At 45.1% G+C, this 144,179-nt stretch overlaps 1 long non-coding RNA gene and 1 pseudogene across 1 annotated transcript; one reads left to right on the top strand and one right to left on the bottom strand.

The window, feature by feature from the left end:
- The first annotated feature begins 9,761 nt into the window (after positions 1-9,761).
- Positions 9,762-108,286, top strand: LOC137301892 (uncharacterized). Its single transcript, XR_010958387.1, has 3 exons — positions 9,762-9,944; positions 75,794-75,968; positions 108,210-108,286. It is a non-coding gene; the product is annotated as an uncharacterized lncRNA (long non-coding RNA).
- On the bottom strand, positions 11,120-11,511 carry LOC137301636 (small ribosomal subunit protein eS24 pseudogene; annotated as a pseudogene).
- Positions 108,287-144,179: the final 35,893 nt, after the last annotated feature.

The raw sequence follows: 144,179 nt of genomic DNA on the forward strand, positions 1-144,179 counted from the left end.
AAATGCTGGCCTTGCCAACGCCACCCACATCCCATGAATGAATAAAAAAAATGAAGAGGATCACCGTTAGAAAGAAAGAAGGAACGTGGATTTATAAATCGCCTTTTATGACCTCAGGACATCCCGAATTGCTTCACAGCCAATGAATTACTTTTTGAAGTGACTGTTGTAATGTTGGGAAAGATAGTAGCCAATCTGCACATTGCAAGGTTGCACAAACAGCAATGAGATAATCTGTTTTAGTAATGTTGATTGAGGAATAAACTTTGGCCATTGAACCAGAAGATGATTGGATCAGCCATTTCAACACAATAGAACAGCAGTGACCGCTGCTCTGGATCGAATGGCTCAACTCCTGTCCCCTCAAAGCCTCTCCACCTTCTACAATGCTCAAGTCAGGATTGTGCCAGAATATCCACCACTTACCTTAATGGTTACAGCCAGAAATTAAGAAGCTCAACACCATCCAAAATAGAGCAGCTGGCTTGTTCTAGCCAGCTGCTGTATATTGGACTCAATATCCACCCCTTCATCACGAGCACATTATGGCTGCAACATGCATTATCTATAGGATGCACTATAGCATCCCGCCTAGGTTACTTCAATAGTAGCTCCCTCCTCCACGGTCTCTAGCACCAAAATGGACAAGAACAGCAGTGTAACGGCATCATCTCCAAGTTCTCCTCCAGGTCACGTATTATCCTGTTATGTCTCCATTCCTTCTTTGCTGGGTTAATCCCCTACACAACACTATTGCGGGATTACCATCACCACAAAGACTGCAGCAATTCAAGAAAACCCACAGCCACCTGCTCAGGGCAACTAGTGATGGGCAATAAGGCAATAAGTGCAGCCTTGCTAGCGCACCACAAACCCGAGAACAAATTTTGTATAAATTAAAAAGTCTTCTGTGCTCAGAGAGGCTTCCTAACTACAAGCACAACTATATTTTGCTCTTTTCTTTTCCAGCCTTTAACGCTAACATAATCATAATAATAGGGAATTATAGTATATTAACCCAGCAAAGAAGGAGTGAAGGCATGTGTCCAAATCAGGATGAAACGTGACATGGAGAGGAAGCTGAAGGATGCACTGCTGTTCTTGTCCTATTTGGTGCAAGAGATCGTGGAGGAGGGAGCTCTATTGAAATAACAACAAATAACAACCAGTGGTGTTTAGCAAACTGATGTATGGATTAGATTATATCTACAATGCCATACATGGTTTGCATGGGCATTAGTCAAAACATTGCATCAGGACACATGCAAATAGCAATGGCTCAGGCTCTCTTCCAAGTTCTAAGATGTGGTGCAGTACACACCCTGGAAAAAAGAGTTTTTTAAAATGGATAAAATCATTCCCAAAATACCATTAAAGAAATTTCTCATCCTACTTCTTCAATTCCAATTTGCACAGCTCAACAGTCCAGTTAAGTTTCAATGGCAATGAACATCTTTGGACAATTTGTTCTTTTTTTTTCTCTTGACATTGTAGTTGTGTTAAGCTAACTTAAGGGTTAAGTCATGGCAGGAGATCCCAGACCCGTGTCATGTTCCTCTTGTGGGATGTGGGAATTCAGGGATCCTTCCTGTGTCCCTGGTTCCTTCACCTGCAGGAAGTGTGTCCAGCTGCAGCTACTGTTTGACCGCTTGACGGCTCTGGAGCTGCGGATGGACTCACTTTGGAGCATCCGCGATGCTGAGGAAGTCGTGGATAGCACGTTCAGTGAGTTGGTCACACCACAGATAAAAATTACTGAGGGAGATAGTGAATGGGTGACCAACAGACAGAGGAAGAGTAGGAAGGCAGTGCAGGGGTCCCCTGCGGTCATCTCCCTCCAAAACAGGTATACCGTTTTGGATACTGTTGTGGGAGATGGCTCACCAGGGGAAGGTGGCAGCGGCCAGGTTCATGGCACCGTGGCTGGCTCTGCTGCACAGGAGGGCAGGAAAAAGAGTGGCAGAGCTATAGTGATAGGGGACTCGATTGTAAGGGGAATAGTCAGGCGTTTCTGCAGACGCAATAGACTCCAGGATGGTATGTTGCCTCCCTGGTGCAAGGGTCAGGGATGTCTCGGAGCAGCTGCAGGACATTCTGGAGGGGGAGGGTGAACAGCCAGTTGTCGTGGTACATATAGGTACCAACGATATAGGTAAAAAACGGGATGAGGTCCTACAAGCTGAATTTAGGGAGTTAGGAGTTAAACTAAAAAGTAGGACCTCAAAGGTAGTAATCTCAGGATTGCTACCAGTTCCACGGGCTAGTCAGAGTAGGAATGACAGGACAGCTAGGATGAATATGTGGCTTGAGAGATGGTGCAAGAGGGAGGGATTCAAATTCCTGGGCCATTGGAACCGGTTCTGGGGGAGGTGGGACCAGTACAAATTGGACGGTCTGCATCTGGGCAGGACTGGAACCAATGTCCTAGGGGGAGTGTTTGCCAGTGCTGTTGGGGAGGGTTTAAACTAATGTGGCAGGGGGATGGGAACCGATGCAGGAAGTCAGTGGGAAGTAAAGTGGTGACAGAAACAAAAGGCAGTAAGGGAGAGTGTACAAAACATGACCAGACAGATGGTCTGAGAAAGCAGGGTAAAGACCAAGGGAAGTCTAGATTAAACTGCATTTATTTCAATGCAAGAAGTCTGATGGGCAAGGCAGATGAACTCAGGGCATGGATGGGTACATGGGACTGGGATGTTATAGCTATTACTGAAACATGGCTAAGGGAGGGGCAGGACTGGCAGCTCAATGTTCCAGGGTACAGATGCTATAGGAAAGATAGAGCAGGAGGTAAGAGAGGAGGGGGAGTTGCGTTCTTGATTAGGGAGAACATCACGGCAGTACTGAGAGGGGATATATCCGAGGGTTTGCCCACTGAGTCTATATGGGTAGAACTGAAAAATAAGAAGGGAGAGATCACTTTGATAGGATTGTATTACAGACCCCCAAATAGTCAACAGGAAATTGAGGAGCAAATATGTAAGGAGATTACAGACAGCTGCAAGAAAAATAGGGTGGTAATAGTAGGGGACTTTAACTTTCCCAACATTGACTGGGACAGCCATAGCAGATGGAGAGAAATTTGTTGAGTGTATTCAGGAGGAATTTCTCATTCAGTATGTGGATGGCCCGACGAGAGAGGGGGCAAAACTTGACCTCCTCTTGGGAAATAAGGAAGGGCAGGTGACAGAAGTGTTAGTGAGGGATCACTTTGGGACCAGTGATCATAATTCCATTAGTTTTAAGATAGCTATGGAGAATGATAGGTCTGGCCCAAAAGTTAAAATTCTAAATTGGGGAAAGGCCAATTTTGATGGTATTAGACAGGAACTTTCAGAAGTTGATTGGGAGAGTCTGTTGGCAGGCAAAGGCACGTCTGGTAAGTGGGAGGCTTTCAAAAGTGTGTTAACCAGGGTTCAGGGTAAGCACATTCCTTATAAAGTGAAGGGCAAGGCTGGTAGAAGTAGGGAACCTTGGATGACTCGGGAGATTGAGGCCCTAGTCAAAAAGAAGAAGGAGGCATATGACATGCATAGGCAACTGGGATCAAGTGGATCCCTTGAAGAGTATAGAGATTGCCGGAGTAGAGTTAAGAGAGAAATCAGGAGGGCAAAAAGGGGAAATGAGATTGCTTTGGCAGATAAGGCAAAGGAGAATCCAAAGAGCTTCTACAAATACATAAAGGGCAAAAGACTAACTAGGGAGAGAGTAGGGCCTCTTAAGGATCAACAAGGTCATCTATATGCGGAACCACTGGAGATGGGTGAGATCCTAAATGAATATTTCGCATCGGTATTTACGGTTGAGAAAGGCATGGATGTTAGGGAACTTGGGGAAATAAATAGTGATGTCTTGAGGAGTGTACATATTACAGAGAGGGAGGTGCTGGAAGTCTTAACGCGCATCAAGGTAGATAAATCTCCTGGGCCTGATGAAATGTATCCCAGGACGTTATGGGAGGTTAGGGAGGAAATTGCGGGTCCCCTAGCAGAGATATTTGAATCATCGACAGCTACAGGTGAGGTGCCTGAAGATTGGAGGGTAGCAAATGTTGTGCCTTTGTTTAAGAAGGGCGGCAGGGAAAAGCCTGGGAACTACAGACCGGTGAGCCTGACATCTGTAGTGGGTAAGTTGTTAGAGGGTATTCTGAGAGACAGGATCTACAGGCATTTGGAGAGGCAGGGACTGATTAGGAACAGTCAGCATGGTTTTGTGAGAGGAAAATCATGTCTCACGAATTTGATTGAGTTTTTTGAAGGGGTAACCAAGAAGGTAGATGAGGGCTGTGCAGTAGACGTGGTCTACATGGACTTTAGCAAAGCCTTTGACAAGGTACCGCATGGTAGGTTGTTACATAAGGTTAAATCTCACGGGATCCAAGGTGAGGTAGCCAATTGGATACAAAATTGGATTGACGACAGAAGACAGAGGGTGGTTGTAGAGGGTTGTTTTTCAAACTGGAGGCCTGTGACCAGCGGTGTGCCTCAGGGATCGGTGCTGGGTCCGCTGTTATTTGTTATTTATATTAATGATTTGGATGAGAATTTAGGAGGCATGGTTAGTAAGTTTGCAGATGACACCAAGATTGGTGGCATTGTGGACAGTGAAGGTGGTTATCTAGGATTGCAACGGGATCTTGATAAATTGGGCCAGTGGGCCGATGAATGGCAGATGGAGTTTAATGTAGATAAATGTGAGGTGATGCATTTTGGTAGATCGAATCGGGCCAGGACCTACTCCGTTAATGGTTGGGCGTTGGGGAGAGTTATAGAACAAAGAGATCTAGGAGTACAGGTTCATAGCTCCTTGAAAGTGGAGTCACAGGTGGATAGGGTGGTGAAGAAGGCATTCGGCATGCTTGGTTTCATTGGTCAGAACATTGAATGCAGGAGTTGGGATGTCTTGTTGAAGTTGTACAAGACATTAGTAAGGCCACACTTGGAATACTGTGTACAGTTCTGGTCACCCTATTATAGAAAGGATATTATTAAACTAGAAAGAGTGCAGAAAAGATTTACTAGGATGCTATCGGGACTTGATGGTTTGACTTATAGGGAGAGGTTGGATAGACTGAGACTTTTTTCCCTGGAGAGTAGGAGGTTTAGGGGTGATCTTATAGAAGTCTATAAAATAATGAGGGGCATAGATAGTCAAAATCTTTTCCCAAAGGTAGGGGAGTCTATAACGAGGGGGCATAGATTTAAGGTGAGAGGGGAGAGATACAAATGGGTCCAGAGGGGCAATTTTTTCACTCAAAGGGTGGTGAGTGTCTGGAACGAGCTGCCAGAGGCAGTAGTAGAGGCGGGTACAATTTTGTCTTTTAAAAAGCATTTGGACAGTTACATGGGTAAGATGGGTATAGAGGGATATGGGCCAAGTGCAGGCAATTGGGACTAGCTTAGTGGTATAAACTGGGCGACATGGACATGTTGGGCCGAAGGGCCTGTTTCCATGTTGTAAACTTCTATGATTCTATGATTCTAACTTGCAAGTGCAAGTTTGCAAGCTTCTGAGCTTACAACTTCTACTTTTCATCGTTGCACTCATTATTGTTTGGAGGGGTGGTCTGTAGTCAAAAGATACAACATGAAGACATGCTCCAGATGGATTAGTTGCCTCCAGAATGTAAACACTTTATGACGGACAACACGTTAGAATTAGAACATCGCCATTTTTTCATGTGGGAAATCCAACCACTGTGAAGGGGAAATCTGATATACAAACAATGACTACAAGCTGTACGGTTTGGTAGCTTTTCGTAACGTCATGAGTGTTGGTGGGTGTACAATAGAGGCAGCTGTTCCATCATGTAAAGATATGCACAGTACAGCAGGTTTTAGAGCCAAATGGTAGCCACAGGCATGCTCAGAGCAGGAAATGTGTTTTTGCTCTCACAGGCAAAACAAATCACTTCCTATACTTAGATTTCACTTCATGTGATCAGCACCATTTTAATTAAAAAGAACTGCATTTGACAGTAGATATGTCAAGGAGAAGATCTTGTCTAACTCATTAGAAGCACAGTAATCAATAGTACTGTGCACTATATATTCAATTCTGGACAATGTCTAAACTATTTAGGAGACAGTGCACTTTCAACTTGAGTCAGCAGTGAGATGAAGTTTGTGTAAAAGCAGGTTTGTGAATTTACAACACTATATGTATTTTATGGGAAGGAACTCTGCTGTAAACTTGGATGATTAACTTTCATGATCAGTAAAACAAGTTCAAATTTCACTAATTACTACACTCAGTCTTTAAAATTAAAATATATAATTAACCACACTGAGCAAGTGCATGTTTAAGGTAACCTAATATCCAGTTCAAACTTTCTTTTAAATCATTTGTACTCACTTCATGCTGTAACTTGCAGAATACAGCATTTATCAAACAATTTCTAAAACTCTGCATTTTCTCTTGATTTTGCAGTACGGGGTGACTGTGAAATTCCAAGGAGTGAACAAACCTACTAAAGGTGACCCAGGGACAATCCGACTGAGGGCTTGTAATCTTTTTGCAAAAGCCATCTGTGTTATAATTGTGCTTTGCAAATGCAAGCTAAGCATTTATAAAAATGGTTTCCAAAAGACAGGAAGAGACAATTGTTACACATCATGTATTAAAAACAGTTTAGAGAGGTTAACATGAACAATCCTACCAGCATATCAATATCATAAGAGCCTTCATCATAGCAGAATATGATTACATTCATATTCTGGGCATTGCATTAACATACACCTGGAACAGCAATTTATAACTCAAGGTAGGAAATGATTATAAAATAAACTGGGGTAATGATAAGAGTGACAAAGGGGATGGAGATATATGGCACCACAGGACTGGTACAATAAGCAGAGAAAAAAGGCCATTTCACTCATTAAGCCCATTCCTCCCAATAGGCCAGGTGCAATTTGCCCGAGCATGGGCTCTACACGACTTAAGATGGCAGGTTATCCTTTTATTGCTCGAGTGGAAGGGGTTGTGTGGGCGCAGAGTGATCGTGGAAGAGTGGGGAGGATCGCACGCACGCAGTGGAATCCATTACGAGCATGTGATTCTGCCCGCCTTGTTTTCCTCGACAAGCTGCGCCCGTATGTCTGAGTGCAATAGAGGAAAATCTGCCCTATTCCACAGGCAGAGTTTTCGGAACAGCAAAGATCTAAACATCTCCCCAAGTTGCCATGCCCAACTACCGTTCCTGAGGAAACCAAGTGAAACCCTGGAATATCAATGCAAATGTTACTGTTACGATTCAGGCTTTTCCCCACACTCTTCTTTGATGCTCAAACTGACAAAGCAGCTCTCCACGACAGGCCCTTGTGATCCAAAGCCCACAGGCCTCATTTGTGGAGTGAATGGGTTAGTGTGCTGTTGTACTAACAGTAGCTTGTTCCTTGAATTACACACTGGAAGGATGTACAGGATTCCCATGCCTGATCACTCAGATAGGTGGAAAAATACAATGCTGATGGCCTGAAATTTAAGCCGCAGCTAGAAATTGAATTTACTAGACCACCCATGGCATTGCTCATCCCGAGTCAGAGGAACTGCTGTTTCATCCCATGTAACATACAATATATTATTAGGGCCAGTGGGTTAAATGATTGAATTAAATTGGATTTTTATTACGGTATTGAGCGACTGTTACTAATATTTCTGGGCTCAAATTCCATGACTATGTACATATTTGCATGGAAACTGCAAATCAGTGGTCTGGATTAAATTAAGTGTCTGTTTAACTATGCAGTTAATTTTATCTCTTTTTTAAAAAAAAGCCTGGGATACAGGGAAAGATGGTAGGGAAGATATTCTGGATTGCACATATGTAGGAGATGGGTTGCTGGGATTACATGTAGCAGTATAAGAAAGTGGGAAGGGGCATTTCGGTTGGTAGTGCTTGCAGAGTAGTCCTGGGATCTGAGTACTTTCGAAATGGTGAAAAGCTCAAAACAGTGGAGGTCCAAAGAGACTTTGGGGTCCATGTACATAGGTCATTAAAATGTCATGGATGGGTCAGAAAATAATCAAAAAGGCTAATGGAATTCTGACCTTTTTATCTTGAGGATTAGAATACAAGAGGGTAGAAGTTATGCTACAGCTGTACAAAGCCCTGGTTAGACCACACCTGGAGTACTGTGTTCAGTTCTGGGCACCGCACCGTAGGAAGGATATATTGGTATTGGAGGGAGTGCAGTGTAGATTTGCTAGAATGATACCTGGACTCCAAGGGTTAAATACAAGGAGCGATTACACAAATCTGGAATTTAGAAGATTAAGGGGTGATTTGATCAAAGTTTTCAAGATATTAAGGGGAACTGATAGGGTAGAGAGAGAGAAACTATTTCTGTTGGTTGGGGAGTCTAGGACTAGGGGACATAGCCTAAAAATTAGAGCCTGGACTTTCAGGAGTGAAGTTAGGAAACACTTCTACACACAAAGGGTGGCAGAAGTTTGGAACTCTCTTCCGCAAACGGCAGTTGATGCTGGCTCAATTGTTAATTTTTAAATCTGAGATTGATTGATTTTTGTTAACCAAAGGTATTAAGGGATATGGGGCTAAGGCGGGTATATGGAGTTAGGTCACAGATCAGCGATGATCTTGTTGAATGGTGGAACAGGCTCGAGGGGCTAAATGGCCTACTCCTGTTTCTATGTTCCAATGAGTGCATTAGGAACAGGGTGATGGGATATGAGTGAACTGGCAAGAGGGGGTGGTAGCTCATGGATATCCATTGTAGGATGGTGGGTACAGCAAGAGGTAAGATATGGGTGCTCAGAGCAAGAACATGGCAATGTGTCAGAGGATATGCTACAGTATGGTAGCACTGGGGTTGGGGTCCCAGATTATTATAGCATTGGGAGATTATCAGACTACATGCAATGTTTAAATTGCTTTTCGTGCATAAAAACTGGCTTCAGGCAGGAATCCAGGCTGATAACGCAGGATTGTGTGGGATGGAGATGTCTAATGCCATGGATCAGGCAAGAAATGGATCACGGAGTTCTGGGTTGGGGAGGGGAATGTGTGACAGACAGCTAAAGTGGGAGGAGTCCACTACACACATCTGCAACAGGCTGCAGGAAGATTGGCACAATCTGCCGAACGCCCTGGAGACAGTAACAGCCCAAGAAATTGCAGTGGCACCAAGATGTCAGGAAGAGCTTCCAAGGACATTGGTGGCCACCAGAGTGGCAGTAACCACTGCTTCTATAGATGGTTTCAGCAGGACAGTGATACAGGGCTTGTAAGAGCTCATTGAGACTATTCTGTCTGGTGACACTGACCAGCAGTGCCTCTGAGCCAGTGTACTGTAATTGTGGGTGGCAAAGAGTGGGCACAGGTGTCATCACTGTCCCTCCCAAGAGTGGCGTTGAGCCTGTTTACTTAAGGTCCCCTCCAAGGCCTTCACATGAGGGAGGTTCAGACTTGGGCCTAGCACTCCTTGCTGCTGCTAAAGAAAGGCTGCTTGAAGCAGGCCGCTCTGGGACAGGCCTGACACAAGAGCCATTTCAGTTTCTAAGGCTCCAGGGGAACCATCCCAGCCGCCCACCGCTCAACCTCATTTCACTCGGAGCATCTCGTAGGTGTAATAGATTAGGAACTAGAACAGGTAAGCTACCTGGCACAAAGGGGAGCTGACGGGGTTAAGCAGTTGTAGATAGGAGGAATTAAATATTGTATTACTTCCCGGTGAATGTTGTTGTTTAGGGATGGGCAATAAATGCCGTCCTTGCCAGCGGGCCCACATCCCGAGAATGAAAAAGCAAACACAGGCTCGATCAAAGAGTTTTGAGCTCATTTCTGTGAAAGCCTTCAACAATTTGGAGTTTCATGATGGCAGGGGAATTACAGACTTTTACCTTATGAAGAAATTTGGCAGGAGTCTCAGACAGTGACAGACTTTGTGAGGGTGTGAAAGCAGGTGTGAAGTGACTTTATTTTGGTGAGTCAACCTTTATTTTTTCAAAGCACTGAGCTATCATTCGTGCTCTCCTTGCTCAGGCAACTGCCTCTTCTGTTCCACTTGCTCTCCTTCCTAAACACTCTCCTCGTGCTTTGGGGCTGCAGGTGTTTCCTTCTCATCATCATCATCATCGCCTTCAGGTTCAGGAAGTACGCAACACGTAACAATGATCTTAGAGACTCTGGCTGGACTTTACTGCAATGCCCCCTCAGACTTATTCAGGCACCTCAAACAAAACTTCAGAATATTTCTAGTCTATTCCATATCACTTCTTGTGGGCTCCATTGTATCTGCTCTCCCTGTCTGTCTATGGAAACCTCACTGGAGTCATCAGCCAGGAGGGAAGGGGGATAGTTCTGGTCACTCATTAATCACCGCGATACATGACAATGAGCCATGTGGGCTGGAATGATAGATTGTCGCATGATGAAAAAGTCATAGCAACTCCCCAGGTATCTGGCATTGACATGTAATATCAGATCATTAGCGTTATCCCTTTCTGTTTATAAAGTCCCTAAGGAAAACCCTAATTTCTGAGTGACATGAGTTCCATGAATTATTCCCTACACCTTTGGGAAGCCAGCCAGCCTATAGAACTGCATAGCTCTCTCTCTTTTCTTCTCCCGTTCCATTGGGAAAGAAATGAATTGTGCAACCCTGCTGAAGGGACCATCATCGGTCTTCTTGCTGCAATGGTGAACTGCTGCCTGGTTAATGCGGCACGGGTCAGCTAATGTGTCCGGAAGATGCAGACAAGTTGAAGGAAATGTTGACTTAGACTGTTACAGATAACGCTGTTCTCCTAGTGGAAATCAGCTGCTGGCTGACATATTTCACCAGTAGCCTCTGTGGAGAAGCACAGCCACCTGAGGCCCAGATGTTTAGAGACATTCAAGACCTTGTTGGTCTGTAGACCCTGGTGACTGAGGATCTACATGTAGGGAAGAGGCATCTTCTATGATGCCTGACTGCAAAAACCTCTAATCTGGATCCTTACATGTCCTCATCCACCTCTTCATAATACAAAAATCATGACAGAAATAGCATGACAAAAAATGTCTATCGAAAGTAAATGTATAGAATTTGGGCACGTGGACAAGCGATGATCTAATGATAACTTGGTATTTCAAGGAACCTTCAAGTCTTTTCCCATGTTACTTCTCGCCAGCAGCACCAATATTAGCTTTAGCTGTACCTGAACTTTCTTCATTCTGGTTTTGCGTTCCTGGCTCTGTTTCCCAGAAGCCTTCTTCCTCTCCAACAGACTGTGCCTTGCCAACCTGCATTTAGCTTCATTCTTAGCACAATCCAAGGAATCGTAGACTATGCCAAATCCTGTTGATTTGCCACCACCAGATTGTGTCCAGAAATCAAAAACAAACACTATGTCTGGCATTGTTTTGTACATTTTTGCCAACTTTTCCCTAATTTCTGTTTTGGAGACCGTGGCTTTACCTGGGCAAAGAGCATCAACAGCCATTTGCATGTGTTGGAGCAAACAATTTGTCATGAACTTTCTCGTCCTGATGGTCACAGTGTTGTTCATCTTTACTGCTGCCTTGGACCTGGGTTTAAATTCTACACAAAACAGGACGTCTATTTATATTGCAAATAATGTTTCGGGTCTAACCCAATAAATTCCTGACACTATATCGATGGCAAAGCAAAGTCTCAATGGCAAGTTATTTCAAGAATGTAGTCATGTGCTTTAGGTCACTGTACCATCTAAACCTGCCGAGATAAACTGATGGTTTCCACTCCAGCTAAACTACATATTGCCAATGGATTCAGCCACATACATCAGTTGTTTGATTCCCTTTATGAATAAGTTTTAGTTTGTAAGAATGGCCTAAATCAAACTGTATCTGGAAAATATTAACATTCCTTTATTTCTCTCCCCCTCCTCCATTCCCTGATATTTTTGGGTAGTTTAATGTTATCGAGATGCCCCATTAACATTAGGTTGAAACATTAACCTATGACTTCAAAGTTAGTGAGGCAAACTGCTTACACTATATACAAAGGAGGTCAGGAGAGAGACAAGATAAAGAGCTGAGGGAAAGTTTCCTTACTTGAAACAGGACTAGAGGTCTTTAAAATTATGAAAGGGTTTGATAGGGTAGACGTCAAGATGTTTCCACTTGTGGTGGACTCCAAAACTAGGGGCCATAAATAATTCCGATAGGGAATTCAGGAGAAGCTTCTTTATCCAAAGAGTGGTTAGAATGTGGAACTCGCTACTACATGGAGTAGTTGAGGTGAATAGCATAGATTTATTTAAGGGGAAGCTAAATAAGCACATGAGGGAGAAAGGAATAGAAGGATATGCTGATAGGGTTAAAGAGGGGTGTGAGGAGGCTTGTGTGGAGCATAAACACAGGCACAGACTAGTTGGGCCAAATGGCCTGTTTCTGTGCTGTAGATTCTATGTAATCCTATGTAGATAAGGGTTGGCTTGTGGTACAAAGCTTTGGTATCTGGGGTGGATGATGCTGCTTTGATGATCACAACATTCCTATATTTTTATTTAATTATTTCGGAGGAGCACCAGTGATCTACAGTGATGGACAACCATCGCGAGGCTAGAATCGTGCAGTCTCTGTGACATAGGTGGGCATTAGTGCCAGATCAGGGAAAGATTCAGAAGGATGGCAAGGATAGCACAGAAGGGTAGCATCTAGGTTAGAAAAAAGCAAAGGTGTGTAGGAAATTAGATAGCAAGACATATGTGAAGTAGGTAGTAAAACAAACATAGCAAAAAAGAGGGAGAAACAGACTTAAAGGCAGAGAAAGTAAACAGGAAACAGCAAGAACGGGTAGAAATAAAAATCAATTGTTTATAGGTTTTTTATTGTATTTTCCTATTAATTAGGTGAAGTTAATTCTAGAATGATAAAATTTTAAGACCAAAAAGGCTATTTAACTCATTGTGCCCTGCCTACACTCTCAAAGAGCTATCTATTTGGTCCCTGTCCCCAGCCCTTTCCCCATATCTTCAATTCTTCTTTTTCACATATTTACGGACTTCCTTTTCAAAAAGCATTATGGATTCTGCTGCATCATTGTTTATGGTAGAGTATTCCATGCCCCAACATCCCTCTGCATGAAAAAAGAAACATTCTTCTCGCCTCTCTTGGCATATTTCAAGATTTTGGGGTGGATTTTAACTCGGAGCGGGTTTCCGGCGGGAATCTGCTCTGGTGAGTTAATTTCCTGCCTGCCAGAGGCAGCAGGAGGCCTTTGCCGATTTTAACCACCAGGCCTCGTTTAAATGCCATCGGTCCACTTCCCGGCACAGAGCGGCTGCCAAAGGTTGGGCGGCCCGTGGCTACCCATTGGCTTGCATGCAAGTGGTGGAGAAGGGATTTTGGGAGGGTTTTGCTGGGGTGGGGGGGGGGGGGGGGTGGGAGAACAGGAAAAGAGTTCGGAGCAGGGAGAACACGACTTTCTTTGTGAGGCCCCCTTCCCGGCCCCATGTAGAAAAGTTTCTGACTTAACTTTTCACCCTCTTCCATCATCTTCATCCTTCCCCGACAGCTGCCAATCTGCTTTCACCTGGCAGGAAAGCCGAAGCTCGCTGACAAAATGTTAATGTTAATGAGGCCCGAACCCGAAAGTGATTCAGACCCCCTGACTGCCACGTTGGGTGGGGGCCAGGAGGGTGGGGGGTGCATCACCAATATCATGCCTGTTCGGCATCCAAACCGGAAGTATCCTCCACTTTCCCTTTGTTCATCTGGTGATCATTTTATGCCCTCCACTTATCAACTCACCAATCAGTGGAAATACCTTTTTCCTGACTTACCTTACCAAAAAAAACCATCAAAATTTTGAACACCTCTGGTGGACCTCAGGTCTACGTTTGTTCCATTATAGCCTTTGGAACAATGCAGCCATTATATTTTTGGGTGTCCTTTACATTTTTTTCACTCTAGATATTTTTGATTTCCATCTTTCAGACTGCTCATTGGCGAGCCCCAGCTCTCTCCATCCTCCAGGCTGTTTTCACTTGCCCTGATATCCAGGTAAAATGTCAGAGGATGCCTGGGATAATGAACAGAAAGCCCCTTTTTTAAAAAAAAGGTTACTTCAGCTCCTGGTTCTATCTTATGCCTCCATGAGATTCTGGTCTTTGGAAAGTGGCAGAACAACTCTACATTACACCTGGTATTAGGCTGGAACTACCAAACAAACTTATTAAACGGTAGGAACATAGGAACAGGAGTAGGCCATTCAGCCCCTCGTGCCTGCTCCGCCATTTGATAAGATCATGGCTGATCTGTGATCTAACTCCATATCCCCGCCTTTGGCCCATATCCCTTAATACCTTTGATTGCCAAAAAGCTATCTATCTCACATTTAAATTTAGCAATTGAGCTAGTATCAATTGCCGTTTGCGGAAGAGTTCCAAACTTCTACCACCCTTTGTGTGTAGAAATGTTTTCTAATCTCGCTCCTGAAAAGTCTGGCTCTAATTTTTAGACTGTGCCCCCTACTCCTAAAATCCCCAACCAGCGGAAAAAGTTTCTCTCTATCCACCCTATCTGTTCCCCTTAATATCTTATAAACTTCGATCAGATCACCCCTTAACCTTCGAAACTCCAGAGAATACAACCCCAATTTGTGTAATCTCTCCTCGTAACTTAACCCTTGAAGTCTGGGTATCATTCTAGTTAACCTACGCTGCACTCCCTCCAAGGCCAATATGTCCTTCCGAAGGTGCGGTGCCCAGAACTGCTCACAGTACTCCAGGTGCGGTCTAACCAGGGTTTTGTAACACAACATAATTTTACAGCAGTTATTAAACTTTGTTAACTCCTCATATAGTAGAAAACAAATAGTTCACAACTCTTGTGCTAAACTATACTGCAATTGATTTTCAATGTAACTGTTCTATTTACCTTCTCACTATCTATGCAAGTTATCTGGGTTAATTATCTCTCTTCAGAGGTTCTGGACCGACACTCTTCAAAGACTCCAGATAGACTATCCGATTTGAAAGAAGGCAGGCTGCTTGGATCAGTTGCTGGGATTTAATGAGTTTAAATAACTGTCTGTTCAATTCAAAAAGAAGATGCCAATTAAACACACATCTGAACAAATCACACCACATGTTTGTAATTACATTGACTAGCTTGGCCCTCTCCCCAGGACAGAATAATCAGTGTAACAAAGTGTACTGTAACAGAGCAAATACCTAGCTAAATGTCAGACAAAACAGCTCAAGTTCTGTCACAGTCGCATGTGGGAACATAGGCGTCCTTGTGCTGCGTCTGTAGTACGAAAATAGTTCCCTTAAAATGGTACAAAATGGTTGAGTCGTTGTGCCGTACATCTCAAATAAAATAGCACCAGTAATAGTTAAATATTTCAGCAATATTGTAAAAGTGTACTGGACAGTTGTGGACTACAGAAAACTTCCCTATAATGTAGACTGTGTCCTAACAATTCATTTACCACACCAGAGCCATATTAATAACATTTTAAATTAACACCTATCAGTATAAATCAAACAACCATGGATTGCCAAGACTGGATATCACTATAGATTAGACAGATCCAACTAGATTAACTGAAAGATTACCAGTCCTTCTGGCTTGATCTTCCAGACAGTATTAGTTACTATACATATAACAAGCATTTTTTCTAAAAGAGACAGTTTGTAAAAAATGATCTAGAATTTACGCAGAAGGCAGTTCGAGTATCTGTTTCTGTACAATGTTCCTCTAACGATATTGTAGATTCCAACTTCACTGCAGCAAGATGTACCATACCACGCATTCCTTTTAGTGCACAAGGGCCATGCTCATTTGTTTCAACGGCAGTGTTTTGACAGATTTTGAAAATGACTAAATTTCCAATTTTCACATACTCAGTATTCTATTTGTGAAACTCACTTGTACAAGAGGGAAAGTAACGTACCTTTAAAAAAAAACCAGATGTGTGGCTTTTAAATGGCGTACACAGATTTTGTTAACTTGCAAATTGTACCCTAATTATACAAGGAATATCAACACCTATAACCTAAGTCCTTCACTCTAGTTCTTTCAGAATATATGTGGCGATCAGTTTTTACGATTGAAAAGACAATGTATTTATTTCCTCTGTGAGCTGACTCCGTGAGACAGTCCTGTGGTTAGACTTGTGTTACAAAGGTCAGACATGTATCCGAGTGGGAACATTGAAGGAAACCAGCAGAGTACTGAAGTCAGTGGATTCTTCTTGAGAATGACCGTCCAGTGAGGAAAACAAATTGCATCTGTTGCAATGCAGAACACTGCTCACACCAAAAATGAGACACATCATCATCATGGTCATGGCAGACTAGACTTATTTAGAAATAACACAAGAAAAATTGATGGACTCTATTGCACTTGCAAGCAGTGTCACATTTCACAGTAATTCAATAAAATCTCTGCTTGCACAGAGAAAATGCTGAGGCAGTTGTAATGTCCTGGCACTTCGAAGAGCTGCTTCCTTCAGCGCATTTCTAAATGTTACTTTAATTCTTAGCGTTTTAAAAAGGTCAGGAAGTTGATCGCTGTGATGTGCAATGACATGGCTGCAAGGATTTCGTATGTACAAAGGATTGCACTAGTTTTGACAACTTTAAAAATTGGCAGTGTATCTGCATTATGGTTCACAGCTGCATTCAAGATCGAAACATCTTACTTAATGTGGAGTGCCCAATTAGTAGGTGGCAAATAGAAGTTAATTATATGCAAAAAATATTTAAATGTGACCAAAATATTTCAATGAAACTGATAGGTATATTGAAAATACTTTAATATTTTACATGTACTTGGCATCTCCAACTAGCCCAAATATTACAACCAATCTTTTCAAGAAACTTTTAAAATAGTCAATACCCGTATGGATTTAGTAAGAGGAAAATGTTTAATTTTAATTTTAGATGTTGTCCAAATAATAAAAAAAAACACACAATGACTTGACATCTTCCCTGAAGAGCTGCTTTCTGGCACAGTACTTGTGTATTTCTGGAACTAATCCTCAAGCTAATGTCATGAATGATCACATCATTAGGCACTGAATAATAAGCTACAGATCTTGGGTATTTTGTGTATTAGCCACAGTTGCTATTTTGCCAGCACAAAATATGAAGTAATGATAAATCAAGAGTGCGACAGCTACCTTGTACAGGCTGGTACGGTGCTTGGAGCTGTCACGGACAACACCCACAGCTTCTGCCAGATGTCTTCCTTGAATCCCATGTTGTTAACTCTATGCTGCTCAATTTAAAAAAAATAGTAACAGAGGCATGATCACTTTTATGAAGCAAACTATGTGGCCAGCTAAAAGTACAAGCGGTGAGACTGTTTAGAAATGTAATATCCAGCACAGACTGTTACAATCTGTCTATAAAGTAAACTATTTTCTTTGGGTAGATCATACTTGATTCTTAAAGGGTGACCGAAATCCTAAGAATAAACCGTGCGTTTTAGTGCAAACTCCTGAGCCCCGATGGACTGCCCCTCACTTCATGTGTCGCATATTATATATTCTCAAAGAAATGGCATTCGGTTACAGTCTTGGCATAACACTTGAGTTTAAACAAAAACAGGTCAAAGTCAGAATGTGTCAGTGTTGTAGATAGGCTGGCTTTCTTCAAAGAATCAACAGTCCTTCAAAGAGATACTCTCATATGGCACTCAGTGCTCATCTTTAAGTGATCAAACCACCAAGACATACACAGACTCATTTGCTTTTATTCTTGAAGTCGTGGGGAGGGGGGGAGGGGGGGTGGAGTATATTGCATTTGGGAAGGAAAAAGGGACTAATCCAATCATGAATAACCTGTTTACCATAAATCTACATGCACTGAACATTGATCAGATTCTCAGTATCCGTGGCAACATTTCTTGTATATTCTGGGCTCTTTCAAAAAATTGGTCTCTTAACTAACAATGCAAAAAGTGATGGAAAGTTAACAACTAAGTTTACACTGAGCTTTGTAAACCTTCTGATACGCTCACTTTCAGACATAAGGCTTCGCAGCACGGAGAAAAATGATTTGTTTTTCAATTTCAGCTGGGTTAGGATTTCTGAATCATAATCAATATCAGAAACGAAATTTAGATAAACACAGAACCTTGGGGCTCTGCATCATCGCAGCTCCCCCATTCATCCACTGCTGCAGTGTTTAAACTGCAGTCTTTTCCCAGGTTGGTTACTTGAATGGCTCGACTGGATACCTGCAGCGTTATTAATTCATACGGATGGATAGGTTCACACTTACCTCCCCATCCATGTCATTACTTCCACCCTATCCTTAATCCTTCATAGTAAGCACCAGCCAATTATCATGTCATCCCTAACTTGTGGCATTCAGTATTGATTGTCTGAGATGAGTACACCAGACACCCAAACAGGCAAGCTAGGTGATGAGCGATGTTTAATTCTGGTTTCCCACATTATATGTGTTTACAATGGATTATTAAGTCAAACTTGTTTGATTATCTGTTTCCACCCTTGTTTGTTTTTGTTGTTTGTCTCATCTTTTCACTACCGTTCAGCTAAAAAAATTAAATAAAGCAAATTTTTTAAAAATGGATAAGGCTTAAGGCACGAGTCACTTTCTGATTTGACAGCAAATGTTAAGGGTAAATATTTAGAACATGATCCCTGGATCCTATAACAGGGATGCACTCGTTAACAATGAAAAACCCCAGGTGAAGGGTCAAGCTCGACAAGGCTGAAACGAGTGGGATAGAAGACAAGGTTAGTCAAAAATGGAGGTTAGGCAAAACCATGGACATGTTCTGAAAGCCTGCAGATTGTGGGAGGAAGGGAATATATTGCAGACGAAGAACATACAGCAGGATTGTAGCTTACAAGTAAGAGAAAATGAATGATGAGAGCATTAACCAGAGTGGCATTAGAATGATAAAGAAGAGCGGGAGCGGCGTTGGGGGGGGGGGGGGGGGGGGGAGAGAGGGAGCGGCGTTGGGGGGGGGGGGGGGGAAGAGAGGGAGCGGCGTTGGGGGGGGGGGGGGGGAAGAGAGGGAGCGGCGTTGGGAGGGGGGGAAGAGAGGGAGCGGCGTTGGGAGGGGGGGGGGGGGGGGGAGAGAGGGAGAGGTGTTGGGGGGGGCGAGAGAGGGAGCGGCGTTGGTGGGGGGGGGGGGGGGGAGAGGGAGCGGCGTTGGGGGGGGGGGAAGAGAGAGGGAGCGGCGTTGGGGGGGGGGGGGGGGAGAGGGAGCGGCGTTGGAGGTGGTGGGGGGGGGGGAGAGAGGGAGAGGTGTTGGGGGGGGCGGAAGAGAGGGAGCGGCGTTGGTGGGGGGGGGGGAGAGGGAGCGGCGTTGGGGGGGGGGGGAAGAGAGAGGGAGCGGCGTTGGGGGGGGGGGGGGGGAGAGGGAGCGGCGTTGGGGGGGGGGGGAAGAGAGAGGGAGCGGCGTTGGGGGGGGGGGGGGAGAAGAGAGAGGGAGCGGCGTTGGGGGGGGGGGGGGAGAAGAGAGAGGGAGCGGCGTTGGGGGGGGGGGGGAAGAGAGAGGGAGCGGCGTTGGAGGGGGGGGGGAAGAGAGGGAGCGGCGTTGGAGGTGGGGGGGGGGGGGGGAGAGGGAGCGGCGTGGGGGGGGGGGGGGAGAGGGAGCGGCGTGGGGGGGGGGGGGGAGAGGGAGCGGCGTGGGGGGGGGGGGGGGGGGGGGAGAGGGAGCGGCGTGGGGGGGGGGGGGGGGAGAGGGAGCGGCGTGGGGGGGGGGGGGGGAGAGGGAGCGGCGTGGGGGGGGGGGGGGGGAGAGGGAGCGGCGTGGGGGGGGGGGGGGGGGGGAGAGGGAGCGGCGTGGGGGGGGGGGGGGGGAGAGGGAGCGGCGTGGGGGGGGGGGGGGGGGGGGAGAGGGAGCGGCGTGGGGGGGGGGGGGGGAGAGGGAGCGGCGTGGGGGGGGGGGGGGGGGGGGAGAGGGAGCGGCGTGGGGGGGGGGGGGGGGAGAGGGAGCGGCGTGGGGGGGGGGGGGGAGAGGGAGCGGCGTGGGGGGGGGGGGGGGGGGAGAGGGAGCGGCGTGGGGGGGGGGGGGAGAGGGAGCGGCGTGGGGGGGGGGGGGGGGGGGAGAGGGAGCGGCGTGGGGGGGGGGGGGGGAGAGGGAGCGGTGTGGGGGGGGGGGGGAGAGGGAGCGGCGTGGGGGGGGGGGGGGGGGGAGAGGGAGCGGCATTGGGGGAGGGGGTGGAGAGGGAGCGGCATTGGGGGGGGGGGGGGGGGGGGAAGAGGGAGCGGCATTGGGGGGGGGGGAAGAGGGAGCGGCATTGGGGGGGGGGGGAAGAGGGAGCGGCATTGGGGGGGGGGGGGGGGGAGAGGGAGCGGCATTGGTGGGGGGGGGGGGGAGAGGGAGCGGCATTGGTGGGGGGGGGGGGGGGGGGGGGGGAGAGGGAGCGGCATTGGTGGGGGGGGGGGGAGGGAGCGGCATGGGGGGGGGGGGGAGGAGGGAGCGGCGTGGGGGGGGGGGGGGAGAGGGAGCGGCATGGGGGGGGGGGGGGGGGAGGAGAGGGACTGGCATCGGGGGGGGGGAGGAGAGGGACTGCATCGGGGGGGGGGGGGGGGGGGGGGGGGAGAGGGACGGCATTGGGGGGGGGGGGGGGGGGGAGAGAGGGAGCGGCATTGGTGGGGGGGCGGGTGGGGGGAGAGGGCGCGGCATTGGGGAGGGGGGGGAAGAGGGAGCGGCATTGGGGGTGGGGGGGAAAAGGGAGAGGGAGCCGCATTGTGGAGGGGGTGGGGGGGGGGGGGGGGGGGAGAGGGAGCGGCATTGGGGGGCGGGGGGGGGGAAAGAGAGGGAGCGGCATTGGGGGGGGGGGGGGGGGGGGAGAGGGAGCGGCATTGGGGGGGGGGGGGGGGGAGAGGGAGCGGCATTGGGGGGGGGTGAGAGGGAGCGGCATTGGGGGGGGGGGTGAGAGGGAGAGGGAGCGGCATTGGGGGGGGGGGGGGGGGAGAGGGAGCGGCATTGGGGGGGGGGGAAGAGGGAGCGGCATGGGGGGGGGGGGAAGAGGGAACGGCATTGGGGGGGGGGGGGAAGAGGGAGCGGCATTGGGGGGGGGGGGGAAGAGGGAGCGGCATTGGGGGGGGGGGGGGGAAGAGGGAGCGGCATTGGGGGGGGGGGGGAGAGGGAGCGGCATTGGTGGGGGGGGGGGGGGGGGAGAGGGAGCGGCATTGGTGGGGGGGGGGGGGAGGGAGCGGCATGGGGGGGGGGGGGGAAGAGGGAGCGGCGTGGGGGGGGGGGGGAGAGGGAGCGGCATGGGGGGGGGGGGGAGAGGGAGCGGCATGGGGGGGGGGGGGGGAGAGGGAGCGGCATGGGGGGGGGGGGGGGAGAGGGAGCGGCATGGGGGGGGGGGGGGGGAGGAGAGGGACTGGCATCGGGGGGGGGAGGAGAGGGACTGGCATCGGGGGGGGGGGGGGGGGAGAGGGACCGGCATTGGGGGGGGGGGGGGGGGGGGGGGAGAGGGAGCGGCATTGGTGGGGGGGCGGGTGGGGGGGAGAGGGCGCGGCATTGGGGAGGGGGGGAAGAGGGAGCGGCATTGGGGGTGGGGGGGAAAAGGGAGAGGGAGCCGCATTGTGGAGGGGGTGGGGGGGGGGGGGGGGAGAGGGAGCGGCATTGGGGGGCGGGGGGGGAAAGAGAGGGAGCGGCAGGGGGAGGGGGGGAGAGGGAGCGGCGGCGGGTGGGGGGAGGAGAGAGGAATTTCAAGTGAGGCTATCAAGAATAAAGGGACAATCTTAAAATTCGAGCTGGACCATTCAGGAGTGAAATCAGGAAGCACTTTCTCACACAAAGAGTAGTAGAAATCAGGAATTCTCTCCCTCAAAAGGCTGTGGATGCTGGAGGACATTTGGAGTTTGCAAGACTGAGATCAATAGATTTTTGTTAGGTTAGGGTGTCAAGGGATATGGAGCAAAGGCAGGTAAATGGAGTTGAGGTACTGATCAGCGATGATCTAACTGAATGGCAAAGCAGGTTCAAAGGGCTGAATGGCCTACTCCTGTTCGTGTGTTCCTAACAGCATTTTTGAATTGCGTCTTTTTGGTGTTATGAAATGATTTTAGTTCCAGGGGCAGAAGGAAATGTTTATGAAGCAAACTGATGTGGACCTTTGTGATTACAGCCTTAGGTCAGTCAACCAGCTCGGCATGGGCCAAACGGATGGCCAGCTGTTCAGGTGCTAGTCATTCGAGACTGCACGTTGCTACACAAAAATAGTTTGAGTAGGAACTCCAAATCCACCAATGGAAGTAAGGGGGAAAAGCTCTTTCATATTCATCTAAATAAGATAGATACGAAGGTAGATTTCAGGGAGTGAGGAGGGAAGAATAAACAAACAACTAAATAAAGTACTTGCATCTTAAACAAATTCTACAAATCCATTGTGTGAAGTAAAGCAAAAAAATCTTGCAAATAACCGGGATTAAGAGTTTTTGGGGATGGAGAAGAAAGTTAATTGCATTTCAAGCAAGTTTGTAAAGTGGTAAATAAATAATATTACAAATATTAGTTCTGTGAGACCTGCATCTTTCAGAATCAGTAATGTGTGTAACATTTTAACCTCAAGTCGGTCAATCAAGTGATTTTTTTCTTCAGTAAATTTGCTGCATTGTCATATTTTGGCGGCAGTCGAACCACAGTAACCAGAAACTACAATCCAGGTTCCAGATTACTACTGAGCAATGCCACAGAAGATCTACTAATACCTTTTTAAAATTCCTAATGGAATCATTTTATACTAAAAGTTTATTTACCACAACAAATGTCACTGTATCAGGAGTAACTTATACATTGTTAATAAATTTAACTACACTCTCCTTTACAGATCAGCCATGATCTAATTGAATGGCCATGATGTGGAGATGCCGGTGATGGACTGGGGTGGACAAATGTAAGGAATCTTACGACACCAGGTTATAGTCCAACAGTTTTATTTGAAAATCACAAGCTTTCGGAGGCTTTCTCCTTCGTCAGGTGAAGTAAGGAGAAAGGAGAAAGCCTCCGAAAGCTTGTGATTTTCAAATAAAACTGTTGGACTATAACCTGGTGTTGTAAGATTCCTTATAATTGAATGGCAGAACAGGCTAGAGAGGCTGAATGGCCTACTCCTGTTCCTATGTTCCTAACTGCTGAGCCAGACCTGAAACTAAGTACATACCATCTGAATACAAAAAGCAAGGTAGCTTGGATGCTTCCTGTAGCTGAACTGGAATGAACAGTTTAAGATAAAAATACAATTCTAAGGTCGGGTCAGTGCAGAGGTCGAGCAGCTTTATGACTTAAAGCATTGATATCTATCGATTTGAGGTGAAACAATGAAAGATCAGCACACTATAAAATAGTAACAATAACAGTAGTGTTGCTCAAATCAGTTACATGAAACATAAGGGGCCAAATTTTGCTGTAAAAATAACGGTGAGGCTAACAGCAACTTCTGGCGAGCACATAAGCGCAGTTAAACGCAGAAATCGGGAAGTTGCTGTTTGAGGCTCCCTGCTCCTCTAAAAGTCATAGAGTCATAGAGTCATAGAGTTATACAGCACGGATAGAGGCCCTTCGGCCCATCGTGTCCGCGCTGGCCATCAGCCCTGTCTACTCTAATCCCATATTCCAGCATTTGGTCCGTAGCCTTGTATGCTATGGCATTTCAAGTGCTCATCCAAATGCTTCTTGAATGTTGTGAGGGTTCCTGCCTCCACAACCCGTGAAAATGGCATCTCGCCGGCTGACTCCCCATTCAAATGTATTGAAGAGCGTGAAGTTCCTGTACTGACCTCGTAGATACGGACTAAACTCGCCAAAAAAAGTTAGGGCTTGTCCATTCCCGTGCAAGTACCTTTTTAACGGCGTGGTAAGTCTTAATTGCTGCCAAACAACCTCTCTGGCACTGAAAATGAACCTTTACGAGTATAGAGTCTCATTCCTTCAGTCTTTAATTATTGTTGGACATTTAAAAAAACATTTACATAAGAAAAAGTTCTTATTTTTTCTTTCTGTCTCTTTTATCTCTGCCTCTTATGCCAATCTTCCTTTTCCTCTCTTTATTTCACTTTCTGTACCTGATTTGACAATGAATTCACTATTCTAACTTACACTTCCCAGTCATTATCGATTCTTCAATCTAATTGTCCTGTTCACACAGGTCCCAGATGCCCTGTAGAGGGCGCCGTGCTGAATGGAGCTCCAATTTACAGTAACTTGCCGAGCAAAAGCTCACAGAATATCTCTGGGCAAGGGCAATGGCTAGCACTGTTCATTCACCGCTCACAGCAAAATCTGGCCAATGAAATTCTGCTTCTAATGCAAGGTCTAATCAGAGGTCACTTTAAGTGAGTTCTAAATGAAGTGCAATTAATTATTACCCAACCAACTAACGAAAAGCATTTCTTTCTGTTGTGTGGGACAACAATCAATATTACCAGTTGTTAAAATTATCTATAACTCTTTCAAGGCTGCATTAATGCATTTGTACCTTGAAGAATGTCTCAAATCAGGGCCAACCTTAGGACTTCAGGGATAATTAGAAAGAAAAACTAAGTACTACAGAGCATGAAACATTAGAACTGCATTGTAAGGATTTATTAGGCCATGATTTGTAAATCAGAAAGGGTCAAAACATTTACAAATGGTCACATTTCCCGGTATAGCAAACAAATGATTTTAGCACTTAAGAGTCACAATCTAAACAGGTAACAACAGCTGTAGAAGACAATCACTACAGTAAGTGATTCGAGATTGCAATTATCACTAGAAACATCACCAAAAAAACATGTTTTTACCCTGGCCAATATTTATCCCTCAAACAATCACTAACACAGATGATCTGGTCATTATGTCGTTGCTGTTGTGGGATCTTGCCGTGGGCAAATTGGCTGTTGCGTTTTCTACATTACAACAGTGACTACACACTTGAAAAAGTACTTCATTGGCTGTAAAGCGCTTTGGGACGTCTTGAGGTCGTGAAAGGCAGTGTGTAAATACAAGTTCTTTCTTTCTTTCAAAGTCTTTGCGCAGACCTCAAATTCAGTTTGTACTTTCACACCATCAATCTCCAATTCTTTGCCCAGATTCAGGTTTGAATCATAGAATCATCGGAAGGTTACAGCACGTGCCGGCTCTATGCGAGAGCAATCCAGCTAGTCCCACTCTCCCGCCCTTTCGCCGTAGCCCTGCAAATTTTTTCCTTTCAAGTACTTATCCAGTTCCCTTTTGAAGGCCATGATTAAATCTGCCTCCACCACCCCCTCGGGCAGTGCATTCCAGATCCTAACCACTCGCTGTGTAAAAAAGTTTTTCCTCATGTCGCCTTTGGTTCTTTTGCCAATCACCTTAAATCTATGTCCTCTGGTTCTTGACCCTTCCACCAATGAGAACAGTTTCTCTCTATCTATTCTGTCTAGACCCTTCGTGATTTTAAATACCTCTATCAAATCTCCTCTCAACCTTTGCCATGATCTTATTGAATGGTGGAGCAGGCTCGAGGGACCGATTGGCCTATTCCTGCTCCTATTTCTTATGTTCTTATGTTCTTCTCTGTTCCAAGAAGAACAACCCCAGCTTCTCCAGTCTACCCACGTAACTAAAGTCCCTCACCCCTGGAATCATTCCAGTAAATCTTTTCTGCATCCTCACTAAGGCCTCCTAAAGTGCGACGTCCAGAACTGCACACAATACTCCAGTTGTGGTCGAACCAGTGTTTTATAAAGGTTCATCATAACCTCCTTGCTTTTGTACTCTATGCCTCTATTTATAAAGCCCAATATCCTGTATGCTTTTTTAATAGGTTTCTCAACCTGCCCTGCCACTTTCAATGATTTGTTCACATATACCCCCAGATCTCTCTGTTCCTGTACCCCTTTCAGAATTGTGCCCTCTAGTTTATATTGTCTCTCCTCGTTCTTCCTACCGAAATGTATCACTTCACATTTTTCTGCGTTAAATTTCATCTGCCACCTGTCCACCCATTCCACCAGCCTGTTTATATCCTCTTGAAGTCTATCACTATCCTCCTCACTGTTCACTACACTTCCAAGTTTTGTGCCATCTTCAAATATGGAAATCGTGCCCTGTACACCCAAGTCCAAGTCATTAATATATATCAAGAAAAGCAGTGGTCCCAGTATCGACTCCTGGGGAACACCACTGTACACCTCCCTCCAATCTGTAAAACAACCATTTACCACTACTCTCTGCTTCCTGTTACTTAGCCAATTTCATATCCATGCTGCTACTGCCCCCTTTATTCCATGGGCTTCAATCTTGATGACAAGCCTATTATGCAGCACTTTATTCAGAGCATAGGTCAGATTATACAGACCATGAGATATTGGGATGTAATGTTAACATTTGGTGACAGTGTAAAACCGGTGATCTTGGACCTGCCACCTGTTATACACCCCTCCTGCATTTGCTTTCCATCGATCTGATATTACCACCTGGTTTTTGCCTATCGCAGAAAGTTAAAATTACCCCTATTGAGAAAAAGCTTTCGAAAAAAAATCACCTTAATTATCTACGGCGCTAGAAAGATAGAGCTTAACGGATTGACTTTTAGCAATTGCTAAAATATAAAAAAAACATTCTGCAACATCTCTGGGCACTGCAACTTTAAATAGATTTTGCTAACAATAGTTACCTTGTGAAAAATAAAAAAAATTTTTCAAACTACAGTAAAAGAGGAAGCACTTATAAAAAATTTGATCTGCATAGGAAAGGATCATTAAGTGCTTTCAAGGTTATGTTGACGAGTTCAAAGGATGCCATCAACCCCAAGACATATCACAGCCCTGAAACACATTCTTCAGTATTCCATAGTGTTTATTCTTAATAATTCAAAAGTTGTTTTGTACACTAAACAAAAATGGATTTATCAATAATTTGAATTAAGCAATGTAATCCAATAATTTGAATTAAGCAATGTAAATAACTTAGCAAATGAGGAATTTAGTGCTAAAAGCATTGATTATCAGATAATTTGAATCAAGCAACCTTGAATGCAGAGTAGACTATATTCTATAGAATACATATTGGGCTCAGTGTGTTTTAAATATCGCTATAGTGAGGTTCGCTACCTAGCAGCATTATGGTGAGCATGAACTAATGTGAGGAAACAGTAATTGGCTGTAACTTACGTGCTGTTGTGTTACTGCGAGAAAAAACTGAATTGCAATATCATAATTAAAGTGGTATCACAGGACTCGGGTATTTCAGGTACTTGATTGATATCAAGGGTCTTTATGGAAATCAACACTGGCCTTTTGTTAAGATATAGATTTTTGTTTAGAATAAGTGATTTTTATGGAGGCAGATTTTACTGCTGCGGTGTCACAAAATGATCTGGTCGCATTTCTATGGCATGAATATGATTGCACAGTGTGCAAATAATGCAAATTTTCTCTCCCAAATGTTTTCGTCATTCTGATATGGGTTGGTGGGCCGGGCTGAAACAGCTAAGGTAGCACCATTACAATCCTGCGGATCACGAAGGCAGCACACCGCCATCTTCTCGGGGCAATTGGAGATGGGCAATAAATGCGGCCTTGCCAGCGATGCCTACATCCTGAGAACAGATTTAAAAAATAACATTTATGGAGTCCACTGGCTTTAGCGTCTGTGCCTCACATTCTATGAGCCATGAATTATCACCATCTCCGCAAACAAAAACATACACCATTGGTCAGCAATGCCCAATTGCTTCTGTGCCGTTTTCTGCTGCCGTATTAACAATGGCCATAGCAACACTGGAAAGGACACGGCCTCCATAATCCTAATGTTACGAGAGACTTATTTAAATTGCATTTTGCATGTTAATTAATAGCATAAAGCACAAATTTGTAATGGAAATAAAGCAATTTTCTAGCCACAAAACTATACAGTAATCCAGTACTGGTAGAACACAAACTTTTTTTTAAAAAAGTACTCACAATAGATATCATCTTTATTTTTGAAGAATATCTCCCTTTCGCCCTTCTCCAATACACTCAACTCAAACTATGTGTGCAAAACACCAAGGAGAAAAACTGCACAAAGCTAGCGCCTTCTTTTGAAAATTAAGTTGAATTTGGACATGTATTTCTATAATCCACTTGTATTAATAGCATCACAACTATTGTAATTATAACACTGTGCAATTGACTGAACAAAATATATCGGCCCATAATTTGCTGCGGTGGGACACCATGAGTTCGATTTTGCCCTGTAACTTGCTGGAAGTGCGAGCTGATGACAGCATGGTGAGGGCAACGGGACATCTGGGACCTTGGGGAACAACGGGATCAAAGCAGTCTATCTCCTTAACCAACGAGATTTAAGGATTGAGAATGAAACAGGGCGAACGACGGAGCAGGAAATAGGGTGAATGAGAGTCAAATTAGATACAGAAATAGAAATAAAAAAAGAGAGGGAAAGAAAGATTATATTAAGAGAGAGAGAAAAAGTGGCAGAAGGGAAAAGTAAGAAAGAAATTTAAAATTTAAAGAAACCTCGAGGAACAATTTAAGACGTTTAAGACGGAAATAAGGAGGAATTTCTTCTCCCAGAGGGTCGGGAATCTTTGGAATTCTTTATCCCAAAAAGCTGCAGAAGCTGAGTCATTGAACACATTCAAAGCGGAGTTAGACAAATTTTTGATCAGCAAGGGAGTCAAAGGATATGGGGAAAGGGCAGGAAAGTGGAGTTGAGGTAAAAATCAGATCAGCCATGATCTCATTAAATGGTGGAGCAGGCTCAAGGGGCCGAATGGCCGACTCCTGCTCCTATCTCTTATGGTCTTATGATTTGCTATTTGTAGCAGGGAGACTTCCACAGTTTCAATTGTTCCTTTTCTGGGCCGGAGAGGTTGAGTGGCATTGCAGGAACATAAATCTCGTCATTAACCGGGTCCTTACGCCATGAAATAGTAGCCCTAACGTTCTCCAGCGGGTTTAATTCGCATTTACGGCGCAAATCCAGCAATTTCTTGACGCTCACGGGGCTTTGGTTTTTGAATGGCTAACGGTGGGACAGTGCAGATCAAACAGCAATTTGTGGCGACTTACAACTCATGCCGTATCTCTTCTGCTCCACAATTTGCTGGGTTTTTTTTTTACACACACTCATACCGACGAGTGCCATGAACTCACCATTACGTTCCCAGCAAATTCTGGGCCATCATTTGCACGAGGCCCGAGGATTGTGGGAGTTCATAGCCAACATTTACTGCTTGATCTGATAATGGATTTAAAACTCAGAAAATCCTGCTAAACAGCAGCAGGAGAAAGAGTGAATGGAAGAGAAATAGCACGGGGACGGGCAGAGGGAGAAAGAGAAGGAAAACAGCAGAGAAAAAGGGAGAGAGAAAAAAAAACAGCAGGAAGAGAGCGAATGCGTGCAAACATGCGAGACAGCAACAGTGCGCACGAGAAAGAGCGTGAGCGTGCAAGAGAACTGCCCGTGTTGTGCCTTTCTCAGCCTCTCCAACACTAAAGTGACTTTCCTGCTGGTTACTGGAGCAGCTGCCTTTGCAGTTGGCAGCAACATGTAAAATTCAAGTTTGGGTTAATTTGCTGCCAAGCAGAGTACATGCTCACTATACAAGGTGGCTGCTAGACACCATAATCATCTAAGATACTTCCTGTACTCTTAGGCAGGCTGAGAGAAATCTTTCTTGCCTGAGCTTAGGTGATATGGAACATGTATAATTTTAAACATAACATAAAAAAGGAAAATAACCAAGAAAGTGGATTCCCCTTCAGGCCAAACCAGTCGGGAACAGAAGATGTCCGGAAAGATAAGTGTCTACATTATTTTTAAAGTTTCTTTGTGGGCCAAATGGAGCAGGAGTGATCCTGGTCAGATCCCTCGCCTGAAGACTTACCTTAGTGCCTGGGACCGTTCCTTCTGGTCCCCGGCAGCAGCCGGCTGCCGCCCGATTTTATTGGCTGGGCAACCACCTCCTGCCGACTTCCAGTCCGCTTTGGTCGGGTAGTTTTTTAAAAATTCATTCATGGGATGTGGGCGTCGCTGGCAAGGCCAGCATTCATTGCCCATCCCTAATTGCCCTTGAGAAGATGGTGGTGAGCTGCATTCGTGAACTGCTGCAGTGCGTGTGGTGAAGGTTCTCCCAAGGTGCTGTTACTAGAGAGTTCCAGCATTTTGACCCAGCAACAATGAAGGAATGACGATATATTTCTAAATCGGGATGGTGTGTGACTTGCAGGGGAACGTGCAATGGTGTTGGTCCCATGTGCCTGCTGCCCTTGTCCTTCTTTGGGTTTGGAAGGTGCTGTTGAAGAAGCCTTGGGGAGTTGCTGCAGTGCATCCTGTAGATGGTACACACTGCAGCCATGGTGCACCGGTGGTGAAGGGAGTGAATGTTTAGGGTGGTGGATGGGGTGCCAATCAAGCAGGCTGCTTTGTCCTGGATGGTGTTGAGCTGCTTGAGTGTTGTTGGAGCTGCAGTCATCCAGGCAAGTGGAGAATATTCCATCACACTCCTGACTTGTGCCTTGTAGATGGTGGAAAGGCTTTGGGGAGTCAGGAGGTGAGTCACCACAGAATACCCAGCCTCTGACCTGCTCTTGTAGCTGCAGTATTTATGTGGTTGTTCCAGTTAAGTTTCTGGTCAATGGTGACCCCCAGGATGTTGATGGTGGGGGATTTGGCGATTGTAATGCTGTTGAATGTCAAGGGAAGGTGGTTAGACTCTCTCTTGTTGGAGATGGTCATTGCCTGGCACCTGTTTGGCACGAATGTTGCTTGCCAGTTATCAGCCCAAGCCTGGATGTTGTCCACGTCTTTGCTGCATGCGGGCACGGACTGCTTCAACAATTGAGGGGTTGCGAATGGAACTGAACACCTTGCAATCATCAGCGAACGTCCCCACTTCTGACCTTATGATGGAGGGAAGGTCATTAATGAAGCAGCTGAAGATGGTTGGGCCTAGGACACTGCCCTGAGGAACTCCTGCAATGTCCTGGGACTGAGATGATTGGCCTCCAACAACCACTACCATCTTCCTTTGTGCTAGGTATGACTCCAGCCACTGGAGAATTTTCCCACTGATTCCCATTGACTTCAATTTTACTAGGGCTCCTTGATGCCACACTCGGTCAAATGCTGCCTTGATGTCAAGGGCAGTCACTCTCATCTCACCTCTGGAATTCAGCTCTTTTGTCCATGTTTGGACCAAGACTGTAATGAGGTCTGGAGCTCAGTGGTCCTGGCGGAACCCAAACTGAGCATCGGTGAGCAGGTTATTGGTGAGTAAGTGCCGCTTGATAGCACTGTCGACAACACCTTCCATCACTTTGCTGATGATTGAGATTAGACTGATGGGGCGGTAATTGGCCGGATTGGAATTGTCTTGCGTTTTGTGGTCAGGACATACCTGGGCAATTTTCCACATTGTCGGGTAGATGCCAGTGTTATCGCTGTACTGGAACAGCTTGGCTTGAGGCGTAGCTAGTTCTGGAGCACAAGTCTTCAGCACTACAGCCGGGATGTTGTCGGGGCCCATAGCCTTTGCTGTAGCCAGTGCACTCAGCCGTTTCTTGATATCACGTGGAGTGAATCGAATTGGCTGAAGACTGGCTTCTATGATGGTGGGGATCTCGGGAGGAGGCCGAGATGCATTATCCACTCGGCACTTCTGGCTGAAGATGGTTGCAAATGCTTCAGCCTTGTCTTTTGCACTCACGTGCTGGACTCTGCCATCGTTGAGGATGGGGATGTTCACGGAGCCTCCTGCTCCCGTTAGTTGTTTAATTGTCCACCACCATTCACGACTGCATGTGGCAGAACTGCAGAGTTTGGTCTGATCCATTGGTTGTGGGATCGCTTAGCCCAATCTATAGCATGTTGCTTCCGCCGTTTAGCGTGCATGTAGTCCTGTGTTGTAGCTTCACCAGGCTGCAGTTGGCCCGCCGCATGCTAATGAGGCCTGGCCATTACAATCAGCTGCCACTCCCAGTCAGGCCGTCCGCTCGCTAGGCCGCATTCCAGCCCGGGACTTAAAAAGCGACCCCTAAATCGCTAAAATGAGTTGTAAGGCAAAGTTGTCCACCATCACCCATCCTATCTGATGTCTTCAACAACGCGTTGGAGGGCATCAAAGGGGAGAGTCACAGAGTGTCTGTTCTGGCCATTTCAGAGCTGATATTGTGCTGTTGATGGATTCATCTCAGAATCTTAAGTGCTTTACTCAACATTTTGAACAATGAACTAACTCGTGGGATATGGTAGTGGCCCCCCCAAGTGCCATATTATGGTTTTGCATTGCCCAACAGAAGATATTGAAGGTGTTTATTGGAAAATTCAAGTGTCTGCTTCAACTGTTGATTCAGTATCAATATCTGGGAGTCCTGGTGAACACAATCTTTTGGACTACACTGATTAGGGACAGAGGGTAATGCTCTTTTACTCTTCTTAAGTAAAATCAACATCCTAATGCAGATTATGCTTGTGACAAGCAAGGCTGAGTCTAAACAGAATTGATCTGGGTAATTACTCGCCAGTTAGTTTAACATCTGTGGTAGGGAAAATTTTGGAATCTTTAATTAAATATGAAATTACTAAATATTGAATGAAGACAAAGTAATTAGAGGCAGCCAACATGGATTTCAGAAAGGAAGATCGTGCTTGACAAACCTGATGGAGTTCTTTGAGGAGGTGACACATATGTTGGATGGGAGAAATGCAGTGGATGTGGTTTATATGGACTTGCAGCAAGCCTTTGACAAGGTGTCACACAGGAGACCACTGGAGATTAGGGGTTATGGAATTAGGGGAATTGAATTTAAAACTGGTTAGAAAGGAGAAAAGAGAGAGCAGGAGTTTCAGGGTGGTTTCTCAGAGTGGTTCGAAGTGGGTAGCGGTGTCCCACAGAGTTCTGTTCCGGGGCCGCTTCTGCTCACTCTGTGCATCAATGATTTGGATATAGGGCCAGAGGGAGTGGTGTCCAAATTTGCAGACGATACTATATTAGGAGGCACTGTAAATAATTCTGAGGACCAAAAGGGAGCTGCAAGGGGGTACTGATAAGATGGCGGAATGGGTAAGAAAGTGGAAGATGGAATTCAATGTCAATAAATGTGATGTGGTACATTTTGCTTCAAGAAAAAGTAATAGTTATACTCTGAATGAGGGAAGGTGGATGATGTGGACGAGCAGAGGGATTTGGGGGTTCAGGTTCACAAGATATTAAAAGCAGCACCTCGAGTTCAATACGGCCAGAAGAAAGCTAATAGGATGCTGGGTTTTATTGGCAAGAGGTAAACAATATTAAGGTTGAAATGTAATGGTGAATCTATATAAAACCTTAGTAAGACCACAGTTGGAATAATGTGTAGTTTTGGGCTCTACATTATAGGAAGGATGTTAAGGCAATAGAGAGGGTACAAGACACATTCACTATTATGCTGATTGGCATGAGAAAGACTTGAAAAATTGGGGCTGCTTTCATTAAAACAGAGGAGATTGTAGGGTGATTTGATTGAGGTTTTTAAATGATGAACGGATGGGACAGAGTTGATGTAAGCAGACTGTCTCCAGTGGTTAAGGGGTCTAGATTAAGGGATTAGAATCATGGAATCACAGAAATGTTACAGCACGGAAGGAGGCCATTCGGCCCAACAAGTCCGTGCCGACCCTCTGCAAGAGCAATCCAGCTAGTCCCACCCCACCCCCACCCCGCCCTTTCCCTGTAGCCTTACAAATTTTTTCCTTTCAAGTACTTATCCAGTTCCCTTTTCAAGCAACTAAAGTCCCTCATCCATGGAATCATTCGAGTAAATCTCTTCTGCACTCTCTCTAAGGCCTTCACATCTTTCCTAAAGTGCGGTGCCCAGAACTGGACACAATACTCCACTTGTGGCTGCACCAATGTTTTATAAAGGTTCATCATGACTTCCATACTTTTGTACTCTAAAGCCAAGGAAACCGTATGCTTTTTTAACCGCTTTCTCAACCTGCCGTGCCACCTTCAACAGTTTGTGCACATATACCCCCAGATCTCTCTGTTCCTGTACCCCTTTTAGAGTTGTGCCCTCAAGTTTATATTGCCTCTCCTTGTTCTTCCTACCAAAATGTATCACTTTGCGTTTTTCTGCGTTAAATTTCATCTGCCACGTGTCCGCCCATGCCACCAGCCTGTGTATATCCTCTTGAAGTCTATCACTATCTTCCTCACTGTTTACTACCCTTCCAAGTTTTGTCTCATCTGCAAATTTTGAAATTGTGCCTTTTACAACCAAGTCCAAGTCATTAATATATATCAAGAAAAGCAACGGTCCCAGCACCGACCCCTGGGGAACATTACTGTACACCTCCCTCCAGTCCGAAAAACAACCGTTCACCACTACTCTCTGTTTCCTGTCCCTTAGCCAATTCTGTATCCATGTTGCTACTGCCCCCTTTATTCCATGGGCTGCGACCTTGATGGTAAGCCTACCATGCGGCACTTTATCAAACGCCTTTTGAAAGTCCATATACACATCAACTGCATTGCCCTCATCTACCCTCTCTGTTTCCTGATCGAAAAACTCTTGCCTTTAACAAATCCTTGCTGGCTTTCCCTAATCAATCCACCCTTGTCCAAGTGACTGTTAATTCTGTCCCGGATTATCGTTTCTAAAAGTTTCCCCACCATTGAGGTTAAACTGACTGGCCTATAGTTGCTGGGTTTATCCTTACACCATTTTTTGAACAAGGGTGTAACATTTGCAATTCTCCAGTCCTCTGGCACCACCCCCGTATCTATGAATGTTTGGAAGATTATGGCCAGTATCTCCGCAATTTCCCCCCTTATTTCCCTCAGCCACCTAGGATGCATCCCACCCGGATCGGGTGACTTACCTACTTAAAGTACAGGGAGCCTTTCAAGTACCTCTTCTTTATCAATTTTTAGCTCATCAAGTATCTCAACTATATCTTCCTTTACTGAGGCTCTGGCAGCATCTTCTTCCTTGGTAAAGACAGATGCAAAGTACTCTTCTAGTACCTCAGCCATCCCCTCTGCCTCCATGAGTAGATCTCCCTAATCAGCCCCACCCCTCCTCTTATTACCTATTTGCTGTCTACATGCCCGTAGAGACTTTTGGATTCACTTTTATGTTGGTCGCCAGTCTATTCTCATACTCTCTCTTTGCCCCTCTTATTTCCTTTTTCTCTTCCCCTCTGAACTTTCTATATTCTGCCGGGTTCTCACTTGTGTTATCAACCTGACATCTGTCATACGCCCCTTTTTCCATTTCATCTTACTATCTCTTTTGTCATCCAGGGTCCTCTGGCTTTAGTTGCCCTACCTTTCTGCCTCGTGGGAATGTGCCTAGACTGTACCCGAACCATCTCCTCTTTAAAGGCCGCCCACTGTTCAATTACAGTTTTGCCTGCCAATCTTTGATTCCCATTTACCCGGGCCAGATCTGTTCTCATCCCACTGCAATTGGCCCTCCTCCAATTGAGCATTTTTTTTACTTTAGAGTGGTCCGTGTCCTTTTCCATAGCTATTCTAAACCTTATGTTACTATGATCGCTGCTCCCTAAATGCCCCCCCACTGACACTTGCTCCACTTGGTTCTAGGGTATGAGGTGGGCCAAGTCCAGCAATGCCTCTTTCCTCATTGGGCCAGAAACGTTCTGGTTAAGAAAGTTATCCTGAACACATTTCAATGATTCTCCCCCTCTGTGCCCTTATATTATTATTGTTATCCCAGTCGATATTAGGATAGTTGAAGTCCCCAGTTATCACTACTCTATAGCTTTTGCACCTCTCTGTAATTTCCCTGCACATTTGCTCCTCTATATCCTTCCCACTAGATGGTGGCCTATAGATTACACTAAATATATATTACAGATACAAGATTAAATATAAGAGATTTAGAACTGACAGCACAAGAAACTACTTTTTTTTTTACACAAGGGGTCGTGAGGTGGTGGAATGCATTATCAGAGTTAGTGATTGAAGCAGAGACCATGTCAATTTTTAAGAATAGGTTAAATAGGTGGTTGAAGAAAAGTGTGGATAAAGGGAAATGGGAACAAGGTAACACATGGGGTTAGAACTATTATTTGCTAGGAGGATCACCAATACAGACCGGTTGGGGGGGGAATGGTCTTTTTCCGTGTTGTAATTTTATGTAATTCTCCGTCATGCTTCAGAAATCCTAGGTATGCAATGGAAGGATCTTCCATCAGCCCATGTACAAAATCCAGGACCAAATATTTATGGCAAAAAAAAGGAAAAGGCTGCAGGGTGGAAAGATTGTGACCTACATCAAACTTTTACACTGAATTATAAAGGATATACAGCACAGAAACAGGCCATTCGGCCCAACAGGTCCATGCCAGTGTTTATGCTCCACACGAGCCTCCTCCCTCCCTACATCGTCTAACCCTATTATTCCTTCTATTCCTTTCTCCCTCGTGTTTATCTAGCTTCCCTTTAAATACATCTATGCTAGTCGCCTCAACTACTTATTGATTTTTTCTTTTTAAATTCGTTCACGGGATGTGGGCGTCGCTGGCGAGGCCAGCATTTATTGCCCATCCCTAATTGCCCTTGAGAAGGTGGTGGTGAGCCGCCTTCTTGAACCGCTGCAGTCCGTGTGGTGAAGGTTCTCCCACAGTGCTGTTAGGAAGGGAGTTCCAGGATTTTGACCCAGCGACGATGAAGGAACGGCGATATATTTCCAAGTCGGGATGGTGTGTGACTTGGAGGGGAACGTGCAGGTGGTGTTGTTCCCATGTGCCTGCTGCTCTTGTCCTTCTAGGTGGTAGAGGTCGCGGGTTTGGGAGGTGCTGTCGAAGAAGCCTTGGCGAGTTGCTGCAGTGCATCCTGTGGATGGTACACACTGCAGCCACAGTGCGCCGGTGGTGAAGGGAGTGAATGTTTAGGGTGATGGATGGGGTGCCAATCAAGCGGGCTGCTTTATCTTGGATGGTGTCGAGCTTCTTGAGTGTTGTTGGAGCTGCACTCATCCAGGCAAGTGGAGAGTATTCCATCACACTCCTGACTTGTGCCTTGTAGATGGTGGAAAGGCTTTGGGGAGTCAGGAGGTGAGTCACTCGCCGCAGAACACCCAGCCTCTGACCAGCTCTCGTAGCCACAGTATTTATATGGCTGGTCCAGTTCAGTTTCTGGTCAATGGTGACCCCCAGGATGTTGATGGTGGGGGATTCGGCGATGGTAATGCCGTTGAATGTCAAGGGGAGGTGGTTAGACTTTCTCTTGTTGGAGATGGTCATTGCCTGGCACTTATCTGGCGCGAATGTTACTTGCCACTTATGAGCCCAAGCCTGGATGTTGTCCAGGTCTTGCTGCATGCGGGCTCGGACTGCTTCATTATGAGGGGTTGCGAATGGAACTGAACACTGTGCAGTCATCAGCGAACATCCCCATTTCTGACCTTATGATGGAGGGAAGGTCATTGATGAAGCAGCTGAAGATGGTTGGGCCTAGGACACTGCCCTGAGGAACTCCTGCAGCAATGCCCTGGGGCTGAGATGATTGGCCTCCAACAACCACTACCATCTTCCTTTGTGCTAGGTATGACTCCAGCCACTGCAGAGTTTTCCCCCTGATTCCCATGGACTTCAATTTTACTAGGGCTCCTTGGTGCCACACTCAGTCAAATGCTGCCTTGATGTCAAGGGCAGTCACTCTCACCTCACCTCTGGAATTCAGCTCTTTTGTCCATGTTTGGACCAAGGCTGTAATGAGGTCTGGAGCCGAGTGGTCCTGGCGGAACCCAAACTGAGCATCGGTGAGCAGGTTATTGGTGAGTAAGTGCCGCTTGATAGCACTGTCGACGACACCTTCCATCACTTTGCTGATGATTGAGATTAGACTGATGGGGCGGTAATTGGCCGGATTGGATTTGTCCTGCTTTTTGTGGACAGGACATACCTGGGCAATTTTCCACATTGTCGGGTAGATGCCAGTGTTGTAGCTGTACTGGAACAGCTTGGCTAGAGGCGCAGCTAGTTCTGGAGCACAAGACTTCAGCACTACAGCTGGGATGTTGTCGGGGCCCATAGCCTTTGCTGTATCAAGTTGTAGCAAGTTCCACATTCTAACCACTCAATGAGTAATGAAGTTTCTCCTAAATTTCTTATTGGATTTATTAGTGACTATCTTATATTTATGGTCCCCACTTCTGGTCTCCCTCACCAGTGGAAACATCTTCTCTACGTCTAACCTATCAAACCCTTTCATAATCATAAAGACCTCTATCAGGTCACATCTCAGTCTTCTCTTTTTTAGAGAAAAGAACCCCAGCCTGTTCAATCTTTCATGATAGGTATAACCTCTCAATTTTTGCTCAAGCACAGAAAATGATGGTCAGACCAAGTCTAACATGCTTCTGAAGCAAACCTACATAACTCACTGAGTTATGAAGACAGCCTCACTTGTATGATTAACATGGTATCAGTTTATCCCGATCAAGTATATTCTAAGTCTATCCCCATCTAGTATAGTCTTGTATTGTCAGTGTCATTGCAAAGTCAATGGGGCTTTAATTTTAGGTCCTCAGCTCCATTGTTTCCTTACTGCTCCACAATCAGTCGGCACAAAATCACATGTCTCAGTTACCTGCCAATATAGTTCAAACAACTTTCAAATAATGTTATTTTCCTCTTCCTTTCTGGAGTATAGAAGAAGAACTAAAAACACCAAGAGAGACAACACTCCACACACAAAGTGCTGTTTGGAGATTAACATTTTGGTCTCATACAAATATGGTGGGGGAGTGTTTAAACTAGATGCGGGGGTGGTTGCGGTGGGTGTAAGAGAGCACCCTGAAAGTTTGCTCCAGTGAAAACACAGCTAAAGGTTTAATAAGTCTGATTCCAAATGGTGGGAGTTAAACAAGGTCAAAATGTTAATAAAGTAAATGGGAAAGTATTGGAGCAATGCCTGTGCCATATCGGGAGAAGAGGAGGTAGTGTGGCAGTATATATAAACTCCAGTATTGAGGCACCAGTGAGAGAGGATGTAAAAAAGGAAAGCGCAGACACAGAATCACTTTGGGTAGAATTACTAGATGGTAACAGAAGTAAATTATTACTAGGAGTAGGCTATAGACTCCCAGGCCAGGGTGAAAGCCTTGATCTGGAACTGTGGGATAAGATAAGGAAGGTGACTGGTAAGGCACCAACTATAGTAGCTGAAGATTTCAATTTACCAGAAATTGGCTGGGACAATAATACCTCGACTGGGAAGACAGGGAAGGAATTTCAAGAGTTAATGGTACACTGTTTTACAACTCAATCTGTAAAAGAACTAACAAGGAGAGAAAACATCCTTAATTTGATTATGAGTAATTGGCACATGAAGCTTTAAGTACCAGTAATCATAATGTAATCACATTTAACATTACAAGAATTGGAGAGGTTACTAAAACCCAAACAAAATTTCCAAATTTTAAGAGGAACAATTTTATCCCCTTGAGAAGTCTTGTCAGAATAGGTTGGAACATGGCCGAGGTATGGAGGAACTATGGAGATCCTTCCAGGAGCCAATTCCTATACAATGGACCAATCTATCGTTGCAACATATGACTACCAGGATGGTCGAAGGCAAACTAGATGGACATTGGTCTTTTCTCATCTGGCAGATCCTATGTTTCTCTACAATAGTTGAGATTATAGCTGCTAACCAAACAAGGAAAGTGCGTTTCACTGCCCTTACTCTGCTTGTAATTGAGGATGAAGTGCTGGCTAACCAGCAGCAAATATTTAGGTCAATGGGTTAGGTAGCAACTGAAGGCCAACACCTTTGTGCATGGGAGGAGGTGACACGGCACTGTTAATACTGTGTCTGAACTGAAAAAAAATTCAATGACATCGAGAAAAGTGGTTACAATGGAAACTGTCCTCTACCCTATGTGCATCATTTTGTTCAGCCAATGGGATTTGAAGAACTTTGTTGCTAAATCCACAGGTAAAATATGTTTTTTTTAATAAGAGTAAAGCAGCCACATAAGGAGATGGGGGGCAATTTTAACCTAACCCGCCCGTCGGGGAAACTGACAGGATCGGGTGCAAGGCTGGTTTTACACCCCGCCTGATTTTACTCTCCATTGAAGTCAATACGGAGCAATATTGGGCAGGGTGTAAAACTGGCATCGCACCCGATCTCGTGGGATTCCCGCCTGGCAAGTTAGCATAAAATTACCCCCCACGGTGTCAATATTTATGAATGAGTGAGGCTATCAGCTAGGGAAAGGTGCAGCGTAAAATAGCTGAACACTTGGTGCATATGTAAAGAGACAACACAATAATAAAACTGGTGTAGGCCAGCTAATATTTTCATTCCTGTGTTCTATTTGCATAATTGTAGGTGACAATGAGCAAATGAACCGTGTAAGTAGTTACAGGATGGTTAAATCACCCAGCAGACATGCAACTGAATAAAGTTGTGTCATAATACATATTTGGCCCGGAATCTGCGCTGAGCAGCAAACGAATGGTGTCTGCCGCTAGTCAGATTTTAAACTTACCCACAAACTATCCACAGGTTTCTGGGTGCCTACTTCCTGCAATGGGGAGCTAAGAAAAAGTGCAGCGTCTTCTCATGGGCACCTGTGAGTGGGGAAAGGAACAGTCTGTCCCCTCAATCAATCAGATTGAAGCATCCTTGACCAGCCGCGCAGAGTCAGAACCAGGAAGTGCAAACTACAACAGCAAATTCAATATAAAATCAGTTAGAGAAAGCAAAATAAAGAGTGTAAGAAATATTGAATTAAAAGACAGAGATACAAGGGATGGAAAGAAAAAGTAAAAAAATTAAAATTTAAAAATGTTTTTTTTTCAAATGTCCAACAACAATTAAAATCGGAAGGAATGAGTCTCTACATTTTTAAAATTAATTTTAAGTGCCAGAGAGGCTGTTTAGCAGTCATTAAAACTTACCACGCCATTAAAAGTTAGCTTGGACCTAAAAAACTGAGCATAACTTTTTGTGTGTGGATTAGTTTGTTTCTAGCTGGGCAGGAGAGCAACTTTGCGCTGGTCCATTCATTTCACCGGCGAGCTGTCCTTCTCGCGCAGCTTTGGGAGGAACAGGGCATCTGGTAGAACAATTTCTGGATTTCCACATTTGACTGCGCATGTGTGTTCGCTGGAATTTGCTGCACCAGATGCACAGAAATAACGGTGAGCCCTGTTAGCATCGCTGTTATTTTATGAGCAAATTCCGGATCATAATTGTGATCTTACTGGTCATTCTGTTTGATGCATGCTGAGACTGGGAGCTTGGTGGCCATTATCACATGAAGCCCCTCAAATCCTGAAAAATAACGTTCTTGACTTTATTGGGTCTGCAACGCTCACTGGAGCTGGCCCCCAGAGGTAGGTGGCCCGCAACCACAGAGGGATCCTATTTAAACCTGAGCTGAGCTTCTGACCTCGTATCCCCTCTCTCACTAAGGCTGTCTACTTCCACCACCGTAATATTGGCGTCTCCAACCTCGTCTGCTGCTGAAACCCTCATCCATGCTTTTGTTACTTCCAGATGTGTCTATTGCAGTGCTGTCCTGGCTGGCCTCCCATCTTCCACCCTTCATAAACTTCAGCTCATCCAAAACTTAGTTGCGTGTATCCTAACTCGCACCAAGTCACGTTCACCCATTACGCCTGTGCTCACTGACATACATTGGCTCCCGGTTGACCGACACCTCAAATTTAAAATTCTCATCCTCGTATTCAAATCCCTCCCTATCTCTGCAACCTCCTCCAGCCCTACGACCTTCCAAGAGCTCTGCATTCCTCCAATTTGGTCTCTTATGCATCCCTGACTACCTTCACCCCACTAATGGCGGCCGTGCCTTCAGCTGTCTGGACCCTAAGCTCTGGAATTCCCTCCCTAAACTTCTCAGCCTCTCTCTCCTCCTTTAAGGCGCTCCTTAAAATCTACTTCTCTGACCAAGCTTTTGGTCACTTGTGATAATGTCGCCTTCTTTGGATCGGTGTCAATTTTTTTGTCTGATTGCACTCCTGTGAAGCGCCTTGGGACATTTTACCACGTTAAAGGTGCAATATAAATGCAAGTTGTTGTGTGTGTGTTTGTGCAGCAATGGTGGCTGATAAGAGGACTGTCAGTCTACCCAACCTCCAGAAGTATGCAGGTCCCCCTTACATTAATGGTATTGCTATGACCACAAGTACATTGTGCCATAAATGCCAATTTATTTTTCTCCTTGTGCTCTCCCGACAGATGAAGGAAGTGCCCCAGGCGGGCACATCTGCACAAACATGCAGTCACTTTCGGAGTACCTCCCATAGTCCCAGGAGCACCATTGCCTCAGCCAGAGGACACTTCACCTGCTGATGGTAGTACAGCACAAGGTGATGGGATGTACCCAGGACAAAGAGAAGCAGGGCTTTTGTTCAGGTCTGTGCCACCTGCTGCCACTTCTATGCTGCATAACGAGGGAGACCTCTGTTCAGAGCCCTTGGAACCAGCTGTGGTGCTGAGAAGTTGTTTGGCTTCCCTGGCGCACAGTTTGGCTGCAAGTACGTGTGCTATGCAGGAGAGCATGAGCCAGATGTCCACCATAATAGGCTAATGGGTAGAACCATGATGCAGGGGTTCTCTGAGATGCATGCTGATATGGTGCATATTGCATCCACAGTTTCAGGGGGAATCACTCCACTCTCATATGCACTGAATGTCAGAATACAAGAAGCTGTCAAGGATTGACTCTTTTGGGGGAAAAGAATGGACAGTCTCGGAGGGAATGCAGGTGGTTTTGCAGTCACAAAGGCTCCTGCTAAAGGAGATAGAAGCACTGTCCAAGGCATTGTTCTCTCGTTTGTAGAGCAGTGCCTGCATATGAGGTCATGATTTGCATTCCTACAGTTGAGTCAACTGTGCAGCCACAAAGTTCTGAACGACTGCCTGGTTTGTACAGACCTGAATCCTTGCAAGAAAGGGCAAGCCACTCCTGCAATTGGTACATGGCTTTGTGGGTTATTTGCACACAGGTGTTGCAGGCCATATTCATTCCGTAGCTCTGTGGCTACAGCAAATATGACAGTGTCTGTAGATTTACCCTTAAGCCAGGGAGCACTTATAGGCCAAGGCAGAGCTAGATGAACATCTGCCAGGAGCTACACTCAGCCTTAAGCCACATGGTGTCCACTCCACTTAATACACTGGCGCCTACACTTTCTCTATAGCACCAGTGGTCAACAGGGGACAAGGTGAACCACATGTGGCTCTTTGACCCTTCAACATAATTAACTATAGTACAAATCTTCAGCAGTCATGGGCACTGCAATCAGGGAGTAGAAAGTCCATTTAGTGTGGGAGCAGGACCAGAGGTTAGTGGTGTAGAGGACTGGTATTTACAAATGGAAATGGTATTTTCGGCAGAGCAGCAACCAACGTGGTGAATTGGCACCAAAAGAGCCATGTAGCATGAGGAGCAGCAAGCAAAACCTAGTGACTTTACTATGGATGAAGGGCACGGTAATTTTAATGTTAGAAGTATGATTTGTTACGGAGAATAGTTGAAGCCTGCAGCTTTCAGGCATCAAGTGCTGTTTAACAGGATTCTCTTAAGGGAGTGAAATTTAATAAAATACATTTTAAAGTCTCCCGTTCCAACCAGTGTGATGTCAAAGTAAGTTCTCCTTGAACAGAGGTCCAGGAAGTAGATGGTAATAAGCTTTGCCATGTATGTGCTTTGATTTTTGGTACTGAACTGAAGTCTCTGCTTTCCTACATCACAACAGTGACTATACTTCAAAAGTACTTCATTGGCTGTAAAGTGTTTGCGGACGTCCTGAGGTCGTGAAAGACGCTATATAAATGCAAGTCCTTTCTTTCTTTCTTTCTTTCTTGTGGAGTCGAAGGCCCAGGGAATGGCACAAACAATGTTGGTGTTGAGTTGAACTGAGGAGGCCTGTGCCATGTGAGAAGTATTCAGACATCAAGAGCAATGGCTTTTGTCTGATTTCTGTGTTCAGTTCTATCAAATTGTGGGAATCTGTTTTTCTTCTACCCTGACCTGTTCTGGCTGACTCTCATACTTCAGAGTTGATTCATAACGGAGAAGAAACCAGTTTTTAAAAAAAAAAATGCCAAGAAACGAAAAAATGTAAAAGTTCCAATGATTCACAGACTTTACTGCACCAAGCTTACTTTTGTTGTAGTTACAAGAAGAATATGACTGAGCATACTAACTTTACAGTTATTTAAATTCATTGAATCCCAGTAACCTTTTTTCAGCCTGCCTTTTCAATTCAGTGAGTCTGTCTATAATCTTTGAAGAGAAATAGGCCAGATTCCATAGGTGGCAACAAAATGCAATGAGCCACTAAGCAAAAAAATACTTAGATCGTAGTTAGCACAGTAGTTATGAACCATTTATTTTCCACTACACAAGGAGCTAGCAAAGATTAATAACTGCTGTAAAAATATATGTTGCGTTACTGCTATTATCGGCATGTCCTTTTACTGTTCAATAGATTTGTTTGGCAGTTAATGCCTATGTCAACATCTAGTATGGTGCTATTCTGTTGCCTTCTGAAGACATGAGGGTACACAATAAAACTAGTAACTGCAATCACCGAAAGGCTTCTTTGTTTGTTCCCTAGGCACACTACAGATTTTACCTAAATACCTGGGCGAGGGGTGCTAAGGCTCACCTACAAGAGCAAAAATATCAACAACAACTTGAATTTAACGTAGTAAAACGTCCCGAGGCGCTTCACAGGAGTGTTACCAAACATAATTTGACACCGAGCCACATAAAGAGATATTAGGACAGGTGACCAAAAGCTTGGTCAAAGAGGTAGGTTTTAAGGAGCGTATTAAAAGGAGGGGAGAGAGGGAGAGAGGTGGAGAAGTTTAGGGAGGGAATTCCAGAGCTTAGAGCCTAGGAAGCTGACGGCATGGCCGCCAATGGCAGAGCGATTAAAATAGGGGATGCGCAAAAGGCCAGAGTCGGAGGAGCGTGGAGATCTCGGAGGGTTGTAGGGCTGGAGGAGTTTACAGAGATAGGGAGGGGTAAGGCAAGAGTAAAAAGAGTACAGAAACCCCAAAAATATAACATTAATATTACTACTAGCAGTTGTGTTATTTCATTATTTATCAGAAATTATTGATTCTTCTCACTATTGATTTTCATTAGTTGCTGGGATAATTGAGTTTTTAAAACTAATAATTAAAAATTGATGACTGGATTTTTATCACAATTCTATTCAACAAAAAAGTGCCATAAATTATCTGGAAAATATCTACAGTAGTCATCCTGGTAGTATATTTTAATTTAAGGCACTTGACCATAGTGGAATCCCTCATTTTTTAAATATTCATTCTTGGAACATGGGAGTCACTGGCAATGCCAGCATTTATTGCCCATCTCTTGTTGCCCTTGAGAAAGTGGTGGCGGGCAGTCCGTGTGGTGAAGGTACTCCCAAAGTGCTATTTGAGAGGGAGTTCTAGGATTATGACCCAGCGACAATGAAAGAATGGCAACATATCTCCAAATCAGGATGACTTGGAAGGGAACTTGGTGGTGATGCTGTTCCCATGCACTTGCTGCCCTTGTCCTTCATGGTAGTGGAGGTCGCATGTTTGGGAGGTGCTGTCAAAGAAGCCTTTGTGACTTGCTTCAGTGCAACCTGTGGATAGTACACACTGCAGCCACGGTGCACCGGTGGTGGAGGGAGTGGATGTTTAAGGTGGTGGATGGGCTGCCAATCAATTGGATTGTTATGTTCTGGATGGTGTCGAACTTTTTGAGTGTTGTTACATCTACACCCATCCTTACTCACATATTTGCAGAAGTTCCAGAGACAAGAGGTTGTCCACTTTTTTTTAGTACATCAGGAATAAAGCTCCTGTCCTTCATCTCAGGGACTGAAAGAAGTTCAGTGCCAGATTTCCACTGCCTATGCCGAAGATAGTCTTTGATATCTTGGAATCTGTCCTGTGGGAAGGTTTCTTAATTGCATCCAGTACCTTGCTCCAGTATTTTGAGGGCACCCAATATGATTTGTCCTTCCTTGGAAAAGAGTGTCATCAATATATGAGTCACCCTTCTTGAGGTTAACTCCTGCATATGGCCTTGGATGAGCTAATTATTAACAAGTGTTATCCTTGGATTCTTCAATGTGTTCCCATCATTAACAGTGATTCTGTAACTATATTAGTCACAAGAATGAAATTAAAGCTTATAGTGGCAATATTCACTAGTCACTTGTAAGTGAGCATAATTTCGAAGCACTCCCTCATAACAACTGTGAAATCAGCACACCGCTTGCAGGAAAGTTGGAAGGATTACCTCCTCAAACATTTCCCTCTTCAGGATTTTTGTTCCAGATGTTAAGATTAGCATTGATTTCTCTAGTCCTCTTGATTACCATAAAATAAAGAGACTACAACTTCCATCTCTCTGGGTTTCATTGCATCTCCTTCACAGCAAAGGGTGACAAACTTCCCACTGCTCTGAATAAGTCTTGCAACAGAACCAAGGGCATGAGTTTCAGATACACCCATTCAAAATAAAGGCAGTGATCCATGGCTGTGCTTTCCTTTACTTAAACTCCCTCCAGAAAGACTTGCTTGAATTTTCTCCCTGCTAGAGCATCAGGGCCTCAAGACAGTGCATTGACAATCTTGATTTTTATACTCAGTAGAATGAAACTCTTCTGTACCTGTGCAGGAATGTTGCAGAGCTTTTATGAGGTCTTTGAAAGCTTTGGTCAGAGCAGAATGTTGAATGCCCACTGCAAAATAACTCTATTGCAAGAGGTGTGGTTCTTGTAAAGGTTGGTTCTCAGGCTTTTGAGCTTGGTCTCCAAAATCATATAGGGAACATTTTCCATGACAAAAATAGTTGTTTGGTCCTGTTGGACCTGTATGTATGTCACTTATAACTTGTGGTAACTCAATTCAAAGATTAACTACTTTACTGAAAACTGAAATGACTGCTCAGACAATTTGTCTGTATCAAAAAGACACAGAAATTTTTGATCAAGAATTTGTCAAGATAAAAGTTTTATTTGATGAGGCAATGTAATTAAAATGTTAATGTATGCACCATTTGGCAGACTAATATGTAATGTGTGATTGCTGTTATGTGTTAAAATAGTGCAATGGAGATGCAAGAAAGTCCCAGGGATTGAATACAGCAGTTACAGGCCATTATCTATTTATTTACTAAGGCGCAGCTGTTAACATTTTCTTTGGTTGACTTCTTCAAAGAAATTGTAACTTCAAGGGCAAAAGTATCCTTAAAACCCGAGGATCAACAGTTCCCTTCATTGTGCTATTATATATTCAGGGGTGTACACAGCATGTATACATGCACGACATAGTTTTTACCACCAGACACTTTCCAAGCAGTTGCCAGAAGGAGCTGGGTGAACAAAGGAGTCTGTTAAACAGGCACTGCAGTGTGTGTACTGTAAATGACTCAATGTGCCAAATAATATTTTTCCCGTTTCTGTTTTCTGAGAATCATTTTAATTATAAATAAAGCCAAAGCCAATCAATAGTTCAGCCTGTACAAAGTGATCTCAATTGTAAACAATTTTACAACACCAAGTTATAGTCCAGCAATTTTATTTTGAATTCACAAGCTTTTGGAGGCTTCCTCCTTCCTCAGGTGAACGATGTGAAAATGAAATCCTCGAAATGAAATCGCATTTATAATTCACAGAACAATGCTTGGTGAGTACAGACAGTTTTTTCAACTGCCCGTTGCCAAGGCAATCAGTGTGCAGACAGACAGGTGTTACCTGCCAGGTCTCACAGAATATACAAATCACCAAAAAAAAACAACAAACAAAAAAAAAACAGAGATAGAGAGGTAGAAACATAGAAAAGATAGCAACTGACCCGTTATATTAAAAACAGATAACATTTGTTCGCTGGTGGGGTAACGTGTAGCGTGACATGAACCCAAGATCCCGGTTGAGGCCGTCCTCATGGGTGCGGAACTTGGCTATCAATTTCTGCTCGACGATTTTGCGTTGTCGTGTGTCTCGAAGGCCGCCTTGGAGTACGCTTACCCGAAGGTCGGTGGATGAATGTCCATGACTGCTGAAGTGTTCCCCGACTGGGAGGGAACCCTCCTGTTTGGCGATTGTTGCGCGGTGTCCGTTCATCCGTTGTCGCAGCGTCTGCATGGTCTCGCCAATGTACCATACTCTGGGACATCCTTTCCTGCAACGTATGAGGTAGACAACGTTGGCCGAGTCACAGGAGTATGAACCATGCACCTGGTGGGTGGTGTCCTCTCGTGTGATGGTGGTATCTGTGTCGATGATCTGGCATGTCTTGCAGAGGTTACCGTGGCAGGGTTGTGTGGTGTCGTGGACGCTGTTCTCTTGAAAGCTAGGTAATTTGCTGCGAACGATGGTCTGTTTGAGGTTGGGTGGCTGTTTAAAGGTGAGTAGTGGAGGTGTGGGGATGGCCATAGCGAGGTGTTCGTCATCATTGATGACATGTTGAAGGCTGCGGAGAACATGGCGTAGTTTCTCCGCTCCGGGGAAGTACTGGATGACAAAGGGTACTCTGTTGGTTGCGTCCCGTGTTAGTCTCCTGAGGAGGTCTATGCGATTTTTTGCTGTGGCCCGTCGGAACTGTCGATCGATGAGTCGAGCGTCATATCCCGTTCTTACTAGGGCGTCTTTCAGCGTCTGTTGGTGTCCATTGCGTTCCTCCTCGTCTGAGCAGACACTGTGTATTCGCAGGGCCTGTCCATAGGGGATGGCCTCTTTGACGTGGTTAGGGTGGAAGCTGGAAAAGTGGAGCATCGTGAGGTTGTCCATGGGCTTGCGGTAGAGTGAGGTGCTGAGGTGCCCGTCTTTGATGGAGATTCGTGTGTCCAAGAAAGAAACTGATTCTGAGGAGTAGTCCATGGTGAGCTTGATGGTGGGATGGAACTTGTTGATGTTATCGTGTAGTCTCTTTAGTGATTCCTTGCCGTGGGTCCATAGAAAGAAAATGTCGTCGATGTATCTGGTGTATAGTGTTGGTTGGAGGTCTTGTGCAGTGAAGAAGTCCCGCTCGAACTTGTGCATGAAAATGTTGGCGTATTGGGGTGCGAATTTGGTCCCCATGGCTGTTCCGTGTGTTTGGGTAAAGAACTGGTTATCGAAGGTGAAGACATTGTGATCCAGGATGAAGCGGATGAGTTGTAGGATGGCGTCCGGAGATTGGCTGTTGTTGGTGTTGAGTATTGATGCTGTCGCAGCGATGCCGTCATCGTGGGGGATACTGGTGTATAGTGCCGAGACATCCATCGTGGTGAGAAGTGTTCCTGGTTCAACTGGTCCGTGGGTACTGAGTTTTTGTAGGAAGTCTGTAGTGTCTGTAGTGTCGCGACAGAAGCTGGGGGTTCCCTGTACGATGGGTTTCAGGATGCACAAGTTCGAGCGGGACTTCTTCACTGCACAAGACCTCCAACCAACACTATACACCAGATACATCGACGACATTTTCTTTCTATGGACCCACGGCAAGGAATCACTAAAGAGACTACACGATAACATCAACAAGTTCCATCCCACCATCAAGCTCACCATGGACTACTCCTCAGAATCAGTTTCTTTCTTGGACACACGAATCTCCATCAAAGACGGGCACCTCAGCACCTCACTCTACCGCAAGCCCATGGACAACCTCACGATGCTCCACTTTTCCAGCTTCCACCCTAACCACGTCAAAGAGGCCATCCCCTATGGACAGGCCCTGCGAATACACAGTGTCTGCTCAGACGAGGAGGAACGCGATGGACACCTACAGACGCTGAAAGACGCCCTAGTAAGAACGGGATATGACGCTCGACTCATCGATCGACAGTTCCGACGGGCCACAGCAAAAAATCGCATAGACCTCCTCAGGAGACTAACACGGGACGCAACCAACAGAGTACCCTTTGTCATCCAGTACTTCCCCGGAGCGGAGAAACTACGCCATGTTCTCCGCAGCCTTCAACATGTCATCAATGATGACGAACACCTCGCTATGGCCATCCCCACACCTCCACTACTCACCTTTAAATAGCCACCCAACCTCAAACAGACCATCGTTCGCAGCAAATTACCTAGCTTTCAAGAGAACAGCGTCCACGACACCACACAACCCTGCCACGGTAACCTCTGCAAGACATGCCAGATCATCGACACAGATACCACCATCACACGAGAGGACACCACCCACCAGGTGCATGGTTCATACTCCTGTGACTCGGCCAACGTTGTCTACCTCATACGTTGCAGGAAAGGATGTCCCAGAGCATGGTACATTGGCGAGACCATGCAGACGCTGCGACAACGGATGAACGGACACCGCGCAACAATCGCCAAACAGGAGGGTTCCCTCCCAGTCGGGGAACACTTCAGCAGTCATGGACATTCATCCACCGACCTTCGGGTAAGCGTACTCCAAGGCGGCCTTCGAGACACACGACAACACAAAATCGTCGAGCAGAAATTGATAGCCAAGTTCCGCACCCATGAGGACGGCCTCAACCGGGATCTTGGGTTCATGTCACGCTACACGTTACCCCACCAGCGAACAAATATTATCTGTTTTTAATATAACGGGTCAGTTGCTATCTTTTCTATGTTTCTACCTCTCTATCTCTGTTTTTTTTTTTGTTTGTTGTTTTTTTTTGGTGATTTGTATATTCTGTGAGACCTGGCAGGTAACACCTGTCTGTCTGCACACTGATTGCCTTGGCAACGGGCAGTTGAAAAAACTGTCTGTACTCACCAAGCATTGTTCTGTGAATTATAAATGCGATTTCATTTCGAGGATTTCATTTTCACATCGTTCACCTGAGGAAGGAGGAAGCCTCCGAAAGCTTGTGAATTTAAAATAAAATTGCTGGACTATAACTTGGTGTTCTAAAATTGTTTACAATTGTCAACCCCAGTCCATCACCGGCATCTCCACAAAGTGATCTCACATTGTGAAAGTTTTCCACCTTCCACTTTGACAGATGTAGTCGGCATCCAATTCATTATGATTAATTGGGAACTCCCTATCGAACAGCATTGAGAGAGTACCTTCACCACATGGACTGCAGCCGTCCAAGAAGGCGGCTCACCACCATCTTCTCAAAAGGCAACTAGGAATGGGCATAAAAACGCTGGCCTCGTCAGCCCACATCCCAAGAATGAATATTTTTTTAAAATGTTACATCTGGGCTGTGCTAAAACAGTGCAGGAGACCACAAAAGATGCAGGATCTGTTGTTAAACCACTGGCAAAAAAATTGAGAAAATCACAAACTTTCACTTGTTGTCCATTATCGACAAAACCTAACATCTTCTGAAATCTGCCTCCAAGCAGATTCCCCCCTTTCCCCAAAATGAACACGGTTACTTATTAAAATGATTTTCTCATCTGTTCCCTGCTTTTTTTTGAAGAGGCAACTAACGTGGTAGATAAGGAAGTGAATATGGATGTTATTTATATAGACATCCAGAAAGTATTCACTAAGGCTCCACATAAATGACTGTTAACAAAAATGAGAGTGCATGGAATTGGAGGCAACCTATTAGCTTAGACAGGAAATTGGTTAGGAAGTTGGAGACAGAGAGTAGGGATAATGGGTGTGTACTCAAACTGGCAGGATGTGACCAGTGGCGTTCCCCAAGGTTCTGTACTGGGACCTCAGCTTTTCACTATTTATAAACAACTTGGATGAAGGAAGAGAACGCCATATATCTAAGTTTTCTGATGACATTAAGTTTGATGGCACAATAAATAGTGTAGATGGGGGTAGAAAGTTGCAAACAGACATTGATAGATTAGGTGAATGGGCAAAACTGTGGCAGATGGAGTTTAATGTGGGAAAGTGTGAGGTCATCCACTTTGGACCTAAAAAAGATAGATCAGAATATTTTCCAAATGGCAAAGAGCTGGGAACTGTGGATAAGTACAGAGATTTAGGGGTCCGAGTACAGAAATCACTAAAAGCTTGTGGACAGATACAAAAAATATTTTAAAAGGCTAATTGAATGTTAGCCTTTATCTCAGCAGGGCTGGAAGTTATGTTACAGCTGTACAGAGCTCTGGTTAGACCCCATCTGGAGTACTGCATTCAGTTCCTCCGCACCGCACCTCAGGAAGGATATGGTTTTAGAGTGGGTGCAGCTCAGATTCACCAGAATTATACCGGGGCTAAAAGGGTTAAATTATGAGAACAGGTTGCAGACTAGACTTATATTCCCTCGAGTATAGAAGATTAAGGGGTGATCTAATTCAGGTGTTTAAGATGATTAAAGGATTTGATAGGTAGACAGAGAGAAACCATTTCCTCTGGTACTAAGGGTTAGGGAACCAAAGGGGTAGATGGAATTAAGATACAGATCAGCCATGATCCAATTGAATGCCAGAACAGGCTAGAGGGGCTGAATGGCCAATCCTGTTCCTATGTTTCTCCAAACCACATGCCATCAATGGCTGGGAGAGACAATTGGCAGATAACCTGCTCCCACCTACCTGATAATACTGTTCTAAAGTTTCCCACTGGGAAGTATGAAAGAGTACAGCAGTGACGGTTCCCTCTCAAATATTCTCCCATCGTGTTCGGTTGAGAGTAGGAGCTCAGTAGTTTGAGGAGGGAAGCAAACAGCTGTGTCTCATCACATGGTAAATCTTCCACAGTGTAATTTAGCAAACCATCCACATGTAGCAAACTGTTAAGTGCAGAAAAACTTCAGAAAAATAGTCTGAACCGTCCATCGCCTGGCAGTAGCTGTGACTGCTGCGTCAAAAACACTTTCCAAATATGGTCAGGTTCCCTCGCGCTGGAAGGGACTTTTTATGTCTGCAAGGGACTTTTTAATTACCCTATTTGCTGTTAAACTTTCTTTTTGGCAATACAAGCTTGCACAATTCCCATATGGTATATCTTATTCCAACGCCTGTGAAGAGAACTCATGCTACTGCTGCTGTGAGTGACTCATTCCTCGTTAGTCAAAGCATATAGTCTGTACACAGACCCAGGGCTTTTGTGCTTCATGTACACACATGGAAACATAGAAAATAAATGTCAAATCACACAGTAGAAGTGATGTTACCCTTGAATACTTCAATAGCTGAGTATCTGGTGACAGCTCTAGTTTTCAAAAAAATACACACTACATAAACAAGCTCTAAAATTAAGATGCAAATATTCTGCTTTCTTCAATTTCAAAGGGAATGAAAAGCAATAAGACCGGTATCATTTTTAACATGTGTACATTAAACTTCATTTACCTTCATGTCAGAAAGGCACAAACGTAAACTGGATAGCTGAAAGCATCTTACTTTGACCCAATACCAACTTTGGTGTCTTCATATATTCTGATGTAGAGTGATGGAATCGCCTATGCAGTGAGTAGCAGGTCAGCTACTACGTTTAAAGCTGAATTTACATACAAGGATTGAATGCACCTGTTTGGACTTTTAAGTTCTGTTCACAAAGTTTGTATTTGGTCAAATCTCCTGTTACAGATTTGATTTGTGATGCATTTTATTTTGCATGCAGTTCATCGCTCTGTTTCCACCAAAATGTAGCTAGTGTAAATCAGAGGCAAATTATACAAACGTTCCACTTGCATCCTACTAAAGAGGCATCAGCAAAGATTAGGATTTGAGCTGCTAAGTGGATATGCATTGAGACTTTAAAAACTCAAAAATCCTGAAAATAAAAACATATAAAAGTTAACTAGGCACCACATCTGGAGAATTTGCAAACTATTTAGAACAAATAGAAATTGGCCCTTTCCCATCCAGAATAAAATTGTTCTATCATTTACCGACCAAACACACACTTCAAATTACAGCTGGGAACACTTGAATTTAACACAGATACCATTTTCTGAATATGTGTCCACTGTATTACAAATACTGCATCAGTGGTGCAATCTAGAAAAGTATTTTTCAGTAGGAAACTGAACTCGCGGAATAACTCCTCTCTCTCCCTTAATACAAATTAGAACCAAAAAAAACCTCATCCACTAGCTCCACCCCCACCACAGTACATACAAAGAAAGGCACGCATTTATATAGTGGCCTTATCACATCTCTGAGAAATAGCGCAAAGTACAAATTACTTTTGAAATACGGTCACTGTCGTTATGTAGGCAAATCCAGCAGCCAATTTGCACACTGTAGAATCCCACGAACTGCAATGATGTGAATAATCAGTTCAGTAGTTCTTTGTGTGTGGTGCTGGTTGAGGGAGGGGTCTTGGCCAGGACACTAGGAGGACTCCCTGCCCTTCAAATAGTGCCATGGGATTTTTAACACCTACCTGAATAGGCAGTTTAACATCTCATCTGAACGATGGACTATACTATCATTTTAGATCCTTTCGCTGCAGTGTAGTGGACGTGAGGGATAAAACCACTATTATTTGAAAGTAGGAACTGTGTTTTGCTGCAACATAAAAATCAATTTTTTGTAGTTATATATCGCAGAAAAATATAAACCCAGTCAATAGTGCTCTTTCTAGGCCATTGAAAAGGAAGGGAGGGACACATTGTAGATAATACTACTTCCCATTACTGCTTCTCCATGATGCATTCTGACCAAAATCGTTCTTGCTGAACTGAAGCTATATTGCAGGTGTGACAACTTCAGGGGCTGAGTCGTACTGATGGTTAAACAGGTGCAGCAATCACTGAACACAGATGGCAACTACTGGCATAGCAATACGTTAACCTGAACCAACTGGAATGCCATTCCTGAAAACTGGTTTCACTCAGTGCCATTTGTACTCAGGGCAATCACAAATTGCAGGTGCCTGACTAATGCAAATAGTAAGGAAACAAGTGACAAGGGAGCATCAAACAATGCAACTCTCATTTGATTCACATTTAGGATTAGACTAATGTTGCACTCATGGGCAGTACTACTGTTCATGCACACAGGTAGTGGGGGATTCTAAAATTATTACAGATTAATAGGAAAACACTCACATACATCTTAAGTCAGTTTCACATAGAACAGTCCACACGCAGTAAATTGCCTGTCTGGTGCTTTATTCAGCCCAGTTAACTGTAGCTTCCCCAAGTTTTCCGTAGACATTTGTCCCTTCCTGACTTAAAGGTGTGAGAGTCACCCCAGGAGAAAGAGGGAGAGGAGAAGACGGCAGAATAACAAACTTCCGTGGCTCGGACTGTACGCTCGCCACAAGAAGTTCAAGTTTTAAAAAAAAAATTAAGTGTTTCCAACAAAAGATGAAACTCAGCGTAACTTACCGCCGCCATCTTCAGGACAGTCGCCACTCACAACACGGACACGAAAAGGGGGACAGAGGACGAGAGGCTGCGGCCGCCGGCCCGGCCCGGCACTGGGCTGTGGGTGCGGTGCGGTGCGGTGAGGGGTTGGACCTTGTCCTTGTTGACAACCTGTCACCTGCGCTCTGCCCAATTCTCCCTCTCTCAGTCATGGACATGTTTTTTTGTTGCTTCATGATTTTTTTTAAAACCAGAACGTTTTGACATTTCATTTTCCCATTCGGGCAGTGGCCAAAAAAAATATACTATCCAGTTTAACCTCTTGAGACCCATAAATGTTGCAGAGGAAATGTGAGCGTCTGATGTAATGTGGCAATTAGTCTGGTGACCCTCCTTATTGTCACTTTTAATTCCCCAGTCCCGCTGTCCAAGAGTTTTGTATCCATTCGTACTTGTATGTGATACACTGTGTTGCAATAAAAAGGAAATGTCTTTACAGTTTTTGATTAACTGTTACAGTATCAAAACAATGAAACCCTGTAGAGCTTCACTTTACTAAAATATAGTATGCCCAGCAGTAATATTTCAAAACGTTTTTAATGGGAATAGTACCTCCATGGCTCAATGGTAGCATTCTTGTCTCCTAAGTCAGAAGGTTGTGGGTTCAAGTCCCGCTCCAGAGACTTGAACACAAATTCTAGGCTGACATTCTCATCGCAGTACTGAGAGTGCTGCACTGTCCAAGGTGCCACCTTTCAGATGAGACGTTAAACTGAGGCCCTGCCTGCTCTCTCAGGTGGACGTAAAAGATCCCAAGGCACTATTTTAAAGAAGAGCAGGGGAGTTCTGCCTGGTGTCCTGGCCAATAATTATCCCTCAACCAATATCAATATAACAGATTATCTGGTCATTGCTGTTTGTGGGACCTTGCTGTGTGCAATTTGGCTGCCACATTACAACAGTAACTACACTTCAAAAGTACTTCACTGGTTGTAAAATCCTTTGAGACGTCCTGAGGTCATGAAAGACGCTCAACATTTAGAAGTTATTAAGAAAGGGATTTTGAGGAAGGTGAATGCTTAGTTTTCTCAATGGATGATGGCAATAGGTGTAACTTCATGATATCCACAAAACGCCCGTTCCAAATATATAGAAGTTACAACATGGAAACAGACCATTCGGCCCAACCAGTCCGTGTCAGCGCTTACCCTCCATGTGAACAAATCGTTCCAATCACATTTACACACCCTGTTCCCCTATCCCTTCAACACCTTTCTTTAACCAATCCAATCTAATCTTGGATGTTGACATAGTTTCTGCCTGGACCACTAATCCTGGAAGTGAATTCCACATCCTCACAACTCCAAAGCTGCTTCCAAAAGCAGAAAACAAAGCATCAACAAGTGACTGTGTTGAATATCTATACATGTATTTCCCTTTATTCTGTTGAAATATTTCTCACTTAAAAGTGTATTTCCATTTTTTTCTGTTGTCCCAGTTTTAGGCTGTATCAGAGTGAAATTCCACTCCATCTTCCAAAGCACAGAACACAACCATTGACAAGTCTTTAGATCCTATAGGATTCCAAATTACATCAAACTTTAATTTCATTTGGAATGTACTTTTTCCAGTTAATGGGCATTCTTTGTCGTAATTTACAAAAAGCCAATAGTAGCTACACAAAACAGTACATGAGAGCAAAGAAATATTTGTCCATAGCCTCCTTATAAAAGGAGCTTATTCAAAATAAAGAATTGTTGGGGGTGGGGGGGGGGGAAATTTGGATAAGGCCTATTATTGGGCACGGGTAGTGCAATCCGCTATTAATCCACACCGGGTGGCCTCTCTGTAGGCAGGATGAGGCATTCGTCTGGCCTCAGTACTCACCTTCAAGCATCGTTGAATTGTAGGCCTTACATGACGATTCAAGTAAATGTGCACTTTCCACCAGCAGGGGGACCCCCAATTTCTTAAAGGGAGGCTGTCTCTTAAAATTTCTTAAGGGCAGCCGGTACCTGCTATTTGCTAAAAATGACAGTCTGCCATCTTCACAGAGCCTGAATGGAGATCAGACATCGCAAATGCAAAACACAGATGCAAGTCCTGTCCCTATATTTACAAACTGATGAGTTATGTTAAAACATTGAATAAAGGCTGTGCACTACTAAATCCCACATCCTCCAATCTGCATGCCCGACCTCAACAATCTGCTGATCTGAATTTGAACCAGGCCTGCGAGAGAGCATGCACCAAGGTTCTCTGATGATGCAGTAGAGGCCTTGGTGCAAGAGGTGGACAGAAAGAGGGACATCTTATATCTGCGGAGTGGAGGGAGGGGGGGGGGGCAAGAGGCCATCCAGACATATGCCCAAAAAGCAGCCAAGGACGAAGTCAATGCCAGGCGCACAGCACCACGAACATGGATGCAATGCAGGAAGAAGTTCAATGCTTTGACATGAGTGGTCAAGGTGAGTGAGGTCGACTGTCAAGTGGCGTCTCCTACCAACTGCATCACTAGCCACATCCACTGCACCATGCACTACACCCCCTATCACCCACATGCCAAGAAACTCTTTCCATCAGTACTCAACTCTTCCAATCAAACGCTTCCTCCCACCTTTACACATTACCACTGTTGCAAGCCGCCCACCCACAACTCACAGCCACACACACTGGCAGCTATCTAACCATGATACAGGCACATTTTCTTTTTTATTCGTTCATGGGATGTGGGCGAAGCTGGCAAGGCCAGCATTTATTGCCCATCCCTAATTGCCCTTGAGAAGGTGGTGATGAGCAGCCTTCTTGAACCACTGCAGTCCGTGTGGTGAAGGTTCTCCCACAATGCTGTAAGGTAGGGCGTTCCAGGATCTTGACCCAGCGATGATGAAGGAACAGATATATTTCCAAGTCGGGATGGTGTGTGACTTGGAGGGGAACGTGCCGGTGGTGTTGTTCTCATGTGCCTGTTGTCCTTGTCCTTCTAGGTGGTAGAGGTCGCGGGTTTGGGAGGTGCTGTCGAAGAAGCCTTGGTGAGCTGCTGCAGTGTGTCCTGCAGATGATACACACTGCAGCCACAATGTGCCGGTGGTGAAGGGAGTGAATGTTTAGGGTGGTAGATGGGGTGCCAATCAAGTGGGCTGCTTTGTCCTGCATGGTGTCGAGCTTCTTGAGTGTTGTTGGAGCTACACTCATCCAGGCAAGTGGAGAGTATTCCATCACACTCCTGACCTGTGCCTTGTAGATGGTGGAAAGGCTTTGGGGAGTCAGGAGGTAAGTCACTCGCAGCAGAATACCCAGCCTCTGACCTGCTCTTGTAGCCACAGTATTTATGTGGCTGGTCCAGTTAAGTTTCTGCTCAATGGTGACCCATAGGATGTTGATGGTGGGGGATTCAGCGATGGTAATGCCGTTTAATGTCAAGGGGAGGTGGTTAGACTCTGTCTTGTTGGAGATGGTCATTGCCTGGCACATGTCTGGCACGACGTGTCCTGCTTTCTTGCAGGAGAAGGTAGCGCATAACAGGAGGCAGCAAGTGGCAGTGGCATTTAGCCCCTTGAGCCTGTCCACCATTCAATGAGATCATGGTTGATCTGTGACCTCACTCCAAATACCCGCCTTAGCCCAATTTCCCATAATACCCTTGGTTCACAGAAATCTATCAATCTCAGATTTAAAATTAACAATTGAGCTAGCATCAACTGCCATTTGCAGAAGAGTGTCCCAAATTTCTCCCATCCTTTGCGTTTCCTAACTTCATTCCTACACGTCCTGGCTCTAAATGTTAGGCTATGTCCCCGCGTCCTAGTATTCAAGTATAGGAGACCTCCAAAAACAGTTGCAAATACACCAGCAGCCAGCAGCAATAAAGCAGCCACTAACCTGTAAATCCTGCATGGTCCCTTTAAACAGCGCTGGTGGGGTGGGGGGGGGGGGGGGGTCTTCCAGCCACTTAAAGACATTTTCAGATGGTCGGGGTTAAGACTGTCCGTTGAATTGAGCGTTAAGTCCCAAAATGGTGTCTATCACTTTAAATCAGCATTGCACACTGTATCCATTTTCTCCTTACTTTACATGCTGCTGGCGTTCGGTATTTGCGCATGCGCTAATAACTATACCAAGATGGTGACCGGCGCACGTCAAGCTGGAAACGTGCGTGTGTAGCCAAGGCGCCGTCGTGGCACTTCGTGAGGCCGCGTAGCGCCAAAACAACGGGCGCTACACGGCCTAATTTCTAGCACTGAGTTCCTTATTTAAAGCTTATTTGTAAGGTCGCTTCACTGGTTATCTTTGAAGCCGCCTTACTAGATTCATGTCAGCAAATTTCTTCCTGGCATTCAACCAGTTGCAACTGTAACACTCAAGGAGTGACTTCATGATATTAAATCCTTTCCTTCAACTTCAGATAGTCTTCCAGTTACAATATGCCACTGTAGTAAAAACAGAAGCACAGTCCCTTCTGTATTTTCAGGACGTATAACAAATTGCAGCATTGAGTTTTGCAGAATATTTCAGTCTACTCTGGCCTTCAAACCATTCAGAGGAGAACTCTGCCATGTCCTGAGAACATGGTTTCCACTTATTCTGAATTGGAATGGGCCTGAGCTAGATTATCATGAGATGAAAAGTACCATTTTTAATATATCAACAGATCTCTCAAGGGAATACTTGTGGTGAGTCAGAGGATACAGCACTGGGGAGAGAGAAGATCTCGGGATTTGCTATTGTGTAATAGCATAGTTGCATAATTATCTTTTATATAAACACTTTGTTTTGGAATTCAAAGTATAAAGAAATGGGTGCAGTAGATCATTTGCTTTGCCGGCCTGTCTCTCAGCTAGACTCATGAAAATAATAAATGGTGTAAAAATATTTTGATTTGAAACTTTTGCTCTAAAAAAAGCTTAGAATCTTTCAGCTTGTTTTCAAATCATTTATAATTACAAGCTCAAATGCTGTTATAGCCTAAGGTTTATATGACATATATACTGAGAAAAATAAATGCATAGAATCATACAATAATATCTTGCAATTACATAGCGCCTTTAATGTAGTGAAACGTCCCAAGGTGCTTCACAGGAGCGATTATCAAACAAAATTTGACACCGAGCCAAATAAGGAGCTATTAGGACAGGGTCAAAGAAGTAGGTTTTAAGGAGCATCTTGAAGGAGGAGAGAGGGGTAGAGAGGTTTAGGGAGGGGATTCCAGCGTTTAGGGCCTAGGCAGCTGAAGACACGGCTGTCAATGCTGGAGCGATGGAAACCGGGGATGCGCAAGAGGCCAGAGTTGGAGGAGCGCAGAGATCTCGGAGGGTTGTAAAGCTGGAGAAGGTTACAAAGAGAGGGAGAGGGCGCGGCCATGGAGGGATTCGAACACAAGGATGAGAACTTTAAAATCGAGATGTTGCTCGACCGGGAGCCAAAGCACCCAGACAAGAACAACGCTGATTAGAAAATCTCATTACAAAGTCTATATGTAGTTTTACGAGTAATTTATCCTTAAATTAGTGTCTCTGGGTTGCAGGGAAAATGTACCGTTTGTCTTTTCACAGCGGAGCGGGGGAGGGGGGAGCGGAGGTGACGGTGGCCTGTGTCCGTTTCTGCAGGTCAGGTCGTTCTCAGAGTCGCTGCCTTCTGAGCATAGAAGGAGGTGATTCGGCCCATCAAGCCTATGCCATCTCTCAGAAAGGACTACCAATTACTCCCCTGCTCTTTCCACATTGACCTGCAAATTTTTCCCTTTTAAGTATATATCCAATTCCCTTTTGAAAGTTACTGTCAGATCTGCTTCCACCAGCCTTTCAGGCAGTGCATTCCAGCCCATAATAACTCTCTGAGTAACAAAAAATTCTCCTCATCTCCCCCCTGGCTTTTTTGCCAATTATTTTAAATCTGTGTCCTTTGGTTACTGACCCTTCTGCCAGTGGAAATAATTTCTCCCAATCTACTTTATCAAAACCCTTCATAATTTTGAACACCTCTATTAAATCTCCCCTTAACCTCTCTGCCCCAAGGAAAACAATCCCAGCTTCTCTAGTCTCTCCCAGAAGTTTAAGTCCCTCATCCCTGGTACCTTTCTAGTAAATCTCCTCTGCACCCTCTCCAAGGCCTTGACATCTTTTCTAAGGTATGGTGCCTAGAATTGGACACAATACTCAAGCTGAGGTCTAACCAGTGATTTATAAAGGTTTAGCATAACTTCCTTGCTTTGGTACTCGATGCCTCTATTTATAATTTGTATTTATACCTATTATATTTATACATCGTTTATGATTTCTCAGTACTAGCTAAACAAAGCATTGGTACTGTAGCCACCAGGGGCAGATTAATGATGGGCCTATGGGACCCGTGCCTAGGGGCCGCAAACAAATATGAGGTTCTCGCCAAGGGCTCTGTGCAAATATGTCTGATTCAAGCATGGTTCATTGTGATTTGATTTAAGTTTCATTTAAGTGTAGGATATTGGCCCAGATTTTGCTGAAATAATTACGGCGTGCGTTATCAATATGCAAATCGTCCAGCAACTTGTGGAGAGGAAGAGATACCCCGTGAATTACGAATCGCCACAAGCCGCTGGACGATTTGCGCCGCTCCGCAGTTAGCTTTGTGAAAATGACATCTTGCCCTTAACCTCCCCGGGATTTTCATGAAGTTACTGCGCTTGCACATTAATTGCCCATTAAACGTGCCACAGAAAGTTAAGGCTTGTAATTAATGACATGATGACTGTTAATGACTGCCAATCAACCGCTCTTGCCCAGGAAGAACAATTAAAAGTGTGGAGTCTCATTCCTTCAGATTGTGAATTATTGTTGGAGATTTTACATTTTTAATTTTTTTCTTAATTTTCCTTTCTGTCTCTTTCTTCCTCTCTCTCTTCATTCAATCTTCCTTTCCCTCTCTTTGTTGCTCTTTCTGTACCTGATTTGACTCTAATTCACCCCCTTTAATTCACCCTCCTTCTCAGTCCTACCTCCTATTTATTGCTCAATCCTTTGATCTCATTGATTAAGGAGATACCCTGTTTGTTCCATTGTTTATCAAGGTCCCAGATGCCCTGTTTCCCTCGCTGCACCATTATCAGCTCGCACTTCCAGCAACGTTGTGGGCAAAACATTTAAAAACTTAAACCTGCACGAACAAGTCTGACTAACAGGGCACATCATAAGATGCCCCACTCCAGCAAAATCTGAGCCATTGTCCTATGATTTGCTTTATTATTAATGCAGTGTGTAAACATTCTACAGGTCAATTTCTTCGTGTTGTAATGGATCGAGGGGGGGTGGTGGAGGGGAGGGGAGTGGGTGTGTGGGGGGGTGCCCAGGGCCCCAGGAATTTTTAATCTGGCTCTGCTAGTCACTCCCTTGCTCTCTCTCTCTAATGTAATGTCCTGGATGAGTGCAGCTCCAACAACACTCAAGAAGCTCGACACCATCCAGGACAAAGCAGCCTGCTTGATTGGCACCCCATCCACCGCCCTAAACATTCACTCCCTTCACCACCGGCGCACAGTGGCGCAGTGTGTACCATCCACAGGATGCACTGCAGAAACTCGCCAAGGCTTCTTCGACAGCACCTCCCAAACCCGCGACCTCTACCACCTAAAAGGACAAGAGCAGCAGGTACATTCGAACAACACCACCTGCACGTTCCCCTCCAAGTCACACACCATCCCGACTTGGAAATATATCGCCATTCCTACATCGTCGCTGGGTCAAAATCCTGGAACTCCCTTCCTAACAGCACTGTGGGAGAACCTTCACCACACGGACTGCAGCGGTTTAAGAAGGTGGCTCACCACCACCTTCTCAAGGGCAATTAAGGATGGGCAATAAATGCCGGCCTCGCCAGCGATGCCCACATCCCATGATCGAATATAAAAAAAAGCAGTTGATACTAGTTTGAATCTGAAACTTTGCTGAAAAAGCTTTTAAAATTGATTTTGAAACTGTGATGCTAGAGCCTAGTATTATAGTGTGACACAGAAAGTGTGACACCAGCCTGGTGCCATGGTGTGACACAGAAAATGTGATGCCTGAAGTGGCAGTCAAGATGAACGTACAGATATACCGACTTTATAATATAGGTAGATAAATATAAATATATTGACTGAAAAAAATGGAAGGATGATCTCAAAAATTATATATATGAACAGTAGAAAAAACACTTGATGCTTTAATGTGGCAGAATAATGGATCAATTTTGCCATTCATTCAATGAATCTAATGAAATAATCCATTGGGACAGCTCTAATTGAGTGAATTTAACGGGTTAAAATGAATAAATTATTATTGGAAAGAATTGAGATTTTCAAAAGAAAATTGACAAGATTCAAGAAGTCATAATAAAAGAAATCACAACTGACAATAATTGGGCTCTGTGACACTCCACCTACAGCAATAAATAGAGGGCGATAATGCGACACTCAGCGATTGTCATACAGATTAGGCACCAACTTCCTGCATTATGGACATTGAAAACTGACGCCCATTGGGTGCCCTCTTCACCTGCATGCAAAAGTACATTCCTGAAGTGCCTATGACGCCCAGAGCCAGCACATCCCCCGTGCATGAGCAGTGCTTCAGACACACAGTTCTTCAAGACACTTCTACACCAAATAGTGCAGTTTCCCCCTCTCCTTCCAAAATAATCAATGTTTGCTGCCTCGGAATCAATTAAATGGGGCCTTGGGGTTGTATTTGTTTGAACAATTATGGGGTGTTTTGTTAGAAGCATTTAAAATCATGAAGGAATGAGAAAGGATAGATAGAAACACACTGTTTCCAGTGATTGTGGGGTCTAGAACAAGGGAGCATAGATATAAGATTAAATGCGAGAGATTTTGGACAGAGAGCAGGAGAAACATGTTTACACAGAGGGTTATGAGGCTGTAGAATGTACTACCAGAATTAGTAATTGAAGCAGAGACGGTATCTACATTTAAGAATAGGTTAAATAGGTGGTTGAAGGAAAGGGGGATAAAGGGGTATGGAGGATATGCACCAACACAGACTGGTTGGGCTGAATGGCCTGTTTCCCTGTTCTAATTTTGGTGTAATCCATGGCCCAGTCCACTTACCAGAGGAAAAATGTTGGCATTACACGGACCACGAACAGCCCTTCCATAAAGGCTGGCACATGACTGTCTGGCCCTGACCCCCCCATGGTGCTCCCAGTATGTCCTGTGCTAATCTTCAGCAGTTGCAATAGAATGTGTAAATCAGCTGTACTCACATTATTGTGCAAATTCAGTTCTGGCACAGGTGCATGCAGCGCTTGACGATAATAGAAAGTGGACCTTTCCTACAAATTGCAGTCATTATTTGTTCGAGAGTAACCATGGTTAAAACTGTGAGTTTATATCATTTGTAATGGAAATCTTAAGGCCGCATTTATTACCTATCCTTTCTATTTAGCCCTCTAAGCTGATGTGTATATGCAGAAAGCCACCCAACACATATCAGATTCCGGGTGCAAGGGAGTAGGAGTAAGGTGGCATCACCATGAAAAACAAAAATAAAAATTGATCCACAATGTTGGCCAAGGAGGCTTGAGGTGAAGAATCAACAAAATGTAAACCTGACAACATTTTTGATGATATATAGCTTATAAATATGATTAGCAAATAGAAAGTAAGTATCCTCAACATTGATTGTTTTTACTGCACATTCTATTAGAACCCATTATCTACTAACCTGACTCAGTGTATATTACTGTCAGAAAAGTTTAAAAAACCTTGTGTATTGAGGCAATAAATTGGCTTGAACTAAAAGCTCTGCAGGTTATATATACATAAATATTTTGGTATTAATTTCAGGATATGAAATAATAAAACTAAAAGGAATAGGAGCACCAGCTATTATTGTCACTTCCATATTGGTGAGCTAGATAAAGGGCAATAGATGAAGGCAATATTGGCAGATGATGGGGAATGATATAACCAGGAAACCATGAGAATAAAGCCGGGAGTGCCAGATAGAAAACGGCAGGCCTGGGAGACCATAGGAAATACGAAACAGAAAGGACAATAGATTTAAATAATAATGGTGAAAGAAACAATAAAGTATAAATAGGGCAACATGAATAGATGATAAAGAGCCATGTAAAAGGGCTGGGAAAGGAAGACAAACAGGCCCCAATTTCAACTGGGGCAAGTTTTTCAATGGGTGAGATTTGGTGTCAGTTCAAAAACTCACCCTCTGCAGTATTTTAACTCCCAGCCCACATTAAAATGCCTCCGGCCAACTTCCCACCCGTTCCAGGCAGGAAGTCGTCGGGAAATGGTGGAAATACGTATGGCCCAGAGATTGCCCGCCGGGACCAGCTAAGTGTCGGGAACGGCCGCGCTCCTGTTCCTCCTGGCCCCAAAAAGGAAATTACATTTTTTTTTAAGCTTCTCTTTCCTGCCCTCTTCCGGCCCCGATCCCCCCTTCGTTGCTGGGTTGGCCTGACGGGAAACTCACTGCCGCTTCGTGCTCAGGCCTCCTAGTAAAAATTGCTGTTGAGTCCTGATGATGCCATTGGGACCTGACATGCGTATATTAAAAAGGACCCCGCCGGCTTAGAGCAAGTGTCATTGCCACTTGCTCAGTGGAGCAGGTTAAAATAGCGGCAGGTCAGCTCTTGGCAGCTCCAGGGCGGGTGTGTGCTCTGGGCAATTTTAAATAACCATCTGCCCATTTTCCGCCAGGAGGCTAGGGTTAATATTGCCCCCGTAGTAAGAAAAAAAGCAGAAAAGAGGCATTGGGTGGAGAAGTCAGATGGACTACTGCCATTTCACCTCTGTGACCTAAGTTTGAGTACAGCTTACAGTGATGGGATGAAGGTCCCTTCTGTCACCAGCTGTAAGGGTTCAACTAAACTCCTTGTGTGTACTACCCCTTATTTAGCACTGAATTGCCAATCTCACTTAGAAAGGTCATAAGGATGGTTGGTAAATTTCATACTGCTATAGTAAAGAAAGAAAGATCTTGCATTTATATAGCATCTTTTATGACCTCAGGACATCCCAAAGCACTTTACAGCCGATGAAGTATTTTTGAAGTGTAATTGCTGTTGTAATGTTGGCATCCAACATGCACACAGCAAAGTCCCACAAACAGCAATGTGAAAATGACCAAATAATCTATTTTAGTGATGTTGGTTGAGGAATAGTGGCCAGGACACCAGGGAGAACTCCTCCTGCTCTTCTTCAAAATAGCCCATAGGATCTTTTATGTTCACATGAGAGGCCAGACGGGGCCTCGATTTAACATCTCATCCAGAAGACTGCACTTCCAACAGTGCAGCATTCCACTGGAGTGTCAGCTTAGATTTTGTGTTTAAGTCTCTGGAGTGGGACTTGAACCCATAACCTTTGGATGTAGAGGCAAGAGTGCTACCAACTGAGCCGCAGCTGACACATCGATGTTCTTATGAGGCTAGGGCTAAGATACATTGTTCGAGGAAAGCAGAGAAGCAGCAGCTTTATTCTCCAGCTGGCTATGTTATGTAACCTGAGAGTACTTAATGTTGAACCTGAATCCCTGAGACATTCCATTCCTCAGTGTTAACATATCTTTCTTTGATGAACACAAACATCCAGAACTAAACAAAAAATAGAAAGCAAAAATAGATACAGACAAACAGATGAACATAGAGGAAAACGAGGAAACAGTCAAAAACAGTCAACAGGAATGAGAGAGCAGTTGAAGAGAAAGGAGAGACATAGAGTAAGGAATTAAGACAAGCTATTGTTTTTCATACCAAAGTAAGTAAATGGGGGAGGAGAAAATAAGTCATACGGTGGGGGTGATTTACATGCAGCAAAATCATAGATACATTCTTTGTGAATACATTTACAATGTCTGAATATATTTAAGAAGGAGCTAGATAGATTTCCAGACACAAAAGGCATCAAGGGGTATGGGGAGTGAGCGGAAATATGGTATTGAGATAGAGGATCAGCCATGATCATATTGAATGGCAGAGCAGGCTCGAAGGGCTGAATGGCCTACTCCTGCTCCTATTTTCTATGTTTCTATGTTTCTATGTCACTAAAACATGGCAAGAGCAGCATCCCCCGTGATGCAAGGCAGCACTGTGATGTGAAAGGTGATGGTTAGTTTTGCACATTTTATTTGGTAAATAGAGTACAGAGCCTAGGTCAGACCCCATCTGGAGTATTGCGTTCAGTTTTGGGCACCACACCTCAGGAAAGATAAGAACATAAGAACTTAACATAAGAAATAGGAGCAGGAGTGGGCCATACAGTCCCTCGAGCCTGCTCCGCCATTCACTAAGATCATGGCTGATCTTCCACCTCAAATCCACTTTCCCACCTGATCCCCATATCCCTTGATTCCCTTAGATTCCAAAAAATTTATCGATCTCAGCCTTGAATGTACTCAACGGCTGAGCATCCTCAGCCCTCTGGGGTAGAGAATTCCAAAGATTCACCACCCTCTGAATGAAGAAATTCCTCCTCATCTCAGTCCTAAATGGCCAACCTCTTATCCTGAGACCATGCCCGCTAGTTCTAGACTCTCTAGCCAGGGGAAACAGCCTCACAGCATCTACCCTGTCAAGCCTTCTCAGAATCTTATATGTTTCAATGAGATTACCTCTCATTCTTCTAAACTCCAGAGAGTATAGACCCATTCTACTCAATCTCTCCTCATAGGACAATTGGAGCTTTCAAGACTGAGATCAATAGATTTTTGTTAGGTAAGCGTATCAAGGGATATCGAGCAAAGGCAGTTAAATGGAGTTGATGTAAAGATCAGCCATGAGCTAATTGAATAGCGTAGTAGGCTCAAGGGTCTGAATGGCTGACTCCTGTTCCTATGTTCCTACATAATTACCGTAGCAAAAGCAGAACATTTAAATTAATGCGTAGCAGTGAATACAGACAGTACTCTCATTGAGGGTTTCAGATACCTCATAATCAATAAGAACAAAGGTCAAACAGTTTACAGTTATCATGTAAATCCGAAATGATAATCACAGCAATGTATTCTTTAAAAAATATACATCCAGTATCAACTTAGAGCTGGTGGGGCAGTTTTATTTTGTTTTCGCTATAGGTTAGATATTGCAATCCATCACATCAGTTGCAGAGTGTTTGGGCAACTGAGTAGGCCTTAGACGTCTATCTTGCCCACTTCATCCGTCATATAATTTTTGGCTTTGAAAATTATATGGACACAGGGTGTTCTCACTCAAAGCGTGCGAGACCCTTATTAATGCCCCAAAATTCAATAAATGTATGAAAATCACTGTCAGCTGCAATTCTCAGCACTTTGCCAGGAATAAACTGACAGCTTTGCAATCCTATATAAAATGGGCACTCTTGGGAAGGTACATTTCCCTGTGTACTGTTCCTGCAGTAGATGAAGTTTGTTTATTCGTGCTTTTGCTGCATTTTTACTGTACTGCTACATTGCTTTCTGCTTTTGCTAACCTCTTGCAATTTTTTGGACCTTTTTCCCCCCGGTTTTTCCATGACAGTGATGCTGACTGCAGCAATTTAAGTTGCAGCAATCAAATGTCTGATGGTGGCAGCTCCTCTGGATATTCTTCTTCAACTGAGAGATTTGGAGGTGGAAGAAGATTATCTGAGAAGCATCAAAGGCAGGTACAAGCACATCAGAGGTGTTCTGCCCGTAGCTCATCCCCCCTCCCCCTCCACCCACCCACCTTAACCCAGGAACTGGATTTATAGAAGAACAAAGATAGGTCTGCATTTATATCACACCTTTCTCATCCTCAGGACATCCCAAATCACTTCACAACCAGTGCATTACTTTTTGCTGTATGGTCCCTGTTGTTTTTATCGGCAATATGTGCAACCATGTAGACCAAAGCAGTGCTACCTGGGCATGTCAGAATAGATCTGCATTCACCACCTGCCTTCCTCAAGGGAGGCAGTTGCTGAATCATGCATCTCCGTCAGCAAAGAGATAACATCTATCACAAGGGATGGATCTTCCGGTGGCTGTGAAGGGTACAACAGCTTTGAATTTCTATGCCGCTGGATCATTCCAAGCCACCACAGATGATATCTCCCAGATAAGCCAAGCTGTTAAGTCAAGATACATCAAGGAGATGGCAGCAGCACGAAAGGGCACTTTTACCAGATAGCGGATCTTCCTAAACTGCAGAGTATTTATGTGGCCATCTGGCCCCTACCACTAACCTCATGGCATGCATGAACTGAAAGGGCTTTCATTCAATTATTGTGCATGCCGTCAGTGACCAGCTAATGCAAACTAAAGCTTTGGTAGCAGTCCTAACACATTTTACGCTAAGCCCCATTATTTGAGGGAGGAGATTATTGGATGGATAGCACCTTGAGGACCAAGGATACTCACTGAAGCCTTGGAGACAGCCATGAGCAAGAGCAGAATGATAACATAATAAGGCACATGGCTCCACCAGGATCCTTACAGAGATAGAGAGGGGCGAGGCCATAACCAGATTGAAACATGAGGATGAGAATCTTAAATTGGAGATGTTGGGGGACCAGGAGCTAATGTAGGTCAGTGAGGACAGGAGTGATGGAAAAGCAGGACTTGGTGTGGAATAGGATACGAGCAGCTAAGGTTTGTGGCGGATGGAGGATGGGAAGCTGGCCAGGAGAACATTGGAATAGTTGAATCTGGAGGTGACAAAGGCCTGGATGAGCGTTTCAGCAGCAGATAGGCTGAAGTAAGAGCAAAAGTGAGTGATGTTACAGAGGTCAGAGTAGGCAGTCATTGTGATGGAGAGGATATGGGGTCAGAAGGTGCACTCAGGTATGAATAGGATGACGAGATTGCAAACAGTCTGGTTCAGCCTTCACTGGCTGGGGAGGGGAGACTCCAGAGGTAACAATGTGAGGCAGGAAGAGAAACCATTGCTGGAGATGCTCTGCTAATGATCAGATAGTAAAAGTGGAACCAAGCGAGGGCAGTCCCACAGAGCTAGACAATGAAGGAGAGGCGTTGGAGGAGGATGGTGTGGTTGAGTGTGTTGAAAGCTGCAGAGAGGTTGGGAAGGGACAGGGCACCACAGTCACAGTCACAGAGGATTCCATTTATGACTTTGCTTAGGGCCATTTTGGTGCTGTGGCAGGAATGGAGTTGCAGGAAAGTTGGGTGCAAACTTAGGTGGCGACAAAAGATTCAAGGAGTTTGGAGAGGAAAGGGACATTGTAAAGGGGTGGTAGTTTGCAAAGACAGAAGGGTTGAGGGTGGTTTTTTGAGGAGGGGTGATGACAGTGGTTTTGAAAGGGAGGGCACATTGCTTGAGGAGAGGGAACTATTTACAATTGACAGATTAGAATGAGGTTGAAGAAGTAGATAATGAAGCTGGTCTCAGCCAGCAAGACTAATGTACCAGCCACTTATTGACAACACATTTACTTCAGTGCCGAAGCTACTCTGCATAACCACAGCTCTCCACTTGTGCACAAAGCAATGGCTCAATAAGCACTGTGCCCACCATTATCATCTAACCTTTTTTTTTATTCGTTCATGGGATGTGGGCGTCACTGGCAAGGCCAGCATTTATTGCCCATCCCTAATTGCCCTTGAGAAGGTGGTGGTGAGCCACTATCTACCTACCGCAAATACTATGCTTGCCGATGTTTCCATCTGTGCTACCTTATTCTGCCCTGTCAGAAATGAACTCTATGAACTAAGTTGAAATAAAGTGCAACCATTTTATTTGCCAGAGGTGAGCAGTGTATGTGCTGCTAATGTTTCTTATACGGCTACTTCCCCTTGGTGACAGTGTATAATGCGTGTCTTCTACGACCTAACCCAGTGCTCTTTCTAGGAGAGAGGGGTAGCTGTGGTGGCTGGTTGCTGGCTGTCAGCAGGTGTCTCTCGGGATGAAGATGGCCCTCTGCTGAGTTATTAGATATCCCTGCAGTTGCTGGCGCCATAGTTACTGCTGCAGTGGCTGCTGGTCTTGCCAGCTATCTGGCACGTTTTCTGTCAGTTGAGGGGGCTAGCTGGATGGGATAGAAATGCTGTTACCTTGAGAGACAGCAGCCTTACCTGCACCTATGCATGCTATGCTTCCAGTTGGTCATCACTCCCTCAGCATGTCCAAGCATCTGTGTGAGAAAAGACCAGCACTGAGGTTTATGAATCCTTGTACCAAGACTCTCTTAAACCAATCCACCTACATTGTGAATGCAGACCCGAGGGCTTCCTATACTCAACAAGCCCCAGTCAGAGCATCCAGGAGATGCGGTTGGACTTAGGGTCTCTAGCCCCTATTTTAACTCGGAGCCCGTTCAGGACGGGTGGGGTGCGGGGAGGAGGCAAACCCCAACAAAGACTTAAGCGCGAGGCCATTTTAAATCCTGGGCCCCTGTCTACCTGCGGCGGGCTGTCCTCCCGAACGGGTTTCCTGGTAAATAAAAACCGCATTGGGCGGGAACGCGTCGGGAATGCGGCACAAACCCTCTGCCTGCCATTTTAACTACCTGCCCCCTTCACTCCAGGCGGTCTGGGTTAATATCAGGGCTACTCTCACTGGGGGCTCTGCTGATGATATGCTGAGCAGTTGACGTGCGTTCGATAGGGGAGGCCTGCAGTTCTGTAAGGTATTCATGCGCCACTGTACACACACGGCTGGTGGAGTCTTCCACACTTCGGCCAGACCTTGCAGTGCACTTTGCACATTCTCAAGTGACTGCATGAAAGAAAAAAATGAAAGGACTTGCATATATATAGCTCCTTTCACCCCTTACGGCCAATTAAGTACTTTTTTGAAGTGTAGTCACTGTTGTAATGTAGGAAACGCGGCATCCAATTTGCGCACAGCAAGTTCCCACAAACAGCAATATGTTAATGACCATCATAATCACTTTTAGTGATGTTGGCTGAGAGATAAATATTGGCTCGGACACTGGGGGGAATTCCCCTGCTCTTCTCCAAATAGTGCCAGAGGATCTTTTACGTCTACCTGAGAGGGCAGATGGGGCCTCAGTTTAGCATCTTGTCTAAAAGATGGCGCCTCCAACAGTGCAGCACTCCCTCAGTACTACACTGGAGTATCAGCCTAGATTTTGTGGGAAGTGGGAATTGGAACCCACAACCTTCTGACTCAGAGGCAAGAGTGCTACCAACTGAGCCATGGCTGGCAGCCACTGGCACTCGGCTGGCAGCCACTGGCACTCAGATGGCAGCCTTCCTCTGTATTCAGGCCCAGTGAGGTACGAAAATCTGACCTCAGCAGTTGAGGAAGGCCTGCTGACTAGTTGGTACCCAATCCCCTGCTGCTGCCTCCACCTACTGCTCCTCATAAACTGAACTCGTTAAATCACCCAGAACAGATGTGCCTGTGCTGGTGCTTGTGCATGTGTGAAAGAACAGAAAGGTTTCTAAGGTTTCTAAGGTTTCTGCGGCTTCAGTCAAACTGCAGCAAATTAAGAAGAATTTTTTCCTGGCCTCCGATGCCCAAGTACCTCGAGTAGACTTACCCTGGCAACCATGGAGGGAACGGAAAACTTCTTCCTCATTGATCTCAGAGCATTCTGAATTTGGAGCTGGCATTATCCTCTCCATATAATGTGTACTGGATGCAGTGAGGAGCATGCCCCCCTACCTCAAAGTGATCAACCCTCCATTGCTACACTTGTTTCAACAGCACTTCAAAAGGAGCAGTGCGATTCACATATTTTCCATCTTCATGATTTGCTTTTGGAAGTAGTAGTTTCTTTCCGTACAAGCTGCTCCCTGTAGGCCCACCAGAAGTCCCGCCAATGCATTCAGTGTGCTCTTTGCACCTGGGCTAATCAGCTCAGGGAGAATAAAAAAATGATTTGGCTTCATGGTAGCATGCCCGCCTCTGAGGTAGAAGGTACAGGTTTCAAGCCCTGCTCCAGACAGTCCCACTGAGTGGAGACTAGAGCTCCGGTTCCAAATTCTGGGTTGATATCCAGTGAGATACTCAGGTCCGGTGGGTGTGACTGGCCCCACACTCCCCCATTTAATGGATTGTGGGAGCCCAAAAAACCCTCCTGCCGTATTGGACATTGAATTTAAAATTCTCATCCTTGTGTTCAGATCACTCCAAGGCCTCGCCCCTCCAAGGCCTCCCCCAGCCCTACGACCCTCCGAGAACTCTGTGTCCCTCCATTTATGGCCTCTTGTACATTCCTGATTTCCTTCCCCCACCTTTGAAGGCCGTGCCTTCAGCTGCCAAGGCCCTAAAGTCTGGAATTCCCTCGCTGAACCTCTCTACCTCTCTCTTCTTTAAGGCACTCCTTAAAACCTACCTCTTTGACCACCTGTCCTAATATCTCTTTATGTGACTCGGCGTCAAATTTTGTCTGATAACTCTCCTGTGAAGCACCTTTGGACATTTTACTAAATTTAAAGGCGCTATATGGAGTTTAGAAAAATGAGAGATGATCTTATTGAAACATATAAGATCCTGAGGAGACTAGAAGGGGTAGATGCTGAGGGGATGTTTCCCCTTGTGGGAGAGACTAGAACTAGGGGCCACAGTTTAAAAATAAGCGGTCTCCCATTTAAGACGGAGATGAGGAGAAATTTTTTCTCTCAGAGGGTCGTGAGTCTGTGGAACTCCCTTCCCCAGAGAGCGGTGGAGGCAGGGTCATGGAATATTTTTAAGGCTGAGTTAGATAGATTCCTGATTAACAAGGGAATCAAAGGTTATAGTAAGTAGACGGGAAAGTAGGGTTGAGGTCACAATCAGATCAGCCATGATCTTTTCAAATGGCAGAGCAGGCTCGAGGGGCCGAATAGCCTACTCCTGCTCTTAATTCGTATGTTCGTATATAAATGCAAGTTATTGTTGTTGTAGTTGCGGAGTCACCAACCTATTGATTGGTATAAAGATGGTTACGGCCATGGAAGGAGCATTCACGTCAAAGCCTGTCAGACTGTTCATCAGCCTGCGATTCCTTCCAATACGTCACACTGGTCCAGAACTTACTGTGAAAATAACAGCGCCCACTGTTATTTGTCCAACAGCAACTTCCGGCAAAAACACATGCACAGTTAAATCCAGAAATTGCTGTCCGAGATGCGATGCCCCTCCGTCAGCTTCGCGGAAACGGCATCTCGCTGTCTGACTCATCATTCACCTACATTGAACGGCGTGAAATTCCTGTACTTACGTGACAGATACGGATTAAAGTCCCCACAAAAAGCTAGGGCTTGTCCATTACAATCTAAGTACCCTTTTAACGACGTAATAAGTCTTAATTACTGCCAAACAACCGCACTGGCACTGAAAGTTTACTTTTAAAAGTGCACAGTCTCATTCTTTCAGTTTCCAATTGTTTTTGGAGATTTTTTAAAAAACTAAATAAATGAATTTTTAATTTTCCTTTCTGTCCCTTTTTTCTCTCTCTCTTAATCCAATCTTTCTTTCCCTCTTTTTATTTCGCTTTCTGGACCTGATTTGACATTGAATTCACTATTCTGACTTATACTTCCTGCTTCAGACTCGCAGTAAATTCTGGCCCATTATTCTCCAAGGGAAGACTGTGAAGATATGAAAGACAAACAAACAAATTATGGAAATGAGTTGACCTTGCAATGTCCATTAGGGTCAGCCTTTAAAAAAAATGTGCCCCCAGCTACCCTTATGAAGAAAGAACGAACAAATTTGCATTTATATAATGTCTTTCAAAGGTATTAAGGGATTTGGAACTAAGACGGGTAAATGGAGTTGAGGTACAGATCAGCCATGATCTAATTGAATAGTGGAACAGGCTCGAGGGACTGAATGGCCTACTCCTGTTCCTATGTTCGTAAGTCCTCGGGATATCCCAAAGCACTTCACAGCCAATGAAGTACTTTTGAAGTGTAGTTACTGTTGTAACATGGAAAGAATTCTTCTTCAAACAGTGAGCATTAGGGTAGCTGGATATCAGTGCAAGACTGATCAATGCAATCTCAGTGAAGAGTTAAAGATTAGGGCCTAATCACTGGAAATTTCCTAGATTTTAATGTGCAGTTGCTTCCCAGGAAATAATTCATTTGTTTTTATCTGCAGAACGCTGCTGCTCTTTAACATTCCGATCATGCAGATTTCTGAGAACAGCATTAAATTCTGATTAATTGGAAGTTATCCTTAAATCTCACTTTTGTCTTGTTAATTACTGATAATTTTTCTTTTATTTGTTGCGGAATTGCATCCACTTAAGTCACAATTAATAGTTGCAAAATATTTTTGTTTGAAGGAAAACAGCAATACGTGCATTAAGTAAGCATCTGGAATCCAGTTTGATCAGCGCTAAGTATAGGCAGGTGTCAATAAAGGGTCGAGAATTTTTTGTAGTGTGCTCTCATAGATTATAAATTTGAAAAACATATTTATGTTGATGCTGGGTAATGCAAAACACAACTATAGCCTACAGATTTGAAAGTAAAGAAACTACCTCCAAGCACTAACTCGTAACATTCGCAGATTACTTTGATCACAGAAATCCTGCATAGCACAGCAATTTTTTAAATAATATAATAATTCATATGATGTCAAGCAGTGACTGAGAAGATTGCTAAGACAGGAGAACACTGCACTTATCTGTTTTAATACCGCACAGCTGCGAAAATACCAGCATCTGCATACGTTTTGAGTTTACTTGAATGCGTAACAATTTTGCCAATGATTCCTTAGCCTGTGGCGTTTCTGAAAATTGTTCATTCCATCTGACTTGTGCCCACAGCTTCTAACTGCTGACTTCATTCAGTCGTTGACAAGTGCTGTACTCTTGAATCCTCATCACTCTGATTAAAGACCTTGTCTGGTTGGTGTGTCGTGTACTGTATATCAGAAGAGATCAGCAGCCAGCCTGAAATTCAGCTGATAGCAAAACATGCACGCCAAGCAGGATTTCTCAGGTAACTGGCAGAGCAGCAGTAATGAGTCACACTTAAGTAATCAACTATTTTACCAATAGGTTCAACATCGTAATAAGAAAATTATGTTGATGGTATTAGCTGTATTAATTACAAATGTAAGATTTAAGTAGCAGTATTAGAATGCACATTTACAACAACAAGTTTGCATTTATATAGTGTCTTTAAAGTAATCAACATACCAAGACACTTCACAGAGAAGAAATTAATGCTCAGCCACAGAAGAAGAATGAATGAAGGTAATCAATGGAGTGGTCAAAGAAACAGGTTTGAAGGTGGAGAGAAAAATAACAAGGTATAGAGGGTTAGGGAGAGAGTTCCATCAAGTAAGGCTGAGATGACTGAAGGTTTTGCCACTAATAGTGGAGTGGAGGAAGGGGGACTTGTGCTAGAGGACAGCATCAGAAGACCAAAGGCTTGGAAACAGAGCTGGAGGAGGTTGCCCAGGGCGAGGTAGTATGAAATGAGACCATGAAGGGATTTGTAAATGAGCACAAGGATTTTGAATTAAATGCATTGGGAGGACTGGGTGTCAGTGGAGGTTGGCGAAGATAAGGGTGATGGGTGAATGGAACTTAGTGCAAGACAGGACACGAGTTTTGGATGAGTTGGAGTTTACGAAGGGTGGATCTTAGGAGGTCAGGAAGGTTAGTGTTGGTGAAGATGAGCCTGGAGGCCACAAAAGCGAGGACAAGGATTTCAGTGGCAGTGGGAGTGAGATAGGAGTGGAAGTGTACAACATTGTGGAAGAGGAAACAAGTGGCGATGGACTGGATATGGGGTTGGAAGCTCAGCTCAGGGTCAAACAGGACACCGAGACTGCACACTGTTGGGTTCAGCCTAAACTGGCAACCAAGGAAGGAGGTGGAGTCAGACGCAAGGGATGAAATTTTTGCAGGAGCCAAATAGGATGGCTTTGGTCTTAGAAATGATGCAATCACAATTATTAAAATAAGTGCAGCTTTAAAGCATTTGTTGTGGCTTGTTTCATGGTTGTATATCTACAAAATTAAAGAATGCATTTGCCAATAAATGGAACCACAATAAGTAAATTAAGTCTACTGTGCTCTGTAGATTCAGAAAGTGATTTTGAAGCTTAAGCAAATGCACAAACAAACATTGAAGCTCGTACCGCCAGAGTGTGCTGTTAAACAAATTAAGACAAGAAAAATGAAGCACGGGCAGCTGGAGATTATCAACACAAACACAGAACTGGAACTGCACCTGCGCAGAAGTGCAAAAAGAAATGGATTAGCTAGACGTATAAACACCAGTGATCCACACATCCAGGGTGCTGCTGTCGCCCAAAAGGGCAAAGGATTCTGGGTGGACTCACCCATTAATAAAATACCCAAGTATCGGCCAAAGTGCAGAAGCCAAAGCCATGGCATTTAACAGAGTGGAATCAGAGAAATTGAAGGCAGGCTCCCCAACCCTGCAAAGGTGGAGGCATTGAGCTCTACCTACCTCACCAGTAGCTGAAAGAAGTTACAAGCATTTAGTCTACTGGGCAAAGAAAGAACAATAAAAGGGAAATAAAAAGAAAACACAACTGTACCCAGCTCTCCCCCCCCACCTCCTGCAGTGGAAGTTAGGAAAAGGGGAACAAGGGCCAGAAATTAATGGAGGGAAAATCATGGGTTGTACACCAAACTCCTGATATGTACTCACCCAGAGTAAGCTCTGTGTGGGATCACAATTTTGTAAAATAATAGATTTGTCAAATTTTGTCATTAATTTTTAATCTTAATCAGAACCAATTAAAAGTTCCTCAGGGCAGTGTCCTAGGCCCAACCATCTTCAGCTGCTTCATCAATAACTTTCCCTCCATCATAAGGTCAGAAGCAGGGATGTTCACTGATGATTGCACAGTGTTCAGTTCCATTCACAACCCCTCAGATAATGAAGCAGTCCGAGCCCGCATGCAGCAAGACCTGGACAACATCCAGGCTTGGGCTGATAAGTGGCAAGTAACATTCTCGCCAGACAAGTGCCAGGCAATGACCATCTCCAACAAGACAGAGTCTAACCACCTCCCCTTGACATTCAACAGCATTACCATTGCCGAATCCCCCACCATCAACATCCTGGGGGTCACCATTGACCAGAAACTAAACTGGACCAGCCACATAAATACTGTGGCTACAAGAGCAGGTCAGAGGCTGGGTATTCTGTGGCGCACCTCCTGACTCCCCAAAGCCTTTCCACCATCTACAAGGCACAAGTCAAGAGTGTGATGGAATAATCTCCACTTGCCTGGATGAGTGCAGCTCAAACAATACTCAAGAAGCTCGACACCATCCAGGGCAAACCAGTCCACTTCATTGGCACTCCATCTATCACCTTAAACATTCACTCCCTTCACCACTGGTGCACCATGGCTGCAGTGTGTACCATCTACAAGATGCACTGCAGCAACTCGCCAAGGCTTCTTCAACAGCACCTCCCAAACCCGCGACCTCTACCACCTAGAAGGACAAGGGCAGCAGGCACATAGGAACACCACCACCTGCACGTTCCCCTCCAAGTCACACACCATCCTGATTTGAAATATATCACTGTTCCTTCATTGGCAATGAGTCAAAATCCTGGAACTCCCTACCTAACAGCACTGTGGGAGAACATTCACCACACGGACTGCAGTGGTTCAAGAAGGCGGCTCACCACCACCTTCTCAAGGGCAATTAGGGATGGGCAATAAACGTTGGCCTTGCCAGCGAAGCCCAAATCCCATGAATGAATAACAAAAAAACACTAATAGTATCTTTAATATCTTTCTTTGTCTAAAGAGATATCTAATATCATTTCTAGTGAAACAGTATAATTGCCATCTCTACGAGCAAACCAGTTATCACCGTCAGTAATAGGCTATAAAATGTGGCATTTTGAAATGGATTGTGATTGAAGCTGGTGATGAATGTGTACAAGACATTGGTTCGGCCACAACTGGAGTATTGTGTGCAATTTTGGACAACCTCACGTGGAAGCCATGGAAAAGGTGCAGTGCAGATTCACTAGGATGATACTGGTGATAAGAGGATATATTTATGATAAGCGATGTGAAAAATGAGGGATGTATTCACTGGAGAAGAGAAGGTTAAGGGGGAATCTGATAGAAGTGTTGAAATTCTGAAAGGGTTTGAAAAAGTAGTTGCGAAAGATTATTTCCAATGGTTGGGCAATCAGTAACAAAGAAGGATAGAACTTAGGCATTGATTTTAATCACAGGGCGGGATCATTCTGTGCGAGGGGCCTGGGTGAGCAACAAGCTCACATGCCGAGGCTCAGAGAGAATTTAACTAAGGTCACTGCCAACTAGGTGGGCCTGCAGATAGGCTTGGTGGAATATGGCAGGTATGGGCAGTCTGGCTTTGGTACCTTTTTAAAAAAAAATTGTTCTTGGGATGTGGGTGATATTGGCAAGGTAGCATTTATTGCCCTGCCTGAGTGTATTTAGAGGCACTGGAGTCAGGTTGGTTGGGGTGGGAGGTTTCTCTCACTGAAGGAATTAGTGAGCCAGTTGGGTTTTTACAACATAGCCATTAGTTTATTGAATTTAATTACACAACTTGCTATGGTGGGATTTGAACTTATGGCCTCTGGGTGCTAGTTCAGTACCATAACCATTACTATACAGAAGCTATCGCCTTATCAAGCCTTTTTTCATTTTGTACCACATCAGCTATGAAATACTATTTGTTGGACAGTCACTTCCACCAGCATTGTCCTCTGCAGATTTGTTCTGAACTAGTACAATCACTTGCTGTCCTCGTTATAAACTGGAGTTAAGATCACACCATGCAGGATATGCGCACACATTTAATGCAGAGGTACAGAAAGCAGAGGGCTGAAATGAAATGCACACTACAAGGAATCCTAACCGGCTCCTAGCATCAAACACCCACAAGAACACAGCTACTGTCAATGGACCAACTATCTGGATGTGACAGCAAACATTGGATGTAATGCCTGCAGTTACCCAGGGAGCTAGTCAGTTGTACCATCACATGGGATCTGAAGTGTGAGGGCAATCCTCAGCACGTACAGATCTGCTTGTTGCTCTTAAAGTGATAATGCCCTGAATTTTTATGCTTCAGGGTCATTCCAAACTACCAAACAGATTTGACGGGAGTGAGATGTTCCATCATGCAACGATGATTCTCGAATAGCACTGGGGCCCTGTTAAGTGTGTACCTTGTTATGTGCACTTCATCAGCTTCATCCTGGATCACAATGTCTTCACCTTCGATAACCAGTTCTTTACCCAAACACACGGAACAGCCATGGGGACTAAATTCGCACCCCAATAGGCCAACATTTTCATGCACAAGTTCGAGCACGACTTCTTCACTGCACAGGACCTCCAACCAACGCTATACACCAGATACATCGACGACATTTTCTTCCTTTGGACCCACGGCAAAGAATCACTGAAGAGACTACACGATAACATCAACAAGTTCCATCCCACCATCAAACTCACCATGGACTACTCCTCAGAATTGGTTTCATTCTTGGACACACGAATCTCCATCAAAGACGGGCACCTCAGCACCTCACTCTACCGCAAGCCCACGGACGACCTCACGATGCTCCACTTTTCCAGCTTCCACCCTAACCACGTCAAAGAGGCCATCCCCTATGGACAGGCCCTGCGAATACACAGGGTCTGCTCAGACGAGGAGGAACGCGATGGACACCTACAGACGCTGAAAGATGCCCTCGTAAGAATGGGATATGACGCTCGACTCGTCGATCGACAGTTCCGACGGGCCACAGCGAAAAATCGCATAGACCTCCTCAGAAGACAAACACGGGACACAACCAACAGAGTACCCTTCGTCGTCCAGTACTTCCCTGGAGCGGAGAAACTACGTCATGTTCTTCGCAGCCTTCAACATGCCATCGATAACGACGAACACCTCGCTAAGGCCATCCCCACACCTCCACTACTCGCCTTCAAACAGCCACCTAACCTCAAACAGACCATCGTTCGCAGCAAATTACCCAGCTTTCAGGAGAACAGTGTCCATGACACCACACAACCCTGCCACGGCAACCTCTGCAAAACATGCCAGATCATCGACACAGATACCACCATCACACGAGAGGACACCACCCACCAGGTACATGGTTCATACTCCTGTGACTCAGCCAACGTTGTCTACCTCATACATTGCAGGAAAGGATGCCACGGAGCATGGTACATTGGCGAGACCATGCAGACACTGCGACAACAGATGAACGGACACCGCGCAACAATCGCCAGACAGGAGGGTTCCCTCCCAGTCGGGGAACACTTCAGCAGTCAAGAATATTCAGCCACCGATCTTCGGGTAAGCGTTCTCCAAGGCGGCCTTCGAGACACACGACAACGCAAAATCGTCGAGCAGAAATTGATAGCCAAGTTCCGCACCCATGAGGACGGCCTCAACCGGGATCTTGGGTTCATGTCATGCCACCAGCGAAAAAAAGTTATCTGTTTTTAATACAACTGGTCATTCTCTCTCTCTCTCTCTCTGCCTTTCGGATCTCTCTCTCTCTCTCTGTCTCTCTGTCTTAGTGATCTGACCGCTTGTGCATTCAGTATTCTTGGATGTAATGTTTCCCTGTCTGAACACCATCCATTCCTTTGATTGCTGTGATTATCTCTCTGCCGAGGTGTGATAACGGGCAATTGGAAAGATTATCTGTAATCACCAGGCATTGTTCTCTGACTATATATGCTGTGCTTTTATGGAACCCTGCACTCACCTGATGAAGGAGGAAAGCTCCGAAAGCTTGTGATTTCAAATAAAGCTGTTGGACTATAACCTGGTGTTGTACGACTCCGTACATTTGTCCACCCCAGTCCATCACCGGCATCTCCGCATCATAGCCAAGTCAGTATTTATCCAGTAATCAAGGCTTCTTTGATATTGGTAGTTGTTCAAGGGTGCAAGGCATCATTCATCGCACACATCTGCCAATTCATGCTCCACCAGGCTAAGAAATGCCCCACAAAAATAGAAAAGAGCAGTTTCCAGTCAGTGTGGAAATCCTGTGTCATATCAGCCCAAGGTTTCCTAGGAGCAGCCGCACAACTGTTACATCCCATAATAGTTCAACATTCAAGATCTGTTCCTTAGAGATGGCAAACTGGATCAATGTCTCCTGGGGTTCTGGCAATCCTCTTCAACCTTGGCCAACAAAATTTCAACATGATTGGCAAGGGAGCATTTATTGCCCTGCTTGAGTGTATTTGGAGGCACTGGAGTCAGGGGTGGGAGGTTCCTGTCACTGAAGGACATTAGTGAGCTAGTTGGGTTTTCACAACATAGCCAGGGCCGAGCAGCGCTACAACTGGACTCATGCCAAAATCAAGGAGCTCATTGAATTCCCCCTAATAAATATCACATTTGCTATCTGTGGCTACAGCAACAGGTAGCTTATAATTCTATTGGTTAATTAACTAAGGGATCCCACCTTATTAAGTAGTGCAGTGAAGAGTATGGCCTCAATATTAACCCCCCCCCCCCCCACCCCATCCCACCATGGAGAGGTAGGACAATTCATTAACTTTTAAATTGGGCTCCCACAGTGCAGTTTTGAGCCCGATTTACAATTCACTGCTGAAAGCCGGCAGTGAAAGGGAGGCGAGAGCTGCCAGCACCACAAGGTAAGTGCCTTTTCCAGCACTCCTTCTGGGCCAGGAGGAGCAGGAGTGTCCCCACACCCTCAAGGGAGCCTTCAGCATCCCCCGTGCCGATTGCAGCATCTCTCTTCCCCCCTGCTGCGACCGCCAACCTCCCCCCTCCCCCCACCCACAATCAGAACATTATCCCTTCCGATTGCCGGGGCCGACCCCAACGGTCCAGGCTGCGGCCTCCTGCCGCCCGTTTTCCCTCCTGGCTGCCGGCCAGGCTGTCAATTCGGCAGGCTGCGGGGCGGGAGACGGAACAAGAAAATGATAATGAGTTCCTGCCATTAAATTCGGCAGAACCTCTGTGTCCCTGGCCTTCCAGGGTCTTTGACCATTTTCGGCCTTCTCCTTACCCTCCACGCAAATACCGGGACCGTGTCTTTCTAATAAGACATTAAACCCAGGTCCCGTCTGCCCTCTTAGGTGGATGTAAAAGATCCCACAGCACTATTCGAAGACGAGCAGGGAGGTTGCCCCCAGTCTCCTCGCCAATATTAATCCCTCAACCAACAGTGCAACAGATTATCAGGTCATTATGTCATGCTGTTTGTGGGACCTTGCTGTGCGCAAATTGGCTGCTACATTTCCTAGAGTACAACAGTGATTACACTTCAAAAGTATTTCATTGGGTGTAATGCACTTTGGAACATCCTGAGGTTGTGAAAGGCACTATATAAATGCAAATTCTTTCTATCTATCTATCTATCTATCTATCTATCTATCTATCTATCTATCTATCTATAAGAACCGTAAGAAATATAGGAGCAGGAGTAGGCCATACGGCCCCTCGAGCCTGCTCCGCCATTCAATCAGATCATGGCTGATCTTCAATCTCAACTTCACTTTCCTGCCCTATCCCCATATCCCTTGATTCCCCTAAAGTCCAAAAACTGTATATCTCAGCCTTGAATATACTCAACGACACAGCCCTCTTATGTAATGAATTCCAAAGATTCACAACCCTCTGAGTGAAGATATTCCTCCTCATCTCAGTCTTAAATGGCTGACCCCTTATCCTGAGATTATGTCCTCTAGTTCTAAACTCTCCAGCCAGGGAAAACAACCTCTCAGCATCTACTCTGTCAGAAGCCCCCTCAGAATCTTATATATTTCAATGAGATCACCTCTCATTCTTCTAAACTCCAGAGAGTATAGGCCCATTCTACTCAATCTCTCCTCATAGGACAACCCTCTCATCCCAGGAATTAATCTAGTGAACCTCCGTTGCTCCGCCTCTAAGGCAAATTTATCCTTCCTTAGATAAGGAGACCAAAACTGTACACAGTACTCCTGGTGAGTTCTCACCAAAGCCCTGTACAATTGTAATAAGGCTTCCTTACTCTTGTACTCCAAACCCCTTGCAATAAAGGCCAACATGCCATTTGCTTTCCTAATTGCTTGCTGTACCTGCCTGTTAACTTTTTGTGTTTCTTGTACCAGGACACCCAAGTCTCTCCGAACACCAACATTTAATAGTTTCTCACCATTTAAAAAAAAATTCTGTTTTTCTATTCTTCTTACCAAAATGAATAACCTTACAATTCCCCACATTATACTCCATCTGCCACCTTCTTGCCCACTCACTTAACCTGTCTATATCCCTTTGCAAACTCTTTGTGTCCTCCTCACAGCTTACTTTCCCATCTAGCTTTGTATCGTCAGCAAACTTGGATACATTACACTCGGTCCCTTATTCCAAGTCATTAATATAGATTGTAAATAGCTGAGGCCCAAGCACTGACCCCACTAGTTACAGCCTGCCAACCTGAAAATGATCCATTTATGCTTACTCTCTGTTTTATGTCCATTAACCAATCCTCTATCCATGTTGCCCCCAAACCCATGAGCCTTTATCTTGCATAACAACTTTTTATGTGGCACCAATACGATTGCCTTTTGAAAATCCAAATATACTACATCCACTGGTTCCCCTTTATCTACCCTGCTAGTTAGATCCTCAAAAAACTCTAATAAATTTGTCAAACACAATTTCCCTTTCATAAAACCATGTTGACTCTGCCTAATTAGACTATCTACTTACATACCTCCTTCACTGTGCTTCTCAATAGAGACACTGCATTTACTCTCTATATGACCATCTCCCTAACATGGTCAGTGGGCCTTAGTGGTCACACAGCTCACCACCCTGAAGGTCAGCATCCACGCACACTCTCCACAATAGCGGAGAAGATGGAGGTATCCAACTCCATCGCTCGTGGAATGGTGGCGTAGATAAGTGTGGGAATGTCTGCGATGGAGAGAATGGTAGCCTCCATTGAGCATCAAGCATGGCTCTCAAATGAGTCTATTCATGCCATGACAACAGCCGTACAGACTCTGGATGCTAACACATCTGCTTCCTTAAACGGGCAAACAGATACTTTAGCCATGACCTTAGAACACGGCACATTTGCTCACCAGCCTGCTGTCCTGATGTTGCACTGGCCCGGGAAAGGGACGATGGTGAAAGGAGACATGGAAGTGGGGACTCCACTCAAAGTGCTTCCATGTCTCACCCATTGCTGCGCCCCCCACCCCCACCCAACCAGTACCTGCAATGCTGCCTCCTCTCCCGAAGGCCGAGTCTGCCCCTGCACAGCTACAGGTGGAGCAGTCCTTGGCGGGGCCCTCATTGGCTCTAAAACCCAGAGGTCGTAGGCAGAGAGCATCTCAGCAGACAGGGCAGGGATCTGAGCAACCTGCCACTACCTCTTCTGAAGCCACAGGGGATGCACGATGTAGAAGCGGTAGGAAGAGAAAGGCTAAGCAATTGTAATTCACCAAGGATATGTACAAGGGTGTTTGACGGAATGTCATGTTGTTAATTTATATATTTTTTTTGATCATGCCATGTTATAATTCTCACCACCACTGCCATGTCTTGGCCATTCTTGAGTCCCTTTTGTGTATTCGCCCTTTCATGTGCTTCATCATGAATGGCAAGACATTATGCCACTCATTGGGCGTGTGTGCAATGGGTGCATGTGTGGTTGAAGGGCTGTTTTGTGCAAAGGGAGGGGGGGAAGTGGAGGGGCGGAGGTTGGTGGTGGTGGTTGTTCCAGATGTACTAAGTATTTCAAAGTCTTCAATTTGTAGATCTCATTATAAGAGCCTGTTAGAGATGAGGGAATCCCTGGCTTCACAGGCAGCTATGTGTGCTGCTGCTCTGGCAATGGGTTCCCCATCTTCAGTTTCCTCCTTGTCCTCGTCCTCCTCCTCCTCTTCTTCAATGTTGCCGGCAGATGAGGATGCTTCATGAGCGTATTCTACCTCCTCCACCTGTAACCCTCTCTGCAACGTTATGTTGTGCAGGATGCAGGACACGATGATTATTCTGCACACCCTCGCTGGCGAGTACTGAAGGGCTCCCCCAGATCTATCCAGGTACCTGAAGCGCATCCTCAACATTCCTACGGCTCGCTCACTGACAGACCTGGTGGTCATGTGGCTCTGGTTGTATCGCTGCTGTGCCTCGTAGGTGAGGTTTCTCACAGATGTCATCAGCCATGTCTGCAGGGAGTATCCCTTGTCTCCAAGCAGCCAGTCCTTAAGTCTGTCTTGTGTGTGGACGAGGTCCGGGATGTTGGACTCGCGCAAAATGAAAGAATCGTGGCAGCTGCCAGGGAATTTGGCACACACGTGCAGAAACCTTTTCCGATAGTTGCACACCAGCAGTGCATTGATGGAGTGATATTCCTTTCGGTTTATGAACAGTCCTGGCTCATGTGCAGGTCTTTGGATTGCTACGGGTGTGCAATCAATTGCTCTCTGCACCCGTGGGAAGCCAGCCAGAGAGTTTGAAACCCACTGCCCTTTCAGTCTGGCTGATATCGTTGCAGGGGAAGTTGATATATTTGAATGCCCTGGCAAACAAGCCATCCGTGACCTGTAGCATATGCTTATGTGCAGACGACTGACGGACCCTGGAGATGTCACCAGTGGCACCCTGGAAGAATCAGAGGCAAAGAAATTGAGAACAGTTGTGACTTTAACTGCGACGGGCAATGTGTGGCCACCAGGCCCAGCTGGGAGCAGCTCTTCATGAAGGAGCGTGCAGATGTCTGTGGCCACCTGCCGACTCAATCTCAGCCTGCGTAGGCACTGCTCCTTAGAGAGGTCCAAGATGCTCAGCCTCTACCTGTAGACCCTCCTGTGACCTCGGCCCTTCCATTGGTCCCTCTCTGCTCTTCTCCAGATCCTTGTTGTGCACCTCTGTCTTGTGCAACTGCAGATCCCAGAACTGCACGTCACGCCTGCCACGGATGGTAACGTGCCCCCCTCAGATGTACTGTGGAATAGATCCATTGCGCCCCCATCCTGATCGTAAGTTTGAGCAGCTCCAAAATGTAGGTAAATTTGTCTGAGCACAAGAATTCTCAGTCTCAACGAGGAAATCTCAGTCTAAACACAAAGAACTCCCAGCCAAAGGTAAGTCTGAGAGAACTGAGTGCCCAGCTGCTATACCTCACCTTTTATTGAGATGTGTCAATCACTGGTTTAAATGAGCTTCGACTGCAACTCGCCTCCGTTTCTATGGCATGTTTCAGAAGCCACGGGAGACATGTTCAGGAGAAGTTAAATCCGTTTCTGTTGCAGAATTCACAAAAAGTTAAGTAGCTCAGGTGTTTCAACTACCTGAATTGGCCCTTTAAATATCGGCCTGCCAACTTTAAGTGGCGACGAGTCTTCCGTGCGTCTGTTGTGAGCGCACGTCCTAACGCGCCTGGGTTAAACTCAGAAGTGGGCACGTTGGAGCCGGGATGCGGTCCCACTCCCAAAACTAACTAATTTTACTGCTCACCCACCCTCAACCCACCCGTTCTTGGGGCTTAAAATGATGTTTTTTGTTTGCCTTTCAAGAGCAATAGTAACCTTATACAAAAGAGACAGGAAAAAGGAAAACAGATAAAAATGGAATGATATTACAATAAATGTCAAGTATCAGTCAAACTACCTCAGTAAACTCTCTGTGAAGCATTTGGACCATGCTACATTTATAGGGTAAACTTTTACAAGTTGGTGCTACTGACGCACAGCTTCATCCATCAAGACTGCATATCGGGAATTCAGGCATGGAAGTCAACATCACAATCTTGCACCAAATCAACAACAACAGCAACTTGCAGTGATATAGAGCCTTTAACGTAGTAAAACAGCCCAAGGCGCTTCACAGGAGTGTTATCAAACAAAATTTGACACCGAGCCACATAAGGAGAGATTAGAACAGGTGACCAAAAGCTTAGTCAAAGAGGTAGGTTTTAAGGAACGTCTTAAAGGAGGAGAGAGAGGTAGAGAGGTGGAGACGTTTCGGGAGGGAATTCCAGAGTTTGGGGCCTAGGCAGTTGAAGGCACGGCCGCCAATGGTGGAGAGATGAAAACTGGGGCTTGGAGGAGCACAGAGATGTCGGAGGGTTGTAGGGCTGGAGGAGGTTACAGAGATAGGGAGGGTTAGGCCATGCAGGGATTTAAATACAAGGAATAGAATTTCTGACTTTATATTACATAGTGTTTAAAAATAGCCAGAGTTAAACTGGAAGGTGTCTTGCCTAACCAATTTCAAAATGTGGTTGTCTGATAGACATAGGCCAGACTGTTTGATGTGTAAATTAGTCAGGATACAGAGGCTGTGTCTTTGTGCACATTATGTGTGATATTCCGACTTCTCACCCGCCAACAGCGCAGATCAGAAATTCAGACGTAAGCCCCCCATGATTTTCAGACTGTTAATTTAAATGGTCGGAAAATCATGCGCCCAGATTTCCAACGTGTGTTGCCGGCCGCTTATGCTTCCTGCTGGAAGTACAAAGTTGGCAAATTATCCCCACTGCCTCAGATGTGGCAAGTACAAGGCACAGGTTTCGACTCGCAGGCAATGCATACTGCTCGTGGAAACCCCCTTAAGTGCTGCGAGACAATTTGCACCATAACAGCAATATACTACGGAAGTTATCTCAATATTAGTTATATAAGATAATGAAATGGCTGGATTATGTTCCTAGTGATAGATTATTTCAGTTTGACAGATTGGGGAGGATATGGGGACATGCATTTAAACTACGCAAAAGTAGGAATAGACTGGATGTTAGGCGGTTTTTCTTTTCCCGGAGAGTGGTGAGCCTTTGGAATACATTGCCAGCTGGTATGGTGGGTGCTGACTCTCTGCCTTCAAGAGGGAGCTAGACCAGTTCTTCACTGGGGCAGAGGTCACATCATATAGAACTGGATTACCAGTCAACATATCCATAGTCAATGTGATCTCCTGGACTGGTTTCGATCGCTTGAGGGGGTCGGAGTGGAATTGCCCAGATTTTGGTTTCCCTTATTGGCCCTGGGTTTTTCTGTCTTTTTGCCTCTCCCAGGAGATTACATACTTGCGGGGGTTTGGGAAGGGTCTAGTTATGATGCTCCTGGCATCACGAGTGTAGGGCAGGCTTGATGGACTGGCTGGTCTTTTATTGCCCGTCATTTTCGTATGTTAGTATTACCCTCAGTTACCCACCCACAAATCTTCCAGTAGACCTCACAAAAATACACTGGATTAATGTAGCATCTATCTATATAATAAACGCTTTGCACCTGTAGGAATGCAGCATGTAGGTCCCTCTTTCTTTTCTGATTGGCTTGTGCTAACCATGTGATACCATCGGTCATATGATTTGCAGGGACTAATTGGATATCTGGGTATTACAACCTAGTTCAAAAATAGAAGGCAACCATTACTCTTTCACACAAACTGAAAATAGTTTAAATAAGTCTGAGCATTTAAAAATTGTAACTGATTAAGCTGAAGTAACTGTATGCATTCAAATATTCAACTAAGCTGAAGGCCAAAGCCTGATTAAGCCATGGGGCTCTGGCCAAGCCTTGGAGTCAATTTATGAGCAGTCAACTGGTGAGACTTAGTCAATTATAATTTTTTAAAAAATGTTATTCTCAAAAATAATTAGTATATAAATTTATAGAATATATTTAAAACCTTGAGTCAATTCTGTGTAAACTTTTCCCCATTATAAATTCCTTTGCTTACATTTAGAATGAAAACTGCCTATGTAAACTTGATGTGGAGATGCCGGTGATGGACTGGGGTTGACAATTGTAAACAATTTTACAACACCAAGTTATAGTCCAACAATTTTTATTTGAAATCTACAAGCTTTCGGAGGCTTCCTCCTTCGTCAGGTAAATGTTCAGGAGCTCCTCGAAGCCTACGCATTTATACATATAGAACAATACATGGTGTTTACAGACTGCCCCTGCAACTGCCCATTGCCAAGGCAATCACCGTGTTCAGACAGAGAGGTGTCACCTACAGAACCCCCAAATACACATTCAACAAAAAAACAAACAGGAAAAAAAAACAGAGAGAGGCAGAAACATCCGGAAGGCAGAGAAAGCCACCTCTCTGTCTGAACACGGTGATTGCCTTGGCAACGGGCAGTTGCAGGGGCAGTCTGTAAACACCATGTATTGTTCTATATGTATAAATGCGTAGGCTTCGAGGAGCTCCTGAACATTTACCTGACGATGGAGGAAGCCTCCGAAAGCTTGTAGATTTCATATAAAAATTGTTGGACTATAACTTGGTGTTGTAAAATTGTTTACATATGTAAACTTGTCACTCCATAATGACACCCTCCCACCTGTGGTGGTGCTGTAGCACCTCAGTTTTGCATCTCCCACTCCTCATCCTGGAGTGCAGAGAAACTCCTCTGCTCCAATTAACTCCATTTCTCTGCTTCCCAATTTGCCATAAGTTTTATTATTTGGACAAATGTCATCCTTGGCTCACTGGTCATTTGCCTCATAGTCAGAAATTTGTGGGTTCAAGCCCCACTTCAGAGACTTGAGCATACAGTCTTGGCTGACACTTCAGTGCAGTACTGAGGGAGTGCTATACTGTCGAAGGTGCCTGCTTTTGGATGAGATGTTAAACTGAGCTGCCCTCTCAGATGGATGTAAAAAAATCCCACAGCACTATTTCAACGAAGAGCAGAGGAGTTCTCCCCAAAGTCCTAGCCAATATTTTTCCCTCAACCAACATCATTAAAAACAGATTATCTAGTCATGTATCTCATTGCTGTTTGTGGGACCTTTGCTGTGCGCAAATTGGCTGCCGCATTTCCCGACATTACAACAGTGACTACACTTCAAAAGTACTTAATTGGCTGTCAAGCACTTGTCCTGAGGTTGTCCTGAGTTTGTGAAAGGTGCTATAATAAATGCAAGTTCTTTCTTTCTTGGCCTTGATTCCCCCATGTGCAATTCCACAGAAGATTGAATGGTTCTATAATAAAACTTCACCTGTCAGGTCACAACAAAATACTTTGATGATCATATAATCAATATAACAAAAACAAACGGGTGCCACATGTCCACAGTTGCGTTTGGACATATTTGCAATTTGGATATGAATTGGAATTCAAATTTCAAGAATTCAGTTTCCCTAATCCAAATCTGATGCTCAAATTTCACATTGGTCAGTGTGTAAGTGGAAAATCTCTAGAAGAGGCTATAGACTCGGTGAGTACAGCTTCCCTACACCACCTGATTGACTGATGTAAGGAATCTTACAACTCCAGGTTATAGTCTAACAGTTTTATTTGAAAATCACAAGCTTTCGGAGGCTTTCTCCTTCGTCAGGTGAGTGACACTCACCTGACGAAGGAGAAAGCCTCCGAAAGCTTGTGATTTTCAAATAAAACTGTTGGACTATAACCTGGTGTTGTAAGATTCCTTACATTTGTCCACCCCAGTCCATCACCGGCATCTCCACATCATGGCTCACCTGATTGACAGCAAACTACTAGTGATTTGGATGCAAAAAGTAATTTCTCCTCAAACTAGACTACCAAGGAATTGAATAAAGTGTAGCTCTCCAGTTTGTCACATACATTTATTGCACTTATTATGACTGCCTACAGCCCCACCAGAGTGCCAAGGAATCAGATACACTGCTCCCTGACCAACACAGAACAGATGCATGAAACCCTCCCGGATTGCCAATAGACAGCCAGGAAGCTGAACTCATGCAGCTCTCCCAGACAGCTGCTTACAGTTAAGTGGGCTGCCAAAAAAATTAGGTGCATAAAGGCCTCAGACCACACTTAGCCAGAATATGGTCACGAGCTACAAGGATCTAACACATCCGTCTCCGCCAGGATAAATCAATCACAACTCTCCAGCAAAACAGGGCAAGAAAATTTAAACTGAAAAACAATCTTTGTTTTTTTTTTGAATGTACCTGGTGTTTTTGCTGCACAGCGAGGCCCTCTGCCCGTACAAGGATTGGATTGGAATGCATGAACTGGCATCACATTTCAGTCAAATTCTACTTTTTTATTTAAAGGGGAAGGTAAGTCTAGGCGTAGTAAGAAAGAAAGAACTTGCATTTATATAGCGCCTTTAACAACCTCAGGACGTCCCACTCTGTCAAGCAAAACTCTCCACCAGGGGCGCTAATTCATAATATTTCCATCACATCATATACAAACAAAGAGTGCTAATTCATAAAAGTTGCCCCTAAAAAAATTGCCCCACCCTCTCTCTGTCACTCCTCCAGCTTTATGTCTCCTATTGCTTTCCTTGGTCTTCTGACTCTGCACTCATTTGCTTCCTGCATTCCCTTCCTTTCCATTGGTGACAGAACCTTCAGGGGCGTCAGCCCTACTCTCTGGTACTCCCTCCCTATACTCTCCGTCTCTCCCCTCGACCTTTAAAAACCTACTCAATACCCACCTTTGTGACCACGTGTTCAGTCACCTCTCCTAGTCTCTTCCTCCATGACTTGCTGTCCGTTCCCTTTTCTATTCCTATTTTTTTTAATTGGCTCCCCTGTAAAGCACCTTGGGATGTTTTTAACGTTGAAGGCTCTATATAATTCAAGTTGTTACATTTTACCTACAGTTCTAGTGAGACAGTGTAAGCTGGGAGGCCTCAGACCGGTAGCTACATTATAAATGTATCCTGAGACTTCTTTCCTTTACCTTCTCTCTTCCTGTCTAGCCTTACTGCAAAGAAAGAAAGACTTGCATTTATAGATCGCCGTTCACAACCTCAGGATGTCCCAAAGCGCTTTACAGCCAATGAAGTACTTTTTGCAGTGTAGTCATTGGGGCCGATTTTCGGATGGCCAAGCAGGTTCGTTGGGGGTGGGGGACTCGTAAAATGAGGGAATCCCGGAGGGGGTCCGGAGCCCGGCTCCAACCTGCCTACTTCCGGGTTCCCCAGTGACGCGTTCGGGTGCGTGCGCAGCTCCCGCATGCGGGACTCCCACCGGCAATTAAAGCCGGCGGGATGACAATTCACATACTTATTTAGATAGTTGAGGTCCTTGACAGGCCTCATTGACAGGAGATTTTGTCAGCGGTGCAATTTTCAAATATCCTCAGCGTGTTTCCCGTGCTGTGGGAAACACTCCCTGTTGAAGCAGACGTGTTTCAGCCAGCAGCCAGTGGGAGATGCAAAGGATTTTTTGACAGTTGGGGGGAAAACCTCATTTATTGCACCAGGGCACTCTGTCACTTCAGACAAGTTTTGGCTGCAACACCTTTATCTTTCCACTCAAAATTATTAATTTATACCCTAAACTCTGCTGTGCAAACACATTTACCTACTTTGCGGACCCCCTCAAACTCAATCCTCAGGATGGGGGGGGCGCCATAGCTGCATTCATCACTTCATCCAAGGACGAGCAACATCACCAGCCTTGCCAGGCACGCCGTTCACCTTCGCCACGTGGAGCTCCACAACACAGTGCTGCGCCACACGCACCTGCACAACAGCACGGAGGGCAACAACAGAGAGAGCAGCGTCGCAGGAGGCACTACCCTCGCCACAGGGTCTACAGACCGAGGCTCAGCTTCCTGGACCTCTGTGAGGAGCAGTGCATACGGAGGCTCGGAGTCAGTCGCCAGGTAGTCGCGGACATCTGCAGCCTCCTTCATGCCGAGCTGCTCCCGGCTGGCCCGAGCATCTACTTACCTGTCGCTGTCAAAGTCACCACTGCCCTCAACTTCTTTGTCTCCGGATCATTCCAGGGTGCCACCGGGGACATCGCCGGGGTCTCTCAGTTGTCTACACACAAGTGCATAAGGCAGGTCAATGATGGCTTGTTTTGCAGTGCCTCGCACTATATCAACTTCCCCATGGATGACCTCAGCCAGACGGAGAGGGCAGTCGGATTCCACGCTGTGGCTGGCTTCCCACAGGTGCAGGGTGTAATCGATTGCACCCATATAGCAATACGAGCACCTCCACACGAGCCAGGACTGTTCATCAACAGGAAGGGCTTTCACTCCATCAACACTCAGCTCATTTGTGACCACCGCAAGAGATTCCTTCACGTGTGCGCCAGATACCCTGGCAGCTGCCACAATTCCTTCATCCTCTGGGAGTCCAACATCCCGCCCCTCTTCCACGCACCCAACACCTGCAAGGGCTGGCTCCTCGGGGACAAGGGATACTCCCTGCCCATGTGGCTCATGACACCTCTGAGGAACCCCACCACCGAACAACAGCGTCGATATAACGACAGCCACATCGCCTCCAGGTCTACAATTGAGCAGGACATGTGTGAAGCCTTGTAAGGCCAGTGCTAATGTATCTGCCTGCCTGTTTAAGGCAGCAGAAAGTTGCTCACCCTGAGTCCGAACGGCCGTTGTCAGGGCCTCAATGTTGAGCCATGCTTGAAGCTTGATGGAGGCTAACATCTCTCCATCGCAGACATTCCCGTACTTACCTGCGACACTATCTCAGAGATGCCCTCACGTCCCTGTGACAGTATATCAGAGATTCCCTCCTGTGCCTGTGCCACTCATGCGAGAGCTGGACTCCTCCATCCTCTGCGCGATTGTGGAGAGTGCGCGTGGCACCTGTTCCAGCACCTCGCAAATGCGCTGCTGCCCCTCGATCATTCTCCTTTTCATAGATGGCCCCCAAGGTTCAGCATCTGTGTCCAGCTGAGCAGAGCCTGGAGAAGAGTGCTCCCGCCAACGCGGACTCTCCACAGCTGCCCCTGCCACCAGTGTCTGCTCGTGTTTACATGTGTGTGGTGACTCACCATGTGCAACCCCAACTAAATGACGACGGGGACCCACCGAGGTGTGTGTACTGTGCTGGTGGATGGCTCACTCAGATGTGACGGTGACCCTCAGAGGCCGGCAGGTCCTCTGAGGAATCGCCCTTCGCTGTCACGGCAGTTGCTGAAGGCCCTGTACGAGAACAGAAGGCAATATTAAGCATGATGACAGATGTTGAGGTGCTGAAGATGGCAAGGCATGTTAACATCATTTGCTATTATGAGTGCTGAATGTTAAAGTTCTGTCACCAGCTGTTTGTCGGGTGACAGTCTCGGCGTCCCTGACGGACAGGCACTCGAGGGTGCGGCTCAATTCGAAAGCCTCCTGCTCCGCGTCCATGAATATGACCTGATGTTGTGGCCCCCCTCCGTTCTTCGCCTTCTCCCGTGCATTCTGGACTCTCTTCTCCTATAAGGGGAGAAAGTAGAGAGGCGTGAGTGAGGGATGGTGACGTGGCCAACCGCTGAATGCATTGGTTTGAGTGAGGCTGACCCATGAAAGAGCTGCATCAGAGGGTGAGTATGAGACAGAGCCATGACCTTGTATGAGGTTTGAGTTGAGCAGTAGTGGTGGGATGAGTACTGGGGAGGTGAGTAAGTGCAGGTAAGTTGAGGATGAGGTTTGAGTGGGTGTGAGGGGTGATGTGATAGAGTAGTGTTGGCAGTGCAGAAGGAGTTGTGGGGTGGGGGCGGTGACGTGGAATGCGGAGTGTAGGAGAATCAGTAAGTGTACTCACTTTGGCTGACCTAGTTAGGTCATTGAAGCGCTTCCTGCACTGGATCCAGCTGTGGGATACATTGCTGCTGCTGATGACCTCCTCTGCCACCTCGAGCCAGGCCTTCTTGGTGGCAGAGGCAGGCCACTTCCTCCCAACCGCTGGGTAGAACACATCCCTCCTCCTCCTCACCCCATCCAGTAACACCTGGAGTGAGACATCAGTAAACCTGGGAGCAGCCTTTCCCCTGGGCTGCTCCATGCTGCTATTTTGGTTCTTTGCTGCAGGAACAGCATTGGAGGACTGCCTCTTTAAATAGGGCTCCTGCAGCTGACAGCCTGTGATGCAGGTGCACAGTCCACCCACTGCGCTGGTTTCCAATGGGAAATCCGGAAGCCAGGGTAAGTGGCTTCAATTTACCCGCGATCGCGTGGGGAAAGCATCGATTTTACTGGGCGCGTTACCCACGTGGCAGCCAATTTGCGTAAAGCAAGGTCCCACAAACAGCAATGTGATAATGACCAAATAATCTTCTTTATTGATGTCAGTTGAAGGATAAATATCAGACAGGACACCAGGGAGAATGCCCCTGCACTTCTTCAAAATAACCCACTGGGCCTTTTTCATCCACCTGAGAGGGCAGACAGGGCCTTGGTTTAACATCTCATCCGAAAGACGGCAACTCTGACAGTGCAGCACTCCCTCAGTACTGAACTGAATTGTCAGCCTAGATTATGTGCTCAAGTCATTGGAGGAACTTGAACCCACAAGCTTCTGTCCTAGAGGTGAGAATGTTACCAATTGAACCACAGCAGTAATAGATGGAGTAGCCTTGGTGGCAAATACATTGGGCTCGATTTTCGCACCCCCGAGCGGGTGCGTTCGTGGTGGAGGGGCTGCGAAAATCCGGGATTCCCAGGGCGGGTCTGGAGCCCGGCTCCAACCCGCCCACTTCCGGGTTCCCCAGTGACGCGCAGACATGCGCACGCAGCCCCCGCATGTGGGACTCCCACCGGCTTGGTGCCACTTAAAGTAATCATTAAGGTATTTCAGGTCATTTAGAGACCTGATTAACGTGACATTTTAGGAGGGGTGGGATTTTGCAAACAACTGGGACTGTTTCCCGTACTGGGGGAAACACTCCCAGTTCAAATGGACGTGTTGCAGCCATCGGCCTGTGGCAGCTGCAAAGGTCCATTTGACAGGTTGTGGGGGGAGACCCTCACTCATTGCAGGAGGCCACTCTGTCACTTTGGACAAAGTTTGGCCTCCACCACCCTCCTCCTAACAATAAAAGTCACCAACTTGCACACTTACCCCGGTGTCCAGACACATGTACCTACCTTGCGGACCCCCTCAGATGTACATCTTCCAGATGGGGGCCGCCGTAGCTGCAGTCATGACCTCCTCGGAGGGCGAGCAGCATCACCAGCCTCGCCGGCCACGCCATCCACTTCTGACACGTAGAGCCCCACAACACAGTGCTGTGACACATCCACCTGCACAGCAGGAGGGAGGGCAACTGCAGAGAGAGATGCATCGCAGAAGGCACTACGCTCGCCACAGGGTCCACAGACCGAGGCTCAGCTTCCTGGACCTCTCTGAGCAGCAGTGCACACAGAGGCTCAGAGTCACTCAACATGTAGTCGTGGACATCTGCAGCATCCTTCATGCCGAGCTGTTTCCAGCTGGGCCGAGCACCATCTTCTTACCTGTTGCTGTCAAAGTCACCACTGCCCTCAACAACTTCTCCTCCGCATCCTTCCAAGGTGCCACCGGGGACATCGCCGACGTCTCTCAGCCGTCTGCACAAAAGAGCCCTGCAAATACACCTACACCCACTCTGCAGTGACACAATGGGTGGCATCAGTTGTGGGTCTTCATTGTGATCCTCAGGAAAGGGCATTATTGCACAAACCAGACAAGATTCGCAAAGACGTGGCAGTAGTGGTGACAATATAATATGTAATGTGAGTTGATCAGAAATTAAATATAAGTAAAAACCATGACAAACCCTCAAACACCCTTGTGCATCCTCTTCATGCTCACGACACGTTTGCCTTACGCTTCCTACTGCACATATGTGATGCATGCCCTGTGGCTGCAGCACAGGTAGTGGCAGGTTGAGTGAGGCTGACCGTGAAAGAGATGCATGAGAGGGTGAGTATGAGATAGAGCCATGAGATTGTATGAGGATTGGGTTGAGTGGTAGTGGCGGGATGAGTACTGGCGAGGTGAGTAAGTGCAGGTAAGATGAGGATGAGCTTTGAGTGGGTATGAGGGGTGATGTGATAGAGTAGTGTTGGCAGTGCAGAAGGAGATGTGGGGTGGGGACGGTGATGTGGCAGACGGAGTGTAGGGGAATGAGTAAGTGTACTCACTTTGGCTGACCTACTTAGGTCATTGCAGCGCCTCCTGCACTGTATCCAGGTGCGCGATATGTTGGTGGTGCAGGTGACCTCCTCTGCCACCTCGAGCCAGGCCTTCTTGGTGGCCGAGGCAGGCCGCTTCCTCCCACCCACCGGGGGGGAAGATCTCTGTCCTCCCCCTCCTCCTCACCCCATCCAATAAGACCTGGAGTGAGGCATCATTAAACCTGGGAGCAGCCTTCCCCCTGGGCTGCTCCATGCTGTAATTTTTCCTATTTCCTGCAGCATCAGTCAGTGGAGGACTGCCCCTTTAAATAGAGCTCCTCCAGCTGACAGCCTATGCTGTGCTGCGCAGCTTTCCAGCGCGAAACCCAGAAAGCACAGGTAAGAGGCTCCAATCAAGCTGGAATCGCGTGCGGAGCACCCCGATTTCACTGGCGCCCAGTCGATCCCCCACTGCGAACCCACCACCCTCCTAATATTGGGCCCATTATGTTTTAACATGGAATCACAATTTTCGCATGATACTTTCATGCAAACAACAAATATTTGCAGCTAGTCGATGTATAGAAAACCAAATGTACATTTACTGCTTTGATTCCTTGCAGTCCATCATTACTATACTATTGCAGTAAATATGCCATATTCAGCACTTTATACCAATGGACGTTTCATTCCATTCAGGGACTGGAAATGAATTTTAACAGGTTTTTTCTGTGTATTTGTATCAAATCTTGTAGCTATAAATTCACATTATTTCCATCGAATCAAGTTGTACTTGACACAGAGATGGCCCCCTGAATTTAATACTTAATTCCTATTTAGGAGACTTTTGAGAGTGATAGAAGTGAGCTGCAGCTCTGTAAGCTTATAATAAAAGTAAATTCAACATCAAATAAAAATGACATAAAAATGGACTACCTTAAAATAATAAACATGCGTTCTACATAGAATAAATGATGCCAAGACTTGACATATGACTTCAGCCCATTTGTTTTGCTTCTGAGACCTGCCTCACTTGTAAAAAAATAACTTGTATATTTCATTTACTTGGTTATGGGTCCGTTGTATGTGGTTCGGTGTCAAATTTTGTTTGAAAACGCTCCCGTGAAGCTCCTTGGGACATTTTACTATGTTAAAGGCACTATATAAATGCAAGTTATTGTTGTTGTTATATTAGTCCCTACAAGAAAGCAACACTTAAACCGACAATAATGAACCCACAAGTAGTTCACAAGAACCGAGTATATCACCTAGTTGCAGCTTCACTGTCCTTATGGAGAGCATTTAATGGAGTTATGTACAGCAACATCAAATATTAATCTCTTCTATTCTGAATCAAAGACTGATGGCATCATTTCAAAATGTTACACATTCTGTCACAGATAATCTATTTTTTCAGGGTGGATAGATTTATAACAAGCCAGGGTTCTTATTCCAATGGTAAAATGTCTGATTGCCCTTCTCTCAAATCACGAGCTTTTTTCTACAGCTGTAGCACAGCTTCACAGACACATTTTCAGAGGAGAAATTAATGGCACAGCGATCACGTCTTTCTAACGACTGCGGCTGATAATACAAGGGGGAGTTCGGGTTCTATGAACTGCAAAGATCAGTGGCAACCTGGGGATGCTGAACAAATGTCACAGGTTCAGAATTGTACCTGACAAGAGATCGTTGTGGTAATTTTCTTTTGAGTTTGTGCTGCTGATGAGGAGCCACCGTCTGCCTTCTCAGGTGGACGTAAAAGATCCCACGGCACGATGAGAAGAAGAGCAGGTTAGTTCTCCCCAGTGTCCTGGCCAATATTTATCCCTCAACCAAAAACATTATCTGGTCATTTATCTCATTGCTGTTTGTGGGACCTTGCTGGGCAGAAATTGGCTGCTGTGTTTCCCTATATTGTAACACTTCAAAAGTACTTCATTTGCTGTAAAGTGCTTTGGGACGTCCTAAGGTCATGAAAGGAACTATATAAATGCAAGTCTTTCTCTTTACTCCACCTGGCCTACACATATATTGCATGGTTCTTTTTCTGTTTTTAATGATTGGCATTTATCGGGTTTATGCCACTGATTAGTTGGCATGATTGGTAGATGTTATAAAATTGCAGAGAAGTAACTGCCAGCTTATGGTTAGGAAAATCTGCGTACATAGAATAACAGCACCGGTAAAAATATTCTCAGACATTAGTAAGGGTTTGAGTAGTGTTGCTTTCATTAATTAAATAGACCTTGACTAAAGTTTAGTTGACTAAACTTGTTGGGATAAATTTTGTGATGCCCTACACCTTCAGTGAGGCCTTGGTCACAGTTGAAGCCTAGGATTTTCTGATATGTGCTGGCTGGATGCAAGGCCTCACCAGCAGGCAGGGCCTCTAGAAATTTACCCTTTTGTATTTTCATCAGCCAATTTCTTATGGAAACTAAAATTAAAATGAAACCAAGATTCAAGATAAAGAGATGGGAAAAGTAAAATTAAAATTATTTCCAGGAAATGAAATAATTCAGGCCAGTAATTCACAACTTTTGGAACAGACGTTGGAAATTGGATTCGATAAATAAAGTCTTAGTTCTCATTCAAACTCCAGCTTCTTACTTCTCAACTTATTTTGTGGCCCTGTGAGTTGTACAAGAAGTGAAATAACAACCATGATGTAAATGTTAATAAAAGTTCCTGGAAAGCCTAGAACAAAAATAAGTTAAGCAACCATCACATTTTTGCTCATAATATTTCCAAGATTAAGGCCGGAATTTCCCCGGAGCTTCTCCCGCTCCAGGACTGTGATTTCACCGGAGGTGTGACCCAAAATCCCAAGTCCTTCTGACTCAAAGGCAAGAGTGCTGCCAACTGAGCAATCTTGACACAAATACTAAAGACAGTTTATAAAAACTGCACACGATTCATAATCATCAATATAATGGTCTACGATATCATTTATTGCATTTTTGCGTGAAGCTCCTGGCCTTGGTTTGATTTGGTGTTTCAGTAGGACTAGCTTCTATATTCATTGCAGATGTTCTAAAACTTGTTTATAAATAACTTTGTCGTGTAGGAACTGGATGCTGGGTTTCCCTACATTCTAACACTTCAAAAGTACTTCATTGGTATTTGCCTACAATACAACAGTGACTGTACTTCCAAAGCAATTCATTGGTGTCAGCCTTGGTTCAGTGGTAGCGCTCTTGCCAGTAAGGCCGAAGGTCATGGCGTCAACTCCCACTCCAGAGACTTGGACACATAGGGCTCGATGTTACCAGGGCTGCGGGTTCGCAGCGGGGGGTAGATTGGGCGCGTGGGTAACGCGCCCGGCGAAATCAGCCTGCCCCCTGCGCGATCGCAGCCTAATTGGATCCACTTACCTGTTCTTCCGGGTTCCCCACTGCTGATCTGCGCGTCGGGCGGGCTGCGCATGCGCAGTAAGGTCTGTCAGCTGGAGGAGCTCTATTTAAAGGGGCAGTCCTCCACTGACCGATGCTGCAAGAAATAGGAAAAATTACAGCATGGAGCAGCCCAGGGGGAAGGCTGCTCCCAGGTTTAATGATGCCTCACTCTAGGTATCATTGGATGGGGTGAGGAGGAGGGGGAGGGCAGAGATCTTCTCCCCGGCGGGCGGGAGGAAGCGGCCTGCCTCTGCCACCAAGAAGGCCTGGCTCGAGGTGGCAGAGGAGGTCACCTGCACCACCAACATATCGCGCACTTGGATACAGTGCAGGAGGCGCTGCAATGACCTAAGTAGGTCAGCCAAAGTGAGTACACTTACTCATTCCCCTACACTCCGTCTGCCACATCACCGTCCCCACCCCACATCTCCTTCTGAACTTCCAACACTACTCTATCACATCACCCCTCACACCCACTCAAAGCTCATCCTCATCTTACCTGCACTTACTCACCTCACCAGTACTAATCCCGCCACTACCACTCAACCCAATCCTCAGACAATCTCATGGCTCTATCTCATACTCACCCTCTCATGCATCTCTTTCACAGTCAGCCTCACTCAACCTACCACTACCTGTGCTGCAGCCACAGGGCATGCATCACATATGTGCAGTAGGAAGCGTAAGGCAAACGTGTCGTGAGCATGAAGGGGATGCACAAGGGTGTTTGAGGGTTTTTACTTATAGTTAATTTCTGAGCAACTCACATCACATATTATATTGGCACCACTACTGCCACGTCTTTGCGAATCTTGTCTGGTTTGTGCAATAATGCCTTTTCCTGAGGATCACAATGAAGACCCACAACTGATGCCACCCATTGTGTCACTGCAGAGTGGGTGTAGGTGTATTTGCAGGGCTCTTTTGTGCAGACAACTGAGAGACGTCGGCGATGTCCCCGGTGGCACCCTGGAAGGATGCGGAGGAGAAGTTGTGGAGGGCAGTGGTGACTTTGACAGCGACAGGTAAGAAGATGGTGCTCGGGCCAGCCGGGAGCAGCTCGGCATGAAGGATGCTGCAGATGTCCACGACTACATGTCGAGTGACTCTGAGCCTCCGTGTGCACTGCTGCTTAGAGAGGTCCAGGAAGCTGAGCCTCGGTCTGTGGACCCTGTGGCGAGGGTAGTGCCCTCTGCGACGCATCTCTCTCTGCCGTTGCCCTCCCTCCTGCTGTGCAGGTGGATGTGTCACACCACTGTGTTGTGGAGCTCCATGTGTCAGAGGTGGACGGCGTGGCTGGCGAGGCTGTTGATGCTGTTCGCCCTCCGAGGAGGTCATGTCTGCAGTTACAGCGGCCCCCATCCGGAAGATGTACATCTGAGGGGGTCCGCAAGGTAGGTACATGTGTCTGGACGCCGGGGTAAGTGTGCAAGTTGGTGACTTTTATTGTTAGGAGGAGGGTGGTGGAGGCCAAACTTTGTCCAAAGTGACAGAGTGGCCTCCTGCAATGAGTGAGGGTTTTCCCCCCACACATGTCAAATGGACCTTTGCAGCTGCCACAGGCTGATGGCTACAACACGTCCATTTGAACTGGGAGTGTTTCCCCCAGTACGGGAAACAGTCCCAGTTGTTTGTAAAATCCCAACCATCCTAAAATATCTCATTAATCAGGTCTGTAAACGACCTGGAATACCAAAATAAATACCTTAAGTGGCACATGCGGGGGCTGCGCGCGCATGCCAGTGCGTCTGTGGGAATCCCGGAAGTGGGCGGGTTGGAGCCGGGATCCCGACCCGCCCGGGAACGCACCCGATCGCGGGTGCTAAAATAGAGCCCATAATCTAGACTAACACTCCAGTGCAGTACTGAGGGAATGCTTTTGGATGAGACATTAAACTGAGGCCCCATCTGCCCTCTCAGGTGGACATAAAAGATCCCACGGCACTATTTGAGCAGCGGAGTTCTCCCTGGGTTCTTGGCCAATATTTATCCCCAACCAACATTACCAAAACAGATTATCTGGTCATTATCTCATTGCTGTTTGAGGGACAGAACTGTGTGCAAATTGGCTGCGGCATTTCCTACATTACAACAGTGATTACACTTCAAAAGTACGTCATTGGCTGTAAAGCGCTTTGGGACACCCTGAGCTCATGAAAGGTGCTATAAAAATACAAGTCTTTCTTTCTTCTTCTTTTGGACATCCTGAGGAAATGTCATATAAAAGTAATTTATTTTCTTTCTTTACCTAAGAGCTGTAACTATGTCATTGGATTCAAAATATTGCTATATTATTCACTTTTGCCAGTGCTCTGTTGAAACATTGAAATCTTTCTCTTTACTTGAAAACTAATTCTAAGGTCTGACTGTGGTAATGGACATGTCCTTCGTATATATCCCACCATGAAAAAAAATTACTCGAGTTTGCCTTTAACAAGGAATTAAGCGGCACATTCTTTTTACCTTTGGTTTGGAAACCACAATTCAGCATGGCAGCAACGTTCTGAGGAACAAAAATAATGTGCGGAAAGTTCATTGCTAAGTCAGCCCTCTGTGGCGGACTCAGTAATCTGATATCTGATCCATGGAGCTCTTTTTCTAATTTTTTGTTCCACTTTACCCATAGGGGAAAATAGAGTCCCTTAAAGCTACACCGAGCTTTTACCTTTTTTTTGACTGACATGCCAACATACATAGAATTTACAGCACAGAAACAGGCCATTCAGCCCAACTGTTCCACACGAGCTTCCACCCACCCTACTTCATCTAACCCTATCAGCCCTAACCTTCTATTCCATTCTCCCTCACGTGTTTATCTAGCTTCCCCTTAAATCATCTCAGAACAGATCATTTAGTTTCAGGGGCTAAATTGGACAGCTCTTCAAAGAGCCAACACAGGCACAACGGGCCGAATGGCTTCCGTCTGTGCCGAAGGATTCTATGATTCTATGATATTAATCTGTTCCTTCAGTTCTGTTTTTACTCTGGTATTTGTCATTGGTTAAAGACGTCATCCGGCTATAGAAAGGTTCAGAGTTTTTTTTTTGCATTTTAATATTGTTTTAAGCTCACCAGCTACTGAGCATTGAGTCTAAGCCATCCATGAAAAAGTCAATACACTAATTCAATAATTCATACACAAGTTTCGAGAGATTTGCTTCAGTAAAAATATCAAGCTGTGTTCCTGCTAATGTAACTTTAATCAGATGCATTAATTCATTTCTCAGGTAGTCATAAGGCAATTCTGACAACCGTAGCTCCTCAAAAGCATTTATTCAATCTAATGTGTCACACAATTCAGCTCAGTGTCTTCTTTCTGTTTTTTTTCACTGTTTAGGAAAGGAGTGCTGCATGAAATTCTAAATTAAAAAGCCAAGATTTTGCCATTGAATAGAATTGCTCACCTCTGACTTTCTAACATCAGTTACGGTTTATACATTAGTTTTATTTTTTTTTACTTGAGCACAAGACCTAGGCTGACACTCCCAATGCAGTACTGAGGGAGTGCTGCACTGTCAGAGGTGCCGTCTTTCCGATGAGACGTTGAACCGAGGCCCCATCTGCCCTCTCAGGTGGGCATAAAAGATCTCACGGCACTGTTTCAAAGAAGAACAGGGGAGTTCTCCTTGGTGTCCTGGCCAATATTTATCCCTCAACCAACATTACTAAAAAAAAACAGATTATCAGGTTATTGTTACATTACTGTTTGTGGGACCTTGCTGTGCGCAATTTAGCTGCCACGTTTCCTACATTACAACAATGACTACACTTCAAAAGTACTTAATTGGCTGTAAAGCGTTTGGGACATCCTAAGGTCTTGAAAGGTGCTATTTAAATGCAGGGCTTTCTTTTAAATATTAGATTTAGTGATAGAGAAATGCAATCTACACTAAGATGAAGTTTAGAATTTCTCCACAGAAAAGGTTATAGAAGATTAGAAACGCTTTGCCACTTTCACTCAAGTCATTTTTTCTTCTGACCTTTTGTGACTTCTGGAGCGTTTACCCACTGGATATAAATATCGAAACGTCTAGATTCCAGAGACAGAATTGAAAAAAGCTGCTCAGAGCTGTGTTAGTCAGAAACGCTGGTTTGGTGAGGATTGTCGCTATAAAATAGTCCGTTTATTTTAAGTTAAATGAGCAGTTTCTCAGCTATTTGCCAGTCTTTACATGGTAGATTTCCTCTGTTCACTATTTATAGTGAATTTATGAACGGGCCCTTTGTCCTTGCATTGATGATTTTGCTACAAATAGTAAACAGAAGAAATCTTTTCCCTTCGTGCAGAATTACAAGGTCATTTTTAAGATGTATTAGTGGAAAAATGATTTAATCCTGCTGTTCCTCTCAGTTCAGAAGTTGGCATTAGTGCAGTGTTAAAGGCTACACTTCAAGAACAGACTCAATGTCCAGAGCTCAGGAATTGCAGCATCTAACGATTGTCATGAAGATTCCGGTTTACTTACTGCTGAAATTGGAGATGGGAGAAAAGAAGCATCAAACTGCATCTTGTGGTTTATTCTAGCATAAAACATGCCAATGCATTCTTTCTAACCATATTAAAGGAACCAGCATACTGGCCTATACAGGTGTGAATCAAGCCTTGCAGCTCCTGTTGACTGTAGTTCAGCTGCAGACCAGAGGTGGTGAGAACTCACAAAATGGCAGGTACGTTCGAGGGAACGTACCTGCCATTTTGTGAGTAAATGTCACAATGCAATGTACATCTCTTTATGTTTACAACTAATATTTTATAGTTTTCATCCACTTATGAAGAAGAGTCTATACTTAAAGAGCCATCCACCTGGGTCTTTGTTGAAAAGTGTTGATGTGGAGATGCCGGTGATGGACTGGGGTTGACAATTGTAAACAATTTTACAACACCAAGTTATAGTCCAGCAATTTTATTTTAAATTCACAAGCTTTCGGAGACTTCCTCCTTCCTCAGGTAAATGTTTTACCTGAGGAAGGAGGAAGTCTCCGAAAGCTTGTGAATTTAAAATAAAATTGCTGGACTATAACTTGGTGTTGTAAAATTGTTTACAATTGAAAAGTGTTGGCCAACCTTATTCCCTTGCTCGCCAGACAATGTGACACGGAGGCACATGCGTTGCTAAAATTGGCCATTCCATCGTAAAAAAAATCACTGCAAAGGACATGAATCATGGCTATTCAGCTGTTTCCCTTCCTGGGTGATTAGGACAATGACCTAGAAATTCCATTAGGCCAGTTTACAGAGAACGATCCATGCACCCAAAGATGAAAGGCCCGAGAAATTGTTCCTGGGGCTTCACCTAAATAATCGTGATGACTTAATGACATCAGACTGAAGAATCAAATTTCGGGCTACCTGTCTTGCCAGCAGCGGGCCCTGGATGGCAGCAGGAGTGACGTGGAGCCCTTAGGAGCACTCCTGCTCCACCTGGCTCCGTATTTTGGTAGCAGCTGTTAGCTAGGCTGCATTCACGTCTAGAAAACCTGAGCAGAGCAGATCCACTCAGGGCAGCCCAATTTCCCAGAGGGACCCTAAAACAGGTGTTATGCCCCTCATTAGCATTTGCAAAGTCCTTAACGCCTGATTTAGGCGGCTGCCCTCGACGTCTGAAAGATATTGCGACCCAATTTCAGTTCAGGCATTTTTCAGGTGTCCTCGGGGCCCAAAATTAGGCCCCGTTGTACCCGTTTTCTGCCCATAAAACAGGCACAACAAGGTCCAATTTCCACCACAGTGTCTCTTACAGATAACTGCAAAAGGTTGAAGAGTAAATCGAAATTCAGATACTTTGAAAAAAAGCTTTTATATTTTCAACAGTTTTCTTTGGTCACGTCTGAAACGTTCAGAGACCCATTGTTATGTTTAAGATTCTCCAATTCAGGCTACAGAGAAATCCAAACTCGCCTGTAGGCTTTCTGTTTACCCAATATGGAGTGTACACTCTCTCCTTGTAGTGACACATCCCACATACCCAAGACCAGAGATTGTTTGGCAAAGCCAAGGCTTATGATCTTCAATGACAAACACCTTAAAACAGCTTATATAATGTAAGTGTAATATCCTGGACTGAGTAATGAGATGCTAAGCAGTTAGATTGGTTTGTGAGGATTGTCACTGTAAAATAATCTGTCAATGTTAACATGACACATTTATGTGAACAACATATTAGTATTGATCAAGTTGAGATCTAATGCTACTTAAATGTGCATTATGAGGTAACTTTCTGACTTTTTGCAGGGACCCTCAGGGAAGTGCAAGGTTGGTAAATAAAAAAATCTACAACTTCCAGAAAATAACTTATTTCACATGTTCCACGTCTTTTTGTCTAGTAGCCAAAATTTATCTGCAGGAAGGGACTCTGAATCAGCATTCCAGATCAAGTTATTCAACACAGTACGGTGTAGAACAGCTGAATGACCCCTACCTGGGCTACCATGACCGTGATTGACGGCCCATCCAGAAAATATCCAAAGGACAGGAGAAAGGCAAAGCAACATAATATGGTGTAGGGAAGCAGAACAACCCCAAATGGGTTACTGTGTTGCTCATTTTATAGAGGGTACGGTAGTGTAGTGGTTGTGTTACTGGACTAATAATCCCACCATAGCAGTTTGAGAATTTGAAAAAATTTGGAAATAAAAAGTTGGTATCAGCAAAAGTGACCAAGTTGAATTGTTGTAAAAATCCAACTCGTTCACTAACGTCCTTTAGGAAATGAAACCTGCCGTCCTTACCTGGTCCGGCCTATATGTGACTCCAGATCCACACCAATGTGGTTGATTCTTAACTGCCCTCATGAAGTGGCCTTGCAAGCCACTCAGTCAAGGCAACTAGGGATGGGCAGTAAACGCCAGCCTTGCCAGCGACGCCCACATACTGAAAATTAATAATAATTTTTTTTTTAAATTGTGTGCTTGAAAACCCGGACTGATTTAGTTTGGGTTTTACTCTTCTGATTTGATGTGACGTGACTAACCTTTTTTTCTGTTATCACTCCACCAGTTCAGGTGCTGATAACAGTGTGAATGGACCAGAAAGAGGTGTGGGTGCCAGAGACACTTAAGACATGGAAACAGCTCCAGGTGACAAATGTTCTTCTTTGGTTTGTGAGTCTGATGATGCAGAAATGGATGAAGAAAGTGACACAATTATTGATAGAACTGGTAGTGAGTAGAAACCACTCCGCATCATCAACACAGTGCTGCAATGAGGAATGTTCTAGCACATCAGCCAGGCTTGACAAGTGTTAACAGCAACAGCAACCCCATCTGTAATAGTTTTGAACTTTTCTTCCCATATAACAACTTGTTTAAGATAGTCAAACAGATATATGAAAAAACTAGGCATCATTTTGAAACCAATTGTTATTTAGAGACCGTGGGCTTCATTGCTGCCTTTATTTTTACCAGTAGACCCCCCCTGATTCCTGAGATCACCTGATAATCCAAGTTGAAAAAATTGTGCCAGGGATTAATAGAAAAGGCTTCCTTAGAGAACAGGGAAAGGGTATTTGGCTTTTAAAAATCTATCCAACTAATCAGTGTTATGTATTAAAAGATACACTTTTAGTCTAGTATATAACCTCAAAATATTTAAAAGGAGACAATAGTTTATTTTCGTTTGAGTAACTAACTAATAGTGCAAGCTGTATTCCCAGAAAAATTAAAGATAGATTTTAAAGATTTGCACTAAGGCCTACATTTTAAATTTGCCGAGTCCATGGGGCAGGGCCAAGAAGGACAGAATGCACCCCAGTCCATTGCTCAGTGACTGCAGTCCAGGGAGCCTGTGCACAAGCTGCTTGCGAGCCCCATTAAGACCCCACATTATTCAAATTAGGAGGCCTCCCCATAATGTGCTGCAGGTGCACAGACACATTTGGAATGGGCACTGAAAGATAGGTCCTATTGAAAAATTGTAATTTTTTCCCCCTGCCAAGCTCTTCCCCCTTCTACCTATGCTGCCCTGCCTACCCTGCCTCACTGTGCCACCATTTGCCTCTGTTCCCCAACCCCCTCCCCCCCCCACTGACCCTGGCCCCTAGCTCCTCCATTCCAGGAAAAATTTCGGACGCTCTGGGGGTAATTCTGACTTTGTGCGATAGTGTAAAACAGGTGAAAGCAAATCGGCCGCCCATTTTACATCTCTCCCTCATTTTTCTTTCCATTGACTTCAATGGGCTGCCGATTCACTGTCACTCATTTTACACTGTCACACAAAGTCACAATTACCCCCTCTATGGGTAGGCAGAAACCATTAATTGGTTTGTGGCACCTTGAATTTTGTTGCCGATCTTGGCACTCTCAATGTGGCATGAGAAACGCACCATGTACGTCAGAAAAATGTTTAAATGAGCTGACCGTGTGGCATCAGGCAAGGTCAACTCATTTGCGCACAGTACGTAAAAGAATGACTTGCATTTGTATAGCGCCTTTCACAGCCTCAGGAATTCCCAAAGCTCTTTACAGCCAATGAAGTATTTTTTTAAAGTGTAATCGCTGTTGCAATGTAAGAAACGCAGCAGCTAATTTGCCCACCACAAGGTCCCACAAACAGTAATATGATAATGACCAGATAATCTGTTTTACTGGTGTTGGTTGAGGGATAAATGTATGCCAGGACACCAGAGAAACGGTGCCCTGGGATCTTTTACGTCCCCTGAGAGGGCAGACGGGGCCTCGGTTTAACATTTCATCCAAAAGATGGCACACTCTGACAGTGCGACGCTCCCTCAGTACTGCACTGGAGTTTCAGCCTGGATTTTGTGCTCAAGTCCCTGGGGTGGGATTATGAACTCACAACCTTCTGACTCAGAGGCGAGAGTGCTACCTCTGAGGCACAGCTGCGTACTGGGCAGTGGTCTTAGCGGTACAGTTCTGGGACCACACCTCGTTTATGCCCCTGTGTTTACTATGGGCAATATTCTCATCATTTTTATGGAAAGGAGGCACACATCTTTCACCAGGTGGTAAACATGATTGATGGCACCCATGTGGGCATCTCCCATCAACCCTAAAAGTACAGACAGAGCTTCCATTCAATTAACGTGCAGGTGGTGTCCTCCGAATGGAAGCTAACGTCTATTAGCCAAGGCCAAGAGCATGTTTAACATTGAGCTTAACAGTAAGATAAACCAAGACAGGTCTTATTTTAGCCTTTCTTCTTGGTCACCAGTCCTGGCTGAATTCAACTAACCTGGGACCTCCTGACGTTTATGGGTAAAAATATATCCAATATATTACCCATGATGCCACATAATTTATAGGCTCCCAAGGATTGGGTGAATGGTTGCGCGGGGACCAGGGTTAACCTCAGCAAGCGTGATAATTCACAGAATAGCAGTGGAACGTAAATATAGAATCATAGAAATTTACGGCACAGAAAGAGGCCATTCGGCCCATCTTGTCTGTGCCAGCCGAAAAAGAGCTATCCAGCCTAATATAGTGAGGAGTAAATACCAGAATTGAACATTTTAAAACTGAGGTTGATAAATTTTTGACAGTCAAGGGTATTAAAGGTTACAGAACCAAAGTGGGTAGATGGAGATAAGATACAGATCAGCCATGATCTAATTGAATGGCGGAACAGGCTCGAGGGGCTGACTGGCCTACTCCTGTCCCTATGTTCCTGGAATTAACATGGAGCACACTAAGGGATTTCTCAAGTAAGAGGATCACTGTTTGGTGCCCAAAATAATCACCGTTTATTGAATATTGCATAGCTTCACTATATAAAGAATAGTCATCATGCAGTAGGATGAATAGGAGGCACGTGGGCAACCAGAAGCAGAGGAGCGGATAAGGAAGAAGAGGAGAATTGGAGGATCTCAAGTTGCAGTTGGAAATTTGGTGTGGTAGGCACACATTGAGGATTGCCTCGCAGTTCCTGGTGAAGCTAGCTCTCCTTGTTGCCAGTGGGGGTTCCCCTGTGCCATAGTCGGGTGCAGCCCCGAAATTGCCAACTTCAACATGCTTAGTTTCAGACTGAAAAGCTTCAGCTTCAAGTTGTCTTGTCTGTTGCTCAATTCCAGCTGCCTCACTTTGGCAGGTCTCAGAAACTCTTGGTCAAGTTCATAGAGCAACAGTGAGGTAAGGGGAGAAAAACTGACATCTAGCTTATTTCACTTGACTCACACTCCCTGCTGACTGTGGCCAGCCTGTCTGACTGTGCTGGCTGGAGGAGGATGTCAGGTGGTGACCAGGTGTACAGAGGAGGGGGAAGACAAAACTGTCCTCTTTTTCACTGATGCAAAATTAGTTTGGCTTCACACATCTATATAAATAATTCATTTTTAGTTATGGTGTTGAACTCTACATGAAAGGTATTACATTCAAACACCTATTGTTTATGGTGCTTGTTTAATGTAGATCATTCTCTGCATGTAGAAGCTTTTAAACAATGTGCTTTTCATTATAAGGTACTATTCCGATATACCGGGCTAGAAATTCGGCCATGCAGCGCTCATTGTATTGGCGCTACGTGGCTACCTGAAGTTCCAAAATGGCATCCGGAATGCGCGCGCACACTTCTAGCATGACGTGCGCCGGACACCATCTTGGTAAAGGTGTTTGCGCAGGCGCAGATAATGATCACTGTAAAATAAAGAGAATATGCTTTAGATCAGTGTGCAACGATCTAAAGCATATTCTCCTTACTTTACGGTGTAAAGCAACTGCAGCCAACTCATTGTTTCAACCACGACCACCTGAACATGCCTTAGACGGCCTGGAGGACCTCCCACCAGCGCTATTTAAAGGGACTATGCAGGATTTACAGGTTAGTTGCTGGATTATTGCTTCTGGCTGCTGATGCAGTTGTACCTGTTTTTGGAGGTCTCCTATACTTGAATACTTGGACTAGGGGACATAGCCTAACATTTAGAGCCAGGACTTGCAGGAGTGACGTTAGGAAATGCTTCTATACGCAAAGGGTGTGAGAAGTTTGGAACACTCTTCCGCAAACGGTAGTTGGTGCTAACTCAGTTTTAAGTCTGAGTTTGATGGATTTTTGTTAACCAAGGGTATTAAGAGATATGGGCTAAGGTGCGTATTTGAGGTTAAGTCACAGATCAACCATGATCGCATTGAATGGCGGAACAGGCTCGCGGGGTTAAATGCCACTGCCACTTGCTGCCTCCTGTTATGCGCCACCTTCTCCTGCGAGAAAGCGGGCCGAGTGTCGGTGGGTGTCCTGCAGGATGTTTAGAGTCAGAGAGTCATAGAGTTATTCAGCACGGATAGAGGCCCTTCGGCCCATCGTGTCCGCGCCGGCCATCAAGCCCTGTCTACTCTAATCCCATATTCCAGCATTTGGTCCGTAGCCTTGTATGCTATGGCATTTCAAGTGCTCATCCAAATGCTTCTTGAATGTTGTGAGGGTTCCTGCCTCCACAACCCTTTCAGGCAGTGAGTTCCAGACTCCAACCACCCTCTGGGTGAAAAAGTTATTTCTCAAATCCCCTCTAAACCTCCCGCCTTTTACCTTGAATCTATGCCCCCTTGTTATAGAACCCTCAACGAAGGGAAAAAGCTCCTTAGTATCCATCCTATCTGTGCCCCTCATAATTTTGTACACCTCAATCATGTCCCCCCTCAGCCTCCTCTGCTCCAAGGAAAACAAACCCAATCTTCCCAGTCTCTCATCATAGCTGAAGCGCTCCAGCCCTGGTAACATCCTGGTGAATCTCCTCTGCACCCTCTCTAAAGCGATCACATCCTTCCTGTAGTGTTGGACCAGAACTGCACACAGTACTCCAGCTGTGGCCTAACCAGTGTTTTATACAGCTCCATCATAACCTCCTTGCTCTTATATTCTATGCCTTGGCTAATAAAGGCAAGTATCCCATATGCCTTCTTTACCACCTTATCTACCTGTTCCGCCGCCTTCAGGGATCTGTGAACTTGCACACCAAGATCCCTCTGACCCTCTGTCTTGCCTAGGGTCCTCCCATACATTGTGTATTCCCTTGCCTTGTTAGTCCCTCCAAAGTGCATCACCTCGCACTTTTCCGGGTTAAATTCCATTTGCCACTGTTCCGCCCATCTGACCAACCCATCTATATCGTCCTGCAGACTGAGGCTATCCTCCTCGCTATTTACCACCCTACCAATTTTTGTATCATCAGCGAACTTACTGATCATACCTTTTACATTCATATGCAAGTCGTTAATGTAGACCACAAACAGCAAGGGACCCAGCACCAATCCCTGTGGTACCCCACTGGCCACAGGCTTCCAGTCACAAAAACAACCTTCGACCATCACCCTCTGCCTTCTGCCACTAAGCCAGTTTTGTATCCAAAGTGCCAAGGCACCCTGGATTCCATGGGCTCGTACCTTCTTGACCAGTCTCCTGTGCGGGGCTTTATCGAAGGCCTTACTGAAATCCATGTATACCACATCCACTGCGTTACCCTCATCCACACGCCTAGTCACCCCCTCAAAAAATTCAATCAAATTAGTCAGACATGATCTTCCCTTGACAAAGCCATGTTGACTATCCCTGATTAATCCTTGCTTCTCCAAGTGGAGACTAATTTTGTCCTTCAGAATTTTTTCCAATAATTTTCCTGCCACTGATGTTAGGCTCACTGGCCTGTAGTTCCCCGGTTTTTCCCTACTCCCCTTCTTGAATAATGGTACTACATTAGCGGTTCTCCAGTCCTCTGGCACATCCCCTGTGGCCAGAGAGGTTCTGAATATATGTGTCAGAGCCCCCGCAATCTCCTCCTTTGCCTCACACAGTAGCCTGGGATACATTTCGTCCGGGCCTGGGGATTTATCCATTTTTAGGCCTGCTAAAACCGCCAATACCTCCTCCCGCTCGATGTTAATATATTCGAGTATATCACAGTCCCCCTGCCGTATTTCTATGTCTACATCGTCCTTCTCCATAGTGAAAACAGATGCAAAAAATTCATTTAGAACCCCTCCTACATCTTCCAGCTCCACACACAGATTGCCATTTTTGTCCCTAATGGGCCCTATTTTTTCCCTAGTCATCCTCTTACCCTTAATATACTTATAAAACATCTCAGGATTTTCCTTTATTTTGCTCACCAGTGTTATTTCATGGCCCCTCCTTGATCTCCTAATTTCTTCTTTAAGTATCCCCCTGCACTTTTTGTACTCCTCTCGGGCTTCCTCCGTCTTTAGCCTTTTGTATCTGCCAAAAGCCCTCCTTTTTTTCCTAATCCATTCTCGTATATCCCCTGACATCCAAGGTTCCCTGGAGTTCTTGGAACCACCCTTGACCTTTACGGGAACATGTTGCCATTGTATGGTCTCAATCTCCCTTCTGAAAGACTCCCATTGCTCCGATGCGGATTTTCCTACAAGCAGCTGATCCCAGTCCATTTTGGCCAGATCCTGCCTTATCCTATTAAAATCGGCCTTCCCCCAATTTAGAACCTTTATTTCCAGCCCCTCCATGTCCTTTTCCATGACCACCTTAAATCTCACCGAATTATGGTCACTGTCACCAAAGTGCTCACCTACTAGCACTTCTTCCACTTGGCCGGCCACATTCCCTAGAATTAGGTCCAGTACCGCCCCCTCTCTTGTAGGACTTTCTACATGCTGGCTCAAAAAGCTCTCCTGGATGCACGTTAAGAATTTTGTACCCTCTAAGCCTTTTACACTCTGAGTATCCCAGTTAATATTGGGGAAGTTGAAATCCCCCACTATTATTACCCTATTATTTGCACAATTTTCTGAGATTTGCCTACATATCTGTTCCTCTATCTCCCCCTGACTGTTTGGGGGCCTATAGTACACTCCCATCAAAGTGCTTGCCCCCTTTTTGTTTTTAAGCTCCACCCATATGGCCTCATTAGAGGAACCTGCTAATATATCATCCCTCCTTATGGCAGTAATTGATTCTTTAATTAATATTGCGACCCCCCCTCCTCTTATACCTCCCCCTCTGTCTCGCCTGAAGATTCTGTACCCCGGAATATTGAGCTGCCAGTCTTGCCCCTCCCTCAACCATGTCTCTGTGACAGCAACAATATCATACTCCCATGTGTTTATCAACACCTTCAGTTCATCCACCTTATTCGCAAGACTCCTTGCATTAAAATAGATGCCATCCAGCCTTGCCCGTACATATTTGCCCTGTCTTCCAAGCTGACTTGTTTTTTTCTCTATATTTGGCTGCACATCACCCCCTATTGTAGCTCCACTCTGTATCCCATCCCCCTGCCAAGTTAGTTTAAACCCCCCCCAACAGTGCTAGCAAACCTCCCTGCAAGGATATTTGTCCCGCTCTGGTTCAGGTGCAACCCGTCCGACTTGTACAAGTTCCACCTTCCCCAGAAGCAGGCCCAGTGATCCAGGAAACTGAAACCCTCCCTCCTGCACCAACTCTTTAGCCACGCATTCATCTGTTCTATCCTCCTATTTCTATACTCACTAGCCCGTGGCACTGGGAGTAATCCAGAGATTACAACCTTTGAGGTCCTGCTCTTTAATCTGCTACCTAGCTCCCTAAATTCTTGATGCAGGACCTCATCTCCCTTCCTACCTATGTCGTTGGTCCCAATGTGGACCACGACCTCTGCCTGCTCCCCCTCCCCCTTGAGAATGCCCTGTAGCCGCACAGTGACATCCATGACCCTGGCACCAGGGAGGCAACAAACCATCCTGGAGTCACGTTTACGGCCACAGAAACGCCTGTCTGTTCCCCTTACGATAGAATCCCCTACCACTATAGCTCTTCCACTCTTTTTCCTCCCAGCCTGTGCAGCAGAGCTACCCCTGGTGCCAGGACGTTGGCTGCTGCTGCCTTCCCCTGATAAGTCATCCCCCTCAACAATATCCAAAGCGGTATATTTGTTTGAGAGGGGGACGGCCACAGGGGACCCCTGCACTGCCTGCCTGCTCCTCTTACTCTGCCTGGTGGTCACCCAATTAGTTCCTGCCTGTACAACCTTTACCTGCGGTGTGACCATCTCACTAAACGTGCTATCCACGACGTTCTCAGCATCGCGAATGCTCCATAATGAATCCATCCGCAGCTCCAGTGCCGCAATGCGGTTTGTCAGTAGCTGCAGCTGGATACATTTCCCGCACACATGGTCGTCAGGGACACCGGAAGGGTCCCTGATTTCCCACATAGAGCAGGAAGAGCATAACACGGGGCTGGGCTGTCCTGACATGACTTACCCTTTAACTAATTAATTCAAATTAAATGAATCCCACCAATTTCACTTCAATTAAAAGGTATACTCAAGGGCCCTTGCTGAACAGCAGTCCCCCACGACACAACAGAGACCCGAGAATCCACAAACTCTAACCTTAGACAAATTCAGCAGGAAAATACTCACCAGCCAATCACTTACCTCTTCCTTGGTTGATGTACTTTTCGTGGTTGAATAGCTGCCAGTGTGTGTGACCTGTGAGTTGTAGGTCTGTGGCTTGAAACAGTGGTAATGTGTGAGGGTGAGAGGATGCATCCGATTTGAAGAGTTGAGTACTGATTGAAAGAGTTTGTTGGTAGGTGGGTGATGGGGGATGTAGTGCATGCAACAGTGGATGCGGCTAGTGGTGCAGTTGATAGAGATGGCACTTGACCTCACTCACCTTGACCGCTCATGTCAAGGCATTGAACTTCCTCCTTCCACATGTTAGTGGCACTATGTGCCTGGCATTGACTTCATCCTCTACTGCCTCCCACTGCCTCTTGAGCATATGTCTGGAGGGCCTCTTGCCCCCTGTGGATATAGGATGCCCTTCATTCTGTCCATCTCTTGCACCAAGGTCTCCAGTGCATCAGCAGAGAACCTTGGTGCACACTCTCTCGCAGGCCTGGTACAAACTCAGATCGGCAGATTGGTGAGGTCTGGTGTACAGATTGGAGGATGTGGGATTTGGTAGTGCGCAACCTTTATTCAATATTTTAACGTAACTCATCAGTTTGTAAACATTGGGATGGGATCTGCATCTGTGTTTTACATGTGCGATGTCTGATCTCCATCCAGACTCTGTGCGGACCTGTATCTTATATTTTGCACTTATATTTATGGTGCAGGCTGCCTTTAAGAGGCTCGAGCAACTCAAGCGAGATTTGGGTTCCCCTGCTGGTGAGGAGTGCCGAAGCTGGAGAGAACATCACAGCTGGGCCTCCATGTTGCGCTTCAATCAGGTAAATGAGGAGGCAGCACGAGTCCAACGTGCTGCCTGCGTCAGAACCACCGGGCGTGGGCTAATCGCGCACTGCGATGCCCGCGCCCAGATTCTGGCCTTAGCCAATTTAACCCCCGCCAAGTTGAAATATCCCATACATGTGTTAAACATTTGTGGGTTTTATGTGATAAGTTGGTGTTATCATTGGAAAAAGCAACATAAAGTTGTTCAGTTTTAAATGTTTTACAGTTTCTTTTCATAATCATAGAATGATAAAGCACAGAAGGAGGCCATTCGGTCCATCGTGCCTGTGTCGGTTCTTTGAAAGAGCTATCCAATTAGTCCAATTCCCCTGCTCTTTCCCAATAACGCTACAAATTTTCCCCCTTCAATTATTTATCCAATTCCCTTAAAAAAATTACTATTGAATCTCTTCCACCACCCTTTCAGGCAGTGTGTTCCAGAACATAACAACTCGCTACGGAAATGTTTTTTTCCTTATGTCGCCTTTGGTTCTTTTGCCAATTACCTTAAATCTGTGTCCTCTGGTTACTGGCCCTTCTGCCACTGGAAACAGTTTCTCCTTATTTACTCTATCAAAACCGTACATGATTTTGAACACCTCTATCAAACCTCCCCTTAACCTTCTCTGCTGTAAGGACCAGGTAGATGTAGGGATGAATTGTTGGGAATTTTGTTTGGTTATCTTTCGGGATAAGGGAGAATTTACGCAGAACTTTCTCTCAGGACATCAAATGGGATGGGCAGACTCCATTTCAGGGTGCATTGCCCAGGGTGCTTTGCTGAACATTTCCGTTCAGTCAGCAAACATGACCTTGAGCTTCCGGTTGTTTGGCACCTTAATCCTCCATCCCATTCTGACCTCTCTGTCCTCGGCCTTCTACACTGTTCCATTGATGCTCAACGCAAGCTCGAGGAACAGCATCTCATCTTTGTACTAGGCATTTTACAGCCTTCCAGTCTTAACAATAAGTTCAACAACGTTAGATGTTAACCACCACTCCCATTTTGTCTTGGACGTTCTGTAACCATTTACACCGCCTCTGGACTCATCTTTTGTCTCTATACTTGTCCCATTATCGTCTTCTTTTGCCTTGCAACATCATCCCTTTTGTCATTTAATCACTCTGACCTCCACCCTATCATAGAGCTCTCCCTTTTGTTCCTGTCCTGCCCCCTTTTCCCGTCTCAAACATCTTCCAGTTCTGATGAAAAGTCATCGACCTGAAACGTTAACTCTGTTTCTTTCTCCACAGATGCTGCCTGACCAGCTGAGTGTTTCCAGCAATTTTTGCTTTTATTTCAGATTTCCAGCATCCGCAGCAATTTGCTTTTGTTTTAGCACTATTAATAACGTTGTTTTCTAATCAATTTCCTAATTTCAGTTATAAAGGCATAGAAAGGTTACAGCATGGAAGGAGGCCATTCGGCCCATCGAGTCCATGCCGGCTCTATGCAAGACCAATCCAGCTGGTCCCACTCCCCTGCCCGATCCCGGAAGCCCTGCAAATTTTTTCCCTTCAACTACTTATCCAGTTCCCTTTTGAAAGCCACAATTGAATCTGCCTCCACCACCCCCTCATTCCAGATCCTAACCACTAACCACTCGCTGCATAGAAAAGGTTTTCCTCATGACACCTTTGGTTCTTTTGCCAATCACCTTAAATCTATGTCCTCTGGTTCTTGACCCTTCCGCCAATGGGAACCATTTCTCTCATCTATTCTGTCTAAACCCTTCATAATTTTGAATACCTCTATCAAATCTCCTCTCAAGCTTTTCCGTTCCACGGAGAACAACCCCAGCTTCTCCAGTCTATCCACGTAACTAAAGTCCCTCATCCCTGGAATCATTCTAGTAAGTCCTTTCTGCACCCTCTCTAAGGCCTTCACATCTTTCCTAAAGTGCGGTGCCCAGAACTGGACACAATACTCCAGTTGAAGTTGAACCAGTGTTTTATAAAGGTTCATCATGATTTCCTTGTTTTTGTACTCTATGCCTCTGTTTATAAAGCCCACGATCCCGTATGCTTTTTTAACCGCTTTCTTAACCTGCCCTACCAGCTACAACTATTTGTGCACATATACCCCCAGATCTCTCTGTTCCTGTGCCCTTTATAGAATTGTGCCCTCCAGTTTATATTGCCTCTCCTCGTTCTTCCTACTGAAATGTATCACTTTGCATTTTTCTGCGCTAAATTTCATCTGCCACTTGTCCGCCCATTCCACCAGCCTGTCTATATCCTCTTGAAGTCTATCACTATCCTTTTCACTGTTCACTACACTTCCAAGTTTTGTGTCATCTACAAATTTGGAAATTGTGCACTGCACACCCAAGTCCAAGTCATTAATATATATCAAGAAAAGCAGTGGTCCCAGGGGAACACCACTGTATATCTTCTTCCAGTCCGAAAAACAATCGTTCACCACTACTCTCTGCTTCCTGTTACTTAGCCAATTTTGTATCCATGCTGCTACTGCCCCCTTTATTCCATGGCCTTCAATTTTAATGAAAAGTCTATTGTGCGGCACTTTATCAAACACCTCATGAACGTCCATATCCATAACATCAACCGCATTGTCCTCATCGACCCTCTCTGTTACCTCACCAAAAAACTCTTATCAAGTTAATTAAAGGCAATTTGCCTTTAACAAATCCTGCTGGCTTTCCCTAATCAATCCACCCTTGTCCAATTGACTGCTAATTCTGTCCTGGATTATCATTTCTAAAAGTGTCCCCACCACCGAGGTTAAACTGACTGGCCTGTAGTTGTCTCTGATCGGCCCCACCTCTCCTCTTACTACCCGTTTACTATTTACACGTCAATAGAAGACTTTTGGATTCCCTTTTATGTTGGCCACCAGTCTATTCTCATACTCTCTCTTTGACCCTCTTATTTCCTTTTTCTCTTCCCCTCTGAACTTTCTATATTCAGCCTGGTTCTCACTTGTATTATCAACCTGACATCTGTCATATGCCCCTTTTTTCTATTTCATCTTACTCTCTATCTCTTTTGTCATCCAGGGAGCTCTGGCTTTAGTTGCCCTACCTTTCTCCCTCGTGGGAGTGTGCCTAGTCCGAACCCGAACCATCTCCTCCTTAAAGGCCGCCCATTGTTCAATTACAATTTTGTCTGCCAATCTTTGATTCCAATTTCCCCGGGCCAGATCTGTTCTCATCTCACTGAATTTGACCCTCCTCCAATTGAATATTTTTACTTTAGAGTGGTCCATGTCCTTTTCCATAGCTATTCTAAACCTTATGATACTATGATCGCTGTTCCCTAAATGCTCCCCCACTGACACTTGCTCCACTTGGCCCGTCTCATTCCCTAGACCCAAATCCAACAATGCCTCCTTCCTTGTTGGGATGGAAACACACTGGTCAAGAAAGTTATCCTGAACACACTTCAAAAATTCATCCCCCTCTTTGCTCCTTATATTATTACTATCCCAGACTATATTAGGTTAGTTGAATCCCCCCTTTTCACAACTCTATAGCTTTTGCACCTCTCTGTAATTTCCCTGCAAATTTGCTCCTCTATCTCCTTCCCGCTAGTTGGTGACCTTTGGAATACACCCAGTAGTGTAATGGCACCATTAACTTTTCTACCTCTAACCAAATAAATTCTGCCCTTGACCCCTCCAGGACATCCTCTCTCTCCAGCACAGCAATATTCTCCTTAATCAATACTGCCACCACCCCCCGCCTTTCTTCCCTGCTCTTTTTTGAGCCAGGACTCCGTTATCGCTACAACATCGTATTCCCATGTGGCTAATTGCGCCTGCAGCTCTCCAAACTTGTTTACCATGCTTTGTGCGTTTACACACATGCACTGTAAATCTATCTTAGACTATCTTGTACTCTCTCTTCGTCTCATCCCAGCTCCCCCAGAACTGGTCCCAATGCCCCAGGAATCTAAAGCCCTCCCTCCTGCACCATCTCTCCAGCCACACATTCATCTTCTCTATCCTCGTTTTCCTATACTCGCTAGCACGTGGCACCAGGAGTAATGCGGAGATTACTACCTTTGAGGTCCTACTTCTTAATCTCTTTCCTAACTCCTTAAAATCTGCCTGCAGGACCCCATCCCTCTTTCTACCTATGTCGTTGGTATTGATATGGACCACAATCTCTGGTTGTTCACCTTCCCACTCCAGAATGTTCTGCAGCCGTTCAGTGACATCCTTGACCCAGCCACCAGGGAGGCAACATACCATCCTGGAATCACGTCTGCGGCCGCAGAAACACCTATCTGTTCCCCTAACTATTGAATCCCCTATCACTATTGCTCTCCTGACCTTTCTCCTCCCCATCTGTACAGCTGAGCCACCCATGGTGCTATGGTCTTAGCTCTGGCTGCACTCCCCAGAGGAACCCTCTCCCTCACCAGCATTCAGAACTGAATACCGGTTAGAGAGCGAGATGCCATCAGGGGACTCCTGCACTACCTGCCTGGTCCTCCTTGTCTGTCTGGCGGTCACCCAGTCCCTCTCTGCCTGCACTCTCTTAAGCTGCGGGGTGACCACCTCCTGAAACGTGCTATCCACAAAACTCACAGCCTCGCGGATGCACTGCAGTGACGCCAACTCGAGCTCCGAAATCCGGAGCTGGAGCTCCTCCAGCTGACGACACTTCCTGCACCTGCGGTTGTCCAGGACACGGGAAGCATCCTGGAGTTCCCACATGGCACAGGATGTGCATTCGATGGGACTGAGGTGCCCTGCCATGCCTCGATTTGTTAGATTATTAACTAAACTTAACTGAAAATAAACAAAGTCTTAAAAAAAAGTACTCACCAGAAAAAGAAACACTCACCAGCTACCGACCAATCAGCTCTTCCCTTGTGCTGATTTTCTTTCCTCACTCTTTATCTGCTCCAATGATCCGACGGAAATTAATTTTTAAAAGTTTTTATTCAATCAGTTATTTATATTTTTATTAATCTAGTTAATAAACTAGTTTAAGTTATTAAATTTAATAAACTAACAGCAGTTTTATGCTCCCAGCTCTTAATTTAATTTTACCCACTTCCCTAACTCAGAGGAACAAAGAAAGCTGTAAATACTTACCAGCCAATCACCTACCTGCTGTCCTGTGACGCCTCTCCTTGATTTTTTTTCTGATCCCACCGACTGTCTCCAGAAGATCCAACCTGATCCGCCGATCGCACCACTCCTCTAGATCCACTCCCGTCGCCTCCAAGTGAGTTTAGGCCTTCAAGCCTGGACCTTCATTTGCTTCCCTCTGCCACCTCCGGTACTCCTCTAGGTCCGTTCCCGCTGCCTCCGCTGCTCCAAGACATGAAGGAAGTCCTTTGTTCAAATTCCTCTGATGACCGACCATTGCACAAATGATCTCTACCGCTCTGGCAACTGCCACAGTCCTTCTGTATTTTAGGTACATGTACAAACCAACAAAATGAATATAACAATGTCCTTCTTGTCTTCATAGCTGAGTCATATTCATCCTGAATCGTAAGGCAGTTACAATTTCATAATAACATAAGAACATAAGAAATAGGAGAAGGAATAGGCTGCTCCGCCATTAAATAAGATTATGGCTGATCTTTAACCTAAATTCCACTTTCACTATTGGTAAAAAAATAGTGCTGGAGAAATTAATGGGACTGAAAGCTGATAAATCTCCAGGGCCTGATAATTTGCATCCCAGAATTAAAAGAGGTAGCCATGGAAATAGTGGATGCATTACTTGTCATCTTCCAAAATTCCAAAGATTATGGATTAGTTCCTGCAGATTGGAGGGTGGCAAATGTAACCTCACTATTTAAAAAAGGAGGGAGAGAGAAAACAAGGAACTATAGACTGGTTAGCCTAACATCAGTAGTAGGGAAAATGCTAGAGTCTATTATAAAGGTTGTGATAACAGGACACTTAGAAAATATCAACGGGATTAGACAAAGTCAACATGGATTTATGAAAGGGAAATCGTGTTTGACAAACCTACTGGAGTTTTTTGAGGATGTAACTGGTAGAATAGATAAGGGAGAACCAGTGGATGTGGTTTATTGGATTTTCAGAAGGCCTTTGATAAAGTCCCGCATAAGAGGTTAGTGTGCAAAATTAAAGCATATGGGATTGAGGGTAATATACTCGCATGAATTGAAAATTAGTTAACAGACAGGAAACAGAGAGTAGGAATAAATGGGTCTTTTTCGGGGTGGCAGGCAGTGGCTAGTGGGGTACCGCAGGGATCAGTGCTTGGGCCCCAGCTATTCACAATATATATCAATGATTTGGATGAGGGAACCAAATATAATATTTCCAAGTTTGCTGATAACACAAAACTAGGTGGGATCGTGAGTTGTAAGAAGGATGCAAAGAGGCTTCAAGGTGATTTGGACAAGTTGAGAATGTGAGCAAATACATGGCAGATGCAGTATAATGTGGATAAATGTGAAGTTATCCACTTCGGAAGGAAAAACAGAAAGGCAGAGTATTATTTAAATGGTGATAGATTGGGGAATGTTGATGAACAAAGGGACCTGGATGTCCTTGTACACCAGTCACTGAAAGCAAACATGCAGGTGCAGCAAGCAGTTAGGAAGGCAAATGGTATGTTGGCCTTCATTGCAAGAGGATTTGACTACAGGAGCAAGGATGTCTTACTGCAGTTATACAGGGCCTTGGTAAGACCACACCTCGAGTATTGTGTGCAGTTTAGGTCTTCTTACCTAAGAAAGGATATACTTGCCATGGAGGGAGTGCAGCGAAGGTTCACCAGACTGATTCCTGGGATGGCAGGACTGTCATAGGAGGAGATATTGGGTTCACTCGGCCTGTATTCACTAGAATTTAGAAGAATGAGAGGGGATCTCATTGAAACATATAAAATTCTGACAGGGCTAGACAGACTGGATGCAGAGTGGATATTTCCCCTGGCTGGGGGGCCCAGAACGAGGGGTCACAGTCTCAGGATACGGGGTAGGACATTTAGGACTGAGATGAGGAGAAATTTCTTCACTCAGGGCGGTGAACCTGTGGAATTCCCTACCACAGAAGGCTGTGGGGGCCAAGTCACTGAATATATTTAAGAAGGAGCTGGATAGATTTCTAGACACAAAAGGCACCAAGGGGTATGGGGAGAGAGCGGGAATATGGTATTGAGATAAAGGATCAGCTATGAACATATTGAGTGTTGGAGCAGGCTCGAAGGGCAGAATGGCCTACTCCTGCTCCTATTTTCTATGTTTCTATGTTTTCCCGTCAAATCCCCATATCCCTTGATTCCCATGGAGTCCAAAAATCCTTCAATCTCAGTGTTGAATATATTCAATGACTTAGCATCCACAGCCCTCTGGGGTAGAGAATTCCAAAGATTCACAATCCTCTGAGTGAAGAAATTTCTCCTCATCTCAGTCCTAAATCACCCACCCTTTATCCTGAGACTATGCCCCCTAGTTCTAGGCTCTCCAGCCAGGGGAAACAGCCTCTCCACATCTACCCTGTCAAGCCCTCTAAGAATTTTATACGTTTCAATGAGATCACTTCTCATTCTTCTAAATTCCAGAGAATATAGGCCCATTCAAATCAATATCTCCTCATAGGACAACCCTCTCATCCCAGGAATCAATCTAGTGAACCTTGATTACACCGTCTCAAGTATATCCTTCCTTAGGTAAGGAGAACAAAACTGTACACAGTACTCCAGGTGTGGTCTCACCAGACACATCAAGATGTTCATTTGTTGAGTAAGGGGAAGCCAACAGTATCCACTCAGATGCCAGAAGCCACCCTATGCTTCATCAGTTCCTTCACAGGGCTTTCTTTGGACTTCAAGGCACAAGTCAGAATCTCTGCAACAACAGACCAGGAGATGTAGCAGCCACACGAGTCTGGTTCTTCAACACTTTCGTTGTCACCCCAGAGCCTGCTAGTGGAGGTTCACATCTGCTTCATCAGGCCATGGTGCCCATGACAGCGTGAAGGCCAGAGACGCCCAGATGCATATTCATTTTCTTACATAATGTCGTTTTACTACATTAAAGGCACTATATAAAATACCACATGATTTGGGTGGGCACAGTTTGTTCAGCAGGTTCAGTCTTTCCAGTCAATAACAAGTTTCTCTGTGGCTGTGCTGATCCTCACACTGGGATAGTATCCTGTGGAAGGTCCTCGGAACGATGATTCTCCTAAAGCTCAGCAGATAATAGGCCATATAATCTGTCTATAAAGCAAAGTCAAATATTTTGTACAATATAAATTATGCAAATACTCATACACTGTTGAATCAGTATTCTTATCAATTATTAACAGATCTGCCATGACGTTGCTCACAGTGATTCAGAAGCTACAGGTGTTATCAATAAAGTGTGACAGGAAGGTGTGACAGAAAGCAAGTTTGATATTTACAGGGGGTGCACACTACACGCTGAAACGGCCCTAATTAAAGTCACAAATGACATCCTCTGTAACTGTGTCCATGGCGCACTATCCCTCTTCATCCTTCTCGACCTCTCTGCAGCCTTTGATACGCCATCCCCCTCCATTGCCTCTCCTCCATTGTCCAGCTGAGTGGGACTGCTCTCGCCTGCTTCCGCTCTTACCTATCCAGTCGTGGCCAAAGAACCTCCTGCAATTACTTCTCTTCGCGCCCTCTCATCATTACATCTGGATTCCCCCAAGGATCTATCCTTGGCCCCTTCCTATTTCTCATCTGCATGCTGGTCTTCGGTGACATCATCTGAAGACATAACGTCAGGTTCCACATGTACGCTGACAACACCCAGCTCTACCTCACCACCACCTCACTGGACCCCTCCCACCGCCTCTGCGTTGTCAGCCTGCCTGTCCGACATCCAGTCCTAGATATACCGCAATTTCCTCCAATTAAACATTGGAAAGACTGAAGCCTTAATCTTCGCCACGGACTCCATCCCCCTCCCTGGCCACTGTCTAAGGCTGAACCAAACTGTTTGCAACCTTGGTGTTCTATTTCACCCTGAACCGAACTTCTGATCCCATATCCGCTCCATCATCAAGACCGCCTCCGCCCGTCTCCGCCCCTGCCTCAGCCCATCTGCTGCTGAAACCCTCATCCATGCTTTTGTTACCTCCAGACTCGACTGCTCCAATGCTCTCCTGGATGCCCTTCCATCTTCCACCCCCCATAAACTTGAGCTCAGCCAAAACCCTGTTTTCTATATCCTAAGCTGCAGCAAGTTCCATTCACCCATCACCCCTGTGCTTGCTGACCTACATTGGTTCCCAGTCCAGCAACATCTCAATTTTAAAATTCTCATACTCATGTTCAAATCCCTCCATGGCTTCACCCCTCCCTGTCTCTGTCATCTTCTCCAGCCCTACAACCCTCCAAGAATTCTGGGTTCCTCCAACTCTGGCCATATGCATCCCCCACTCCCTTTACCCCACTATTGGCCGGCCGTGCCTTCAGCCGTCTAGGCTCTGAGCTCTAAAATTTCCCCCTAAACCTCTCCACCACTCTCTCCTCCTTTAAGACCCTCCTTAAAACCTACCACTTTGACCAAACTTTTGGTCACTTATCCTAATGTCTCCTTTATTGGCTCGGTGTTGATTTTTCTCCGATTATGCTCCTGTGAAGTGCCTAGGGACACTTTACTGTATTAACGACGCTATATAAATGCAAGTTGTCGTCTAGTGGTAGTTTTTATAATATTCTATTAATAAGAACTAGTGCCAGTTTAACTCAGTTGGCAGTAACTCTCACCTCTGAGTCTGAAGGGAAAAAGGATGTGCTTGTATTCTGGCACTGGGCCTTCCATCATCGAACTAACCCAGGTCTCTACCTGGGTGCAATGTAAGACAAATTCGGACCTGCTTCCAATTGGTTACAGTGATTGTTCTTTTATTTTGAGTACAAGCAAGGATTAATACGTACAAGTATATAAGCGGTAATTTTACAGAGAATAAGGAATTATATTACCTGGTTGTCCTCTGGGTAGGGATCATAACTTGGTTGTTCCTCTACCCTGGACCCTTGTTCGAGCTGGCAGCGAGGCAGTAAGTCATCAGTTTAGCTGAGGACCATGTGGGACGCCGACTCTAGATCATCAACTTGCTGAGGAGGGTAAGGCTGATAATAGTAAAAGTCAGTTTTTAACCCTTTACATCAAGCCCCATTCTAATACAGGAGCAAATAGCTGAGGCTGGCACTTCAGAGGAGTGCTGCATTGCCGGAGGTGCCATCTCCCGGATGAATCGTTAAACCGAGGTCCTGCCCACCTATTTAGGCGGACATAAAAGATATCATGGTGCTTTTTCGAAGAAGAGTGGGGAATCCTCTTGATGTCCTAACTAACATTCACCCCTCAACCAACATTACCAAAACAGATTAACTGGTCATTCATCTCAGTGTTGTTTATGGGACCTTGCAGTGGGCAAAATGACTCCAAACACAAGTGACTAGATTTCAAAAGTAATTAATTGTCTGTAAAGCTGTTTGGGATGCCTGGAAGATGTAAAAGGTTCTTTATAAATGCATGTTTTTCTTACTTTTAGACTGTGCAATTAAACATACACATGACGAAGAAATAAATTAATGTTTTTTTTTTCGCCAGGAGGGTCCCTAAACTAGGGAAATTTGTACGGCTGGTCCATTCAACTAAAGTGCAGCTTTGATGTTTCGTACACATCTGGAATCGAGCTCTCATTAAATGAACACAAGTGATGTCATTTTAAATATAATTGTGCTTGATTGTATCCAGTAAACTCCCTCATTTCCTAAAATATGTTAAACAAGTCTCATTACGGCATCATCGAAAAACAATAAATGTTCACAGAAAACTGTTAGTTGGAAACAGTATTAATGGCGATCACTACACAATAAACCTTCGGCCATCCTAAAATATTTAAATTATTTTGATGTACACATATGGAACCGAGGGTACAAAGTCTGTGACCTAAGCTGATTGACAGATTGTTCTGTCTGACTAGTAACGGACAGCATCTGAAGTGTAAACTGCAGAGGTTCTGGCCAGTTTCATGCATCATGCCTTTGCTGCATGCTCTACTGAAAGATCTGATGCAGTTTGACACTAAAAGCCTGGAGCAGATATTCAGTACCTGCCTTTGGAGCATGTTTAGGCTTATGAGATGCAACAGTACAACACATCAAGTAGCATCAGCTTTTTTTTTGCTATACTTCCACAGTTCTGTCATAGATTTGCAACTTCTCTGCCAAGTAAATTACTGATCCATGGCTTTAAGTTGATAGAAAAAGACTAACTCTGGGTCCAATTTTCGAAATAAGGGGCTTTAAGATTTTTGATTTTTCTGCAACAGTCTCTCGAATATATTTTTGATTTGTACGCTACAGATTTCCAGAATTGTTTCACTGTTTCTGGAAAAAAAACAACTGTCCTTTCCTGTAACAAGGAATGTCATTATTAATATAGCACAAACTTCCAATCTTTGCTTTCAGGACTTAATGGGAGTGATTTTAACTCCCCTCGACCTGGTGCAAGCCAGGCGGGGTTGGGGGAGTTAAAACGGAGTGGGTGACTTATCCATTCCTTTCCCGCCCTGATCTGGCCAACTGCAATTTTAAAGTACCCGCTCCAGGGCGCGGGGCCCTCTTTAAATATGCAGATTGAGCTTTGTCGACCTCATCAGGGCCTGAGGCCTGAGCGGGGGAGCTGTGGTAGCTTCCCTGCCAGGCAAAACCAGACAGGAACAGGAGCCAGGGCCAGAAGAGGCCCAGCAAGGTAAGTTTTTACATTTCTTTTTACAGGTTTCCTTGTGGGCCAGGAAGAGCAGGACTGTTTCAGCAAATCAAAAACTTATGTGAGAATACCTCACACCTGCCTTAAACTCCTCAAAGTTATCAGCAAAGGTACATAAATATTGACAGCACTGGTACGGAGTTGCTGCAGGACGAGTATACCCAAGAATGTGATGCGAATACCCTGAAGATGGGGCGTTTACCCCAGGGTGATGTTGCTGCAACATTGAAACGAAAAGGTTTTGTGTGCATATCATTTAGATAAGCAGACAATTATTGCTGGCCTTGAATGAGGAGCTCCTGTGATCTGGTGAATCTCACGAGCAGGACCAGGTATTAGTCATGGTAACCAAAGTAACTCCTGCCTTAGCCTCGCCCAACAGAACCACCTAGCAGGAACTCGGGGGGGGGGGGCACGCCACGCATGATTTTCAAACCAAGTTGTGCTCTCCCCGGTCCAAGGCTCCCTACCACGAGCGCAAAGTCAGAAAGTTACCCCTTAAAAGTAAACGTTAAAAATAAAGAGGGTTAGTTGCGGCTTTATTTTATTTTTATTTTTTATTTTAGTGTGTTTGCTCAATATGCTCCTTCTTCCAAGGATCACATGGAATAAAAGAATAAAAGACACCTTTGTAGGAGTTAGTTTATTCACACAAAACACATGCAGTCAATTCTCCCAGGCACACTGCAGGCGGTTCGTCTTAAACTTAGTGCAGCATATGGCTTAACAGGTTATTAGTTTTGGGCCTACCAATTAATAGACTACCACAGGGTTTGCCTTGGGCCTTTTCTATATTCTGTTTGTACTGTATAAGGCTGATTTCCAATAAATAGAATTCTTAGTGTTACAACTTGTACCCCCTTGGCTCCCAGTGGGCTTTGCATGAAGCAGAAATCTCAGCTGCTCTGAAATGTTCATGACTCCGGTGTAAACAAGGCAGTGCTATCATTTCCCTTATGTATTACTTCTCAATCTCTGCTCATTTAAAAGTGTTCATGCTCCCTGTTATCATTATGTCTGGTTATCGAAGGCTGCGCAGACTTCTTTGGAAAGGAAATCAAATCGGGTGGATTGTAACCAGTTGCCGAGTTACTTAATAAATATTCATCCATACAGATAAATAAATCCTAACGTTGTTTATAGTTACAATCTTAACAATAACCTCATTACATTTTTGCTCTAGATATTTTCCTCAGGCTCAGTATCTGGTAAGGAAGCCTTCGCTGTTTACAAACAGGAGGGGGCCTTTACTTGCCTATTATTGTAGTGAACCCTTGTCCTTGAATTTCAGCATATGCCACCACACGGTGTCTTGACTTTCAAAGATGGAAGAATGAACACATTAGCAGACTGCAGCTAAGGCTATAAATTGTCTATTGAACAGTAAATAGGTGAGTGAATGCTAGCAAGAACAAACAACAGATTTATAGGAATTATAGGCCCAACTATTCATCCTCTAGTTATAGAAAACAACAACATTGCTTCTCCTGTGCTAACACTCAAAGTAAGAGGCCCCTGATTAGTATTACATGTCGGTTCACTGTTGAGCTACCATGGAATATCTGGCTTGCTCTGATAGCTTGGGAATGACTTCTGCTTGCAAGGCACTCAGAGATATACACTTTCAAAATTCCTTTGAAGATGTACCAGAGTGAGGGAAATAAAAAATATATCACTCTACCTCAGAAAACCACCAATCAAGCATACACCATAAAAAGATCCATAGGATACTCATGTTTGAACTGAATGACTTGACCCCCTACCCAAAAACAAATGATCTTGTCCCATGTGACTGTTGATAGAATAACCCAACTGTTGCCTATTAAAAGCAACATTTTGGACACAATGGACCAGGTAAGCAAGTACAGAGTTACAACTTCCCCATATATATATCCACTAATATCTACATCAGACAGTTGTCTGATTCTGGGGCTGATGTGTATCAAAAGCCTGGGCTAATTTTGTTAAGTGAATCTAATTTTAACCCTATGTGTACCAGGACCTTCAATAAAAAAGCCAATAACCTATTGCATCATTAACAAAAACACTCCACGTTCATCCCAAGCTTATCTTCACTAATTTAATATGGAATGCTATTTATCTAGGACAATAGAACTGTAAATTTTCCTTAAAGTATAAAATCTTACCAGTTAATACAAATCTTATTTTTGTCCACTGCACTGTACCATCCACAGGATGCACTGCAGCAACTCGCCAAGGCTTCTTCGACAGCACCTCCCAAACCCACGACCTCTACCACCTAGAAGGACAAGGGCAGCAGGCACATGGGAACACCACCACCTGCACGTTCCCCTTCAAGTCACACACCATCCCGACTTGGAAATATTTCGCCGTTCCTTCATCGTCGCTGGGTCAAAATCCTGGAATTCCCTTCCTAACAGCACCGTGGGAGAACCTTCACCACACGGACTGCAGCGGTTCAAGAAGGCGGCTCACCACCACCTTCTCAAGGGCAATTAGGGATGGACAATAAATGCCGGCCTCGCCAGCGATGCCCACATCCCATGAACGAATAAAAGAAAATGGAGTTAGACTTTCTGGTGCAACTAAAGCAGCAAATAAACAACAGACCTACAGATACCAAATGATCCAAACACTGTCCGGGTCAGAAAAATGTTGACAGCAACTGATTCAAGAAGTATTCAAGATGTACCAAAACAAGGGAAATTAAAAATAGATCACTCTAACTCAGACAAGCATGGCTCAGTGGTAGCACTCTCACCTCTGAGTCAGGAGGTTGTGGGTTCAAGTTCCATGAGAGACTTGAGCATGTAATCTAGGCTGACACTCCAGTGCAGTACTGAGGGAGTGCTGCACTGTCAGAGGTGCTGTCTTTCAGATGAGACATTAAACCAAGGCCCCACCTGCCCTCTCAGGTGCATGTAAAAGATCCCATGACACTATTCGAAGAAGAGCAGGGGAGTTCTCCCTGGTGTCCTGGTCAATATTTGTCCCTCAACCAACATCACTAAAACAGATTATCTGGTTATTATCACATTACTGTTTGTGGGCCCCTGCTGTGCATAAAGTGTCCTTTGCGTTTCCCACATTACAACAGTGACTACACTTCAAAAGTACATTGGCTGTAAAGTGCTTTGGGACATCCTGAGGTCGTGAGAGGTGCTATATAAATGCAAGCTTTTCCTCTCTTTCTTTCTTTTTTAGATGCTAAGAAACATCTTGTGTATTTCCAGCATTTTCTGTGTTTATTGCTAGGTAAGGTAAAATTTGATAAAGCATCTTGAAGGAACACAGAAAAAGAAACAATTTCTAATTAATTAGTCCTTAAACACTTTGGATTCATTTTAAATAAATGAACGAAACAAAGGGAGAAAGAAAGAAAGAAAGAACTTGCATTTATAGAGCGACTTTCACGTCCTCAGGACGGCCTAAAGAAGAAGGGGTTGAATTGTGGGCTCACTCTATTTGTCAATGTATGCTCCATTAAACAACTATTTAGGAAATATGAACATACAAACAATGACAGAGAGAAAAAGACCCTGTGGTCCATCCAGCCTGTCCCACACAACTGCGATGCCTTGTGCATCACAATATATACACTCCCCACTTTACTAAGGAATGTCAGGCTTCATTAGATTGTTCCCAGGAGAGAATCACGGTATTAGCCAATAATGCGCAGGCAATTTGCGATGTTGAATCTATTCTGAGTAATGTTTTGTGCCAGATGGAACGCGATCAGCTCACCCTGTGTCATCCTCACAACCACACACTGAAAGGCAGCTAGCAGGTGATTGTGTAGTCGACGGGCCATATTTACATTCCTTCTCCATGGGAAGGTGGAAAGGTGATGGTTGGAGGAGCAGGGCATGTAATGTCCCTGGCAACACGCCCTCCCATACCATCTGGCATCTCCCAAGTCATCAGAGGAAAGAAAAGCAACTTTGCCCTGGATGCGGAGATTGAAAAATTTATCAAGAATCTTCATCAATATATAGATCAAGAGCTACTCCCACTGGTATAAAACAGGAACAGAAACTGAGCAGCTGAATGAAATGACGTACAAGAGCATTTATTTCAACACTAAAACTGATTCTGATTCACCACAAAACGCACGCACAATGAAGGACTTGTACTGGGATCTGGGGCTGAGCACTGGACCTGTTCTGGGGAGGACTGAGTAGCTGTGAGCTGCAGTATAATGACCTTGGCAACAATTAATGACTCTACCACAGGGTTGTGAATTCCAGTAAACATTTCCTCTTGCCGCCCACCTGATTATGTGTGTATCTCACACTCTTAGACAGATTGTCATTGGCACTTGTCTCAAGGTGGTAACCGCTGATCTTGAGGCCACCATATCTCTACTAGCTATCAAATTACTTTTCTCTGGGTTCAGGTTAACTTTGCCCTCATCAGTTTTGTTTCCTGTCAGAAGGAAAACCTCTGTGAGACCACATGATTCACCATCAAAACAAATCTGCCTTCCGGCAGCATGTGGTGTATTTCTCAGTCTTTGCAAAGAATAGCTGCAATCTGAGCCCTGTTTTTGTCAGTGAAACATGCATCAATATATAGTTTAGCATTGGTTTTCTGCAACTTTGTTTTTCACAGATTTCCTTGCAGTCATTTGAAAGTATCAAGAAATCATAACTTTTCCACAATGCAACAGTAGTCTAGATAAATGTTTAAAAATGAGCTATTGAGGGCCAGTGTATTTAGCTCCCAGTAGTCTAGCCACAGTGGATGGTTTATGAACGATGGGCCATGATTTTAGCATGGTGGCGGGAAGTCAGCGGGTGGGTGGATTTGGGAGTGAGAAACCCAGAGGCAAAGTGAGCACGTTTAAATCTGCAATCGTGACTCCACTGCAGTCAATTAGTTTTGCTTCCAAGTTTCGCGTCTCCAAGCTGCGCAGTGGGCCTACTGCACACCCGAGTGACCTGACTTAAAGTCCACCATTTAAAGGGCCGGTCCAAGAATGGATTTTGAAGGAGAAAGGAGAAATGGAGTCCAGGAAAGCAAAGGCTGCCCCTGGATTAAATGATGCCTCCCTGAATGTACTGCTGGCTGCAGTGAGAGCCAGAAGGGAGGTAATGTTTCCAAATGGATGGCAGGAAGAAACCTGGCTCTATATCCAAAAAATGCTTTGCTGGAGGTGGCAGAAGAGGTGAGGAGCAGGAGCATGGTGTCCAGGTCTTGGGTTCAGTGCAGGAAGCGTCAGGAAAGGCAAGTACAGTTGCTGATTCACCCACATCCTGTGTTGTTCAACAATCACCCCTCCCGTCACACTCTGTTGGCATGCCGACCCCATCATATCTCTCCTCACACCCACTAAAATGTCAGCAGCAGCAACCATCCTTCACTGTCTATGCACTTCCTCAACTGCCAATTTATTCACCCACCACTGCCACTCACCCCAATCCTGATGCCATGTGATGTATCTGTCTGATAGTCTCCCTCTGATGCATCTCTTTCATGGTCAGCCTCACCCAAAGCAATGCATTCATAGGGTGAATACATCACCTTCAGTCACTCACAGGTCTTTCCCCCCTTATAAAAACATAAGAACATAAGAAATAGGAGCAGGAGTAGGCCGTACGGCCCCTTGAGCCTGCTCCGCCATTCAATTAGATCATGGCTGATCTTCTACCTCAACTCCATTTTCCCGCCCAATCCCCATATCCCTTGATTCCCCTAGAGTCCAAAAATCTATCCATCTCAGCCTTGAATATATTCAACGACTCAGCATCCACAGCCCTCTGGGGTAGAGAATTCCAAAAAATCATAACCCTCTGTGTGAAGAAATTCGTCCTCATCTCAGTCTTAAATGGCCGGCCCCTTATCCTGCGACTATGCCTCCTAGTTCTAGACTCTCTCGCCGGGGAAACAATCTCTCAGCATCTACCCTTTCAAGCCCCCTCATAATCTTATATGTTTCAATGAGATCATCTCTCATTGTTCTAAACTCCAGAGAATATAGGCCCATTCTACTCATCTATGTCTAGCTTAGCAGAGCTTGGAGAGGAGTGCGGAAGAAGAGGAGAGGAGTAGGAGAAGAGAATGCTCAATGCATGGAAGAGGAGCAGAACAGGAGATGGCCCGCCCACTTCTGAGGGCGCACTGTCACAGGACATACAGCCGTGCACCAGCGCTGATACTGGCACTTGGGTGGGCCCTGATAGTTGGGTTGTCACCTGGCGATTCACCACTCACAAGTGAGCACGAGCAGACACTGGTGGCAGGAACAGCTGTGGGGAGTCCGCATCGGGGAGCCCACTCCTCTCCAAGCTCTGCTCAGCTGGACATAGATGCTGAACCCTGGAGGCCATCGTTGAGAAGGAGAATGACAGAGGTGCAGCAGCAAATTTGCAAGGTAATGGAAAAAGTGCCACGAACATTCTCCCCAATAGCAAAGAGGATGGAGGAGTCCACCTCCAGCATTAGTGGATTGGTGACACAGGTAAGTGCGAGAATGTCTGTGATGGAGAGATTGGCAGCCTCCATTGAGCTTCAAGCACGGTTCTCAAATGAGTCCATGCAGGCTATGACAACAGCCGTGCGGACTCTGGATGCCAACATTTCTGCCACCCTAAACAGGCATTAGCTGTGGCCTTAGAACGCAGCACATCTGCTCACCAACCTGCTGACCAGCAAAGTGATGGGAGTGATGTTGCACTGGCCTGGGAGAGGGACGATGGCAAAAGGTGACATGGAAGTGGGGAGTCCACTCAAACGTTCCCACGTCTCACCCCTCCTCGACCAGTACCTGCAATGCTGCCTCCTCTCCCAATGGCTGAGTCTGCCCCTGATGGTCATAGGCTGAGGGCATCTTAGCAGTCAGGGCAGGGATCTGAGCATCTTGCCACCACCTCTACTGAAGACACAGGGGATGCACCACGTAGAAGCGGTAGGAAGAGAAAGGCTAAGCAATTGTAATTCACCAAGGGTATGCACAAGGGTGTTTGACAGAATGTCACGTAGTTAATTTATATATATTTTTTGTTATGGCACATTAAATTTAATCATTATCACCACCACTGCCACGTTTTGGCCATAACTGAGCCCCTTTTGTGAATTCGCCCTTTCATTTGCTTCATCATGAATGCCAAGACATGATGCCACCCATTGGGCGTGTGTACAATGGGTGTATGCGTGATTGAAGGACTGTTTTGTGCAAAGGGAGGAGGGGGGAAGGGGGGGTGGGGGGTGCGCGGGGGTTGGTGGTGGTGGTTGTTCTAGGCAGCCTGAGTATTTCGAAGTCTTCAATTTGCACATCTCATTATGAGAACTTGTTAGAGATGAGGGAATCCCTGGCCTCATTGGCAGCTATGTGCACGGCTACTCTGGGATGGGCTCCCCATCTTCATTTTCCTCCTCCTCAGATGTACTGTAGAATAGATCCATTGAGACCCCCCCCCATCCTGATCGTGTCAGTTTGAGGGGCTCCAAAATGTAGGTAAACCTGTCTAAGCACAAGAATTCTCAGTCTTAGCAAAGAAATCTCAGTCTAAACGCATAGAACTCCCAGCCAAAGGTTTGTCTGAGAGAACTGAATGCCCAGCTGCAATACCTCACCTTTTATTGAGGTATGTCTATCATTGGTTTAAAGGGCCAAATGGGCTTCAGTTGCAACTCGCCTCCGTTTCAATGGCATGTTTCAGAAACCACGTTCAGGATTAGTTAAATCTGTTTCTGTTGCAGAATCCACAAAAAGTTAAGTAGCTAAAGTATTTTAACTACCTGAATTGGCCCTTTAAGTATCGGCCCATTGGCTTTAAGTGGGGACGGGAATTCCGGCTTTCTGTTGTGCGCGCGCATCCTGACCTCCAAGAAGTTCCAAGAAGCTGCTGCTTTAATCTCCCGCCCGCCCCCAACCCACCCGGTCTTGGGGGTTAAAATTATCCCCATAGTCTCCAATATGAATGCCAGAGTTCTGTCTTTCTTTTCCAGACAAACATTTACGTCTTCTTGTTAATCAGTAACTGTCACATAGCCAAACCTCAAGAACATATACCTTTGATACTGGGCCACACAAGCAATTAGTTCACAGGGCAGGAATGGAATAGGAGGCAAGCTTCTGCAGTCGAATGAAAATTGGCTGAACCAGAGAAAGCAAAGGTGGTTGTAAAGAGATCTGTGTCAACAATGGCAAGTGGTCACTCGCAGGGCTCCACAGGGGTCAGTGCTGGGGTCTATGTTACCATACTATTAGCAAGAATATCCAGGTATCAGAGGCTGTACAGAAAAAGGCAACCAAATGGATATCTAGCTCAAGACTAATATTGAAGAACATAGGAACATAGGAACCAGGAGTAGGCCATTCAGCCCCTCGAGCCTGTTCCGCCATTCAATGAGATCATGGCTGATCTGTGACCTAACTCCATCTACCCGCCATATCCCTTAATACCCTTGGCTAGTAAAAATTTATCGATCTCAGATTTAAAATTATTAATTGAATTATCATCTATTGTTTTTTGTGGGAGAGAGTTCCACACTTCTACCACCCTTAGCGGGAAGAAATGTTTCTCAACTTCTTTCCTGAATGGCCTGGCTCTGATTTTAAGGTTATGTCCCCTTGTCCTAGGCTCCCACACCAGCAGAAAAAAGTTTCTCTCTATCTAGCCTATCAATTCCTTTCAAAATCCTAAAATCCTCAAACAAATCACCCTCTAACTTTTATATTCCAGGGAATACAAGCCTAGGTTGTGTAATCATTCCTTATAATCTAACCCTTGGAGCCCTGGTAACATTCTGGTGAATCTGCGCTGCACTCCTTCGAAGGCCAATATATCCTTCTGCGGTGCCCAGAACTGTACACAGTAGTCCAGATGTGGTCTAACCGGGGCTTTGTATCGCTATAGCAAAATTTCCTCCTCTTTGTATTCCAGCCCTCTATTATAAAGGCTAACATTGCATTAGCCTTTTTGATTATTTTTTGTACCTGACTACTATATTTTAGCAATCTGCGTACATAGACCCCTGAATCTCTTTGAACCTCCACTGTTCCTAGCTTTTCACCATTTAAAAAATACTCGGATCAATCCTTTTTTGGTCCAAAATGGATGACCTCACGCTTTCCTGCGTTGAAATCCATCTGCCATAGTTTTGCCCACTCATTTAATCTATCAATGTCTCTTTGTAATTTTATGTTCCCATCTACACTACTTACTATGCCACCAATCTTTGTGTCATTGGCAAATTTGGATATATCGCTCTCTATTGTGTTGTCTAAGTCATTAATAAATGCAGTGAATAGTTGAGGCCCCAGCACAGATCCTTGTGGGACACCACTAGTCACTTCCTTCCAGTTCAAGTACATACCCATTATCCCTATTCTCTGTCTACTACCGCCTAATCAATCTCCTAATCAGGTTAATAATTTGCCTTCAATCCCATAAACTTTAATTTTAGCTAACAGTCTCTTATATGGAACCTTATCAAATGCCTTCTGGAAGTCCATATAAACTGTATCCATAGACAGTCCCCTGTCTACCACATTATTTACTTCCTCAAAAAATTCTGTTAGGTTTGTTAGACATGACCTGCCCTTTACAAATCCATGTTGCCTCCAATTTCCCTAAGTGCTCAGTCACACAGTCCTTAATTATAGATTCCAATAACTTCCCCAAAACTGATGTTAGACGAACTGGTCTATAATTTTTCTGGTTTCTCACTCTCACCTTCCTTAAATAACAGAGTTACATTTGAAATTTTCCAATCTAAAGGGACAATTCCTGAATTGAGAGAGCTTTGAGAGATTATGGCTAAAGCACCTGCAATTTCCTCACCTACTTCCTTTAAAATCATGGGATGGAAACCATCAGGTCCTGGGGATTTGTTAGTCTTTAGTGCCATTATTTTTTCTAATACTGTTTGCTGGGATTGTTTGCTCTGGAGAAGACCCATGGGAAAGATTATTCAAGTATTCACAATTCTTAAAAGAATTGATAAATTGAACCTCATGAGGTTGTTTAAGATGGGAGTGAACCTTAGCTCAGTGGTAGCATACCCTCCTCTGAGATGGAAGGTTATGGGTTCGAGCCCCACTTCAGACAGCCCATGTGAGCAGAGATGAGAGTTTTGGAGGGTGATTTTAAACCCCAAGAACGGGCGGGTTGGGGACGGGTGAGAGTTGAAAATAGTTGTTTTTTGGGTCGTGACTGCAAACCGGCTTTATTTCCAGGTTCAACGTCAGCGCGGAAAAGTGCAGGCTTCACATTGGGAATGCAAAGTCCGAAAATTTTGCGGTTATCACCCAAAAAAACAACTATTTTCAACTCCCACCTGCCCCCAACCCACCCGTTCTTGGGGTTTAAAATCACCCCCTTGGTCTCTGAATACTGGGTTGATATCTAGTGGGATTCTCGCCTTCGATGGGAGCAGAGTGGTGACCGGCCCCCCATCTCATCTAGCCTGGTAGGGAGTTGTGAGTCAGGCCAAAGACCAGTCCACATGAAAAGAATATTTGTTACAGTAAAACCAAAAGTACGATCTGCTAAATATAAAGCAGTGGAAGAAATGGGCTGCCTCATGTACCACTGGGCACAGAAGAAAAAAAAATTTGTTTGAGATTGCCACAAACTCCAGAATCAGAGGGCAGGGGCTCAAAAGAGAAGTGTGCACAGACAGTTTAGACTCAGCTACTTTATGCAGAAGATGGTGATTGTGTGAAACAGACTGCACAGAGAGGCAGAAAGTGCATTACAATTATAAGGCGAATAGGGTAATACTTGAGGAAATGGCAAATTGAAGGATATTAATTTTTGGGACCGGGCAGGTGGATTATGGAGTCTTTTTTGGCCCTTTCTATACTTGTGGTGCCATGTTCAACAGTGACTGCACAATACAGCTAGTACAGCAGGACTGAAGCCAATTAGCAAATTGAGATTTCCATTTCTCATATAAATCAATGTGCGTAATATTTGCAAATCCTGTTCCTCATATCAAAAAAACTGTTGGTGATACTAATGGATGAACAATGAACACATTTGTATGATGTTCCTTTGTCTGCTATTTTAACCCATTAAAATAAACAATTTAACACCTCAATTAGATGACACGATGGGCCGAAGGGCCTCTATCCGTGCTGTATAACTCTAATTTAAATGCACAAGGTATTTATTCACCAATAACACAAACAATCATTTTCAATCATGTTTGCTGTAAAGATTAGACTGTCATAACTTCTTTATTTATAATAACCATATTACCAGTGTTTGCTGTATAATTGTAATCAAACATCCTGACTATATATTTTGTAAGCCGGAAAGTGAAGCAGAGACTTCCAGCAGGTAGAAAAAGAGAGAGAGAGAGAGACAACGAACATGGATAAGGAAAAAGAGAAAACAGTCAAAATAAATGAGAAGAAAAAGAGTCTGAGAAGATAAAAAATCAAATAGGAAATATCATCTAACAAGAAAGAGAACTGAATTAAAGAAACAGTAAATTAATTTGAAGAACTGGGGAGTTCAAAATATGAAGATATTTAATAAATGCTACAAATTGTTACGCCAAATGCGTACAAAGAAAAGAGAGGCTACTGACATCCTTGCTCATTCATTTTAAATAGTAGCTCATGGGGAAAGAGGAACTCTTAACATTTCTAGTTATTTTTCACTCCATGAAGTCTACATGAACAGAGAATATTGTATCTGATAACATAAGAAATAACCATCTAGGATCCCAGCTGAAGGAACTGGTATTGATTTTCAACAGCTCCTGTCACCACATCAATAATATATCGCTGAAGCTACCCATTTTATTATATAATCAAAGATACTGCATTCAACGTCTTTCTGTAGTGAGTGGGGAAAATGGGTCTATCGTAGCACATACAAAATGGCTGTGGGTTCAAGTCCCACTCCAGAGCACAAAATCTAGGCTGACACTCCAGTGCAGTGCTGAGGGAGTGCTGCACTGTTGGAGGTGCCATCTTTTGGATGAGACGTTAAACCGAAGCCCCGTCTGCCCTCTCAGTTGGACATAAAAGATCCCGTGGCAGGATTCAAAGAAGAGCAGGGGAGTTCTCCCCGGTGTCCAGGCCAATAATTATCCCTCAACCAACATCACTAAAATACAAATTATCTGCTCATTATCTCATTGCTGTTTGTGGGACCTTGCAGTGCACAATTTGACTGCTGCGTTTCCTACATTACAACAGTGACTATAATTCAAAAAGTACTTCATTGCAATGTGCTTTGGGATATCCTGAGGTCATGAACGGCGCTATTTAAATGCAAGTTTTTCTTTTTTTCCAAAGAGTACATCAGTATATATCTGTTTCACTCAAACAGCTGGGAAAAACTGCCAATCATGAATCAGCAACCCGTAAAAAATTAACTAGTTAAATTGCTCATTTGTTTTCAAAGCTAACCATCGGAAACCAGCAACTGCCACTATACAAAATCATCAAATTATTCAATGTTTTTTGAACTGCTTTCATCAACCATTTTCTTCCTTCATTCCAGTCCTTGTATATAACCAAAAATAACGGTCCCAAACTATTTGGTGGATTTAGGTTGCATTCGGGCTAAATGGGGACTTGCGACAACATAAAGTGGGGCTTGACTGGGTAACACTGGGTCTCTGCCCTGTGCGACCTTGCCCTGGGATTTCCTGCAGGTCAGTTATTGTCTCCACCCCCTTGTAGCCTGGTGTCGTAAATGGAGGTCAGACTGGTGGGATGGCCTCACCTGCCACAATTCCTGCTAGTCTCGCCTTCGGTCCCCAATATACTGCATACCCGCAAGAGGCAGGTATGACTGTATCTCTCAGAAGTGGGCCCCACAAGACTGCTTCTGGCTGGTTTCATGGCCTGGAACAATGAAGAAAATCAGATTCTTCCATGGTGAAATTGGGCTTCCTTCGAGAGGGGCCGATTTGTAGATTTGACCAACATCTTTAACCAGGGCATGCTCTGCCCCCAAGTTGCTGGCCACTACAGCGTTTTAATGAACGCCTGCCTACCTAGCGGATGCTCTGTTTTTCCGATACTGGTGTGGATGCTCGCCAACAATGTGCAAATTGCCTTCCCTGGCAAATCAGATATTCTGCGTCAGCATTATTAACAACGGTTTTTGGGACCGACAATTCTAACATAACAAACACATAAAAAACTACACAATTCTGAAAAAAAATCACTGGACTCATTAGGCTCAAAATTCAGATTGGGACCTGGGTGGATTTGGGACTGATCATCTGCCCGGGGACTAGAAAAAGGGGCAGAGCCAGGTTGTACCTGGATGCCGGCCCATGTTTTTGGTCCAGCTATTTTCTGATGGAGAGGTTATGAGTAGATCTTTTACCCACATGCCCCTTACATCAAGAAGGAGTGTCTGGGTGTGTGTCTGGGACAATGTATGGGCGTGTATCTGGGTGTGTGTCTGTGCACGTGTGTCTGAGAGTTTCTGGGGGAATGTCCGGGGGAATGTCTGGGTTTGTGACTGACCGTGTGCCTGTGCATGTGTCTGTGTAAGTGTGTCAGGGAGTGTGTCTGGGCGTGTGTCTGCGTGTATCTGGGGGAATGTATAGGTGTGTGTCAGGGTTTGTGACTGGCCACGTATCTGGGTTTTGTGTCTGTACAAGTGTGTCTGGACGTGAGTCTGGAAGTGTGTCTGGGCGTGAGTCTGGAAGTGTGTCTGGGCGTGAGTCTGGAAGTGTGTCTGGGGCAGTTCCCATGCTACACCTGGAATTCCACCCTTTACACCGTTAAAAGGCATTAACTAGAATTGTCCTCGCTGAGAGCTGGTGCAAGACCTACCGAGGCCTTGGAAAGGCCCCAGACAGTGCCAGAAGTTAGGTAATTGTTCCCGCTAGAGCACTACCCCAGCTCTGCCGACAGTGACGCATTCCAGCCAACAATATCCAAATTGCCTGACCCCAGGGAATCGGAAGTCCCGCATCATTTGTAATACGATGACCTTTCAGATTGAGGTGGGCTTCTCTGATGTACACTTACAGAGCTGCCTACCCTGAACATGCTAATAACCCCAACCCTGCAACTTTGGATGGGGTCGTCATCCTTCAGTTAGGGCGGCTGTGCGTTCTGCTCTGCCTCACTTGCATGTCAAAAAGGTTTAGGGGAGAGAAGAACAAAGAGAGTTACTTGTACCGTAAGCAGGTTTTGTAAAGTAATGGGTTATCGCATGAGAAATGTAGCTGTGTCTTTCAGTACCAGTAATGTGTGTGATAGTTTTACGTTGCATCAGTTATGCAATATATTACTTCAATGAATTTGCTTTATTACATAAACTACTGTCACATTTAGACTATAGTGGGATTACAGTAAACATCAGAAAATACACTACAGGTAGGTCTCCGACTAGCCATGAGCATTGCCACAGGAGATCTACTAACATCTTTAAAGCATGTCTTTCTCTATTAAAAAACTCATTTCAAATGCAAAAAAATTAATAACCCAAGGTACAGTTGAACAGGCCACTTCTGGCACAGTTATCGATATAAATGAAGGTTTTGCATCTGGCAAGTGTCAGTAGGAAAAGTGTCCTGCAGTGGGAAATGTGCTGATTAACTCAAATGTCTTGACTGGATCAAAGGTCCCATTCACTAAAAGCCAACCAATAAAAAAACACTATTATTAAAAAGAGAATTTGAACCAACTAGCCAATCAAAACCCGCAATATGTCTGAAAATATTTTGACTATTTCTTCATAAAAATTTCCATTCCCTAAAGAAAACTGATGAACAGCTGGAAACTTCCACAAAAGCAACCAAACAATTCCCTGAGAAACTGTTTTCAAAGGTCCTTTTTGCTTGTTGACTTGTTGCTTTCATCACTCGTTGCACTTGACGCCAATAAAATTAAATTTATAACATTATAAAGACATAAAAAATTAAACACTCCTGAACAAAATCATTCATCTTACCAATACCATCTTACATATCACTAAAGCAACTTTGCTCTGCATAAGGTGTCCCCTTTCTCAGTAGCCCCAGGCTTGCCTTCTATTCAATTCTTAGACCTTGGTTCCTTGAGCTGGACCTTGGGCTCCAATACATTTCATTACTATTTCATTGGGTCCTATTGGCTCCAGTTCAATCCTTCAGCACTTCTCACACTGCTCCAACAGCTCTGGCCCTCTCCCTGTCGTTGCCCGTGCTGC

The sequence above is a fragment of the Heptranchias perlo genome, chromosome 34 (assembly GCF_035084215.1).
Source record: "Heptranchias perlo isolate sHepPer1 chromosome 34, sHepPer1.hap1, whole genome shotgun sequence".
Taxonomy (NCBI): domain Eukaryota; kingdom Metazoa; phylum Chordata; class Chondrichthyes; order Hexanchiformes; family Hexanchidae; genus Heptranchias; species Heptranchias perlo.